Source organism: Callorhinus ursinus, unplaced genomic scaffold, assembly GCF_003265705.2.
Source record: "Callorhinus ursinus isolate GAN/ISIS: 27379988/994484 unplaced genomic scaffold, GSC_fseal_2.0 scaffold8, whole genome shotgun sequence".
NCBI lineage: Eukaryota > Metazoa > Chordata > Mammalia > Carnivora > Otariidae > Callorhinus > Callorhinus ursinus.
Genome location: NW_027397070.1, coordinates 37,038,216 through 37,164,892, shown reverse-complemented (window position 1 = coordinate 37,164,892; position 126,677 = coordinate 37,038,216). Strand labels below are relative to the sequence as shown.

Below are 126,677 nucleotides of genomic sequence, written 5' to 3'. Positions count from 1 at the left end.
TTTCTTTCTTTCTTTCTTTCTTTCTTTCTTTCCTTCCTTCCTTCCTTCCTTCCTTCCTTCCTTCCTTCCTTCCTTCCTTCCTTCCTTCTTTTCTTCCTTTCTTCCTTTCTTTCAGCAATGATATTTTCAACTCATGAGGCAATACTAAATTGTTATCCAAAATCATTATCAAATTTACAGTCCCACAAGAGTATATGAGGGCTCTGTGGCTCCACTTCCTCACCATCAAAAATTGACGGATTTTTAAGTTTTTGCCAACCTGGTAGGTATGAAATGGTATATCACTGGTTTTAGTTTGTATTTCTCTGTTCACTAATGAGGTTAATAATCTTTCCATATGTTTATTGGCCATACATGCTCCCTATACTGTGAAATATCTAATCATATAATTTGCTCATTTTCTAGTTGGTTTGTACTTCCTTTTTTTTATCTACCAGGCCACCTCTGTCTTATATCAAGTTTCCATTTATCCATGGGTCTGTTTCTGGCATCTGTTTTCTGGAAAATTCATTTTTTCACTTATTTGAATATTTAAGACTGGTCAACTAAAAAAACTATTAAAAAATATTTTATTTTGGGGCACCTGGGTTGCTCAGTCAGTTAAGCGTCTGCCTTTGGCTCAGGTCATGATCCCAGGACCCTGGGATTGAGCCCCACAAGGGGGTCCCTGCTCCCTTCTCCTTCTCTGTCTGCCTGCAGCTCCCCTTGCTTGTGCTCTCTCTCTCTCCCCATGCCCGTCAAATGAATAAATTAAATCTCTAAAAAAAAAAAAAAAAAAGATTTTATTTTTAGGTAATCTCTACACCCAAGATGGGGCTCAACTCACAACCCCAAGATCAAGAGTTGCATGCTCTACCAACTGAGCCAGCCAGGTGTCTCCTAAAAAACTATTTTTTTAATGATTTTATTTATTTATTTGAGAGAGAGTGAGCCAGAGACAGAGCATGAGCAGGAGAAGGGGCAGAGGGTGAGGGACAAGCAGAGTTCCCGCTGAGCAGGGAGCCTGATACAGGGCTCCATCCCAGGTCCCTGGGGTCATAACCCAAGCCGAAGGCAGACACTCAACCAACTGAGCCACCCAGGCGCCCCCTAACAAAACATTTTTAACGAAAGCTACACTAAATGAATCTATAAGAGGTTTTTTTGTTTTTTTTCTATTTCCTTTTTTGTCTCTCTTTGTTTCTCTTTTTTTAATTTACAGGAGTCTTGAAATACTCAGTAGTCACTAAGGGCTAGTGTGCCGCCAGGGGGAGCTCAAAGGAGTCCATGAATAGTACAATGTTAGCAGTCAAGCATACATAGGCTAGGAGAGTCTAGCTTTACTGACCACTTCATGAGTATTTTTCAGTATAACTTACATGAAGATCTCAAAGTTTTAAAGCATTTTTGCAGTATGTCTCATTCATTCACTATTTTTATTTTATTTTCCCATATCACCACGGCACAATAAGGTACATCATGAGATGAAATAACTTGTTGGATATTACATTTAGAATTTTTTAATGGCCCTCCTGATTTTCTACCAAAGTGTTACCCAGCCACTGCAGTCTTGACCCCTCCCTAGACTCTGGGATCAATTCTGAAAGTGAGTAGTGTGTTCGCTCTGGTCACTTCCTACAAATTAAGTTTGTCTTCTTGGCCAGGAGTAGTTATGGGATTCTGCCACCTTCTAAACCATTGCAAACAATATTTAGTGTTTTGCTCTTTTTTTTTTTAGATTTTTTTTATTTATTCATTTTGAGAGCAAGTGAGAGAGAGAGTGTGCACACGCGAACCAGCAAGAGCACAAGCAGGAGGGGGGGGTCAGAGGGAGAGAGAAAAGCAGGCTTCCCCCTGAGCAGGGAGCCCTATGTGGGGCTCGAACCCAGGACGCCAGGATCATGAGCTGAGCCAAAAGCAGCCGTTTAACTGACTGAGCCACCCAGGCGCCCCTGTGTTTTGTTCTTTATCAACTAGGTTCCCGTTTGAAAATCAGTTTCTCTGTGACTGTGTTCCTCCAAGAGACCAAAGTCCTGTCCTGAAACCCAGACCGGTGATATGTACCCTGTACCCTGCTCCTCAAGGCACTAACAGCGAGGAATCCAGAGTGACCTTCTTAGCTAGAGTGTTTGTTTGCTTGTTTTTTCCACACTGCTTTTTGGAACAGAGGCTAATTGTAGGATATGGTCAGGCCACAAGCCAAGTCTCTTGGCTGCTTCTCTCTTTGCCCTGGTGCTAGGAATCTGAAAAATATTTTTTTTTCTTGGAAGAGAGAGCGGGAGAGCGTGCACACATGTGTGTGGGGGGGGGGGAAGAGGGAGGGAGAGAATCTTAAGCAGGCTCCATGCCCAGCACAGAGCACAGCACAGAGCCCAACACGGGGCTCCATCTGATGACCCTCAGATCCTGACCTGAGCCGAAATCAAGAGGCAGATGCTCAACTGACTGAGCCACCCAGGCGCCCCTGAAAAATAATTTTATGTGTGATTACTGTAGCTTTACTTTAGCAGCAATTGAGCAAAAAGTTTCTTCATATAGTTTCATCTATTTATTGAAGCAATGAACCTCTTTGCTATCTGCTTTGGAATACGGCTATATAAAAAACTGAGGAATACGGCTATATAAAAAACTGACAGAATCCTTGCCATGAAGAGCTTATAGTCCAGGGCGCCTGGGTGGCTCAGTCGTTAAGCATCTGCCTTCGACTTGTGTCATGATCCCAGCGTCCTGGGATCAAGCCCTGCATCGGGCTCCCTGCTCTGCGGGAAGCCGGCTTCTCCCTCTCCCACTCCCCCTGCTGGTGTTCCCTCTCTCGCTGTCTCTCTGTCAAATAAATAAAATCTTAAAAAAAAAAAAAGCAATTAAAACCCAGCAGATTCAGGAGAGTCCTTCTTTACTTCCCCAACTGCCTAAAAAGAATTTAGATGGAGGACGGGCTCCAGGAGGAGGGCTCTTCTCATAGACAGCTGTGTTATACTGTGGACTAGGGATGGTAGACAGGGAGGACCTAGCGGGGCCAGTCTGCCCCAAGTCCTCTAGGTCCCACCGTCTCCGGGAGGCCCAGCACACGTTTGTTTACCAAACCATTTACTCTTTTTCATCTTCCTGCAAATCGCGTTCCTTCCCTTTGAAGTCCCAGGCCCCTGCCCACTTCTCCTTAGTTCAGAATGACATATATACCTCATTTGCCTGTCTTTGAAATTTTCATGTCTGTGTGGAGTCAAAATTACATACAAAATTAAATTTTATCTTCTCCTGTTAATCTGTTTCATGTCAATTCTTAGTCTAGTTAGAAGGACCTTGAAGGGGACAGGAATTCTGTTCCCGACACTGGATACATACTACAAAATGGAAAGACTGGGCATGTAGGTGACTCAGTCAGTTGAGCGTCTGCTTTCAGCTTGGTCATGATCCCCAGGGTCCTGGGATCAAGTCCCATGTCAGGCTCCTTCAGTGGGGAGTCTGCTTGTCCCTCACCCTCTGCCCCTTCCCCTGCTTGTGCTCGCTCTCTCTCTCTCTCTCCCCCCCCTCTCAGATACATAAATAAATAAAACCTTAAAAAAAAGGGAAAGACTTAAAGGACGCTAACAACAAGAGGACTTAACCTTTGCTAGTTAACATTTATTACTGGATGTTTGACTTTTATTCTAGTTTTTTGTCATTGTTTCGGTTTTACAGTCTTATTTCAGGTCAATGCAAAGTCTTTTAGTTGTGGGCAAAGATGTGTTTGTACATGTAATCACACAATCACTTTCATATATCCCTCTGAAACAGGGAAACTAAAGGGACCCCATGAAAAACTGCTTTATTCGCTCCTTTTGCTGCTTCCATTCTTGCTACCCTTGCTTCCCTTACACATGCCTTATAGAACAGAGTATGCATGCCCTCCTTGTAAAGATCAAGGATTTAACGACTTCTTTAGAGTCTTCTAACAGAATAGATAACATCTGAGGAATGACAGGGCAGGGTCCTCATGAACATTTTCCAAGACCACTGACTCATCAAGACTCTTGGCCCCAGGGCATAAGTGACTTCTGGAGAACACCTAAATACTCATCTTTGTTCCTGGGTTACTGAGAAGAGCACCAGAACACTGTCCTCAGTAAAAACCCCAGGTCCCAAGCAAAGAATGAGATTCACTTTCCTTTCCTAGTCTTCCATGCTCCATCTGGATCTATACTCGGTCTTCAATAAACTCTGCTCTCACTTCCTTTTTGGCTGTGTTTGATTTCCATCCTGTGGGAAGCCAAGAACCCTCTTGGCTGGTCCTGTGGGATGCCCTCCCCGCCCCCCCCCCGCCGGGTCCTCAGTTCCAGCCACCTGCATCTCCTTTCACAAAGAATTTGAGATGATGTATCATGGGAGTATTTGCTAGAATTTCTGAGTTGGGGTTTCACTGATTTCACTTACCAAGTGGACTCTTTTTTTTTTTAAGAGATTTTTTTTGTATTTATTTGAGAGAGAGATGGAGAAAGAGAGATCATGGGGTGGGGAGGGGCAGAGGGAGAGAGAGAAGCAGACTCCCCACTGAGCGTAAACGTCAAGCTCTATCTATCCCAGGAATCCTGAGATCATGACCCGAGCTGAAGTCAGCTCTTGAACCAACTGAGCTACCCAGGTGACCCCCAAGTGTTGCGGAAGCTGATTCAATATGAAAGGAGGTGATAGCTAGTGCAAATCCTTATCCAGTCTAGAATGGAAAGAAGAAAGAAAAGAGGATTGCTTACCTACAAGGGCCAGGGAAGCAGCACACATGACTGAACCAGGTAAAGCTGGGACACGGAGAACTGGAAAGGACATGCTCCAGCAAGTCTGCCACACAGGAATGAGGGCTGAGTGTGGCCAGAGCACCCTAATTTATAAGAGAAGCTAGAATTTAGAGTTTTACATGAAATTCTCAATTTTTAATGTCAAATAGCTTAAATTTTTTTGATTGTACAAGCTGAAAAAAACACCTCTGCCTTTTTATGATCTTTAATTTTGATTGCCCTTATAATGACTTTCTAAATATGGACTCATCAACTAAGCCAACTAGATCTTGTTCTCTCTCCCATTTCACTCACCTCCCCCTCCATCCTACCACCAACCTTCAATTCCAACACCATTCAGTTGCTTCTCGTATCATAAAATAAGAGACATAGGAAAGTCAAGAGGAGCACCTGGGTGGCTCAGTCACGTGTCTGCCTTCGGTTCAGGTCAGGATCCCAGGGTCCTGGAATCGAGTCCCATGTCGGGCTCCCTGCTCAGTGGAGAGCCTGCTTTTCCCTCTCCCTCTGCCTGCTGCTCTGCCTACTTGTGCTCACTCTCTTTCTATGTGTCAAATAAATACATAAAATCTTAAAAAAAAAATAAAGTGAAGAGGCATTTTTGTCTCTCTCCCCGGAGAAATCTTTACAGAGGGAAAGAGGATAGGTGAAATGCAAGGGTTTTGTGTTGTTGTTGTTTTTTTCCTCTTTTCTCCCCTGTAGTAGTCTACAGACTAAGAAATATTTTCTCAGAATTTCTTCCCTTTCTAGAAAATGGTCTGCCTAGAAGAACATAATTAATGGAGTTTAATGTAGGTTTTTTTCTGTTGTTGTTTTTACCTCTGCTAAATCTGTGCTTCTGTAATATTGTCATATTGTACAACACACTGCCATTGATAACTGAATACAGGGTGATGCTTAAACACACAGGGACAAAGATACTGCTCCCCAGGTTACTCCAGCTGTTTCAGTATCACAGGGATAATGCTCTACCTTTAGGTAGCTAGGTATGCAAAATGTAAGACTCTAAATCCTCCTGGAAAACAATTCCACTCTTCAGAGACTTTTCTTCACACATTAGTTAGGTAATACTAATGGCAAACACAATTATTTTTTAAAAAATTGACTATTTACTGAAGACGCAAAATTTGATATATTTTTTAAAGATTTTATTTATTTATTTGACAGAGAGACACACAGCGAGAGAGGGAACACAAGCAGGGGGAGTGGGAGAGGAAGAAGCCGGCTTCCCACGGAGCAGGGAGCCCAATGCGGGGCTCGATCCCAGGACCCTGGGATCATGACCTGAGCCGAAGGCAGACTCTTAATGACTGAGCCACCCAGGTGCCCCAAAATTTGATATTTTATAATAATCCTGAGTAAGTCCAGATATAGTTAGAATATATTATTTTTCCAATCTTTTCTCATTAGTCTTTTGGATTTTTTTTAAGACCTTTTTTTTTTAAGGGGCCCCTGGGTGGCTCAGTTGGTTAAGCATCTGACTCTTGATTTTGGCTTTTCAGGGTGGTGAGATTGAGCCCCATGCTGGGATCCTTCCCTCTCCCCCTCAGCCCCCACATTTTATTTTATTTTTTTTTTAAGATTTTATTTATTTGAGAGAGAGAGAGAATGAGAATGAGAGATAGAAAGCACGAGAGGGAAGAGGGTCAGAGGGAGAAGCAGACTCCCTGCTGAGCAGGAAGCCCGATGTGGGACTCGATCCTGGGACTCCAGGATCATGACCTGAGGCGGAGGCAGTCGCTTAACCAACTGAGCTACCCAGGCGCCCCCCCACACTTTATTTTTAAGTAATCTCTACACCCAACGTGGGGCTTGAACTCAGGACCCTAAGATCAAGAGTCACATGTTCTACAGACGGAGCCAGCCAGGCACCCCCAAATTTTTAAGATGTAATTGTTTTCTCATTAGTCTTAAATCAACTCAACGGTTATTAACTAGAATTTCTTATCTCCTTTTTTGTTTTTTAAAAGTATATTCACGTAGGACTGTGAATATGAGAATTTTTAGAAAAGAGCAAGAAGATGTAATAGTATGTATGCCTTTTCTCTAGCTGCTTGCTCTCAGGTCCATTCCTTGCCTTTTCCCTCCTCTGCTCTTTATCACAAGGGATTACTTTTCCCGAGCTCACCCTATAACTCCCTGCTAGGTTTGGTCATTGAGAAGCACTGGTGAAAGGTTGGAGGAGAGAAGGAAGGGGACAGGCAGAGGTCTCTCCCTCCCTCTCTGGCAGTGCTTACCCCTGCCCTGGCTCCAGCTCTCAACTGGCAGCCCCCGCTTCCAGCTCTGATGGTACCATTTCTTCTCAAAGTCCCCTAGGCACTAGACTAGAGGGGAGCCGCCTCTTGCTGTGCTAACTCTGAGTTGCACCACTGGGTGGGATGGGGGTGGGGTCTCAGCCTCAGCTGGTCAATCACCTGTGTAACCAATTCCCTGCATTAAATTCTCTCTTTGAAACACTGGTTTCTATTTTTCTGCCTAGACCCTCACTGATACAAACACAGCGGAACGCTTCATAAATAGTCCTCTAAGGCTTCAGGTAGATGTCATTAATCCAATCTGTAGACTAGAATGTCAGTTTTAACTGTGACAACACATGCCCAGATTTAATCATATTTTCTACCTACAACAGCTATCCCTCCTATTTTTATTATCCTGGTCTGATGGCAGAGGATCCCATTTTGCAAATTCATTTTGAGTTACCTATATTGCCTTCCTTTTAAAATTTCTTGGGAAGACAAAAATTTAGCATTTGGTCATAAAACTGTATTTCAGTCAAATTAAAATATGATTCAGGAGTTAAAATAGGTTTTAGGGGCACCTGGGTGGCTCTGTAGGTTAAGCTGCTGCCTTCAGCTCAGGTCATGATCTCAGGGTCCTGGGATTGAGCCCCGCTTTGGGCTCCCTGCTCAGCGGGAGCCTGCTTCTCCCTCTGCCTCTGCTTGTCTCTCCCCCTGCTTGTTTTCTGTGTGTCAAATAAATAAATAAAATCTTTAAAAAAATAATAAAATAAAACAGGTTTTATATAGCCTCTAAAGCTATGCGTATTGCTTCTTTACAGAAGACTTAAAGGGAAAAAACCCTTTTGTTTTGGGAAAAACCACTTGGTAGCATTGTACCAGTTTGCTTCTTTCTCTCTCTGAACCATTCAAAAGTAACTTGGAGGCATCGTGACATTTCACTGCTAAATAGTTCAGCATGTATTCCCCTGCATAACCACAATACCATATTTATGCCCAATAAATTTAACAATGTAGTCCATTCTAGTTTCCTGAACTGTCCACAAAATGTTGTTGATAGCTTCCCCCCAAAAATCTTTAAAAAGGAAGTATTATGCTAATATAACCAGCTGGCTGACATAAAAAATGATGAACAAACGTAGGTGTCAGGTCACTTAGTTCATGTTCTTATTTGTACATCCAATGGGCAGACAGATGAAAGTTACATCAGCTAATTTTGCTTCTCTTAAATAATTTTGATTAAAACTCTAAAAGTGGGGGCACCTAGCTGGCTCAGTCAGCAGAGCATGTGACTCTTTGAGCCCCACATTGGGTGTAGAGGATACTTAAAAATAAAATCTTTTAAGAAAAAATAAAAATAAAACTCTAAAAGTAAAGGTGTGGCTGATTATTCATTTAACTTAGAGTTGGAGATAATCTACTCCATTTGTTTACACTACAAATCTGGACTAAACGCTTGCAAACCAAAAACAAACAAAAATGATATGTTTTTCTTTCAGTTCATTACTTCCCTGATCTTTTCTTTGTAGGATATTGATCTAACATTGATTGGTTTATTATAATATACATTTAACAGTTGATAAACCTTACTCCTTAATATTTTCTTGCATCAGTGAATAAAGTTCCTCTTCTTCAGAGACAGGATATTTTCCCCCCATAGATGGCTCAATATTAAATTTCCCATCCTCTTATGGGTATTCCTGCAAAAATATGGAGACTATTTATATTGGAAATATCTTTTGACCTCCTGCTGAAATTCCTTGAGCTATTTATTTTATCCCTGATGAAGAGTGGCCTCGAAGGCTTAAAGCAGCAGCCAAAACCTCTTCTACTTTAAACTAGTAGTACTGGTTTTTGCACAGTGACAGCTCTCAAGATTATGCATTAAAGTGAGTCTTAGGTGCAGGCTCTCTTTGCTCAGCCCATATCTTCTAGTTTGGGCAATGCCTGATTGTGCCATTCATACTTCCAGCATTTCCTATAAAATTCTGAAGGGGCCAAGGACCCAAGGTGGGACACTTTGGCATGAAGATTATTCTGACTTAAAAGCAGTCAAAGCCCAGCAGATTTAGGAAAAGCTCTTTATCTCCCTTCAACTGCCTAAATTTGCATTGGAAAGGAGAGCCTGTACCAGGAAGAGAGTTACTAACAGAGATTCTGCTTTACCTAAGAAACGTATTTGTATAACAGGGCAACCTTTGTTTACCAAAATCTCTTCTCACCTTCACGCTAATGGTCTTTCTCCCCTTTGTATCCCTAGACCCCTATCCCTCTCCTCAGCTCAGGATGTCAATCAATGAGCTTCCCTTGCCTATCTTTGGAATTTCATGTCTGTGTGGATTCCCCCATAGGGATGAAACTAAATTTGATTTTCTCCTGTTGATCTTAGTCCAGCTGGAAAAACCCTGGATATGTAAATTTAATTCTTAGTCCAGCTGGAAGAACCTTGGATAGAAGAAAATTTCTTCCTCCTCAATAGCTGGCCTATTTGCAGGATACTTTGACTTGTTGGACACAGCAGCAGCTAGGAGATCCTTGGGAAATCTGACATACAGCCAGCTGAAGGTAAGATTTTTTTACCATGTCGGTCTCCTGAGCTCCCTATCTGTGCAGTCTGTTTGATGGAGCAAGAGTAATGAGTGTCCTTTTTTATCCAAATTTGGATTAGCAGGAGAAAATACTTGTGGAACTAGTTCCTCAGGCTTAGTAACTCTTGGTAAATTTAGTGGAATACGGATCCATTTCCTCTCGAGATGGTCTTTGTTTTTCTTTGTCTTTTATGTCATATGTCATATAATCTTTGCTGTGGGTTAATGTGCACCTGAGGTAAAGGCTGTTGCTAAGGGACATCTATGAAGTCCAGAAGTCCAAGCCACAAAACTAGTAGGCATACGTCAAGCACTTAAAAGCTGTTAGAGAGGAAAAAAGAAAAAAAAAGGCTATTAGAATACTTACCACCTAACTCGAGGACTCCTGTGTTAGGATAAGTTAGTCATAGAATGGATTAGATTGACACTAGGTCACTTGCCAACCTCAAGAAAATTTCCATGCCATAGGAACTAAAACTGTACAAATTTTTTTATATGAAATAAAGACATTTGAAACATAATGGCAGTTTTAGGGATTTTTTTCTTAAACATAGGAACTAAAACTGTACAAATTTTTTTTATATGAAATAAAGAAAATTTCCATGCAACATTAAAAACATCACGCAATACCAAACCCCACAGTACATCCCTCCTATGTATTAGTTTGGTTCCAAGAGCTCCAAGGCTTAGTTAAAGCTGTTAATGTGCCTCTAAGAAAAAGTGGATGAGATTTTCCCTTTCATCTTGTTCTACTAGTCCTAAGAGGCTGGCTTTGTGACCAGTGATAGTATTCTCTTTGGTCTCCACCATCCAGAGGGTACACTTACCAGGGTGCACTTTGCGGCCAGTCAAATAGACTAGGGTTCCAAGAGTCTGGACGTGCCAGCTCCCACTGCATTTGTCATGAGAGGTCCCAGCCCGGAAGTTCCTCCATTGTCTCAACCTTTGTTGCATCTTAGAGCTGGAAAGTCCCATCCCAGTAGTGTAAGCAGAGTTAGGGATCCCTAGAAAAAGAAAGATGAAACACAAGTATGGTGACATAAGAGCAGTCATTTTAGGCCTCCAGCTATTTTCGGTGATCCATATATGCCCTATGAGCTCTACTTGCTTCAGCATACTGCTTGTAGAACTCCCCAGATGGTGTCAGAATTACAAAGAAATACAAATATCTCAGTAGATAAGGATTTTATTTTTTTATTTTTATTTTTATTATTTTTAAAGATTTTATTTATTTATTTGACAGAGAGGGACACAGAGAGAGAGGGAACACAAGCAGGGGGAGCGAGAGAGGGAGAAGCAGGCTTCCCGCGAAGCAGGAAGCCCGATGTGGGGCTCGATCCCAGGACCCTGGGATCATGACCCTGAGCTGAAGGCAGACGCCTAACGACTGAGCCACCCAGGTGCCCCTCGGTAGATAAGGATTTTAAAGGAACAAAGGGAATGCAAAAAAACGGTCTCCAGGTGTCTGGGGGGTTCAGTAGGCTAGGCGTCTGACTTCAGCTTAGGTCTTGATCTCAGGGTCCTGAGATAGAGCTCACTGTGGAGTCAGCTTGAGATTCTCTCTCCCTCCATCTCTCTCTCTGCCCCTATCACTTGTTCTCTCTCTCTCAAAAAAAAAAAGAACAGTCTTTACCTGGCCAAGAAATAGCCTAACCATTTCAGAGACAATAAATCAGTTTGAAAACTCCCAGTGCTATATCAAAGGTAAGCAAGACCCTGCATTCCTTACCTGAGACAGTTCCCACTGATTCCTTGTAATGTTAAGGCCTCTGCCCTAGGAGGAGCATAAGCTTCATAAACATAACCCTGGATGCAGGTACAAGCCTGCACAACTTTCTGTCCCCTTTAAATGCCATGATGAAGCTGCCCTCTCTGAATATTCATCCTAAACCCTAAATAAAAAACCCATTCACTCCTGCTCAGGGAGTCACAGCTTTGGAAGTTATGTGCTGCCAATAAAGTCTCTTTTGTGTGACAACTCCATCTGGTGCAGTCTCCACCTGTAATTCACCCAGGAGCAAACTCACATTAGTTTGGTTGCAGTAGCCCCTGCCCAGTGTCAAAGATGAGCCGATCTGTGATAGACTGGAGGCAACTCACGTTTCGTGGGAGAGAGGAGACACCGTTTTCACCACCCATCCTTCCCACTTGAGCAACAAAGGCTTTTGCTTCCTTAGACTAATTTTGGTAGTAAACTTTTGGCTCATGAGGTCTACATCTTCTTTGCCCCCTGTCTGGATGCCTCTTGTATCTGTGGTTAAGCCATTAAAAGGCTTTTTGGTTTGAATTGCTATTAAGAGCTCCTACTTGTCAACGGCCAGATGATGGATCCTTTAAATTGGTCATATTTTCGAAACACATATATTCTTTATAGATAGCTCTCAGTTTTCTCAGTATAATGACCTGCCTTAGGGACTCCCTTGAAAAGATAAAAGAACAGAAATTAGACTTACGACAAAAATAAATGTTCATATCCAATGTAAATTCCCCTTCTTAAAATCCAGTTTCATCTGCCTTTTTTAACTGCCCCCCTTCCCTACAGGATTTACAGTGAGCACTCTGGCCAATCTCTAGGTTCAAAGTATACAGGTTACTCATGTAAACGCTGAAAGCCAGGAAATGAATTTAAAGCCCCCGGCACTGGCAGTGAGTCTTGTTTGCTCCTACCTCCCAGGGCATTGTAACCCAGCTGTGCCAGCCTCAGGCATTTCTATGCAGATGTATCACAGACCCTCCACCATAAAAGAATTTGCGTCCCCTGGACAGCAGCAAATGTTTTAAGCAATAAAGCCCCTTCACCTCTACTTTCAGAAGATCCTACCAAATATAAAGAGAAATTAGAAAGATTATTTGGCTATTCACAATCTCCCCTTCACAGAGGAAACAGATGACCAAAATTTCTCTCAGGCCCTGTTACAAATTATCAGTGGAAGGCCAATGTTCAGGGACTAATAGAAGCCAAGGCTGAATTGTGTAACCAGAAAGAAGGCTTTTGTTAAAATGTTTTATACAGATGAAGGGGTTCGGGACAGGACCCCTCAGAATGTGTCACTTTGGCATGTGGATTATTTTGAGCTAAAGTCACTTGAGACCCTGTGGGATCATGTATCTCTCCTTAAGCACACAGAAAAACTGGGGCACCTGGGTGGCTCAGTCGGTTAAGCGTCTGTCTTCAGCTCAGGTCATGATCTCAGGGTCCTGGCTCATCAGGGAGCCTGCTTCTCCCTCTGCCCCTCCCCCTGCTCATGCTCTCTTTCTCTGTCTCTCTCTCTCTCTCACATAAATAAATAAATAAACAAATAATAAAAACACACACAGAAAAATCAAAATTGGGGGGGTGTTTCACAGAATAAGGATTATTAACAGAGATAAATTTTATCCAAGTGACCATCTGTATGCAGGGCAAACTTTAATTACCAAACATCTGCTCTTCTTATCGCCCTGTGAAGTGCATTCCTTTCCTCTGAAATCCCAGACCCTTACCCCTTTTCTCCTTCAGAGTGACATACATACCTCGTTTTGCCTGTCTTTGGAATTTCCATGTCTATGTGGATTCCCCATACCTATGCCTATTAAATTTTATTTTCTTCTAGGGGGCCTGGGTGGCTCAGTTGGTTAAGCAACTGCCTTGGGCTCAGGTCATGATCTTGGAGTCCCAGAATTGAGTCCTGCATCGGGCTTCCTGCTCAGCAGGGAGTCTGCTTCTCCCTCTGACCCTCCCCTCTCTCATGCTCTCTGTCTCTCATTCTCTCTCTCAAATAAATAAATCACATCTTTAAAAAAATTTTTTTTTTCTTCTGTTAATCTGATTTTTAGCCCAGCTAGAATAAATTTTGAGGCAACAGGAATTCTTGCTCCCCAACATAGACTTTACATAAGTATAAATCTTTTGATTCCCATCTTAGTTAAAAATCTCCCTGATAGAGGCACCTGGGTGGCACAGCTGGTTAAGCAGCTGACTCTTGGTTTCAGCTCTGCTCAGGTCATGATCTCTGGGTCATGAGGTGAGCCCAGTGTCAGGCTCCACGTTCAGCAGGGAGTCTGCTTGGGATTCTTTCTCCTTTTTCTGCCCCTCCCACTTGTGATCTCTTTCTCTCTCCCTCAAAATAATAAATAAATCCTAAAAAAAAAAATCTTCCTCATATAAAGAAGCAAACTTAGCTTAAAAGGCAGGCCAGTCCCCTGATACTCAGGCTGTCATCCAGTTCTTTGGAGAATTAGGAACATCTGTCTTTGTCTTACAAGTCTCTACAAAACCAGAAATACAACTCTAGAAACAAGTCAAAGCCTATGTATGTTTACCAATCCCCAAACCTAACCTATTCCTCTCAAAATGTTTGTAGATATTATAAAAGACCAGGATATTGGAACAAAATTCTCCTGTACTTAAGAAAAGGTAAATTTTAAATAGCAATTACCCTGAAACTCTAGGAAAGAAAAATGTTTTTGCATTCTTTCTTTGTCCCTCGAAAATACAGATCTTTTCATGTCTTTGAAATATAAATAAAGCCCACAACCCCCTGAGCCTGAAGGAAAAAAAAGAGGAGGCTAGGAAAGGCCTTTATAAAATACAAACTGCTAAAAGGGCTTTTCTGCCAAAGCTCTAGCACCTCTGATAAGAGGCCAATATGTCCTAAAAAGTCCACGTTGAAGAAAACTTGCATACATTCTCTATGCTTTTATAATGTATATTTTCTACCCTCATCTTCTCTAGGACCTAAGAGCCACTCTTTGAAATACAAACTTTAGGAAAAGTTTTTCATCTGGGGAAAAAAAAATAGGAGGGAGATATTTGGAAATTGGGTCTATAATGTCCTCTCTACAAATATTAGTAAAAAACAAAAGCTATAAGACTTTTGTTTGCATGTGTCTATTTGTGTCTATATATATTATAAACATGAGATATTTTCTCTACCTCCAGTATTGCTAAAATTAATGTGGTTTTTTTTTTTAAGATTTTATTTATTTCTATGACAGAGAGAGAGACAGCGAGAGAGGGAACACAAGCAGGCGGAGTGGGAGAGGGAGAAGCAGGCTTCCTGTGGAGCAGGGAAACTGAAGCGGGGCTTGATCCCAGGACCCTGAGATCATGCCCTGAGCTGAAGGCAGTTGCTTAATCAACTGAGCCACCCAGGCGCCCCTAAGTTCATTTTTAATAACTGAATTAACATGAGTTTGCTCCTTGGTGAATCACATGAAAACTATACCAGGTGCAGTTGTGCCACAAAGGAAATTCTATTTGCAGCAAATAAGATCATGGGGAATGACTTCCAAAGCCGTGACTCCCTATGCAAGGGTGGATAAGTTCCTTTTACTTAGGGTTAGGATGAATATTTAGATAGGGGAGACTTATCAACTGTAGAGGGGGGCATAAAGTCACGCATGCACCTTAAGAAAACATGCCTATAGGGGCGCCTGGGTGGCTCAGTTGGTTAAGCTACTGCCTTCAGCTCAGGTCATGATCCTGGAGTCCCAGGATCGAGTCCCATATCAGGCTCCCTGCTCAGCAGGGAGTTTGCTTCTCCCTCTGACCCTCTCCCCTCTCATGCTCTCTCTCTCTCTCTCTCATTCTCCCTCTCTCACATAAATAAAATCTTTAAAAAAAAAAAAAAAAAAAAATCCCTACAACAATAATGTATGTTATGTAAATGAGGCTTGTGCTTCTCCTTGAGTGGAGATAAATTGTACTATAATGAGGTAAAGGTAGTTGTTGGTCATTCTAGAGGTCACTCCATGGTCCATCTGTGCAGGCACAAGTTAGGGACTAAGTTCAAACAGGTCTGGGTAGTCTGGGCCAGCTGGGGATCTGTCTAGACAGGTTTTTTTTGTTTGAGGGGTAGTTCTGGTTTCCATCATGGGATGCTATGCCTCTCAGAGCTTTTGCCTGAGTTAAGAGACACACTGGAAAGGAGAGCTTAAGGAAATATGTGGAACAAAGGTTGCTGAGTACAAGTACATGGGCAGTAAAGGTCAGGTCTTGGGGTCCAGCTGGTGATATTATTTCTGTTGCAAAGTTTGTCAAAACAAAACAAAACCTAAGGATTATGGTTGACTCTAATGCCTCATGATGTGTTGTGGGTGGACTAACCATAATTGTTAAGAACATGTAGTTAAATAGACGAAAATAAGGTAAAAAGGTTTGTAGGCAGCCTTTTAAATAGCTTCTAAAATCTCTGGTAACTTGAAACTTTTTTCTTTAAAGATCTACTTATTTATTTGAGAGAGAGAGAGAAAAAACATGAACAGGAGGGGCAGAGGGAGAGGAAAGAGGACCTCAAGCAGACTCTGCATTGAGCTTGGAGCCCGATGTCAGGCTCAATCCCATGACCCTGAGATCATGACCTGAGCCAAAATCAAGAGTTGGACACAACCTACTGGACCACCCAGGTGCCCTGGTAACTTGAAACTTCAACATCTTGCTAAGTTAAATGATGAGTTAAGTTAAATTCATTGAACATCTAGATCATTTCCAAATAAGATGTATTAGTACTTAATGTTTTATTTTATCTACTTTTATCTTATTACTGAGAAACTAAAGACAAATTTGGGTGTGTTAGTAAACATGTTTTGTGCTTTACTGAAAGATGGTACTATGAAAAGTACATTTCTAGAAATTAGAAAACGTATTTACAAATTTGCCAATCTAAAGAACTCTCCTGTAACAGTTCACAATTGCTTACTACCTAGTTTTCACTAGAAATTAAGATTTCCAGGAGTTCAGAATTCTAATAAATGTAATTAAGACTACTAGAAATAATAAGGGAAACAACTCTGCATGCAAGGAAAGTAAGATATGTGTGTTTGGTAAGAAAAGGTTTAAGAAATAGAAATACATTTTTGTTGAGAAAAAAGAAAATTTGACCAAAGTGAGGCTGGTTATTCAAAGAGGGAAAACTTCGGACAAAATCTGAATGTAAAAAAGAGAGTTGTAGGTCATGGAAAAGAAATCGGAAAGAATGTGTGGTCAGTACTGGCTAAGATTAGGATAAATTTAAGTAAATGAGTTTTTTTTTAAGATTTTTATTTATTTGTCAGAGAGAGAGAGAGAGAGAGCGTGTGCAAGCAAAAGCAGGGGGAGAGGCAGAGGGAGAGGGAGAAGCAGGCTCCCCGCTGAGCAAGGAGCTGAGCCAGATGTGGGACTCCATCCCAGGACCCTGGGATCGTGACCTGAGCCGAAGGCAGATGCTTAACCAACTGAGCCACATAGGCATCCCAGTAAATGAGTTTTAATATCAAAAGTACACTGGTGAAAAATTAAAATTTTGTTTTCTCTTTGGTAAAAGGACCAAGTTTTCTTTAACTATTGATTTGCTCTTAATAAGGAATTATAAACAAAAGTTTTTCTTTACCTTTAAAGTTATCTGCCCAGAAAACAAGGACTCTGTTTTGCCAGAATAATTTCTTATGTTTATCAGGTCTTTGATTACTCAAGAAAACTGAGTCTTAATAGTAAGAGTGAAATTTTGCTCATAGCTATCTGTATTTGCCTTTGAAATCTTGTATTGCCATTTTGGTTAAATTAACTACTGTTTCATAATGATTTGTGGTTCTATTTAATCAAATGTTCAAACCTTTTGATATTTTTTGACAGACTTCCCAAAGCCAGATTCTAAAATGAAGTCTTTTGACTATAATCTAATTGAAATTTTCCAGAGGGTCCCTTAAACATTTCAAAGATTTGGTGAGAAATTAAACTAATTATACTTATTTGTTACATTAAATTACATAGGAAGCATGGCCAAATAAGTGATACTAAACCCTCTTAAATTATATTTGTATAGATATGTTACTAAAATAAGTGTTCTAGAAATTGTATGAAAAGTCCTAGAAATCTAATGTCCTAGCATGTTATTATCTTGAAGTGTTGTGTGTCACAGAAATAACCAAATTTCCTTATTAATTGCATTTTAATGAACTCCAATAAGATCTTTACTCATGGCCATTTTTAAGTTTTTTATCATTTACAGACAGTTATAATGAAAGATAGTTCAAAGAAAAGCAGGCAGGGACAAGGGGCCCTTGCCCTAAGAGGAAACCACCCTTAACAGGATTTTACACCACCCTGGAAGGAGCCCTCCACACTTTCCCATGTGATAGGTAGATGGCAAAAACCTGATTGGGTGACAGGGACATGAGGGTTAGTCAGATTTAAACAGCCCACCAACAAGCCCATAAAAACCCCTAGACTTAGGAACTCCAGTGGCAACCCTCTCTGGTCCCCTCCCTCTTCCTGAGCTTTGTACTATTGCTCAATAAAGTTTACTACCACTCAATCAACTTTGCTTTGCCACCCACCACTCTTCATCTGCCTCTTCATTCTTCGAAGCCATGTGACCAAGAACTGTGGGCACTAAAGGAAAAGAAATCCTTTAACAGTTTGCTTTTACAAAAGCTTTCTGCAACTTTGTTTCATTTTTTTTTAAGATTTTATTTATTTATTCATGAGAGAGAGAGAGAGAGAGAGAGAGAGAGAGAAGCAGGCTCCCAAGGAGCAGGGAGCCTGATGTGGGACTCGATCCCAGGACCCTGGGATCATGACCTGAGCTGAAGGTAGATGCTTAACCATCTGAGCCACCCAGGCACCCACTTTGTTTCATTTTTAATTAGACTCATGGAAAGAACTCTGAGTACAGGTTTCTAATAACCTTAAAATCATAATACTGAACTAGGTAAGAGTTTTTGGAACTAGTTTAAAAAAAGCAGATTCATGTAGAACAAGAATTAACAACATGGGACTGAATGGACTGAGGAGGATAATTATAATTTGTATGACTTTTTTTTTTTCATGTATAGTTGGGTTTATTTCAACAGTGGGTTTGAAACCCTCTCCTTAGGCAAGAGACTACAGTAATTATACCAGGAATAGACAATTTCCTACACTGTCAAATATATAAAAGTTCCTCTTGCGCTTTCCTCAACACTGATCAACAGGCAGATTTAGTCCACATTTGCTTTGATCATTCCACTGAGTTAACCTGAGCTTCTTCTTCAGAGACTCTGGCATTTCAGGTGGAGGAGGGTGAGGGAGCCTGAAGTAGACCTTCACAGAGTCATAGATGAACCACCGTAGTGCAGTCAGAGTGCCAATCATGATGATACGGGCAAAGAGTCCCTTCCATACAGCACTGCTACCTTTCTCCTTATTCAACACAGATACCGCGGAATCAGCAGGGTGAGAAACAACTGCACAGAAGACTCCAGCTATGTAACCTGCCACGAATGTTACAACCAGTTGCTCTGCCTTTGAACATTCACTTCCGGGCTTAGGAACCACAAACTTGTACAATGCGTTCAAAGCAACAGTACGTTCAAAGCAGGCAAATTTCATCATGGTGTATGGTATCTGTCTCATCCAGAGAGGGGCAACTCCCTTGTAGAATGCTTTTAAGCCTTCTTCCTTATACATTTTGGGAGCTGCATCCCTCAAAGTGTTGGCATAACCTGGCTGGGTTTGAATTCGAACCTTAGCAGCTTCCATAGAGCCAGGGCAATGTCAGCAAAGAATCCAGCACTGGCAGAAGCAGCCAAATATAGTGATGTGCACCAGAGATAGGCATTCTCCTCCCCAAGCATGTTGCTATACAAGACTTTGAAGACTTCATAAAAGCCAAACTTGCAGAGCCCCTGCATAGAGTAGCCAATGAAAGTCGGAGCCCATCCTTTAGCCAAATCACGAACACCATCCTCTTTAAGTGTAACTGAGAATCCATTAAATATGCCCTTGTACTTCTGGGGGTCCACCTGCATACGACATTTCACTAAATCCAGAGGAACGATAGCAGTATGTGTCAGACCACAACTTAAGCTGACTTTTTATAATGTTTTGTTTTTCCAGAGGTGAGGAAATGTTTTATCAAGCTAACTGACTTAAAGCAGCAATTTGATAAAATATACCTTTGTGAACAAATCAAAACATTTATCTTTTTCTCCCTACCTGGTCTCCCTAGAATTCGGAAACTTTCAGTATTCTTAAATTCTCATGGCAATATATTTATTTGCATAAGTTCAATAAGAATCTGTTTTCTTTGTAACAGGACACAATTGGAAACACTGGTCATAATACCAAGGCTTTGACTGGAATGTTATATTTGAGAGACATGCATAGACTTAGATATGACCAAAACTGTTTTAAGGAACTATGACTGACTTCGTAGAACCAACCAATAAAGCCCCTTGGAAATATCAGTTTGTTACCCTGCTTACAGAGTTTCCAGGAACCTAAGCAGGTGAGTAAAGATCACTTCCTGGCAGGTGCAGGGTATTTTGGAGACCTCAAGAGGAGAGAAATTAATCCAGATCTATAGGTATTGCAGGTGAAGTCTGATGGCAAGTATTTGGCTTGGCTTCTGGCCTTGAGAGGCTGTTAAAAGTTCAGTCTGGAGATTTCTTATGAAAAGTTCCAGTAAAGCAGGTTTTAAAGAGCCTATATGGTCAACTGTTATTCTTGCTGTATTCATGTAAATAATCATGCCCAATTTTTTGAAACTAGACTTATTTTGCAAACAGATTAGTGGTAACATGGCTATCTTTGGTAGAATGAGGGTGATTATTTAGAGAAAAAATATAGCTGTGTAGATTATTAGATTCTAATACTATCATTTTAAATGGTACTAGAAACTGATTTCTTCTAGTTTCCTTCAGTGCCTGGCTATAACTCTCCAAACTAACATTTTTAATTTTTCTCCCACCTTTCTGACTTGGAATCATGTGAGAACTAAAATTGCCCTTTTTCCTAAAGCCCTGCAAACTAAATATGAGTGACTTGACATAAATGTCAGATAAATAGCTAATATTTATTTATTTATTTTATTTGTTTTTTAAAGATTTTATTTATTTATTTGACAGAGACACAGCGAGAGAGGGAACACAAGCAGGGGGAGTGGGAGAGGGAGAAGGAGGCTTCCCGTGGAGCAGGGAGCCCGATGTAGGGACTCCATCCCAGCACCCTGGGATCATGACCTGAGCCGAAGGCAGATGTTTAATGACTGAGCCACCCAGGCACCCCAACACTAACTAATATTTATTTTATTTTTTTTTAAGATTTTTTATTTATTTATTTGAGAGAGAGAGAATGAGAGATAGAGAGCACGAGAGGGAAGAGGGTCAGAGGGAGAAGCAGACTCCCCGTCAAGCAGGGAGCCCGATGTGGGACTTGATCCCGGGACTCCGGGATCATGACCTGAGCCGTAGGCAGTCGCTTAACCAACTGAGCCACCCAGGCGCCCAACACTAACTAATATTTAAAGACAATCTTTTTGCCTGTTACCCTGTGGGTCACTCAAAAAAATTACTAGAGACATTTGAACTGCAAATCAGGAAAATCTGTCAGATTACCACTGGCTGTTCTCACTCCATCTGAAGATGCTTCTAGCCTGACATCTAAAAATCTTAACTGGCTGGCCTAAGAACTCAGAAACTGGTTTGTAATTTGATCCAATCATTTACCACTGTTTTTGTTTCTATAGATATGCCTCTTATTTAATACCTGAGTACTTGAACTATTGGCCTAACTTTGAGAACACACCTGCATCACTGCCTCCTGAAATGAGTTTAACTGAATTGACCTACTGTCAGGACTAAGAGACTGGTTCAACAAGAGGGAACAACCTATCAACTCAACTTTTCATGTGGAAAGTTCCAAAGGAGGGAACTGTAGGGGCCAAGGGCAGGCAGCTCCAAGGTGGGCCACTTTGCCATGAAGGTTATCTTGAGTTAAAAGCAATCAAAACCCAGCAGATCCAGGAACAGTTCTTTACCTCCTCCTGAACTGCCTAAATTTACATTGGAAAGGAGAGTCTATACTAGGAAGAGAGTTATTAACAGATATTCCTTTTTACCTAACAAACGTATTTGCATAACAGAGCAACCTTTGTTTACTAAATATCTCTCACCTTTCTGCTAATGGTCTTCCCCCTCTTTGTATCCCTACATCCCTACCCCTCTCCTTAACTCAGGATGTCACATAAACCTCATGTTGCCTGTCTTTGAAATTTTATGTCATGTGGATTCATTGCAGGTAGGACACTAAATTTGATTTTCTCCAGTTAATTGATCTCATGTAAATGTAATCCTTATTTCAGCTAGAAGAGTCTTGAATAAAGGAAAATTTCTTCCTCCCCAACAATTCAATGAAACATAATTTTAAGCAGCAAATACCAAATTTCGAATCTGAATATAAACATAATCTTCAAAAAATGAATGTAAAATCTACCACCAAAGGCATGCAACAATTTAGTCTTTTCTTTCTATTTACTTTCAAATCTATTTTTTTTTAATAATGGAAAGGAATACAGAACATAAATAAATGTAAAACCCTAAGTTATTTGACTTTTTAGTTTTCTAATGTAATGGTGTCCAAAGTCTGCTTGTGTCCTTCAGGACTACACAAGACAACCCACAGGGATATCAGGAGAAACTATAACATGTCTATTTCTATTTTTACTTCATGCTTAAAAATGTCTGTGTACTACATAATATACATTATATGTTACCATTGCAATACACTTATATAATGTAGAAATAAATATTATGGAAAAAAATGTTTGGAGAGTATTTTAAAGTTGGTTCACTCTGATTCAGTGCATTTTGATCATATTTTGAGAATGCTGTGGGACATTCTTTTTCAAAAGGAATAAACTGAAATGCAGAGCTAGATATAAAATGTTAAATTATTGCATTTGGACTGGAAACCTTTACCATAATCATATACACTAAAAATCACCAGTGGTACCTGACTGGCTCAGTCGGTGGAGCATGGGACTCTTGATCTTGGCGTCATGAGTTCAAGCCCCACATTGGGTGTGGAACCTACTTTAAAAAAAAAATCACCATAGAGTTCTATAAAAATATTAAATGAATGTGTTACTTAATTTTTGCAAATTGTGAAGATAATTATAGAGCATTTTGAAATAACATGAAAATAAAATGAAGGAAAAATTCTCCAAGACATCCAATGTTATTTTATGTATTAAAAAAATTTTTTTTTTTTTTTTTAGAGAGAGTCAGTGAGTGCTGGGGGAATAGGGGTAGGGGGAGAGGGAGAGAGAGAATCTTAAGCTGGCTCCACATCCAGGGTGGGGCCTGACTCCAGGGCTTGATTCATGACCCTCAACCCTGAGATCATGACCTCAGCTGAAATCAAGAGTGGGATGCTTGGGGTGCCTGTGTGGCTCAGTCGGTTAAGCGTCTGCCTTCAGCTTGGGTCATGATCCCGGGGTTCTGGGATCGAGCCCTGTGTCGGGGTCCCTGCTCAGCAGAGAGCCTGCTTCTCCCTCTGCCCCTCACCTGCTCATGCTCTCTCTCTCTCTCCCAAAAAAAAAAGAGTGGGATGCTTAACTACTGAGCCACCTAGGCACCTCTCTTTTAATCCACTCTTTTTACATAGATGAAATCATGAAAAATGCAGATTTATCTATTCTTATGATTAAGTTCATAAATTATAAAAATATTTGAATATATGATTCATAAATACAAATTGTAAAGACTGTAAAGCAATGTATTTTGATATATATGCCCTCATAAACATTGCAATAAAGAAACTGATGTACAGGAAGAATTGTGCTGATGACATTTCTAGTAAATCCATCCTAGATGGTTTTATGAGAAAAGCCTTTAACATGCTAGTCAGATAGGCATGATATTCTATACTAGAATGGCATTAATTAGATGTGTGTGCTTTTGTTGTGTGAAGGTCTTACTTTTCATCTATATTTCTGTTTCTATGATATATATATATTTGTATATGGTATATATATATAGACATAGACACACACACACACACACACACACACACACACACACACACACACAGAGAGGAGACTCTTTAAGATCTATTAACCCAGAGCCATCTACCAAAGGAACCTCTTTCCAAGAGGTCTGAATACACAATGAATGTAACCATGGAGTCACTGCAACTATATTTCTCCAGTACCCTCAAGCTTTTGGCTACAATTTCTATTAAAAAAAAAAATAAAACACCACATTAGTTTTGTGAAAAACAGAAAGAATACATCAAAAGACAGGTTTGGTTGCAAGTCGAGGAAAGGCTGGAGTTACAAAGGAAGTAAAGCCAGTGAAAGTCAGTGAAAGAAAATAAAAGCAAATATCTCAAACAAAGAGGTGCTACCAACAGCAGTAACTGAAAAAACATGTCAAACAAAATAATCAGCTTAAGCTATAAAAAATAAAAGAGATTAAAAGCATTCTTTGAAACATGAAGCAACTATTTCCACCACTCTAATCCTGCTTTAAGCCATGTATTCCTTTCTTTGGTCATCTGCCCTAAATTACTGAAAATAAATACTTGACAAGAGACTGCTGAAGTGGATTAATCTTTCGGCTTTCAGCAAAATGAGATGAGGATAACAAGCATTTAATGGATAAATATTTGAATAGGTATGGGATTCAGTTAATATCTCAGTCCACTGATTTTTAATATGCATCATGATAGAGTCCTACGCCAAATATTAGGTTCTTTGATGAAGCATACCTTTAAAAAAGTGTCTTCAATCCACTAGGACCAAATTTCACTGATCAGAGACAGAACTAAAATTTTTATCCTTTACAATCTCCAACATTTTTAATGTTTAGATATTCTAGTAATATCCAAAAGCAAACCATAAGAGACTCTTAACAATAGGGAACAAACTGAGGGTTGCTGGAGGGTTGCCGGAGAGGAGGTGGGTGCAGGAATGGGGTAAGTGAGTGATGGGCATTAATGAGGGCACTTGTGATAAGCACTGGGTTGCTCTATGCAAGTGATGAATCACTAAATTCTACCCCTGAAGCCAATACTACATTATATGTTAACTAACTACAATTTAAATAAAATCTTGAAAGAAAAATATCCAAAAGTTTTCAATGTATAATATTCAATGAATGTGAACTACTAAAGGAAAATCTTTATAGTCATGATTCTCACTAGACTGTGGATGTATTTAACAAAAGGGGTATAGGTAAAAGGAAGTCTTCACTTGCCAAGGTTCTTTTGTTAATGGCAATAGGAATGTCTTCTAAAACTATTTTATTTAATTAATTTATTATTTATTTTTTTAAAAAACTATTTTAATAATAGACTTAGGTTGATAAGACTATTGCAGTAATACCTGGCATCTTTAGCTATGTATCTGTTTAAAATTGCTGGGAAAAAATGTATTAACATGATGTAATATAGACTTGGAGCAGTATTTCTCAAATTTAAAGCACTTATCTAATCAATTCAATACACAAAGTTTATTACACAGGTAATATACCTGTGCACAGCTCCCATTAAGGACATTATTCATTCTTTAGTGTGGCAATAAAATATTTATAATTTTCATGTTTCCTTTATTTTCATTATATGCCTTTCTTCAGTTTTTTCTTTTTTCATAAAAATGCCATGAGACCCAGTGCAACAATGATAAGGGAATCTAACATAGGGTTCCTCGGGCTGTCACGTTCTAGAATTTCAGTTACAGTTGCCTATGTGTTTTATAGACAAGCTGTCTCTTGATGTATCATGTACTTCATAACTACCGATTTTAAATACCAGCTCTAAATCAAACTGACTTGACAAATTCATTTTACTCTCTAAACCAGTTTTTCTTCAAGTGAGGTATTGAGTTATCTTAGAATCTTTCATTATTCAAATAAATTTTCTTTCAGTGACCAAAAGACAGGAATCTATCTAGAATAAGGGATGTGAGAAAATAGAAAAGTTAAAAACTACAATGAGGGGCAGCTGGATTATCTGTTATTAAACAAAAATTACATAAGCCTTAGGTAAGATGCTTGCCTTGTTTACCTCTGACCCTCCAAATTCCCATTCTTTTTTTTTATATGTTATTTTTCTTTTTTCTTTTCTTTTTTTAAGATTTTATTTATTTATTTGAGAGAGAGAGAATGAGAGACAGAGAGCATGAGAGGGAAGAGGTTCAGAGGGAGAAGCAGATTCCCCGCTGAGCAGGGAGCCCGACGCGGGACTTGATCCTGGGACTCCAGGATCATGACCTGAGCTGAAGTCGCCTAACCAACTGAGCCACCCAGGCGCCCTCCAAATTCCCATTCTTGTCTCATAAGTGACTAGCTAAACTAGTGTTGTCCTTACTGAGCAACAGGAACAAAATGATATTAACTAAACCTTCATTAAACTTCTTTCCTTCCCCTAGGACCCTGAACTTTGGCCCATCCTGTGCCTGAGTCAGCATACTGCCCTTCCTATGGGTAGCTCCCTGGAAAGAGACTGGCCTTGGAGTAAAACATTCTCTCATCTACTGTTCTGTCACCACCCTTTTATCTCCTGTCCCCACACCTGGTTCCTTCTACCTTTGTTCACTTCACTTCTCTCTATAAAAGAAAAACCCTTTCTGCCCAACTTTCTGAGATGCTTGCAAGCCTTATGGTCACAGGGTTCTCCTTACTACCGCGGTCCCACCCCCCACTGGATAATCCTTTCAGATTTGTTTTTCATTTGACACACTCTATCTTTGAATATGACATTTCTTGAACTGATTTCCCATTATTTCACCCCAGACAGATATTTTCTGAGTATCTCACACCTGCCATCTCCTCTCTTCACATTGCCACTGCTCTTCTTCAGGCTCTTATTAACCTCATCCTTGGCCATTATGAACTGATATCCTCAGCCTCTAATTTTATTTATTTTTTCACCATTGCCGTAAGTTCATCTTCCTAAAGATTATTCCTCCAACCTCAGCATTCTTTCGCATTCTTTTTGTTGTTTTTTTGCCTAAGAATAAAGTCCAAATTCCTTAGTGTAGCATTTACGTCTTTCCACAATGAGGTCTAATCTCATCTCTTCCTCCCAGGAACCCTCCTAAACTTTCTAACCCTTTCTAAAACCTGCCTTCTTTCTCCAGTCTCATTGTGTTTGCCCATTTACTTTTTCCGTACCTCAGATGTTTTCCTTCCCAAATCCCCCCTTCCTGAATTTCTATTCAATGCTATTCCTTCCCTGTCTGGGAATTAATCTCTTCCATTATTATTATTCCCCTAACACTGTGTCTGTACCTTTGTTAAAGCCTTAAAAATAGTTTTTTATTACAGCAAGTTGTATACAGTTTTAAATCTGTCCTTCTAGATTATAAGTTCTTTGAGGTCAAGACAGTGTCTTATTCCTTTGTGTATTTTCTCTGGCCCTTAGTCTAATGCCTCACACTTGGAAAGCACTCAATATTTGTTCTTTTCTTTTTAAAAATTTTTATTTATTTATTTGAGAGAGAGAGAGAGAGAAGGAAGGAAACAGAGAATCTGAAGCAGACTCCACGCTGAGCGTAGAGCCTGATGTGGGCTCGATCTTACGACCATGGGATCATGACCTGAGCCAAAACCGAGAGTCAGACACTTAACTTACTGAGCCACCCAGGTGCCCCAATATTTGTTCTTTTAATTAAAATGAATGGAAAATTATCCTATTTCCTTTGTGGCTCCATGTGAAATTTTCTGTAACATATGTTTATTATAGCTAATGATCAACTAAATATAATGTGAGAAGTTCAAGATTAGAAGTCAGTTGAATCCTGTTTACCATAAGGCAGAATATAGAGAATAACAAAGACTGACTGACAGTTTTAAGAGTTCTTAGGAGGTAAGATAGCATATGTGTTCAGAGTGCGGGTTCTGACATCTGATTTCTGACATCTGGTAGGCTCTACTACTTACTAGCTCTGTGACCTTGAGCATATTCCATGTTTCTGTGCCCCAATTTTTCATGTATAGTATGAAGATAGAAAGATCTACTTTATAGGGCTGTTGAGAAGATTAAATTAGTTACTATCTGTAAAGCACATCACACGTGATCTTAGCCAAAAGGCACATCAAATAGTACATGTTGTGTAAAAAGATCCAATTACTGTTACCTTTGTTATCAAAATTGGCTATCCAAAAAGGAAAAGCTTCACTTCCTTGATGCCTCTCAGTGATCATTTAAGTCAAATAATTCCAAAGAATGTATTACCAAGTAGCTAGTGGACACACTGGTTTGACCAGAACTTGCAACATCTCTAAGGATCATCAGCTCCCAAAGATTTGTATAAGGAACAGACAAGGAAATGATCTCTTATAACCCACAGCTGTGCTGAGAATGAGCCAAAGCCAAGTTATCAAGTTTATATACATTTTAACAATCTCTTTAAATTTCAATACCTTTCTAGCAGAGTTCTGTAGGAATGGATTCCCAAACCTCATTCACTTATGTTTATTCATGCAGTTATTCAGTAAACATTTAGGTGCTAGGGATACAGAAATCAAGGGTATTGTTCCTGTCTGCAACCAAGTCATGGTCTTGAAGGACTCAGGTGAGAAATGGAAGGAAGTGAGTTCAAGACAGAAAGGAATAATATGGAGTGACACACAGAGGTATGCAGGAGCTTGGAATATTCAGGGAGCTTCCTTTAAGAATAAGTGAGTACAGAGTGAGGGTATCTGGGCAGTGGCAGGAGAGGCAGGCAGGGGCAGGATGATGAAGACCCCCTATGTGAGGCCTGAATAACACCTGGTTTCCCTCACTCTGCCTGTCAAAGGCCCCTCAGCTTGCAAACATCACTGCGGGAGGGAAAAGAAAACAAAAAGCCAGGTAGGATGAGGACCAGGCTCTGTGAAACCAAAGTTCTGAGGAAATTAGACCTCAATCACCTGTTTTTCCTCATCTACCCTATCCTGGACAATCTAAATTTAGTTCATCGTGAATGCCAAAGTAAAATTTGAATTTTATCCTAAAGGTAATGGGGCAAAACCAAAGGATTTTAAGCAGGGCAGAACTGTGATCAAACAGTTGTGAAAGTAGTGTGGACAACAGATTCAAGGGGGTGGCGAATGCTGGGAGAGGTATGACAAGGACAATGTGTTCTGTCTGAATATGCTGACTTGGAGGACATGACGGGTAGCTGGATGATGGTGTTAAGATGATAGTAAGAGATCAGATTCAGTTCTTTAAATAAAAGTTCCAAGGTATATTTTGTCCTCAGCACACCCTCAGTCCAATTTTCTATAACTAATACAATTATATGTTTGTGGTTGTTAATTTACTTTATAGTTTAAAAATTCCTTACCTATATAATGTCATTTTGGCCTTTCCATAATCCTATAAGGTAGACAGGACTGCTATTCTTCCCATTTTGCAAGGAGGATTTACGCCTCTGAGATTATGAGTGATTTATTTGTCTAAGATCACAGAGGAAGTCAGGGGCAGATTCAAGCCCTAAACCCAGCTCCAGGTCGTGTGTTCTCTATAGCAGTGAACTGCACATCCTCATAGTAACCCATCAACTCTCACTTGGCGCCCACTCTGCTCTTCGCAGTACATTAGCAGAGATTAAAAAAAAAAAAGAAGAATTAGAAGATCAGCATAGGGACAACAGCACTGTTTGTGGGCAAAGTTATACATCAGCAACCAGATCTGGCTTCTGGTTCTAATTCTGCCTCAACCACCTGTGTGATTGTATTTTATCTGAAAATAACAGAAACCCACCTCAAACACACTTAAATAGAAAGGAGAATTTATTGGTTCATGAAATCCACGAAAGGATTGAACAGTACAGGATCACAAAGGTAAGGCTACAGAGGTAGCCTTTAGAAACAACTGGAAAGAGCTGGCTTGAACCTTGTTAGGAGTCTTCAAAATCTTTTGTTTCTGTTGCTATCTGTATGGCAGTTTCACTTTCTCTCTGCTGCTAACTAGCTTTGGTTAAAGGAAGAAATATGGTTATTATGTTTCTGATTTTAAAAGTTAAAGGGGCAGCCACTGAAGAGAGAGGACTCTAATCCTTTCCTGGACTCAAGTAAAAAAGTCTCCCGGAACCTACTACTCCCTTGGCCCAGTTGAAGGTGGTGAACCCGTGGTCACCAGAGGAATCAATTCCACAGAGTTCTAGCAAGATTTAACTCAGGCATTCATTTTCTTGGGTACTTTCTGAAAGACATGAACCTTGATTACCGGCATTATATAGCTAGGTAGAAAGAAAGAAAACCAGCATTTCAGGTAAGGGAAGGAGGTTTTGAGTTAGTAACTTAGGTGGTCTATGAATAAAAGATAAGCCTGACTGGAGTGGAGGCTGCATCCTTGTTCCCACTGAAAATCACACTGGATTGCTAAAGGAGTAACGGAGTATTGTGGATCTAAAAGGTAAACAGAATTTCTTATGGCTGAAGCAGCCTTTATAGGTTTCTTGTGTAGATTCAGTGACCCTGAAACTCCACTTTATAACATAAGCAAATCCTCAACCATTTCCTAGAATGCTCCTTCCTTGTCAACTGAACTTGGCTTAGAGTTGTGGCAGCAGGAAAAAAGAGGAATTGGTGACAGAAATCAGAGGAAGAAAATTCAAAAGACAATCCCCAGTCGTCCAATCTGGGAGCCTACAAGAAAGATGAGAGCTCTTGATGGCACTCTCAGTGGCTATTTGAATGTGCATATCGAAAGCAGGAGATGTGTCTGACATTGGTGCTTAATAAGCTGGTGCTTAATTTATGAGATTAATAAACTGCATGACTCTCATAAGATGAGGACATTAATAAAATGACTTCTAAACCCTTTCCAGTAACATAATTCTGTGAGTCCATTTCCAATCTTAATCTTAAAAATCTTCAAAGTCCTTGAATACCCACATACAAAAAAGATATTTTTAAAAAAAATCTATATTCTGTATTTTTTTAAAGATTTTATTTATTTATTTGACAGAGAGAGACACAGCGAGAGAGGGAACACAAGCAGGGGGAGTGGGAAAGGGAGAAGCAGGCTTCCCGCAGAGCAGGGAGCCCAATGTGGGGCTTGATCCCAGGACCCTGGGACCATGACCTGAGCCAAAAGCAGACGCTCAACTGACTGAGCCACCCACACGCCCCTATATTATGTATTTTTGGCCACAATGAAAAAAATGCCTCCCCAAAAGGGTAGGTTGTTCATTCTACTGTACTTTCAAAAACCTACATTTGAAAATATACCAATTGTGGCAAGATGACAGCATAGGAAGATCCTGAACTCACCTCTCTCTCCAAGTCACCAAATATACAGCTACATAAGGATCATTTCTCTCGAAAAAGATCTGAAAATTAAATGAACTGCTTCTCCCCCACAAAAAAGGATAAAAAGACCACATTGAGGCAGCAGGTAGGAGAGGTAGAGACAGTCTCACCAAAAACCTCACTCCCAGCGCAATGACACAGAGTAGGGAGGGATCTTACCCACCCGGTGTTTCTCCCAGAGGAGTGAGGGGTTCATATTCTCCATTAGGCACCTCAACCCCTGGATCTGCACCAAGAAGATGAGCCCCCAGAGCATTGGGCTTAGAAAACTAACCGGGAAGGTCCAAGGGACCCAAAGTGTTAGAGGAAACTGACATTATCTTTTTAGAGGGCCCACATGCAGTCTCACTTGCCAGAGGACCCAGGGCAAAAACAGCAGTTAGAAGAGTGCCTAGTCTGTATGTGAAGGAGACTCATGTGCTAACGTAAGAGCATCTGCTTGAGGGGAGGGGAACCCCTGAGATCCTCCCCAGAGATGGAGGTGCTGGCAGATGCCACTTTTGCACTTTCCACCTATCCTGCAGCATGGGTGGGCAAGCTCCAATGTGGTACTCTCCTGCTGCCTTGCTAAGACAGGTGGGAGTGAGCAGTGGTAGCACTATCCTACTGCCTTGCTGAGGCTGGAGCGTGCAGGTGGCTGCAGCACTGCCATGCTCCCTGGCCAGGCCGGGCAAACACGAATGGTGTGACATTGTCCTGTTCCCAGGCTAAAGCAGGTGCAAGCACACAAAGTACTCTCCCAGTGTATTCCTGAAGCCTGCAGCTGTGTGCAGTCAAGACATTTTCCTGCTGCCTTTCCAAAGCCTGTGAGTATGCCCCCACCCTTTATATTCTCTGGCTGCCCACCTAAAGCTATGGGTGCTAGTGAGGACCCCCCTGATCACATGGCCCTGGTGGCCAAAGGGGCTGGCATTCCTGAGCTCCACAGGAATGTAACAATTAGAAAGACAGTTCTTGGCCAGCCACTACCCCCAGGGCACTGCATAGACAGAAGACTAGAGGTATCTGGTTAGCTCAGTCAGCTGAGTGACTGACTCTTGGTTTCAGCTCAGGTCATGATCTTGGGGTCATGATCTTGGGTCATGATATGGAGCCCTGCATCAGGTTCTACACTCAGTGCAGAGTCTGTTTGAGATCCTCTCCACCCCCTCTGTCCTTCCCCTTGCTTGCACCCTGTCTCTCTCTCTAAAATAAAAATTAATAAATAAACAGCAGACTGAAACACAACCCCAGTCTTGTGGAAAAAGGCCTATTTATTTAGTCTGGAGCTGCAGCCTGAGGGACAGACTTTAGGTTTCCCAAACATCTAGAGGCTAAGTAGGCACACCCAGGGAATGTAAGCAGGGAGACACCATCCTCCACACTCCCTTGGCCTCACTACAGCTCAACAAGACCTCCCAGAAGGAAGCTTATACACTTATTTGGAGCCCCAAGTTTTGCAATTGTCACCCAGGGGATACCTCCAGATCTCCTGGTCTTGAGGCCAGCAGGGATTATGATTGCAGCCCCACAGGACTATATATATTTGCATATTTTCAAAGCTGCTACCAGTGCACCAGGCTGGTTCTGCTGGTAGAACATGTGACTTTTGATCTTGGGGTTTTGAGTTTAAGCCCCATAGTAAATATAGAGATTACTTAAAAATAAAATCTTAAGAGAAAAAAAAAAAGCTGCTACCTGAAGGCCTGGCTTCCGATCAGCCTGAAACTAGATGCAAAATGAGATTCCTCCCCTTGGAACACTGACAAGTCTTGGCATACCCTCAACAACAGGACATATGAAGAATAAATTAGGCAGTTTAGACAATCACAAAGGTTCCAGAGACAACCAAGAATGAGGGCAAATTTGAACTAGAATATTCATCACTAACCCATGGCCACTCCTTCAAGACTGAGAGAAGTAGCTGCTTTGCCTAATACACAGAAACAAACAGAGAGTCAAGCAAAATGAAAAGTATGTTGCAAATGAAAGAACAACACAAAACCTCAGAAAAAGACCTTAATGATACAAAGATAAGTAATCTAGCCTATAAGGAATTCAAAGTAATGACCATAAAGATACTCAACGAACTTGGGAGAAGAATGAACATAGTGAAAGCTTCAACAAAGGGAGATAGAAAATATTTACAAAGTACCAACAGAAGTTGCAGAGCTGAAGAATACAATGACTGAACTAAAAATATACTTCAATAGAGGGGTTCAACAGCAAACTGGATGAAGCAGAATGATTCAGTAAGCTGCAAGACAGGGCAATGGAATCCACCTAGACATAGCTGCAAAAAGGAAAAAAAAAAAAGGAAGAAACAATGCAGATAATGTAAGAAACTCACGTGAAGTAACATTTACATTACAGGGGTCCCAGAAAGAGAAGAGAGAAAGGTGCAGAAAACTTGTTTGAAGAAATAATTCCTGAAAACTTCTCTAAAACTCCCTAGGAAAGGGAACATCCAAGTTCAGGAAGCCCAGAGAGTTCCAAATAAGATGAACCCAAAGAGATCAACACAAAACATAATTAAAATGACAAAAGTTAATAATAAAGAGAGACTTTTTTTTAAAGATTTTATTTATTTATTTGACAGAGAGAGGCACACACAGAGAGAGAACACAAGCAGAGGGAGTGGGAGAGGGAGAAGCAGTCTTCCCGCAGAACAGGGAACCCGATGTGGGGCTCAATCCCAGGACCCTGGGACCATGACCTGACCTGGAGGCAGACACTTAACAACTGAGCCACCCGGGCACCCCGAAAGAGAGACTCTTAAAAGCAGCAAGAGAAAAACAAATTGTTACATACATTTGAAACACCATAGAGCTATCAGTAGATTTCTCAGCAGAAACATTGCAGGCTAGAAGGAAGAAACATGACATATTCAAAGTCAGGAAAAAACTTCCAACCAAGAATACTCTATCCAGCAAGGTTATCATTCAGAAACGAAGGTGAGATAAAGGAGTTTTCCAGAGAAGCGAAAGCTAAAGGAGTTCATCACTACTAAACCAGGCTTATAAGAAACGTTAAGGACACATCTTTAATCTGAAAAGAAGTAGCACTAATTAATACAAGACAACATATAAAAGTAAAAATCTCATTGGAAAAGGCAAATATACACAAAAGTAGTGGATTAACCATGTATAAATATACTGTGAAGGTTAAAAGACAAAAAGAGTAAAATTAAACTACATAGTTAAAGGATACATTAAATTAAAAAATATAAAATGTGACATCAAAACCAAAATGTTACAGGGGAATAAAAATGTAGAGTTTTAGAACATGTTCATATTTAAGTTGCTATCAACTTAACATAGACTGTTATATAAATAAGATGATATATATGAACCTCACAGTAAACAGAAAGCAAAAAACTAGAAAATACACAAAAGAAAATGAGAAAGTAATCTAAATATAACACTGAAGAAAGTTATCAAACCACAAGGGAAGTAAGAAAGAGACAAAGGAACTGAGCGGAACTATAAAAACAGCCAGAAAAAAAATTAACAAATGGCAATAACTACATACCTATCAATAATTACTTTAAGTGTAAATGGACTAACTTCTCTACTCAAAATGAATGGATGGCTGAATGAATTAAAAAAACACAACACATCTACATATTGCTTAGAAGAGACTCACTTCAGAAGTAAAAATAAACACAGACTAAAAGTGAAGGGATGGAAAAAGATATTCCATGCTAATGTAAACAAAAAGAAACTGGTGTAACTATACTTATATCAGACAAAATAGACTTTTTTTTTTATTTTAGCTTTTTTTTTAAGTAGGCTCTATGCCCAGCATTGGGCTTGACCTCACGACCCTGAGATCAAGAGTTGCATGTACCACTGACTGAGCCAGCCAGGCATCCCCACACAAAATAGACTTTAAAACAAATACTGTAATAAAAGACAAAGATGGGCACTATCTAATGATAAAGGGGTTAATCCAGCAAGAAAATATAACATTTATAAATATATATGCACCCAACATAGAAGCACCAAAATATATAAAGCAAATATTAACAGATCTAAAGGGAGAAACTGACAGCAATATAATAACAGTAGGGAACCTTCACACTCCACTTACAACAATGGATAAATTATTCAGACAGAAAAATCAATAAGGAAACATCAACTTTAAATGACAAATTAGACCCGATGGACTAACAGACATATACAAAACATTCCATCCACAAGCAGCAGAATACACATTCTTCTCAAGTGCACATGGAATATTCTCCAAAAGAGACCACATGTTAGGTCACAAAACAAATCTTAATAAATTCAAGAAGACAGAAATCATATCAAGTATCTCTCCCAACCACAATGATATGCAACTAGAATTCGATTACAAGAAAAAAGCTGAAAAAAACTACAGCTATGTGGTAATTAAACAATACATTCCTGAACAACTACTGGGCCAAACAAGAAATCAAAGGAGAAATAAAAAAAATACCCAGAGACAAATGAAAACAGACATATGACATACCATAATCTATGGGATGCAGCAAAAGTGGTTCTAAGAGGGAAGTTTACAGCAATATAGACCTACCTTAAGAAACAAGAAAAATCTCAAATAAACATTTTAACTTTACACCTAAAAGGGAACTAAAAAAAGAACAAGCAAAGCCCAGAATTAGGAGGAAGGAGACAACTGGGGTGCCTGGGTGGCTCAGATCATGATCTCAGAGTCCTGGGATGGAGCCCCACATTACACTCCCTGCTGAGCAGGGAGTCTGCTTGTCTCTCTCCCTTTCCTTCTGCTCCTCCCCCCACTCCTGCTCTCTCTGTCTCTCTCTCAAATAAATAAATAAAATCTTTATTTTTTAAAAAAATTTATTTATTTATTTGAGAGAGAGAGAGAGCAAGCACAAGAGAGTAAGAGTCAGGGGCAGCGGGAGAGGGAGAAGCAGATACCCCGCTTAGCAGGGAGCCCAATGTGGGGCTCCATCCCAGCACCCTGGGATCATGACCTGAGCTGAAGGCAGACGCTTAACCGACTGAGCCACCCAGGTGCTCTAATAAATGAAATATTCAAAAGAAAAAAAAAAGAATTTAAAAAAAGTAAAAGGAAGGATACATGAAACTAAGAGCTGATCCTTTGAAAAGATATATAAAACTGACAAACCTTAAGCTAGATTCACCAAGAAAAAGGAGGACCCAAATAAATAGTCAGAAATGAAAGAGGAAAAGTTACCACTGGTAAGGATCGTAAGAGGCTACCATGAGCAATGATATGACAAAAAATGGACAACTAAGAAGAAATGACTACATTCCTAGAAACTTACAATCTTCCAAGACTGAATCATGAAGAGATAGAAAATCTGAATAGATTGATTACTAGTAAGGAGTTTGAATCACTAATCAAAAACTTCCCAACAAATAAAAGCCCAAGACCAGATTGCTTCACTGGTGAATTCTACCATTCAAAGAAGATTTAATACCTATCCTTCTCAAACTCTTCCAAAAACTTGAAGAGGAAGGAACACTTCCAAACTCACTTTATGAGGCCAGGATTATCTTGATACCAAAACCAGACGAAGACACCACACAAAAAAGAAAATTATAGGCTGGTTGGTGCCTGGCTGGCTCAGTCAGTAGAGCATGCGACTTTTGATCTCAGGGTTGTTAAGTTCGAGCCCCACATTGGGTGCAGAGATTACTTAAAAATAAAATCTTAAAAAAAAAAAAGGAAAGAAAGAAAATTACAGGCTCATATCCCTGATAAACATGGTTGTAAAAATCCTCACAAATGTTAGCAAATCAAATTCAACCATATATTCAAAAGATCATACACCATGATCAAATGGTATTTATTCCAGAGATCCAAGAATGGTTCAACAGCCTCATATCGATCAATGTGATAAACCACATTAAAAAAATGAAAGATTAAAATCATATAATCATCATCACAATAAATTCAGAAAAAACATTTGACAAAAGTCAACCTTCATTTATGATTAAATACTCTCAACAAAGACGGTATAGAGGGAATGTACCTCAACATACATAAAGACCATATATGATAAATGCACAGCTAATATTACACTTAATGGTAAAAAGCTGAAAGCTGAAGGCTTTTTCCTTTAAGATCAGAAATAAAACAAGAATGCCCACTCTCCCCACTTGTTTTTTTAAGTTTATGTATTTAGTTTTTGTAATCTCTATACCCAATATGGCTTAAACTCACAATCCCTAGAGCAAGAGTCACATGCTCTTCTGACTGAGCTGGCCAGGTGCCCCTCTCCCCACTTTTCTTCAACATAGTATTTGCAGTCCTCGCCATAGCAACTAGGCAAGAAAAAGAAATAAACTCATACAAAATGGAAAGGAAGAAGTAAAACTGTCACTATTTGCAGATGACATAATACAGAAATATAGGAAATCCTAAAGACACCACCAAAAAACTGTTAGAAATATTTAATGAATTTAGTAAAGTTGTAGGATACAAAATTAGTGTACAAAAATCTGTTACATTTCTATATACTGATAATGTACCATCAGAAAGAGAAATCAAGAAAACAATCCCATTTACAATTGCACTAGAAAGAATAAAATACCTAGGGAAAAATTTAACCAAGGAGGTGAAAGATCTGTGCACTGAAAAATATAAGACATTGACAAAAGAAATTCAAGAAGATACAAATAAATGGAAAGATATTCCATGCACATGGATTAGAAGTATAAATATTGTTAAAATGTCCATACTCCCCAAAACAATCTTCAGATTCAATGCAAACCTTATCAAAATTCCAGTGGCAGTTGGACCAGGACAAATAATCCTAAATTTTATATGGAAACACAAAAGACCCTGAATAGCCAAAACAATCTTGTAAAAGAAGAACAAAGCCAGAGGTATCACACTCCTTGGTTTCAAACAATACTACAAAGCTGTAACAATAAAAATGGTATGGTATTGGCATAAAAGCAGACACATGGATCAGTGAATCAGGAAAGAGAGCTCAGAAGTAAACCCCCACATATATGGCCAATTAATTTATGACCAAGGAGGCAAGAATATACAATGGAGAAAGGATAGTCTCTCTAGTAAATGTTGCACAAACTGGACAGCTACATGCAAAATAATGAAACTGGATCATTATCTTGCACCACTTATAAAAATTAACTCAAAATGAATTAAAGACTTGAATGCAAGACCTGAAACCATAAAACTCCCAGAATAAAACAGGCAGTAATGTCCTTGACATCGGTATTAGTGATGTTTCTTTTTTGGATCTGACTCCAAAGGCAAGGGCTACAAAAGCAAAAATAAACAAGTGGGACTACATCAAAATGAAAAGCTTCTGCACAGCAAAGGAAACCAGCAGCAAAGGGAAAAGTCACCCTATCGAATGGGAGAAGATATTTGCAAATCATATACCTGATGAGGGGCTCATATCCAAAACATAAAAAATTCATACAACTCAACAACAAAAAAAACCCAATTTTAAAATGGGCAGAAGATCTGAATGGACATTTTTCCAAAAAAGACATACAAAAGGTTAATAGGCACATGAAAAGATGCTCAATATTACTAATCATCAGGTAAATGTAAATCAAAACCATAATGAAATATCACCGCATACCTGTCAGAATAGCTATTATCAAAAAGACAAGAAATAACAAGGTTAGGTGAGGATGTAGAGGAAAAAAAACTCTTGTGGACTGTTGGTAGGAATGTAAATTGGTGCTGTCACTATGGAAAACTGTACGGAGATTCCTAAAAAAATTAAAAATAGAGCTACCATGTGATGAAGCAATTTCACTGCTGGGTATTCTATCTGAAGAAAAAGAAAACACTAATTTGAAAAGATATATTTGTTGCATCATTATTCACTATAGCCAAGATATGGAAACAACCTAAGTGTCCATTGATGGATGACGGGATAAAGAAGATGTGGTATATACACGATGGAATACTACCCAGCTATTAAAAAGAATGAAATTTTGCCATTTGCCACAACACGGATGGACTTGGAGGGTATTCTGTTAAGTGAAATAAGTCAGAGAAAGACAAATACCACATGATTTCTCTTATATGTGAAACCTAAAAAACAAAACAAAACAAAACAAAGTCCAGACTCATAGATACAGAAAACAGACTGGTGGTTGCCAGAGGATTGCTGGGTGGAGATATGGGTGAAGGGGATCAGGAAGTACCAACTTCCAGTTCTAAAATAAGTAAGTCATGGGGATATAATGTACAGTATGGGGAATATAATCAATAACATTGTGTTAACTTTGTATGGTAACAGATGGTAATGAGACTTATTGTGGTGATTATTTTGCGGTGTATCCAAATGTTGAATTACTAAGTTGTACACCTGAAGCTAACATAATGTTGTCAATTATACCTCAATAAAAAAAGAAAAAAAGGAGGGAAAAAGAAAATATAGCAAACACATTTTGTAAATATTTTCATCAAGAGCTAAAGTTCATAAAACCAATTAATGTTGAACCATGCTGATTAATGGAGAATTTACTCTAGTATATTACAAACATAGAAATATTAGGGGCAGATCAACATACCAAAATGTCTGGAATGGTCAATGGGCAGATGTGGCTGGAGATTTCAAGTCTTGAATTAAAAATAAATCTTCAGAGTTGGGTACACACCTGTATTTCCATTCACTTCTGGGGGAAAAAATAAAAAGCCATGAATCAGATTTTGAGAAGAAAATTGGAACTGGAAAGAGATGTTAAACAAAGGGGTAAAATCTTCGGAAGAAAAAAAGATTTTTAAAAAAAGTACTACAAATTTGGGGTAAAAGAAAACTGAGTATAATGGTCCATATGGTAAGGAAAGAATTCCATGGTTATCTCAGCCGACATGGGTGAGAGGCCATGTATTTTGTTGCTTAGAATATTCTGATTCTTTTTTTTTTTTTTTAAGATTGTATTTTCTTTGAGAGTGAAAGAGAGAGCATGAGCATGAGCGGGGGTGGGGGGTGGCGAGGCAGAGGGAGAAGCGGGAGTGAGGTGGAGGTAGACAGGACTGCTATTCTTATTATCATATCTCCCTCCCTGCTGAGCAGGTAGCCCAATGCGGGACTTGATCCCAGGACCCTGAGATCATGACCCAAGCTGAAGGCAGATGCCTGACTGACTGAGCCACCCAGGTGCCCCTCAGATCATTTTCTGTAAGGTTGTTTTTTGTTTTCCTTAGAATCTTACTCTGGGAGAAAGTGATTGAAATGTTGGGGTACAGAAAACATAAAGCATAGAAAACTCATTATCTGTTAATTATAAAATTTTAGGTATATTTATCACATTTTACTTATATCTGTGCTAGGATAGACATCTTTTTGATAAGTCAGAGGAAATCCTATTTTTTAGAAATATAAAACTAATCCAAGATGCAGGATAAAATCACTAGGTGTATATGCAAAGAATTTAATGAACATAGGTTTAATATTTCAAAAATAACAAATTCATATTCACCATTTACTAATGCCCATTATGTGCTATGTACTGACACTTCGATGCCAAAAATATTCTACTATAGTTAATAGTAATACTTTAGGGTAAATAGTTCGCAATATATAAATTTTGTAGTTTAATGAATAAGAAATTAAGTTGTGTTCCAGGCAAGAGAAAATAAATTGATGATAATAAATAATCAGTTTAAAATGAATATTACCATTTTCTTATTAAGTAACATAGTTTTTTTCTTCCCAGTTTCATTGAGATATAATTGACATTGAAGTCTATATTAAAGTATATAGTATAATTATTTGATATATGCATTACAAAATGAATACCACAATTTTAGTTAACATCCATCACCTCACAGAGTTACAAATTTTTTTCTTCTGATGAGGAGTTTTAAGATCTATTATCTTAGCAACTTTCAAATATACAATATGTATAACATAGTTTTAAATATATATTACAGAAAATGTATTTTTTTGTCTTTTAAGCTTTTATTTAAGGGCAATGATCTATGATGTAGATTTTAGATCTTATTAAAAGCAGCCACGCCCATGGACTGCACATAGTCCTCAAAAGCAGTAATCTGCTCCTCCAGCATATCTGTTCCAACTTTATCATCTTCCACTACACACTGTATCTGAAGTTTTTTAATTCCATATCCCACTGGAACTGGTTTAGAAGAGCCCCAGACCAAGCCGTCTACCTGAATGCTTCGGACGCACTCCTCTAGTTTTGCCATATCTGTCTCATCATCCCAAGGTTTCACATCTAGTAATATGGAAGACTTGGCAACAAGTGCAGGTTTTTTGGCTTATATGAGACAAGCACCACCAACCAGGTGCCACTCTACCCAGGTCAGGGACAGAAGATGTATTTTTTTTTTTTTTTAAGATTTTATTTATTTATTTGACAGAGAGAGAGAAACAGCGAGAGAGGGAACACAAGCAGGGGGAGTGGGAGAGGGAGAAGCAGGCTTCCCACGGAGCAGGGAGCCCAATGCTGCGGGGTTTGATCCCAGGACCTTGGGATCATGACCAGAGCCGAAGGCAGACGCCTGAGACACCAGACTGAGCCACCCAGGCGCCCCAGAAGATGTATTTGTAAGGTAAAATTCTTAGGACTTCTTTGTAAAAGTAATTGAATCAATGATTTATCTCAACCCAGTATGATAAAAAACAACTTAAATTAGCTGTGGAAGGTAAAATGACCAAGGTTAAGAGTGTATATTGTGTTTCCCTACTACTTTTAGGAAAGGTCCATTTAGAAATGACAGCAATACTTTGGGTTTATAGTTCATGTATCTCAAAAAGGTTGTTTTATTTTTATTTTTTTTAAAGATTTTATTTATTTCTTTGACAGAGAGAGAGAGCGAGAGAGGGAACACAAGCAAGGGGAGTGGGAGAGGAAGAAGCAGGCTTCCCGCTGAGCAGAGAGCCCGATGTGGGATCATGACCTGAGCCAAAGGCCGCCGCTTAATGACTGAGCCACCCAGGCACCCCTCAAAAAGGTTTTAATATTACATAAAGTTAAACTGAATTACAGAGAAGGATCTAACAAAATTTATTTAACATGGTAATTATGCAACATAAACTATCAACATTTGACTATCACACCCAGTCATATCCTTACTTGTCAGCAATGTTTTTCTTTCTTTTCTTTTTTCTTCTTTTCTTCCCTTTTCTTTTTTTTCCCCACCTCCTCCCTGCAATGTTTTCTTTTTAAAAAATGCTTATGCTTCATTATAAAAATGCTTAAATTCCTATTATGTTTCAAGATGAAAAGTATAGAGTAAGTGTAAATAGAACCTACGAGAACTATTCTTTTCATCATGGTACTTTGGTGCTTTTGACCTTGTCCTTATTATTAACAGATTTCCAGCACCAGCAGGACAGTGTCAGCCCTTTCAAGTTTTGTCAACTTACATTCTTTTCCTCTTCAGTGCAGTACAGGCCGAATTCCCATTTCATCTTTCTGTTACCTTTAAAGAGAATATTGCATTCCGACAAAATATGCTATTATTGAAGATAACAGAATTTAGTCGTAAATATATATATATCACCTCTACTTTGTTTTATCTATTTTCTTCTTTCTCTGTTATCTCTAGGCTAATGAGTCCCCAGAATTGGAAATTCCTTGGATGAATCTGAATAATTCCTTTATAAACAAATTATTTTGACAAAAGAACATGTACAAATTGCCTCACTGAAGCCGTTCCCACCTCACTGTACAAGTTTCTCCTTGTTTTCAAATGCCAGCTAATGATCCATTTCACAGAACCATTCATAGATAACCCAATGCCGCCTCTCTGTTTACTCCATGTAGTGATTGCTTGTGTCTCACTTCCTTGAGCTGTTTGGAATGCCTGGCTTTACATCTTTGAATATACTTACCTGTTTTCTCAGGTTTTGTCTCCCTCATAGATTATAAATGCCTCAATATTAGACACAATGTGTTCCAACCAAGGATGGACTATTACTTGCCTGCAGACCTATGAATTCAAATGAAATGCTTTAACTTTTTCCTAGTTCCAAAATCCTGTTCAAATCTATGCTCTTCCTTTCAATTCCCAGAACCACAGTCCTAGTTCAGGCTCTCATTCTCTCTCACCTGACTAGTGCAGTCATCTTCTAATTATTTGCCTGGCCTTTGGTCTCTGACCTCTGGCAATTTATCTTTGATTTCTGTCTCAGTTATCTTTCTAAAGCACAGTTCTGATGTCACTCCCTAGGTTAAAAACTTCCATGGCTCCCCGCTGACTGCAAAATAAAATCTCCAGCTAGGCATTCAAGGTCTTTACAATCTGGTTCTATCCCCTCTTTCTAATCCCCTTCCAATCACTTACTCTTCCTACTCCGTATTCTATGAGCTATTAATTGTTTACCAAATACGTCTTTGCACATTCCTACCCCGTCTTTATCCATTTTCTCTTTTCCTAAGTTTCTCCATCTATTCTTATCTTGCTCTTTAATAAGGATCCCAGCTCAAGAGGATCACTTTTTACCTTTCTTGCTGTCCCTAGTCAACTTGTCTCTTGTCCTTTCCAGAGAATGTTGTTGATGTCTCCATTTTAGCATTTCTCATTGGCTCTGTACTTGAGAGGCAGACCTATCTCAGTCTCCCATTTATACTGTAAGCAACTTTAAGATAGGGATGATAATTTATTCAACCTTCTCTGGCTACTGCCTAGCAAGTGGAGTGGGAGGAAGAGACTAACTCTGTGGGAAATGAAGGAAGTATTTCTAATGACACAGGAGGGGAAATTTCCAGCCTGTTTCTTGGAAGAGGTTCAAATTCTTTAATTATAGATATCCACCTCACCTGAAGTAACTTCCTGGCATTAGAGTTCAGAGACCTTCTAATAAAAGCTGTATTTTCTAGAAGTTTGTAACTTGTGAGGCATGGAAGTTAAGCCTCTAAATCACAGCCACCAATTACATTTCTTCTGTGCAACCCCACCCAGCTATTAGAATTTATTAAAAGGAAATTCTACATTTAAGTCAAGAATAACTGTGATCTCTTATTTGATCAATGGCACAGTATTGTCCTGGGACCTACATCTAGCCTTACCACCATTGGTCAGTTGGCACGTGGCTTTCAGGACATCAACCGTCAGAGACAGCTCTGTAATTACTTGTGATTACTTGAATGGAACGTTTCCGAACCCATGGTGGTTATTTCGCCTTCATTCACCATTAAACATTTGATTCTGTGCCAGCAGGATGTCCGGGTGCTTGGCTACTCGCATTGCCGACGCCGGCACCAGGATCGTGGCCTTTCCGAGTCAACGCTCGTCAAAAGGAAGCCTGCACCACAGCCGGAGGGAAACGAGGGCTGAAGTTGGAGAAGGGGGGCGGGCAACGTCCGCCCGCCCGCCCAGCGCCGCGACGCCTGGTGGAGGTGAAGGCAAACCTCCAGGCAGCCGCCCCGCCGAGCCTCAGCACCCAGACGCCTGCGGATGCTCTCGCGGCGGCCCCGCGCGGCCCGGCCCTCTCCCCGAACGGCAGTGGGGGGCGGGGCGCTGCGCGCGCCGGCGCGTGGAGGCCGGGGGCGGTGGCGGAGCGCGCGCGGCCTGGAAGGGGCGCGCGGGGCGGGGGCGCGCGGCGGCCGCTGCGGCCTGTGGCGCCGTCACTCGGCAGAGCCGATCCGGCCCAGCTGGGCGCCGCTGCCGGTGGCCAGGCGCGCGGGGACGGTTCGGGGCTGAGCCGGGGGCCGGCCCGTGCTTCCGCCGCCGACATCCTCCCATCCGCGGGCCGCCCGGGTCCCGCTATCATGTCGCTGAGGCAGCGCCTGGCCCAGCTGGCTGGCCGTCTGCAGGAGCCGCAGAAAGTGGCCCGTTTCCAGCGGCTGTGCGGGGTGGAAGCGCTTCCGCGCCGCTCCGCCGCGCCCGCCACCGATCCAAGGGGGGATGAGAAGGCGGAGGCGCCCCTCGCGGGAGACGTCCGGCGCCGAGAACAGCAACCAGGGACGTCCGCAGGCCCCCAGGCGCCCGGGAGCGACCGCAATCAGTGTCCCGCCAAGCCCGGCGGCGGCGGCGGCGGCGCCCCCAACGGCGTGCGGAATGGGCTGGCGACCGAGCTGGGCCCGGCCTCGCCGCGGCGCGTGGGGGCCCTGCGCCGCAACTCGCTGACGGGTGAGGAGGGCGAGCTGGCCCACGTGAGCAACTGGCCGCTCTACTACCTGTTCTGCTTCGGCACGGAACTGGGCAACGAACTCTTTTACATCCTGTTCTTCCCCTTCTGGATCTGGAACCTGGACCCCCTGGTGGGCCGGAGGCTCGTGGTCATCTGGGTGCTGGTCATGTACCTGGGCCAGTGCACCAAGGACATCATCCGCTGGCCGCGGCCCGCCTCGCCGCCCGTGGTCAAGTTGGAGGTTTTCTACAACTCCGAGTACAGCATGCCCTCCACCCATGCCATGTCCGGCACCGCCATCCCCATCTCCATGGTCCTCCTCACCTATGGCCGCTGGCAGGTAAGTTTCCTTCTCCTCGCCTGCTGTGCCTGGGGGAGTTCTCCCGCGGGAGAACCCGGAGTTCTCTTCACTCCGCTCAGTTATTTTAATTTGGCCGTTTCCCCTTCCAAACCTCTCTTTCCACGCGTTTTCACAGCCCCCGAGAACAGGCCCTTCCTAGGTTTAAAAAAATTAAGTGATCTAGGGGAAACCTAGAGACTTAGCTGTCAAACTATATTCTAAACCCAAAGGAAACGCTATTCGTGGAGTAACATATTATCATTGGGCTTTGGTTGAGTTTTTAAATGGTTTTAATTCTTGTGATGCACAGAATATAATTGTAATTAATTATAATGTTTTTATACTTAATCGTTAGGTAACTAAGACCCACTTTCACCATAATATACTGTGCCTTCCCCCAAACTAATTCTGTTTCAGGCTTGGGTAAAGTCTTCTTAGCTTTACTCCGAGACAGTGTTTATAAAACCGTAGTGTAATTCCAAAACAAACATGGTCGTTCTAGGCAATGAAGTAATGAATTTTAAAGGAAAGCCGCTATTTATGTAAGTTAATGGAACACAGCCTGAGTTCTTTTTTTAAGGGGTGTGGTTGCAGATTTGCTGATAGACACAAAGTTTAATTATCTTCTGAATCACTGATCTGTAGTATCAGTTGTTGAGCTACTACAGGATTACTGTTGCATTAGCTTTAAATACTTTTAAAGTTTTTCTTAAAATTAGGGTTCTTGGTCAGACTAGTGGGTTTGTAAAATTGACAAGTATGACAGCAGGGCCAGCCTGACAATGAGGCTGGGATGAGTTTTTAATGGTAAACATTTTATATTTTGCCTACTTCTTTTGGCCTCCCATTTCTCACTTTTTCATGGTCCATAAATGTTACTTGGGTTTGAAAACTAATTCTTTTCTATGGAAGCAAAATTTATTCTTAGACTGCTGTCTTGTTTTATCTTTTAAATTGTAAGGAGCTTTGTTCCTCCTGCAGACCAGTCCCTTAATTTAAGAATAAAGTTAGTAATGATGGAGAATCTAAAGAATCAGACTTCTTCGATTTTTTTTTTTTCCGTTAGAGCACAAAATCATTTTACATTGAGAAATACTCAATTCTGTGTAAAACTCCATTATGATAAGCTTACTCATTCCAGATTTAATTCCAGTATAGATAAAATCTCGTCCGCATGGGCACCTCTGTGCAGTGCATCTCTCTTAGAGTAACATGGAAAATATGTAATGTGCAGGGTAAGAATGACAGAATTATGAGAGAAGAGTACCATGGACAGTTTTCTTTTCTTTCCTATTTAGCCAAAGGAGATGTAGAGGCTATTCAGATTGTAAAGTAGTGCTGCCTTTTTTGAAGGATAGTTAAAGATCTCAAATTTTATTTAATCTAAGTATTTCAAATTTAAGATTGTCATGGAGTTATGTTTGGCATGATATTTACTAGTTAGCTAATGATGTTTCTCTTATTTTCATGAGACTTTCAGGATTCTATTACTGTAGGGCCTTTTATAACTCCTCAATGAGTAGCTGTGTTGCATGCTGTTAATATTAGAAGTCCAAGTAAGAGAAAAGTTATTTTTTGCTCATCATCTATTCAGAACACATGCCAACAGGAAGTCTGAAAACAATACTGCTGATTATTTATGGATTGTAGATATTAGTATTCTAACATTTCAGGGTTATTTGAATTATCAGGATAAGCTTACATTATAGTGTTTTTTTGATTTATTTACATTATAGTTTTTGAACAATCTAATATATTTAATCCAAAGTCTGAGGAATTTGTAGATCATTCAATTTTAGAAATTGAACTAGACAGGACTTTAGAAATCACCTACTCTCAAACTATAATTTTACAGAGTGGAAACTGACCTGTTAGAATTAATCTTGTAAAATTAGTTTAAATTTCTTATTTTACATATTTTTACTCTAAATTTGAGTAAACTTCTAAATTTGAATAATTGTTTAATCTTTTGGTTAGCTGTTATAGAAGAAAGGCTCCCTTGTATGGAAGTCCTGTTTATAAATGTTTGTAATAATCTAGTATAAAAACCGAAATGACTTTTTTACCTTTTTACTTTTAAAAATCCTTGTTATGAACTGAAAACAAAAGTACCTTCCTTTGCTTAAGTTGTTTTGGTCCTATTCTCTGTGTTAGTATTGTTGTACTTTGGAGGCTTATATTTCCAGAATGGGTAATGAAAAAAAATATTGGAGGGGCGCCTGGGTGGCTCAGTTGGTTAAGCGTCTGCCTTTGGTTGAGGTCATGATCCCAGGGTCCTGGGATCGAGCCCCGCATGGAGCTCCCTGGTCAGTGGGGAGTCTGTTTCTCCCTCAGCCCCTCCCACGCTTGTGTTCATTCTCTCTCAAATAAATAAAATCTTAAAAAAATATATTAGAAACTTGGGATAAGAATTAGACAATGAAAGCCTGGTGTTTTTCTAATAGTAGTTTTGGTTGACAGTCCTGTCCATCTGCTGGGCCCCCACAGCTTATTCAGGCTAAGTGTGGTTACTTCTGTATGCCTAGGATGCTGAAACAGCTCTGCAAGCTGAGTTATCTCACATACCATCCCTTTGGTGTGGAGTAACTACTGAACTCCTCCCTGCCGCTTAAATGTTCCTACTTGAAATCTGCTCAACATTCACCTCCTACACAGAGCCTTTTTAATTAACCCCTTCTGTTTCATTAGTCCTCATTTGTTCTTAAAATGACCATAGACAAAAAACATTACTTGGGGCTTGTTTAAAGTGTAGGTTTCTGCATCTTACTTTCAGAGATTCTGATCCAGGGGCTAGCTAAGTGAGGGTGTAGTGCATTTTACTGAAGTTTCCCAAAGATTTTTGAGGAAAAAAAATGTACTTTCTTAAACCCTTCCAGTAAAAATAATTCTTGATCCTTAAAATATATTTTATATTTCTCTAACATTGTTGTCTCACCTTTTTTGCAATCCCAGGCTTTGAATCTTTTTAAGGTATGTTATAATATCAAAAGAGAGATCAGAACAGTATGATGCCAAGCGGTTATTTGATACTAGGAGAATTTTTTTTCACGGTGATGCAAGATAGAAAATGTATGGCATTTCTCCAGGTATTAACTTGATCCATTAACCAGGATAATAATTATTGCTCTCATATTATTTGTTGGAATCTTTTGTAGCCTGAATTGGGAAAAAATAAGAAATAGGGAGCAGCAGGTATTAAGAACATAGTCCTTTGAAGAATAATGGAAAATTAAAAATAAAGCACTCCTTTTGTATTTATTTTTTCATGTTCTTTCAAGAAATAAAAATTCTTAAATATTATGGCATATAATAAGTTCTAATTATATACCTGATTTAATAACATTAAGAAAGTTTTAGATTAATTTCATTAAAAAAATTGTCATCACACACTTTATAGCCAAACCCATTCTCAACTAGTCTATATCCTTTCACTAATTTTATTATTTTTTATTTTATTTTATTTTAAGATTTTATTTATTGATTTGACAGAGAGAGACACAGTGAGAGAGGGAACACAAGCAGGTGGAGTGGGAGAGGAAGAAGCAGGCTTCCCGTGGAGCAGGGAGCCCGATGTGGGGCTCGATCCCAGGACCCTGGGATCATGACCTGAGCCAAAGGCAGACGCTTAACGGCTGAGCCACCCAGGCGCCCCTCCTTTCACTAATTTTAATAATAATAGTAATTCTGTTATTAACATTATTAACATTTATGAAGGTTTTAGTAGAGGTCAGACATTTTTTGAAAGGTCTATTACCTGATTTAGTCTACTCTTAAAACATCCCAGTGTGTTTTTTTTTTTATAAGAGGGGTAAGATCTTTAAGATTTCATTTATTTATTTGACAGAGAGAGACTGTGAGAGGGGAACACAAACAGGGGGAGGGGGAGAGGGAGAAGCAGGCTTCCTGCTGAGCAGGGAGCCCCGTGTGGGACTTGATCCCAGGACTCTGGGATCGTGACCTAAGCTGAAGGCTTAACGACTGAGCCAAAACATCCCAATGTTTGGTTCTACTATTAATACAAGTTTATAGATCAGGAAACTAAGAGAGGTAGGTTAAGTAACTTGACAAAGTAACATAGCTCTAGGTAAGTCTCAGAGAGCAAATTTAAATCTTACAGACTCCAGAGCTTATGCAGAAAACTCTTCAAATCACGCTATGTGATTTTTAAAGAATCTGTAATAACAAATATTTAATAGATAGGATTGTCTTAAACTACAGAAACAGTTTTTATATGCCTTGAGAAAATAATGTGTATGTATATACATATGCAATATCCACAAATATTTGTGTTTTAAACATATATTAAGTTGTTGACTGAAATCAGTGCTGATTTTCTCAGCCTTCCTTTCCCTCTGTCTTCCTAATATAAACAAAAAATGCCATAAACATAAGAGCTTTGGAAAAGAAAAGCAAATAAGATATTTTATTAAAATATAGTTTATTATAGATAATAAAGATATCTGAGATCATGAAAAGATAAAAGGAAGACAAGAAGAGCTACAAAAGTGGGTCACAAATGACAAAGATTAGAAAGGGCTGCAAGAGCCAGTGGAAACTGATCACTAGTAATTCTGGGAAGAAACAGTTTATTAAAAAATCAAATTGGTTTGCTCTTTTTTTTTTTTAAAGATTTTATTTATTTATTTGAGAGAGAGAGAATGAGAGATAGAGAGCACGAGAGGGAAGAAGGTCAGAGGGAGAAGCAGACTCCCCGCTGAGCAGGGAGCCCGATGCGGGACTCGATCTTGGGACTCCAGGATCATGACCTGAGCCGAAGGCACTCGCTTAACCAACTGAACCACCCAGGCACCCTGGTTTGCTCTTTGATTTCTTTTAACCTAGTGTCATACTTGTGTTTGGAAATGCACATTTTCCTGATTTTATAAGTACTTATTATTCTTGATTTAAAATTAATTACATTTATTTGTTTGAATGGGGAATACTTCATAGAAAATTTAATATTTACATGAAAATATGAAGAAGAGAGTGCATTTCTTTTCTTTTTCTGTTCCACAGCTACCAGAATCTCTGTTCCAGAAGATTCATTGTTATAAGTTTCTTGTTTAGCCTTCTAGAGAGTCTTTACTGTTATAGACATATATCTATATAGTTTATTTTTCATAAAATGGTAATATACTATACTGTTCTGGACCCTGCTTTTCTCATTTAGAAATATATTGTGGAAAGATTTTCCTTTTCTTTTACCCAACAGTTAATGAATACTAACTTTGTGCTTAATAGTTGTTTTAAATGCTTTACATGACTTAATTCTTTTGATCCTCATAAAATCCTATGAGTATTATCACTGGTTTGCAGAAGAAACTGAGGTGGCGGGAACTTAAGTAATTTGCTCCAAATGACTCTGCAAGTACATAATAGAGCCTGGATTCAAACCCAGTTTGGCTGCAGAATTACATTATGCTACTACATTAAAATTCCTTTCCATATTAGCACTTTCCCTATTATATAGAGCTATGTAATTTTTTCACATTTACATTATGCTCCAATATACATATATATATTTTTAGGATTTATGTATGTATGTATGAATGTCTTTATTTAAAGATTGTATTTATTTATTTGACAGAGGGAGAGAGAGCATAAGCAGGGGGAGTGGGAGAGGGAGAAGCAGGCTCAAGCAGGCTGAGCAGGGAGCCCGTTGCAGGGCTCAGTCCCAGGACCCCGGGGATGATGACCTGAGCCGAAGGCAGACGCTTAACCAACTGAGCTACCCAGGTGCCCCTTATTTATTTATTTTAGAGAGAGAGTGTGAGAGCAGGGGGAGGGGCAGAGAGAGAGAGAATCTCAAGCAGACTTGCTGCTGAGTGAGAAGCCCAACACAGGGATTGATCCCAGAACCCTGGGATCATAACCTAAGCCAAAATCAAGAGTTGGACGCTTAACTGACTGAGCCACCCAGGCGCCCCTGCTCCAATATATTAACGTAGCATAATTTATTTAGTAAGTTGACTATTCCAGTACTGCCTATTTAAACCTTTCCCATATTTTTTTTCTATTAGATTGCTGGCATTTTACTTACTGATTTTTCTTTTTTAACTATTCTTTTTGGGGTTTTCTTTTTTTTAAACTGTTGCTGTACCTTCAAATAATGTTGTACTACTTCAAGTATAGCATAAGAACTTACAAGAGTATACTTCCATTTTTCCCTCTCCCCTCCTTTGTATTATTGTTGTCATACATTTTACATCTACATATGTTATAAAACTCACAATACATAATACATTATTATTATTATTATTTTTGTATAATGTTCCAGCATTTCTAGAAATTTTTTTTCTCCCCTCTTCTACCATCTCCTCCTGTTCTGGAACTTCAGTTTCATGTACGTTAAATTGTTTAACACTGCCACTCACAGATCACTGATGCAATGATGATGATGATGATGATGCAGTGTTTTTGCTCTCTGTGCTTCATTTTGGACCGTTTCTATTGCTATGACTTCAAGTTCACTGATCTTCAGTGTCTGATTTTCTGGTAAACTCCTCAAGTAGGATGGGATATAGTTTCAGATACTGTATATTTTATATGTAGAAGCTCTAATTGGGTATTTTTTAAATCATCCAGGGACGCCTGGGTGGCTCAGTCGTTTAGCATCTGCCTTCGGCTCAGGTCATGATCCCAGGGTCCTGGGATCAAGCCCCGCATCGGTCTCCCTGCTCTGTGGGAAGCCTGCTTCTCCCTCTCCCGCTCCCCCTGCTTGTGTTCCCTCTCTCGCTGTGTCTCTGTCAAATAAATAAATAAAATCTTAAAAAGAAATCTTCCATTTCTCTACTCATTATGTTCCTATTTTCTTTTACATTCTTTAGTATAAGATTTTAATAGCTGTTTTAAGGTTCTTATCCATTATTTCCATCATCTTTGTCATCTTTGTGTGGACTTTCTAATATTTTTCCTGCTTATGGATCATATTCTCCAGCTTCTTTGCTTAGCAATTTTTATAGTTTTAGATTTTGTTTATTCCTTTAAATAGTGTCAGACTTGATCGTGGTTCCAGTTAAATTACTTGTCAGTTTAAGCTTCCTAGAGAGGGTCCAGAATAACTGTAGTCTAGACCTAATTTGGCCTCACTGCTAAGGTCATAGCCTTTTTTAAGGTTTTACTTACAAGTAATCTCTACACTCAGTGTGGGACTTGAACTTACAACCCTGAGATCAAGAGTCACATGATATACCGACTAAGTCAGCCAGGCTCTCCAGGTGATAACCTTATAAAGACTGCCCAATTCCCTTTGTACTCTGCCTAGTGGGAAAGCATTTCCGGGCCTAGGTGAACTTTGGGAGTTGTTTGGCCTACTATTTTCCCCAGACTGGTGGACTTTCACCCCATGCATGCACATATTAGTACTCAGCAAACAATTTGCAGAGACCCCCTACAGATCTTTGGGGCTCATTCTCTGTGTGAATTCCTCTCTCTAGTGTTCTGTCCTGCAAATTAATGGCTGCTTTGGCCTCTGTGAATTCTGCTCTTTTTCCCCTTAGTTCAGTGAGACTGCTAGACTTTGTTTGGGTTCCTCCTCCCATGCTACAGCCTGGAAACTGCCTCTAGCAGCAAGTTAGGGCAATCACAGGGCTCATCTCATTTGCTTCCCTTTTCTCCTGAATTACAGTTCTGTGCTGCTTGTTTTCCAGTATATGAAAATGGTTGTTTTATATAATTTGTCTAGTTTTCTGGCTGTTTACAGTGGAACGGCTGTTATTACAACAGTTAATCCTTTATGGACAGAAATCCTCTCACCTCTACTCACTGTTTTTTGTTTTTTATATTAAAAAACTTGCTGGGATGTAATTCATATACAGTTCATCCATTTAAAATATGCAGTTTGGTGGCTTTTGATATATTCATAGAGTTATACAGCCATCACCACAATCAATTTTAGAATATTTCCATCACCACCCAAAGGAACCCCATACCCATAGTAGTCACTCCCTGTGTCCTCCCCTGCCGATGCCTAGGCAACCCTAGACAATCACTAATCTACTTTATGTCTCTAAGGATTTGCCTACTCTGGACGTTTCATATACATGGAAGCATACAATATGTAGTCTGTTGCTGGCTTCTTTCACTTAGCGTATTTTAAGATTCAGCCATATTATAGCATGTATCAGTACTTCATTCCTTTCATTCCTTTTTATTGCCAAGTACTATTCAATCAGATGGATATATAACATTTTATTTATCCTTTCATCTGTTGAAAGACATTTGGTTTTACTTTTTGGTTGTTTTGAATAATGTTGCTATGGATAGTTTTGTATAAGTTTTTGCATGGACATAACGTTTTTGTTTCTCTCGGATTACTTACTGGTTTTTGAAGCCCTTTATATTGTGGTCAAATTTGCCTTTTGTCCATGTGTGATTTAGAAATACGCTTTCCTAAATTATTACTTCTCTTCCTACTTTTTTTTCCAAGGAGAATTATTTTCTTTTTGGGTATCTTTTGTTTCATGGTTTCGTATGATATTTAGAATAGCCTTCTACCATGGTTTCTTATAGTACTTCTGTGGTTGTTTTTTTATGCTTAAGTTTTTTAACCATCTCTTGCTTTGAGGAAGGAATCTAACTTGATATTCCCCCACACCACCATTTATTGAATAGTCCATTTTCCCCTACTGACTTGAACTGTCACCTAAATATAGGTATATACTTGGGTCTATATTCATATTTTTACTTAGAATTGATACATCTGATATTTGTGTGCAAGTTCCATACTATTATATTTATTGTAGCTTTATAATATTTTTTTACTTATTCTTGCTGTTTTCACTTGTTTATACAGTTTTCTGTATGTACTTTAAATTTTGTTTTTCTAGTTCTTTTTTTTTAATTTTTTTATTAACATATAATGTATTATTTGTTTCAGGGGTGTTTTTCTAGTTCTAAAAGAAAAATCCTTTTGCTATTTTTTTATTGGAAAGATAAAATAGTACTTTCATGTTTAAAACTTTGATCTAACTTTAGTTGGTTTTGAATATATTGTGAGATATGGATCTGATGTAATTTTTTTCACACTGATAATTAATTGACCTAATTCCATTTTTGAATAGTTTATCCTTTCTCTACTTACCTGTAATGCCACTTAGGTTATATATGAAGTTTCCATATGTGTATGGGTGTGATTTTGGGGTTCTCCATTGTGTTTCACTGGTTTCTTTATTTGTCTCTTTATCAATATCATTGTCATGCTTTAATTGCTTTAGATAAGTCTTATTTATGAAAGTTCTCTACCATATTCTTCAAGATTGTCTTGGCTATTTTTGAATATTTGCTTTCAATATACATCTTAGAATGAACTCTTTAATTTCTACAAAAAAACTCTGGACTTTTATTGAAATTGCAATGAATTTATAAATGTGGAGAGAATTGATAGCCTTACCATATTGAATGTTATCTGAGAATATGGTAAGTCTTATTTATTTAGGTTTTCTTAAATGTATTTCATTCTCCATATAAATCAAGTATATCTTCTGTTAGATTTATTTGTAGTTACCTTATATTTTTTGTCATTGTTATAAATGATGTCTTGTTAAAAATCAAATATTGTAACTTTTTGTGGCTGGAAGATAGAAACATGCTTGATTTTTATGTATTGATCATATATGCAACAACTTTTTTCAACTCTCCATTAACTAAATAACTTATATGTATAATCTCATTTGTTCTTTATAGAAAAAATCATATCAACTGAGAACTATGACAAGTTTATTTCTTCTGTTGCAAGTATACATTTTTTTCTTGTTGACTAAAAAGCTTTAATAAAAGTAATGACATTAAATTCCACAAATATAATCATTTCATTTCTAGTAAGTACTAGCCAATAACATAAGCCCTACAGATAGGGTAAGACCCCCAAAATATGGACTGTTTGCTCAGGGAGATTAGATTGGTGTTTTAGGAAGACTGTGTCTGTAGTATGGAAAATGGACTAGAGGGCGGTAAGACTGGAGGCAGGGAAACCAGACCAAGTACAATGTTACTCCACCAGTTCAAGGGAGAGAGGATGGGAGACCTAGATCAAGAGACTACAAAGAGCGGCCAGCTGCCTGATTTTATATGACTTGTGAACTACGAATGGTTTTTTTACATTTTATTTTATTTTTTTAATTTTTTAAAGATTACTTATTTGACAGAGAGAGACACAGCAAGAGAGGGAACACAAGCAGGGAGAGTGGGAGAGGGAGAAACAGGCTTCCTGTGGAGCAGGGAGCCCGATGCGGGGCTTGATCCCAGGACTCTGGGGTCATGACCTGAGCCGAAGGCAGATGCTAAACGACTGAGCCACCCGGGCGCCCTGGTTTTTTTACATTTTAAATATAATTTAAATACAATTGAAAAAAGCCACAAGAATATTTTGTGACATGTGTGAATTATATGAGATTAATAATTTAGTGGCTATTCATAAAACTTTATTGAAACACAGCCATGTTTGTTCATTTATATCTATACTGTGTGTGGTGCTCCTGTGCTACAGCCGCAGAGTTGAGTAACCAACACTGTGTAATCCACAAAGCCCAAAACAGTTATTGTTTGGCTCTTTATAAAAACAACTCTGTTGGCCCCTGACCTAGATAGTGTCAGTGGGAGTAGAAAAAAATGGATACATTTGAGAGATATTTAGAGGTAGAATTGAGAAGATATGGTGATTGATTGCAAATGGCAGTAAGGAAGAAAAACAGGAGTAAAGGATTATTCCCAGATTTCCTATTTGGAAAGATGAGAAATAGTAGTTTGATTTGTAGAAACACAAAATATGGAAAGCAAGTGAGATTTGCGGAAAGGAGCAGGAGTATGGAGCAGAATTCTGTTTTAGGTATATTGAATTTGAGGTGTCTGTAAGACAGAACTATCTGGGAGGCAGTTCTACACGTGAAAGAGACCTAGACATATTTACCCCAAAGATACAAATGTATTGATCCAAATGGACACCTGCACCCCACTGTTTATAGCAGCACTGTTCACAATAGCCAAACTGTGGAAAGAGCCGAGATGTCCATCAACAGATGAATGCATAAAAAAGATGTGATACACAAACACACACACACACACACACACACACACACAATGGAGTATTAGCCATCAGAAAGGATGAATACTTACTATTTATATTGACGTGGATGGAACTGGAGGGAATTATGCTGGGTGAAATAAGTTAATCAAAGAAAGACAATTACATGATTTTACTCATACGTGGAATATAAAAAACAATGTAGAGGATCATAGGGGAAGAGAGGGAAAATGGAATGGGAAGTCATCAGTGAAGGAGAAAAACCATGAGAGAGTCTTAACTCTAGGAAACAAACTGAGGGCTGCTGGAGGGGATGTGGGTGGAAGGATGGGGTAATTGCATGATGGGCATTAAGGAGGGCACATGATGTGTTGAGCACTGGGTGTTACATGCAACTGATGAATTATTGAACACTACATCTGAAACTAATGATGTAGTGTATGTTAGCTAATTGACTTTAAATTAAAAAAAGAGAGAGAAAGAGACCTAGACAGGTTTAATATCATCAACATATATGTGCAGAATGAATGATGAGAGTGGATGGTACTGCCCTTGTAGAGTACATATAGTGAGAAGAACAGAAGGTCTAAGGAAAAAACCTTTAAAGACATTAACGTTTAAGGAATGGATAGGGTAAAAAGAACCTGAAACAGAATCTGACAAGTTGAGAGGTAAGAAGATATCTTAGGGATTGTCTAACTAGGGCTGTGTGTGTATGTGTGTGTGTGTGTAGGGGGTCTAGTAACCAATTTGTACTAGCTTAAGAAAAAAAAAGGAAATTTATTTGAGGACTAGAATGAGTATCTTATGGAAGTCAAAATCAAGAAAGTGCTGCCAGGCTTCCAAGGGAATGGAGCCAGGCCTCTGGAATGCTATCAGAACTAAAGGCGGTGCCATCCATCTTTGTTTCTTGGGGTTGCATGGTCTCTCATTTGTTTCCTTCTTCTCTCTCTGCTTTGGCATGCATATGTCAGCCTTACCCCTACTTCTACATTATTCCAATTTCAAGCATACAACAGAGACTGACTGACTTTCATTCAAATTATGATTAGGAAAAAGAATCTAATCCGCTCAGTCCAGCCAGTGGATTTGCTGCTCTAGGGCCAGTGTCCATGCCTGATCCAATAGTTATAGTCAAAAGAGCAGGGTCACACAGTATTAACATGTCTCCAGGGCCACACTTCTGGGGCTAATTAGACAATCCCTAAGATATCTTCTTACCTCTCAACCTGTCAGATTCTGTTTGCAGAAAAGAGGAGTGTAAATTGGACAGTATCATAAAAAGAATATACTATAAAGGGAGGCTACAAGTAAAAGAGTGTTTCTAGAAAAGGCTAGTAGTTGATACTGTTTTTGTTTCTTTGTTTGTTTTGAAGATTTTATTTAGTTATTTGAGAGAGAGCATGAACTGGGAGTTAGGAGCAGAGGAAAAGGGACAAGCAGACTCCCTGCTGAGCGGGGAGCCTGATGAGGGCTTGATCTCAAGACTGTGATCATGAGTTGAGCCAAAGTCAGCCGCTTACCCTGCCAAACCACCCAGGCACCCCTAATTAATATTTTTAAATGCTGCTAAAAGGACAAACAAGGTAAGTGCTGAGTTTTATAGAAGACTTGTAAAATAAAAATAGAAAAAACCTAATGTTAACTTTTTTGTTATTTCCTTACAATTTGAAAATAATTGCAACCATATTGTATATGGTGTTTATTTTTTTATTTAATATAATGTGTGATAGTTAATTTTATATGTCATTTGGCTAGGCCACGATACCCAGATTTTTGGGCAACCACTATCGTATTTATTTCTGTGAAGATATTTTTTAGGGACGCCTGGGTGGGCTCAGTCAGTTAAGCATCTGCCTTCAGCTTAGGTCATGATACCAGGGTCCTGGGATTGAGCCCCACATCAGGCTCCTTGCTCAGAGGGGAGCCTGCTTCTCCCGCTACCTGCTGCTTCCCCTGCTTGTGTGCGCGCGTGCCTTCTGACAAATTTTAAAAAATCTTAAAAAAAAAACCTTTTTAGATGGTTATTAATATTTCAATCATTAGGTATCTTTGAGGAGATTATCTTAATTGGTGGGGCTTTATCCAATCAGTTGAAAGAGGAAAAAAAGACTGTTTTTTCCCCCAGGAAGAGGGGATCCTGCTCACCTACTGTCTTTGGACTTGAGCTACATCAACTCTTTCCTGGATCTCCAGTCCACTAGCCTACCCTGCAGATTTTGTATTTGTAGCCTCCATAATCCTTAAAATAAATCCAATAATAGAGGCAATTCCTTGCAATGAATCTTTCTCCATATATGTGTATGTATACATCTCACTGGTTTTGTTTCTCTGGAGAATTATAATATTTTTTCTCTATCAGTAAAAATTCCTAGAAAACATTTTTTTAAAGATTTATTTATTTGAGAGAGAGAGAGCGTGTGAGCAGCGGGGAGGGGCAGAGGGAGGGGGGGAGAGGGAGAGAAGCAGACTCCCTGCTGAGCGGGGAGCCCCGTGTGGGGCTTGATCCCACAACCCCAAGAGCATGACCTGAGCCGAAATCAAGAGTCGGATACTTAGCCAACTGAACCACCCAGGCACCTCTCTAAAAAAACATTTTTTTCATATTTTATTGGACTGATGTACATTTCACCATTTCTGAGACATAAAGCTAGCATAGGACTAAGAATATAGAATAGCAAAGGGGAGGAAGCCTCCCACAAATTTCAGTCAACTAGAAAGGTACATAAATCTTTGGATTGGAATTGAGGGAAAAAGCTGTTCAGAGGTGAAGGAAGGTCCTAGGTTTCGAACAAAAATCTCCTAAAGACCCTACTAATACAAGGGTCAGTTTATGGAAGAACATCCCGAATTGCACAAAACTCCGTTAGGCAGGAGAAATGGGCAGGACAGAAGGACATGGGCTTTGGGGACAGCTGGTCTGTAGGAGGAATGGCTGGGCTGGAGGCCACAGCTCCGGCCCAGGACCTGGAGGTTGGAGGCTGGAAGAAGTGTAGAGGCAGAGGTGAGTGCATTCACCCAAAGCCTGGGCCTTCCCGGTTGCTCTGGTGGATACAGCTTTCCTCAGACAAGGTAGAAAACATTCTTAATGAATGAAACACGTTCATATTCTTGCAAAATAGTTTTTATATTATAGTATTGCCCTAACTACAGATACTATTATCTCCATTTATAGATGAGGAAACTGATACAAAGAAATTATGAAACTAGCCCAGTGTCCCACATCTGAAGAAGCAGGCACCTTTGGGGAGTCAACCTAGCTCACAACCCTCTAAGAGTCCCTCACCTTTAAGGGAAATATTTTGTCTATGCAATCTTGTCCATCAGAAATTGAGAACAGGTACTGAGTTTGGGCAGGTTTCCTCACTGAAGAATAAATCGAAAAACCTCCATTTCCCATGTGGACTAGAGAGCAGAAAAGCTGCCACACAGAAAAAGATGAAGTGGATATGTAAGAAGAAGAAAGGGTCCCATGACTGTCTAGTTTATAGTTCCAGTTTCTTCTTGAAGCTTAGCTTCCTTTTGCCTTAGGACTCAGTGAGATACTCTGTATCCTTATAATACATCTCTTTTTCTCTACATAATTCGGTTCCTAATTATTTACATTTTTTAGAGTCCCAATAAATGCATATAGTAAATGGCTAGGGCCAATAAAACCATTATTTTAAACTACTACATTATAATCAAACATTGATTTGTTCATTGTGTATATATAACTTTACAATAAACATTTTTATATATGAATCCTTGTCCCACATTTCTGTGTCTTTGGTATAGAATTTTAGGAGAGAGATCACTGTGTCAACATATATGAACACTTAGAGCTCTTTTATGTATGGACAGATGCTTTCCAGAAAGGTTGCGTCAATTTTTATTCCACTAGCAGTGTGAGAACAAGGCAGATATATCATGAATGTGGTATCCTTGTCATCTATTGTTTACATATACACTGTCCATTTCTTGAATTCAAAATACAATTTTTTTCTGATGCCTGCCTTTGTCCCATATTTAAATTACTATGAAAATTTTAAATTCTACTGAAGACAGTTTTTGTCATTGCTTTAATTGCAAGTCATTTTATTGACTTTTTACTAACCTCAATGAATGTGAATGACAAATGACACAATATAAAAACTAATTCTGGGGTGCCTGAGTGGCTCAGTCGTTAAGCGTCTGCCTTCGGGTCAGGTCATGATCCCAGAGTCCTGGGATTGAGCCCTACATCGGGCTCCCTGCTTGGCGGGAAGCCTGCTTCTCCCTCTCCCACTCCCCCTGCTTGTGTTCCTGCTCTCGCTATCTCTCTCTGTCAAATAAATAAGTAAGTAAATAAATAAATAATAAAAATAAACACTAATTCTGATTCTCTGTGTTAAAGAGTTAAGGAAAGCATATCAGTAGGAATAGAACTGTTTGGTAGAATAACTGAAGGGTATGTTTAGATAGTGTTCCTGTAATAGGCTGTGCAATGAAAAGATTAGATCGTGGTATGAAATTAAAAGCATCAAGGAGGTCATGTGATCTGTTTTCCGTTTGGTAAATTTTTTCTAATTTGAAAATAATGTGAAGGACTTGTAAATTTTTCTTTCAGCTTTTTTGATAAGACCTAAAGAGTTAAGTAAAAACTTTCTTATTAGAGAAAATAACATAAATTCAACAAGTAAAGCTCAACATTCTCTAAGAAAAGGAAATTAAAAACTAGGAACCCCTACCAAACTTAAAATTATTACCTATTTGTATAGTGATAGAAGTATAAAGTAACAAGCATGGTAAATTGGAAAAGGCATCAGAATAGGCCACTGGATGACTAAGTGTTATTTGGCATCACTGGGTCTGTTTCTTCATCTGTAAAGAGAGGAGAGTGGAATTAGTATCTTTAAGTTCCCTTTTACCTCTAATTAAGTTTGTACCTAGCCTCCATTCTAAGAAAAACCTAAATAAAAAATATATGAGAGATAATCTGCTTGATCCTAGGGATACAAGGAATCAAACAACACACTATACATGAAGGACAGCTTAGTATAGTGGTTAAGAGCTTAGATTTGGGAAATTAGACTTTCAGTGTTTGAATTTCAGCTCCATAACTTAATACCTGTTTAATCTTGGACCTCTCTTTGACTCAGTATCATTTAAATTAGAAATCTCCCCCATAGGGTTGTTCTGATGATTAAATGAGCTAATATTTATAAAGCTCTTGAAACAGTGCCTGGTACATAGTAAATTGTATGTTAAGTAAAATTATTTCATCTATTAACACTTAAGTAAAGAACAAATCCACATTTATTTCCTCTAACATCTTCCTAGAAATGAATTTTGGCTTTAAAAAATCCAGCCAGTTTATTTGTCAAGTAGAGGATTGGGGTGGGTTGGAATTAGTAGAGAGTGACAGTCAAGTGGAGGACAGAACAATTGCAAATATGTGTGTATCAGAAGTGAGAGAAAGGTTGGTTAGATTGTTATTGCAGAGAAGCTTAAGCTTCTCTTGTTTCTACTCTGGTTTCCACAGAGAGAATCAGGAATTTCTTGTTCATCTTAACTATCTGGAAAGCTGTGGTCTGCCTGCCCGCAGCTGTAAAATGATACAAGCTAAAACATGTAGTCCTTCTCTTTCTTTTTCACAAATCCCTTCCCTGTAACAGAAATTGGGAAAGAGATCCTAGTTTGTTAACCTAAGTCTACATCAAATAGGATGGTAATAAACAATACTTTCCTTTTTTTTCTTTTAAGATTTTATTTATTTATTTGACAGAGAGGGAACACAAGCATGGGGGTGGGAGAGGGAGAAGCAGACTCCCCACTGAGCAGAACAGGGAGCCCGACTTCCCTGGGATCACGACCTGAGCCAAAGGCAGATGCTTAACAACTGAGCCACCCAGGTGCCCCTAAACAATAGTTTCCTGGGCTCCTGGGTGGCTCAGTCATTAAGTGTCTGCCTTCAGCTCAGGTCATGATCCCAGGGTCCTGGGCGTTGGGCTCCCTGCTCGGCGGGAAGCCTCCTTCTCCCTCTCCCACTCCCCCTGCTTGTGTTCCCTCTCTCGCTGTGTCTCTCTCTGTCAAATAAAAAACAAAAACAAAAAACAATACTTTCCTTATTGTGGTTTTTAATTAAAAATACACTTAAAATTATAATTAATATTTACTTGATGAGTTCTGTTGCTAAATTGATACTTTGTGACTTCAGAGTTTGAAAGAAACAGTAAGATGACAGCAAATATGAATAGGTCAAAAGGATAGATTGAGCTGAAAATGTTTTAGTTCACATGTTTATCTTAATGTGTACATTAAATGACTGCATATGGGTCAGTTTTTGTTTTTGTTTTACCTTTTTGGACCCATATATTACTATACACCACACTAGCCTACCGGTGTGGAAAGTACTATGAAGGAAAACATGCTATTATGAATAAGTTTTTTGTTTTGTTTTGCTTTTAGTATACAAAATATAGTTCATAATGTGCTATTGTAGGAAATGGTTTTTATTTCTATACAATTTGGTTACTTTGTTTTTAGAAAGTATATAGTTTTAAAAGCTGAAGCTACAGAATCCTCACCTAACAATGTTTATTCTAAAACAAGCATTGGACAGCCATCAAAAAAAAAAATGAAATCTTGCCATTTGCAACGACTTGGCTGGAACTAGAGGGTATTATGCTAAGCGAAATAAGTCAATCAGAGAAAGACAAGTATATGATCTCACTGATATGAGGAATTTGAGAAGCAAGACACAGGATCATAGGGGAAGGGAGGGGAAAAATGAAATAAGACGAAACCAGAGAGGGAGACAAACCATAAGAGACTCTTAATCTCAGGAAACAAACTGAGGGTTGCTGGAGTGGAGGGAGGTGGGAGGGATGGGTGATGGACACTGTGGATGGTAACTATGATGAGCGCTGTGAGTTGTGTAAGACTGATGAATCACAGACCTGTACCCCTGAAACAAATAATACATTACATGTTAATAAAGAAATAAAGATCTTACACTTGTTAAAAAAATAAATCAGTAGACTTTGAGTAAAAAATAAGTAAATAAATAAAATAAAACAAGCATTGGAAATTCCCTAAGTTTACTCAAAAGGATTTTCAGATTGCAATTTATTGTGATGGATTCCAGAGATGCTCTTAGAACTAAAGGTTAAGGTGGCCCAGGTTTGAGGCCAGGCCTTTGACCCCAAGGTTATCATGAATGTGGTAAGGTAAGACTGATATTCTTCCGAGGCTGAAGGCTTATGTTTACTTCGTTTAGCAAGTATTTATTGACTGCCTACTAGATGTAGACACTGTTGTAGTCACTGATAATACAGCAGTGAACAAAACAGATTGAAGTTTCTGCCCCCATGGAACTTACATTCTTGAGGAAAGAGACAATAATTAAAATAAATACTAGTATTTTTACATATGTACATATATATTACATATATACATATATTACATATAGAGAATATGATAATATTTACTATATCCTAATGCATAAATATATCCCATGTCAAAGATAAGGTCTGTAACTTCTTCCATTAATGTTTTATAGCTTTCAATGTACCAGTCTTTTACTTACTTGGTTAAATTTATTACTAGGTATTTTATCCTTTTGGATGCTATCATAAATCGAATTTTCTTAAATTCCTTTTCAGATTGTTCAGTGCTGGTGTATAGAACAGAACTGATTTGTGTGTGTTGGTCTTGTGCCCTGCAACTTTGTTGAATTCATTTATTAACTCTAGTAGTTTTTGGTGGATTCTTTTGTGATTTTCTTTTTCTTTTTTTTTACAATCATGTTATCTGTAAGTAGAGATAGTTTTACTTTGTCCTTTTCAATTTAGATGTCTTTTATTTCTTTTTCTTGCCTAACTGTTCTGCCTAGAACTTATAATACAGTGTTAGCAGCAGTGAGAGGTAGATGTCTTTCTCATCTTGAAGAGATCTACATCTCATCTCACCTTTCAGTCTGTCACCATTAAGTATGTTATCTTTAGGTAGTTTATAAATGCCCTTTATCATGTTGAAGAAATTCCCTTCTTTCCTAGTTTTTTGAGTGCTTTTATTATGAAGGATGATCATGGGTATTTTTTTCTTAATTCTATTAGTGTGATGTATTACATTGATTTTTCTTTGTGGAACCACCCTTGCATTTCGGGGATAAATCCCACACCATACATATTGGTGTATAATACTTTTAGTGAGCTGTTGGATTTGGTTTGCTAATATTTTGTAGAAGATTTTTGCACCTGTATTTACAAGGGATATTTGTCTGTAGTTTTCTTGTGATGTTTTTGTCTCGTTTTGATAGCAGGGTAATAATGGCCTCATGAATGAGTTAGGAAGTATTCCCTAAGGTTGATATTAAAATTTTTAAAAATGTTTGGTAAAATTCACCAGTGAAACCATCTGGACTTTAGGGACCCAGGCTGATGGAAGTTTGCCTGTCTTGTGATACATTATCAGCCTGTGGCTTCCAGGGTTGCATCTATAAGGAAGAGAGAGATCATAGTATGATTGAAAGAGGCATAAGTCCTTTTCCTCAGCTCATTGGCTAAACTAGTCACATAGTCCCAATCTAACTGCAAGTGAACCTGAAAATGTAGAGGAGCATAAGGAATATCTGATGAACATTACTGTTTCAACACCTGTTCTCTTTGTATTTCTCCATAGTACTTTAACACATTTGAACACATAGTACTTAACACATCTTACATAATTTATATATCTTTAAATATCATATAATTTGCATATTTTATCTTCACTATTTAGTGCCTTCCCCCAGCTAGAGTGTAAGCTTATTCTCCTAGAAAACCAATTTCTTGCCCACAAGCCTTTGTTCATGGTGTTCCTGCTGTTTACAGTGCCTTTTATCTTTTTTGCCCTGTACTCCTTTTTTCTAAAGATTAAATCCTACTCATCTCTCAGGACAACTTGGATCTTACTTAATCTGGGTGACTTTGTTAACATCTTTAAGTTAAGTGCCCATCCCTTAGAATCCCTCAGAATTTTTAGTATACTCTCATAGCACTTACCTCATTATATAGTTATATGTCTGTCTGCCCCATTAACCAAATTCCTCATGCATGTGGAAGAATGGCTGGAGAAATAGGTAGAGCCTAGAAAAGAAACTATGAGGATCTGAATAAGGACAGTTTAAGGAGAGTGGAAAAGAGCTGATAGAATCAAGAAAATTTAGAAGGTGAAATAAGCAAGACATGATTATCGGTTGAATATGAGGGATAAGGAAGGAATCAAGGATAATTCATGTTTCTCATTTAGATTATTATGTGGATTATGAGGTTTCCAAATGAAATAGGGAATATGAGAGGAGGAACAAGTTTGGGTGGTAGGATGATGACATTGGTTTGAAGTATAGCGGGTTTAATTAACTCCATAGAGACATATGTGCAGTAGAAGGTGCAGGTGCAGGCCTTGGCCATATAGTTTTTTTTTCTTTTTTTAAATCTTTTTTTTAAGATTTTATTTATTTATTTATTTGAGAGAAAGATTTCATTTATTAGAGAGAGAGTGAGAGAGAGCATGACAGGGGAGAGGGTCAGAGGGAGAAGCAGACTCCCCGCTGAGCAGGGAGTCTGATGTGGGACTCGATCCCGGGACTCCGGGATCATGACCTGAGCTGAAGGCAGTCACTTAACCAACTGAGCCACCCAGGTGCCCCTGGCCATATAGTTCTTAACACAAGGAAATGGATAGGTCTTCAGCATGTGAAGTAGTAGTTAAAAAATAAGAAAAGCTGAGACTACCAAGAACTGCTAAGGGCAGAATCCTTATTTATTGATGTCAGTGTTTAAGGAACAAGAAGAGGAAGATAAGCTCTTGTGTGGGAAACAGAAAAAAAAAAGATGGTGAAAGAGGAAACAGAATGTGATACTATAGAAATCAAGGGTATTTAGACTCTCAGGAAAGTGGTAGCTGTGTCAAATATAGTAGAAAAGTCAAATCAAAACAACTATGTACTAAATCTTTACCATTCTTCTTACAGCCTTACTAAATCCCTTCTTTCAACCCCACTTCTTATTGAACCACATTGATTTCTTATTGAGTTGGACCACCTTGGCTTCAATTTCACGGAGAAATTTGAAGTTATAGGGCATAAACTGCTCAACTGTGTCCCCTTCCTTCTTCCTTTACAAACTTGCCACTGTGTCCATCCATCATTTCCACTTTCCTTCTAATATAAGGAGATTCAAAGCCAAGTCTTAACACTAATGCCTTTGATACCAAGAGTTGTCTACATTTTATGTTTTCTCCCTTTTTATGACTTTCTGATCCCAGTATCCCCCCACAATTATTCTCAAAAAGGTTACCATTTCAAATTTTAGTGGAGGGGCAGAAGTGGAAAACCAGTTACAGGGTGATGAATATTGAATACAAGATGGGGCAGTACCAACAGAAACTACAAATAGCAGTCACTGATGGGACGGAGAGGGAGATACTGCTCAGTCTTCCTCCCCAGGGAAGCAGAGACACTTACATGGATCAGATTCAAGCACAATCTCAGAGGTATTTCATTTTGGAGCTCCATGAAAAATATGTCCTGTTTTTCTTCTGCAGCATGCCAGTGATTAAGTCTTTACTATAGAAACGAAAATGAGCCAGGTCTCACAATGAAGAGTGTAGAAACCCCAGATTTCATTCATTTGTTCAGTCATGCAAAAGTTTTTGTTTAGTTTAGTTTTGTTTTTTTGAGGGAGAGAGTGAGCACAAATGGGGGGCGGGGCAGAGAAGGTGGGGAGGGAGAGAGAGAATCTTAAGCAGGGCTCGATCTCACAACCCTGAAATTGTGACTTGAGCTGAAATCAAAAGTCAGACATTTAACCAACTGAGTCACCCAGGCACCCCTGCAAAAGTATTTCTTGAATGTCTGCTATGTGCCATGCTTAGGTTTAGGTGCTAGGAATACAGTGGGGAGTAAAAACACAGTTCTTGTTTTTGTGGAGTTTTATGGTATAGTAATTTGTTTTTTATTTCCTTGTTTAAATTTAGCCTAACTTATTTAACTAATTTTACTTTTTTTCCCCTTTAGTATCCTCTTATATATGGATTGATTCTTATTCCCTGCTGGTGTTCTCTAGTTTGCCTAAGTAGAATTTACATGGGAATGCACTCCATTCTGGTAAGGAAAACATTGTGTTCATAGTGCTTTGTTTTTTTCTGAAATTGACAGGCAATTTTATAGTTTTTAATCATTTTCAGACTTACAGGAAACCTGAGAAAATAATTATTATAAATCTTCATTTTGCAAAAATATATGTGTGTGTATAATATATATATTAATATATAATATATATGTATATTAACATGATGTTTTGTGAACATTTAACTTAATAATCATGTATTTTGTGGAAACAGTTCCCAGCAATCACAGATAACCAAATATTATGCTCAGGATAAGGTTTCTCCCTCCTTCCAGTCTCAGTTTGATTTTCCTTCTCATTCTCTTCTCTGCCTTTTTGAGTGAAAACTAACAATACAGAAATCAGGGAAAGCTCTAATCAGTGAACACCCGGTGACTAGAAACTACATGAACTTAAATCACTTATATTGACATATTAAATTCTAGTTTTCTTCTTTTTCCCAACAGTATTTTTGTGCTTACATCAGTTATTTTATTTTGAGAATGCTATTCAATTTAAAAAAAGCAGCAAGATACCTGTCTCTTTAGCCACGCCTACTCACCTCCCTTCCTCCTCTTCCCATTGGCATTTAATTCTAGCTTGCATCATCTCTTCACCCGATTACTGTAATAGCTTCATTTGTAGCCCTACTTCCAGTCTGACATCACTCCACACAGTGTTTAGTCTCCTGTTGTAGTTTACTTACAAAACACAGATATGATGCCATACTGAATGACTTATGTTTACTTAAATGTGAATGGTGTTTTCTTATCTCCATACCTTTAGGAATGCTGTAACTTCTGCTTGGAATACCCTTTTCTCTTTCTTTGTCTAGCTAACTATCTTATCCATTCTTTAAGAGTCACAAAAACGTTCTTATCTCCTAAAAGCCTTATAACATTCCCCATCTTTCCTTTCTCTTGACTGGTTAGGTGACCTTTCGCCCAGAGCATCTTGAGCATAATTCTGGCACAGCACTTACGCTGAACTGCAATTGCTTTTTTTTTTTAAACGTCACCCCCACTAGACAATAAGCAACATAAGAAGAGTAACTATGTTTTCTCTCTGTCCCTTGCATCTAGTGTGGTGTCTCTTAGTACAGTCTTTGAATGTATTATATATTTTGTAGATAAAGGATCAGAAAAAAAGTAAATATGAACTAACTCATGGAATCCAAAAATTTATAACCGGTTACAAATTTTTCTTGTCCTTTTAGAATTTTCTACTCATAAAAATATTTACTTAACTTGTTTCATAGCTGTAGAAATACTGGGTTTCTATTTTTTACTTAGATTGCTTACCTTCAGAAGCTGCCCCTTTACTAGTAAATTTCCAGAAGTCACAAATACTATTTTAACAAGCAAATTATTCATGTTCAACTTTTTATAATTATTTGTATTAATATGAATTGTGAATTTACATATAATTCTGACTAATCTCTACTAATTTTATAATGAAACCAAGTATCATATTTTTAGGTCAGATCTAATATTTGTCAAGAGAAAATGTTATCCAGTTCTGTGCCTTGTTAGTTATTTCCTTCCAATGCCAAAAGTTAGTAATATTATTCCTAAAAAACTACCGAATGGTTATGCATCTTTGAATGATAAAAAATGGATCCCTGATATTTCTTGAAGGAAAAGATAATAGATTATATTACCCCTAGGTTCATTATCATAATAAAAAGAGTAATAAGAATCTGATTATATTGAATATATAATCTAAAAGATGTGTTCTTTAAAAAACAGATGTTTAGTGGATTGGTCAAATATTCAAGCTGAGTTCCATTCAGTTTTTACATACTGGATGTCTATTTTTAAATCAGCTGATGTAAAAACAATATTGATGTATTATTTTTTAGATCATGCATCTGATAACCCTAGTCCTTTATTCAAAAACCTTCTTGTCCCATAGAATGTTTCATCAGTTTTATTCAGACTAGCTACTGAATTTTATTATGTGTAGTATTACAAATTTTTGTTTTCCTTTTAAAAGTAAAATCATGGGTAACTTGCAAACATGTAAATTATGCCCTGTGTTATGACCACAATTTTTCCTAATCAATAATACATTGATCATAGTTGATGTATGAAATTATACCTATAATGAACACCCCCTTTTTTTACATTATGGATCTAATGTATTCCCACAATTTTTGCTTTTTCCTATATTTTAATGTTTCAGTAAATTACCTGTGTTTTGAACTATTTTCTTAGCCATAATTTGTATCTTACTATTTATTGTGAAATTAGTATGGAACTATAGGTAGGCAGTGTGTGCCCTACAAGTTGCCAGTAGGTGCTTAGATACCATATTATCTAAGCGGATGTTTTCATTAACATAAGAGAGTTCTGATAATGTGTTCTAAGTAATTTATAATGTACACTTCATTCACTATTTGCCATAAGCTTTGTTGTTATTGTTACAACACAAAGAGCAACAGCCTAGTTTATTTTCAACATCTACCTACCTTCATAAATTGATTTTCTTAATTCCATGAAAAGTATAGATGAGTTACTACATCTGTTTTTTCTTTATTTATTATTAAAACCTATCTCTCAGAATTTAAATTCATAAAAACGCAGGCCATTTTAAGTTACTAGACTGGGTACTTGTCAAACTTCTATTTTGTTTCTACATTAGTAAAATTATGAATGTGTTGTAAATCCATTTACCCAAAATTGTACTGAAAGTTTATATGTCTATATGTGGAAAGTCTTTTTAAAAAGATGAGATTATAAAGTAGTACATACCCCTCAAACCCACTTTCGTAACAAGAAATAAACCAAACCAACCAAACACCCCAAAAAATGAGAAACATCTTTTTTTTTTTAATATTTTATTTATTTATTTGACAGAGAGAGACACAGCGAGAGAGGGAACACAAGCAGGGGGAGTGGGAGAGGGAGAAGCAGGCTTCCCGCCAAGCAGGGAGCCCGATGTGGGGCTCAATCCCAGGACCCTGGGATCATGACCTGAGCTGAAGGCAGACGCTTAACGACTGAGCCACCCAGGGGCCCTAAAAACGAGAAGCATCTTATAAAGAAAGATCTAGAACAGTCAACACTGAGAGTCTTAATAGTGACTATTCCTGGGTAATAACTACTTGTTATTGTTAATCTGTATTTTCTAATTTTTCTATAATGATTACATACTAAATTTGAATTTTAATTAAAGATAAACATTCCAAAATCTCTCCTTAATAGTGCCTTTATAATGAAATAAAATGCATTCCAACAATACATTTTGTTGTTTGAAACTGCTGGCATCACTGGCATACTGAAATTAGAAGTAGGACTCCGAATATGTTTATAATTTTTTTTTTAAGATTTTATTTATTTATTTGAGAGAGAGAGAATGAGAGATAGAGAGCATGAGAGGGAAGAGGGTCAGAGGGAGAAGCAGACTCCCTGCTGAGCAGGGAGCCTGATATGGGACTCGATCCCAGGACCCTGGGATCATGACCTGAGCCGAAGGCAGTCACTTAACCAACTGAGCCACCCAGGCGCCCCCGAATATGTTTATAATTGAAAAAACCCAACACCCACTAGGACATGACAGGAGTCCTGAATACTAATCTCAGCAAATCACCAGCCTGCCTCTCTAGGTCTATTTCCTGATCAGAAGAAATGAAAAGGATAAAACTTTAGATTTAATATGTAATAAATCTTTATTGAATTTATGGTATTTGTTATTTTCTACCACAAATTTGATAACCTTGAATATTCCATTCAAAGGTGTATTATCTATTAACTTGAGGGCATATAAGTTATCTATAACTAATTGGTATCTAAAATTATTTGCTAAGGTTTTTTTGGAAAATTTGCTATTCTAAGTTCTTTTTGTTACCTTTAACATTTTTTCTTTATTGCATACTTTGTGCTATAATGCTTAAAACCACTTAGTATACATTTTAAGGTTATACATTAAATTGATATCACAATGATAGCCATCATGTTTATGTCCTGAGTTCAGTTGTTCCTTCCTTCTGGTTCTGTTTCATGGAAGTTCAGTTTGCCCTTAACTACTTAGGGTAATATCATAAATAATAACTCAATCTGAAAAGGAGGTAGATTTGTAGAAAGTCTTCTAACAATCTAAGTTTAATATTCCTGGAGCTCTACAAAAAAAGTAGAGGACAACAATTATTGGATATTTTGTTTTATACTGAAATATACTTCTAGAATTATAATTTTTATGAATTACTTTAAAGAATTCTTTTTTTTTTAATTTTTATTTATTTGACAGAGAGAGACACAACGCTAGAGGGAACACAAGCAGGGGGAGTGGGAGAGGGAGAAGCAGGCTTCCCACCGAGCAGGGAGCCCGATGCAGGGCTCGATCCCAGGACCCTGGGATCACGACCTGAGCCGAAGGCAGACGCTTAACGATTGAGCCACCCAGGCACCCCAAGAATTCTTAAAAGTGATCAAATGTAGGGGGCGCCTGGCTGGTTCAGTCAGAGGAGTGTGTGACTCTTGATCTTGGGGTTGTGAGCTTAAACCCCACATTGGGTGTAGAGATTACTTAAATAAATGAATAAATAAAAACTTAATAATAGAAAAAAGTGATCAAATGTAAAAAGGTCTCAAGTCATTTAATTGATTTTTTTTTCATTTTTTAAGGTACTGTAAAAAATATTTTATAGGAATGAACATGTACGCCTATCTATGGTCTGAAAAATCTATAATTAAAAAAATTAGCTAACTTCAGAGCTATTAACCCTTCCTTTCACTTAACCTTACGTATTATATATGGTTTTATGTAAAAAACTCATTGTCATTTATTTAAAACTTCTAACTTGGTACACATTCTATGTGAGAATTACAAGGCTCAGAACACTTCCACATTAGCATATTCTGAAAATTTTGAATCAGTCATGAAATTTAATAAGAAATAAAGCAGCAGCTTTTATCCTGGTAGCCAAAATCCTGTTATTTCACAAGACCTGTGCCTTTGATTATAAGGCAGGGAAGAAAGGGTAAGAGAGCAACCAAAGGAACATGACCTCATAAAAGTATAATTATTTGGCAATTAGTGATTTGAAATATGAAGAATAGAGGTTTGACAGTCACATAATTTGACAGCTCCATATCCAAAAGCATGGTCAGAATTTGGGGCACTTCTGGAATCTCTGAGTAACTGCAGTAAAATTCAATTAATAAGAATTCTTAGGTAACTTTTAGTTGTATCAGTGAATTTTCATGGAAGACCTCATGTTCAAAAAAATGTTGAAAATTTAGATTTTCACTCCAATATTTAATTCCTAATGCTGAGAATATTTTTTTTCAACAAATGTATTGAGCACCTTCAATTTATGAGATTAAATACCTAGCTCTATGACAGTAGTCCAGTTTTCTTTATTTAAAAACTGGCAATTAAGGTAACCATAAATTTTTATCAAATTTGGATTCCTTGAAAGGGGACAAAAGACACTTTTAATATTCTGGGGACAAAAGAGCAAAATAAGATTGGTGAGACATATCAGGGTGTTTGTGAGGATCAAATATGACACTAAAAATAAAGTATTACAACAGTATCTTCAGTATAGAAAATATTATTCCCTGAAAATGTCTTTAGCCTAAGTTAAAAAAAAATTAGTTTCATCTATTTATTGAAATAAGTTGAAAGAAGTTTCATCTATTTCTCTTACAGAGTTCTTATCAAGCAAGATCATATAATCAATATGATGAGTCTAAAGAATTACTCTGTCTCAGTTTAACTAACCAAATATTGCCTGCTTCCTGTGTGCCAGCCATTGGGTATATATGTATAAATAAGATAAAGTCTTTGCCTTTGAGAAATCACTAAACATGTAATATGTAATATAAATATGTAATATAGTGATTCTCAACTGCGGCTGAAAAATGGAATCACTGGGGAGCTTTTTAAAAAAAAAAAAAATTGATGCTACTCCCACTTCAATTCACTCAAAATCTCTGAGGATTAGCCCAGGCATCAATATTTGTAAAGTTCCTGAGCGATTTTTAAAGGGCACAGGAATTGTGAACCTTTGGTTTTCTGGTAAAAATAGAAAGCAAAGAAATGTGGTAACTGTTGGAGCAGGTTTGTAGGAGATGCCAGGGAGGTAAAGAGGAGGAAATTCCTTATTATGGAGTAGGAAGAGAAAGTTTATGGAGGCGATAGATGCCTGAGCAGAATCTCAAAGGGTATGATGTAATGGTTTGCCTAAAATATAGAAGGAAAGGTAATTCCGAGATGACAGAAAGTAGTCTATAAATTCATTATGGGATCTGGCATGAAGCATTATTTTTACTTTTAAGTAATCTCTGTACCCAACATGGGGCTCGAACTCAAAACCCTGAGATGAAGAGTTACATGCTCCACTGAAGCATTAGGCTAGACAGAAGCCAGATGTGAAATGCTCTATATGTCCTTCTAAGGAGTTTGAATACACAAGGGATATTTATTTATTTATTTATTTTAAGATTTTATTTATTTGAGAGAGAGAATGAGATAGAGCATGAGAGGGGGGAGGGTTAGAGGGAGAAGCAGACTCCCCGCTGAGCAGGGAGCCCAATGCAGGACTCGATCCTGGGACTCCAGGATCATGACCTGAGCCGAAGGCAGTCGCCCAACCAACTGAGCCACCCAGGCGCCCACAAGTGATATTTATTGTCTTAGTTCATACTTTCATAAATGTTTTGCTAAGTGATTATATCTTTCTTTCGCCTACTATAAAAGCACTTATATAAAGAGAACACAATTACTTTTAAATAATCTCCTTTCATATTTTAGCATCGGAAAATATCCACGAAAACTTATTCTATATAGACATAAATTTTAAAAATGCTTTCCTAATGATAGTTGTAATTGTTGAAAAAAAGAGTAAAGATATTCACTTTCAAGTGATTTAGTAGATTTTGTTAGAATAGATAAATTCCTGTAAAGGATTCATTTATTCATTCATCCAGTAAATATTTGAGTGTTTACAACGTGCTAAGCTTCCTAGGAAGGTGGTGTTAAAGAGGATAATTTCCTCAAAATTTTTAGCTGCATATGCAGTTCTTACTCTCTTTAGTAATTGTCTCTATTTTTAGCTATTCTTATTTTCATAATATTCTGATTTAGAATTTTATATTGTTTAGAACAATGCATTGTGCAGTTGACTTTGCTGATCCATGATAAAGTTTTTATAGAACTGCTGCACAGTGAGTACAATGGCAGGAATTTGGGAGTATACTTCAGTCATAAGGGTAAAAGGCAAACTTCAAAACTTCAAAACTTTTGAATAACATACCTTTATGGATCTTGTGGCAGGAAGGCTTTCTTAAAAAAGAAATAATGATAAATATGACATTAAAATTTGGAACTTATGTTCATCAAAAGATGCCATAAAGAAAATGAAAAGGCAGGCCACAAAATCCAAAAAAAGATGCTTACAGAACATATTATTGATAAAAGATTTTATATAAAGGATTTATAGACCATCTGAAAAAAATCATGTAAATCAGCAAGAAAAGAGAAAATCTAAAAGAACAGCTGCAAAAAGACACAAATATACATTACACAGAAAAGGAATAACCCATAAACTTACGAAAAGATAATAATCAGGAAAATCTAAGTTAAACATCAAGAAATACCAACAACTGATGGGATGTAAATTTTTATAAACATTTTGGAAATTTTTTTATTGTCTTATAAAATTGAACATGCATTTATCCTATGATTCTGCCATTCTGTTCCTAGGAAACTTGCAGACCCATACCAGGCAACACTGAAACCAAGAACGTAGTAGCACTGTTTATAGTATCCCTGGTTGGCTTAAGAACAGATACCAATTAAGAAAGCACTTGAGCTCAAGAGCTCAACCATAACCAATAAACTAATCCAAAATCTGTAAACCACTTAAATGACCATCAGTGGGAAAATGGATAAACTGTATAATCACACAGCTGTCGGTTAAGGCTTCGGGTCAACAGTAGGCTATCAGTTAAGGTTTGGGGGAGTCAAAGTGAATTTTCCACTGTGAATTTATGTGAATTTTTCACTGTGTTGGGGGTTGGTACTCCTTATCCTCACGTTGTTTAAGGGTCAGCTGTTAGTCTTTTTTTTTCCCCCAGAAATCAAAACTACACAATTTAGGCATAGTTTATTGTTGGGGATTTAAATACAAATTTTTATATAGTATATATGTAGTTAATTTATAAAAAGGTAGAATTATGAAAACAGTACTTTCATTATTATTGTCAAATTGATCTTTTTATTATCACTAAAAGTCTTATTACTTATATGGTCAGTAAAGTTTACTTTGAAAATGTGACATTTTAAAAATTTATTAACATTTAAAATGTGAAATATACATTTTTAAATGTCAAAAACAGTATTATACTAAACAACTCTTCTCTTTTCCCAGGATATTATTGCTGGATTCCTATATACCATTTTAATCTTAGCTATCTTCTATCCATTTGTGGACCTGATTGACAACTTCAATCAAACTCACAAATATGCTCCATTAATCATCATTGGGCTTCACTTAGCCTTGGGCATCTTTTCTTTCACTCTTGACACCTGGAGTACATCCCGAGGAGACACAGCTGAGATTCTAGGAAGTGGTGCTGGAATTGCATGTGGATCTCATGTTACCTATAATCTGGGTCTAATATTAGATCCTTCTCTGGATATTCTACCATTAGCTAGGCCCCCCATTACTGTGACTCTGTGTGGAAAAGCCATATTGCGGATTCTCATCGGGATGGTATTTGTACTAATAGTCAGAGATATAATGAAAAAGATCACCATACCCTTAGCCTGTAAAATCTTTAATATACCATGTGATGATGTTCGAAAAGCAAGACAACACATGGAAGTTGAACTTCCTTATCGGTATATTACCTATGGAATGGTTGGTTTCTCTATCACATTTTTGATTCCTTACATATTTTTCTTTATTGGTATCTCTTGATGGAGAAATACTGTTTGTAAGAAAGGAGGGTATCAGTTACCAATATCTAAAAATATATTCTAGTTAAAAGCCAAATCAGAGTTAGGCTTTTGCAGAAATTTAACTTAAATAATTATTTAAGTAAAGTTGTAAGAGTCAGTGCATTTTATCATTGCACATCCAGATATTGTTTTAGGTGAGCTGAGCTATTTTAACAGGGAGAAAATGATAAGTATCCATTTAGAATGTTCATGTAATGTTTGGAGAGTTTTATGCTGTTATGAATTGGAGTTATATGTAATATATATTAAGATACATAATATACAATTATGTATCTAATATGTGTTATATGTGAAATAATATACCTAAGTTATTTTAAACTGTGGGGCTGTATTATAAAATCAATAATAATATGCAAACAGTGTACCTGTATATCTGGACTTAATATAGGCACATTGTTATTAACAGATATATTTAACATTTATTTACTATGGGAGCCATTTCCTAATTGAATTGCATAATTACTAGGCCAGAATTCATATGCCACCACATAATGATTTACTGCCTCTTTTTACACTGCCATCACCTTTCATGTTACCCATGATGTTGAACATGGGAGGTATTTTTAATGGACCAAATTTTCAGAAATTCAGAAAAAAAAAAGTTTTTTTATTCCTTTTTTTTTTTAAGTTCTTTACACTGTGTTGAATGTACTTTATTTGCAGTTGTTCTGGACATCAATTTAATAATTCAGGTACTGAATTTTATTGCTTGCTAATTGTGCCTTTCTGTTGCTGAATTAAGAAATGCCATGTATACTGTGATATAAAAAGAAGATGCTAACTTTATCTTAAGTTACATATAATCAGGCAAATATTTTTAAAATACATGTCAAACTAACAGGGCTAGAAGTAAGCCACCCTCAATTCTTTAGCCTTTGTTTGGAAAGAAATGTGGAATGGGCTAAACTTTCTCACTAATTTATTGGGAAGCTGAATGGATAAATATTTCCATTTTTGTAGGTATTTTTCTGTGCATTGTAAGTTATAGGAACAAGATATATTTTTTGTACATTGTCTTGATTGTTTATACTGCAGGTAGATATTTCCAATGAATGGAAATGTAATTGAAATTTATAGATGGGACAATGCACATGCTTCATTTGTAAACAAACCGTTTTTCTAAATTATTTGGAAAGGATTGGATTTAGCAGTGTTAACTTTTAATACCCATTTATTAGCTACTTAAGGTAAATTATAAAATCGAAAAGTATCAGTATTTCAGATCCTATTATTTTTTCAATTTTTATTATTTTCACAGTGGAAAATTTGGGTATTGTATTAAACTATTCTTTATTCTTCGGTCTGTGCCTTTATATTTTGAAGTGTAATTGTAGTTAGGTTAACATTAAGTTTATTTGTAGTAAGTTTTTCATAAAGAAGAGAATTAACTTTCCATATAAATGAGCATCAGGTATGGAATTACTGACTTTAGTGCAATATCTGTCTGATTATCCAGAATTATCACTTAAGATGTTTCTATTTTGGACAGCATAACTATTTAAGCTCATATTTTTATAATTCTGATTGAGAATTTAGGGACATGGTACTTTTTACCAACATTGAATCTGATAATTTTAAATAAAGCAACTAAATTTGGAACCTTTACCTATTAGTAGGAAACGAAGGCACTTAGGAACATATCGGTACGTTGGAAAATGTGCAAAGAACTTTTCTCTCAAAATGTGTTTAATGAATTTTAGGGACTATTTCCCATAATTTGGGTCTATGCTATCTTATTAATTTTTATATCTAGCTTAAAAGGTATTTGAAAATATTCCATTTCTTTGTGGTTTATTACTTTCTGTCCTATAATAGTTCCATGCTAAGTGTATTTTAAAATAAAAGCCAAATTCAGAATTGAAGGGTGTTTTGTTTGCCTTCTATGCATTTGTCTCTGTATTATCTGATAGAGATTTATAAAAATGCCTAGGATTTTCATGCTAGCAGGCTTTTCCTCTGAAGCATTTTATTCAAAATCAAAGTACTGTTTTCAGAAAGAGAAGACACTGAAAAAATTCTTTAGGGTTCCAGCTGACTTTGAGCTTCAATTATGATCATTCTGACACTGTACTTTTATTAGTGAAAAGTTTCATAATATTTCTTTAAGAAACTTATGAATAGGGGTTCCTGAATGGCTCAGACAGTTAAGCATCCAACTCTTGGTTTTGGCTCAGGTCATCATCTCAGGGTCATGAGATCCAGCCCCACCATTAGACTCATGCTCAGCAGGAGTCTGCTTGAGATTCTGTCCCTCTCCCGCTCCCTCCCCTCACTCATGCTTGCTCACTCTCTAAAATAAATACATAAATAAAATCTTTTTTTTTAAAGAAACTTACGAATAAAATATGTTTCAGCAAACTCTGTGGCCAATAGTATTATAGGTAGTTGACTTTGCTAATTCATTGTTTCAGGAATTAAACATAATATTAGGAATAAGTATTTTTTTCAAGCTATATAAATATATGGACATTTCATTTTGTAATTTTAAAATGCCGTGATGGGGGGGCTGGCTGGCTCAGTAGGTAGAGTACTCTTAATCTCACGGTTGTGAGTTCAAGCCCCACGTTGGGGGTGGAGCCTAATTAAAAAAAAAATGCCATGAATTGCAAAACTAGGTCTGCCAGAAACTCATTTTAAGACCTAAGATAAAGCAATGCTACTACAGTAGATTTACATAATTATTTTTATTTACTAGCTTTCTTTATATATAATCTTTATTAAATGTTTCTTTCAAAGACAACATAAAAATTCAGTGATACAAGTATAATTTAAAAGAAAATTTTCATAAAACATTCCATAAGGATGAGTAAATTCTAGAACGTTTTTATTTTGAGTATATGATAACACAATTTTATACAGCAAAGATTTTTTATTGGCAAAGCAATTTCATTTTTGTTAACAGTGTCTTCTCTAGATTTAAAACCTGTTTAATCTGGACATGAGTAAGAACCAATTTTTAAAATTCAACTTTAGGGGCACCTGGGTGGGTCAGTCCATTAAGCGTCTGACTCTTGGTTTTGGCTGGGGTCATGATCTCGGGGTCCTGAGATGAAGCCCAAGTTGGGGAGTCTGCTTCTCTCCCTCTCCCTCTGCCCCTCCCCCCACTTGCATGTGCCTTCTCTCTAAATAAATCTTTAAGAAAAATAAAATTCAACTTTATAGCTGAATTAGTTTTTCTGAAGGGAGTTTTTATTGTTTGCTAAGGAGATTTTTTGAGAAAGGGAACAAGCAGTAGTTTGAGAAGAGTACTGTAATTGGACATAGTGGATCGTACCATGGCAGGATATTTTGTCAAATTCTCGTCATGTTCTTCCAGTTTCTTCTGTAGTATACATAAGTTAAAAAGAAATCTCTTTACATTTGAATTTTAATAGTGGTTACATAAGCTGTAAGCACAATAAAAGTAAGTGTTAACATGCTAACTATAAAGGACATTTTAGAAAACTCTTCATTTTTCAGCCCACCAAATCACTACAGACCTTTATAAACAAAGCATGACTTCCTTGTTAGACACACAGAGGGAAAATTCAAAGAAAAATGGAAGAAACATTTTTTTAAATAAAAATGTTTACAGAAATAAACACTAACTTGTTAACCTCAACTAGCTGGTATTTCCTAATTGTCTTTTTCCTTTCATCATCTTTAGTCTTGGTGCATTTTCCATGGATAAGTTTAAAAAGCCCAGCCCCTAGCATTGCAAGCAATAGGATATGACAGAATATGTTTGTACTTTAGGAGGTTACCCCTGATTTTCTGAAAGCCGAATGAATTGTAAAATTGCTTTATGAACTATACTAACAGATTATATCCTGCTGTCTGCAACAGCATTCAACTATGTCACAAAGTCCATTATCTCAGGTTTTAAAAGTTCATATACTCACCTATTATGCTGTTTGTAGTATTTGATTTCATACATATTTTTCAAGTTTTCTTTGTTACATGACATCTTCTTATGAGATATAAAATGGATTCTTTATTTTTTAAATTTTTTTTAAAGATTTTATTTATTTGAGAGAGAATGAGAGTTAGAGAGCACGAGAGGGAAGAGGGTCAGAGGGAGAAGCAGACTCCCTGCTGAGCAGGGAGCCCGATGTGGGACTCGATCCCGGGACTCCAGGATCATGACCTGAGCCGAAGGCAGTCGCTTAACCAACTGAGCCACCCAGGCGCCCTAAAATGGATTCTTTAAAAAAAAATTACCATAGTAGTATTACCTCTTCAGATTTGAGGTTTATCCCTTGTCCTATATTAGGGGTTCTCTTAAATGAAATCCATTATGGCACATATCATAACCTGTAATTATGGATTATTGACTTTGCAAATTTTTTCTTCATCTCTATGATGTAAACTCCATGAGCAAAAAAAAGTAGCTTGTGCTTCTGTTTACTTCTGGGTCGCTGGGAGACAGGAGGCATTCAATTAATATATGTTGAATAAATACTCAGTCCATAGACAGGCTTTAGTATGTGCATTTTTCTGGGGGAAAAATTCTACAACTTCCATCAGATCCTCAAAGAGATCAATGATCTAAAAAAGTTAAAAATTATATAATAGCCTTTTACTCGTTTTAGCTATTTTTAAAAGTTTAGGTTGTAAATAAATGCTTCCCAACTTATCTGGTAGGAATTTTGTCACTTTTCATGCAAATATTTAAGGGATAATTTAGATTCTTGAAATGTTTTGCCTGTAATTACTACAATGCCCTGGTAAATAAAATGTGATTTGTATCCAAATTTATTTTATTATTTATTTTTATTATTTTATACTATTTTTGTTTTCCTTAAAAGCAAATCTGATGGGGCGCCTGGGTGGCTCAGTTGTTAAGCATATGCCTTCGGCTCAGGTCATGATCCCAGGGTCCTGGGATCCAGCCCCGCATCGGGCTCCCTGCTCAGCGGGAAGCCTGCTTCTCCCCCTCCCACTCCCCTTGCTTGTGTTCCCTCTCTGTCAAATAAATAAGTAAAATCTTAAAAAAAAAAAAAAGCAAATCTGAAAGAAAATATTCTGTATATAAAAAGATATAACTTTAGTTTCTAGTAATAAGCTATATAAATTTATTATTCTTGAGAATATTACTTTGTACGGTTGATCTTTAATTTTTCACATAATCAACTACTTCACAATCTGATTTTTATAACTAAAATGATATTTTTAATTCCAATATAGATGAGATATATTCAAGGTTTAAATGTCAGTTTTTACTTAGCACAGTTAAGAGGTTCCCCTAGATTCCAAAAGTCTCCAGGCCCAGATTTATGGGACTCGGTTGGGGGCTGGTTGACAATAAAATGGATTCTAATTCCCCTAATATTTAAAGGGTCTTTTCCCCTCCCCCACCTTTTTATCTGGGTTGATTTAGGGATAAAAATCACCAAAATCATTTTATTTTATTTTTTTAAGATTTTATTTATTTGAGAGAGAGAGAGCAGGAGAGAGCATGAGCAAGGGTAGAGGGGGAAGCAGGCTCCCCTCTGAGCAAGGAGCCCAATGCAGGGCTCCATCCCAGGACCCTGGGATCATGACCTGAGCTGAAGGCTGACGCTTAACCAGCTGAGCCACCCAGGTGCCCCTCACCAAACTCATTTTTTTTTTTTAAAGATTTTATTTATTTATTTGAGAGAGAGAATGAGATAGAGCATGAGAGAGGGGAGGGTCAGAGGGAGAAGCAGACTCACTGCTGAGCAGGGAGCCCGATGCGGGACTCGATCCCGGGACTCCAGGATCATGACCTGAGCCGAAGGCAGTCGCTTAACCAACTGAGCCACCCAGGCGCCCTCACCAAACTCATTTTAATGAATAGTGTTACTTTTGCTCATTTCTGATTGAAATACTGTGATAACAATCTTGAAATAGTAAACATAAAAAAAACTGAATACACCCTCCTCAACATTTTCTACTCTGCAAAATGTTTCAAATAGCGTTACAGGATAAACATTTAAAACATATTTCTCTTGGCAATGTATTCCCAAAATCTTATTTAAATTATTTATGGACACAAGTTGTAAATTTTTTAAAATTAACATATAACTTAATTTATAAGTATCATTAATTAATTATAAACCTAAATACAGTATTTACATCTGAAGTATTTTTCTACCTTTACTAAAAATAGTCTACATTTTCCCACTGTTATATATGTTAAGGGGAATTACAGAATTATAAAATATTTTAGACTATATGGGATCTTAGAGCTCATACATGGCAACTTTTTATCAAATTCACAAATCTATAATATTATTAGCAGACACAGGCATACTTCAGACATATTGCAGGTTTGGTTACAGACCACTGCGATTAAGTGAATTTCACAATAAGGTGAGTCAAATCAATTTTTGGTTTCCCAGTGCATATAAAAGTTATGTTTACACTATACTGTACTCTATTAAGTGTCCAATAGCATTACATCTAAGGAAACAATGTACATACCTTAATTTAAAAATACCTTATGGCTAAAAAATGCTAACCATCATCTGAGCTTTCAGCGAGTCCTAATCACTGATCATCATCATCATCATAATGAAAAAGTTTGAAATACCGCAAGAATGACCAAAATGTGACACACAGGCACAAAGTGAACAAATGCTGCTGGAAAAATAGCACTGATTGAGTTGCTTGGCACAGGGTTGCCACAAACCTTCAATTTGTAAAAACCCACAATATCTGTGAGAAGCAATAAAATGAGGTATGCCTGTAATTATGCACGATATTCTTAATTACAGTCAGGCAGACTATAACTTTATGATACACTGTTGAACAGTTTTTTCTTTTTTAAGATTTCATCCATCTATTTGGATGAGAGAGAGAGCACAAGCAGGGTGAGTGGCGGGCATAGGGAGAAGGAGAAGCAGGCTCCGCTCTGAGCACAGAGCCTGATGTCCTGGGATCATGACCTGAGCCCAAGGCAGACGCCTAACCAACTGAGCCACCCAGGCGCCCCTGTTGAACAGTCCTAAGTGAAATAAAATTCTGGTGGGCTAAGAGCAGTGTGGTGGGGCAGAAGATACATTTTTGGTAGAAGAAATGGGATGAACCAAAGCACAGAGATGGGAAGGTGTTAGACATGTTTAGCAAACAATTGCATGGCAGTCTGTGTGGAGCATCAAGGTACCTGCAAGGGAACAGTAGGATATAAAGCTGAAAAGTTTGTTAAAATGGTTAATAAACAATGAGTATACATAATGAAGTGTTGCCTTTCTTTACCAGTAGAAGAGCTGCACTATTTATTACGCACTTAGCTTAGGGATGAAATTACACCCAACTTGAAGGTAATCAAAACTATTTTTGATAGATAAGTATTTGTTTCTTGTTTTTTTTTTTTTTTAAAAATCTGTGATAAAAAGACTTATGTGTTTTGCTTTAAGTTTTGTTTACTTATTAAGAAGAAAAGGCAATTTCATATATTAACCTTGGATTTAATAGGAAGAAGCCGAAGGCCTTGAATTTGGGTAACATGAGATCATGAACGCTGTAGTTGCAGTTATTGAGAGGAGGAAGCCCCCAGTGAGCTGAGAACTTTGAATACGAAGTTATACGCTCCTTGCCTTCCAAACCCCAACTAGAGGGATGTAAAACAAACTAATGTTATACCTGCTAACAGACCATGAGGAAATGGGTCGTGAGGATAAGGGAGAGGCTGCAGACCAGCTAAAAGGAGACTTGGTGGGTTCTTCAGTGAGAACTGCCTCCCAGGGGACTCACTCTGGGATTTCCAGCCATGCTCTGAGAATAATGTTGGTGTTCTTCAACTTATTTCATATCCCACCATGCTGAGACTAACATTTCGTCTATGGATTGCGGTCAGAACCTATCACATATATGACTAACCCCAACTGCTTGAGACATGAAGATTGTGAGGTGAGTATAGAAAGGGTGTTTGCGAGTAGAATCACAGACACCAAAATATGTTTCCCATGTGTGAAGTAATCCGCAATAAAGCCATAACCACCTAATTTTCCTGATTCAACATTATTGTTCAAGAAGGCTCCTGACTTCCTCATTAAGGGTATGTGTGACTTATTTTAAAAAGACATAATGACCATATTTACCTTACAGTTAGCCCTCAAACATGTTAATAGCTATTACAGATCTGTAAATATAGGCATTCCATAAACATCATTCATCTGAAATTCTCATTCCAAAGAAACGTGGCTGACTGTTCCATGAGATGGTTTTGTAAGTAGAAAGGAAAGATTATAGACTTCTGTTTTTTGCGGGGGGAGGGCTTTAATGCATTCCATGTCATGAGATGTTAATATCTCATAAAGCTCACTTCAGATTTTGGGCTTGCAAGGAGTGGTTTTTCTCACATCCTGACCCTGACACTTTACACAACTCTTTTGTCCATTCTTGTGAAAATTTTTGTGCAGGAATTCCATCCTGCGTGAAGATGCTAGTGCCAAACTGGTATTGACTTTCATGTTTCCATTCTGTGTCTGTTCTCTCTAAAACACAGTGACAAAATAGGTTTGTGGAATAAAAGAAACACATTCAAGCCAGTATGTTACAGATGAAGAAATCAAAAGACCAGAAGTTTTGTTTTGACTTTATTTTGGACTTTGACTCTAATTTGCTTTATTTACCTTTAGGCACTAGCTCTTTCTTCTATGAGACAATTTCCTCACATATAAAATGAAGAGGTTAGACTTGATATTCTTTAAGATCCCTTTCAACATTAAAATTTAATAAACTATGTTAGACTGAGTAAAAACAAAGGGAATATTTCTATTGTTTGTACTAGGCTACTAAAATTTAAAGAAAAAAACCACAAATTTTAATCCATTTCCATTAAAGAAATAGAGTCGAGGGAGCATATCTTGTCCTGTCCACAAAAAGTTTGCATACACCCTTTTAAGAAAGTTACAAGTTTCTCCAAAAAGAGACAATGAGTTAATTGCTTTACAAGGGTCATAACATTGATTTGAATGGCAAGGTTTTTTTTGTTTTGTTTTGTTTTGTTTAAGATTTTATTTATTTATTCATGAGAGAGAGAGAGAGAGAGAGAGGCAGAGGGAGAAGCAGGCTCCCGGCGAAGCAGGAGCTGATGTGTGAGACTCAGTCCTAGGACCCTGGGATCATGACCTGAGCCGAAGGCAGACTAATTGACTGAACCACTCAGGTGCCCTTGAATGGCAAGGTTTAAAGTGACTTCGAAGTATTACCTAATTCAACCTACTCTCCAAATAGTTCTGAATTGTAATCAACCCTAAACAGATAGTTCTTTGTTAAAAAATAAAAGAGGGAGAGACAGGGTAGACACCAAACACCTCAGTAATTCTATAATTCATTGAAAAACTTGCTTACTATGGGGATGGATGTGTAAATGAAAAAGAAAAAAGAAAATCTTCAGGAATCTCATCAGAACTAAAACAAAAAGAAGGGAATGCTGGATAAGGCATGTAAAATTACCTTATTACAAGCATAAACTCGGTATGAACCTTGAAGATTCATGTTGCATTTTTGAAAATAAGACCCTTGTAACATAAAACATTTTAAAGTTGTAGAGCATAGTATCAAGTCATAAATATTTCTTATTTTAAAGATTTTATTTGAGAGAGAGAACAGAATGAGAGAGAGCACAAGCGGCGGTGAGAGACAAAGGGTGAGGGAGAAGCAGGCTTCCTGCTGAGCAGGGAGCCTGATGTGGGGCTGGATCCCAGGACCCCAGGATCATGACCTGAGCTGAAGGCAGATGCTTAACGACTGAGCCACCCAGGCGACCTATTATAAAATAAGCTTTGTGTTGGATGATTTTGCCCAGCTGGAGACTAATGTGTGCTGAGGATGATTTTGCCCAACTGAAGACTAATGTGTTCTAAGGTAGGCTATGCTAAACTATGTTCAGTGGCTAAAGTGTATTAAATGCATTTTTGACTTTGGTATTTTCAGCTTAACAGTGGGTTTACCAGAGCATAAACCTGTGTTAAGTGAAGGAAGATCTGTAATTGAAATTAAGTCCCAGTACCTTCACAATGTCATCAAGGTCCTACATAATCTGGCCCTATCTACCTCTTTGACTCAAACTCCATTCCAATCACAATGGCTTATTTATCTAACTCAAGCATCACAGACTTTGCCACTGCCATCTCCCTGGCCTGGAATACTACCCCCTGCCTCTTCATATGGATGGCTTCCCCTCTTCATTCAATTAAATAGCATCTTCTAAATGAAGCTCTCCCTGGTCATTTTATCTAATGGTGCCCCCATCTCCTGTATGTTTTTCTTTATCACATTATCTTGTATTTTGTTCATAGCACTGAAATTACCTTATTTTTTGCTTTTTATATTCTTTCCCCACTAGCATGGAAGCTCTGTGAGGGCAGAGACAATATCTATCATACTTTATGCGTTATTCCCAGCCCTAGATTTAGTAGGGACTCAACACATATTTGTTTATGAATGACTGAATGGATCTGCCTTATTTTAAAGTGCTGCATGGTATAATTACATAATTCTACCACAGTTTATTCAACCATCATGCTATTAATGGAATTTCAGATTGCTAATTTTCTGCTATAACAATGCTGCTCTGAAGATTCTTGTGTCTATTTTAAAAAGTTTCTTTATTTTAGAGAGAGAAAGAACACACACACACACACACGTGAGCAGGGGGGAGGCCGGGCTCAATTTCATGACCCTGAAATCATGACCTGGGCCAAAATCAAGAGTCAGCTTAACCGACTTGAGCTACCCAGGGGTCCATTCTTGTGTCTTTTTGTAATTGGGTGTGACTACATATAGGCAGGGAGCCAACCAGAAATGAGTAAATAAGACAAGATCCTGATGGGGCACCTGGGTGGCTCAGTCATTGAGCATCTGCCTTCGGCTCAGGTCATGATCCCAGGGTCCTGGGATCGAGCCCCGCATCAGGCTCCCTGCTCAGTGGGAAGCCTGCTTCTCCCTCTCCCACTCCCCCTGCTTGTGTTCCCTCTCTCGCTGTGTCTCTCTCTGTGTCAAATAAATAAATAAAATATTTTTTAAAAATCTTTTAAAAAAAGACGAGATTCTGTCGTCTTCCCCAACATCATTTGTTTCCTTTTCTCACAGAAATTTAAAAAGCTCTCATACACAAAATAATTTTTATGTATTTTATTTATTTTTTTTAAGTAGGCTCCATGCCCAGTATAGCACCCAACGAGGCTTGAACTCAGAACCCTGAGATCAAGACCTGAGCTGAGATCAAGAATTAGACACTTAACCAACTGAGCCACCCAGGACCATTAATACACAAAATAATTTTTTCTTTTAAATTTTTTATTGTTATGTTAATCACCATACATTACATCATTAATTTTTGATGTAGTGTTCCATGATTCATTGTACACAAAATAATTTTTAAACATAAAACAAGTTTTTGTTTTGTTTTGTTTTTTTGGTAATAGCTCAGATCCAAAGAGAAAGTCTTACATTCTTACATCAAGAATGTATTCTCTGTCCCAATCTAGTTAGATTTCAGATTCTCTCACATCACAAAAATCACCATGGGATTGTAAGAAGATAGAACGAGACTTTTAAAATTACCTCTGCAAATAATCTCGTTTGATTTTTCATCATCTCATGGTCTTAATCATCTCTCTTGGCTCCCTGCCTGTATATATCTTCAGCAACTTATACTAGAATGTTAAAAAGTGCTATGCTGAACATTTTGCAATTATCATTTTAAATGGATGTTTATTGTATTTGCATTACTTTTTATATTTAAAAATTTGCTATACTGAAAAAAATATATGATCTATTTTAAGAAAAATAATAGAAAGAATTAAAAGACAACAGATCTGCTAATATTGTTCTTCATGGGCAATAATTTCTTGTGGTCCTTACTCTTTCCACCCAGGCATCCCAAAATGGTTTTTAAAAATAAAAGTAATTGTCGGGGCCCCTGGGTGGCTCAGTTGGTTAAGCGACTGCCTTCGGCTCAGGTCATGATCCTGGAGTCCCGGGATCGAGTCCCGCATCGGGCTCCCTGCTCAGCGGGGAGTCTGCTTCTCTCTCTGACCCTCTTCCCTCTCGTGCTCTCTATCTCTCATTCTCTCTCTCTCAAATAAATAAATAAAATCTTAAAAAAAAAGAGTTAAAAAAAATAAAAGTAATTGTCTCATTTAACTGAATGTCTAGTAGTGGGCTCCAGGCCATATTTGATCCAGTGAAAGCTAAAGCCATGGAAATAGATATAATTGCTTCTGGAGCAATCTTCACAACCTATGTTTCATCTCAAAGACAAACAGCAGTCAACTAAGTATTTTGCTGAAGGGCTATGTGAAAAATTATTTAAATTCTGTTGTTGGGGGCCCCTGGGTGGTTCAGTTGGTTAAGCCTCTGCCTTCAGGTCTGATCATGATCTCAAGATCCTGGGTTGGAGCCCTCATCAGGCTTCCTGCCCAGCAGGGAGTCTACTTCTCCCCCTGCCACTCCCCCTGCTCCTGCTTTCTCTTTCTCTCTCCCTCCCTCTCTCTCTCTCCCAAATAAATAAAATCTTAAAAAAATAATAAATTCTGTTGATAGGAGTTGATAAATAACAAGATTCAACCAGGTAAGTTTGAAGATGTAATTGGCTTTATTAAACAATTCATGAATTGGACAGCTCTCCATCTAGCAAGTAGAGAGGCACTCCCAGGAGTTTATAGACCAAGATGGGGGGGTGGGCGGCAAGAAAGCGATTAGCAAAAGAAAAGGATTATTTCAGAGGAGGCTGTTTGCTAGGGGGAAAAGCAAAGTGTCTTATGCAGATTACCTCATCTTTCTTTGGGGGATGATCTGCAAACCCTATGTACGCCAAGAAAGAAGGTCTAAGAAAGAACCCCACCATTTAGATCAATAATTGTCTGATTCATATTTGTAAAACTGGTGAAGAACATTATTTTTCAGTATTTTGTTTTGTTTCAGAGAAAGAGAGAGAGAAAGAAAGAGAAGGGGGTTGCAGAGAGAGAATCCCAAACAGGCTCCATGCATAGGGCAGAGCTGGACTCAAGGCTCAATCTCACAACCCTGAGATCATGACCTGAGCTGAAACCAAGAGTTGGATGCTCAACCGACTGAGCCACCCACGTGCCCCATTAACAGGCATTTTCAATTTTCTATTAAAAAAAAAAACACTGAAAGGGATGCCTCCCTCTGTCCCTCTCCCTGCTCGTGCACTCTGTCTCTGAAATAAATTTTTAAAATCTTAAAAAAAAAAAAGAAAATGCCCATTAGTGATCAAGATTTATAATAAAAATTATACTATGGGTTTAATAGATATCTGCACCATCATTTTCAAAGCATTGTTTATAACAACCTTAAGAGTGACATCTTTGGGGGTGCCTGGGTGGCTCAGTCGTTAGGCGTCTGCCTTCAGCTCAGGTCATGATCCCAGGGTCCTGGGATCGAGCCCCGCATCGGGCTCCCCACTCAGCAGGAAGCCTGCCTCTCTCTCTCCCACTCCCCCTGCTTGTGTTCCTTCCCTCGTTGTGTCTCTCTGTCAAATAAATCAATAAAATCTTAAAAAAAAAAAAAAAAGAGTGACATCTTTGGACACCTGGGTGGCTCAGTCAGTTGGGCGTCTGCCTTTGGCTCCGGTCATGATCCCAGGGCCCGGGGTCCCACATCGGACTCCTTGCTTAGCGGGGAGCCTGCTTCTCCCCCTGCCTGCCTCACCCCTGCTTGTACCCTCTCTCTCTTGCTGAAAAATAAGTGAATAAAATCTTTAAAAAAAAGAGTGACATTTTTGTTTCTCTTTCTGAACTGTCTGAACTCTCTTTAGGAACTGAAAACAAGTCAATAATTCATTTCATTTCAATTAGTACATCCAATTCATTTCAATTAGTACAATGAAAATCAGGTATCACTAATGTTTACTAATAATCATGCAAGACCATGGACTACTGTGTTTCAAATAACCTTCATTTATCAACATTTAAATTGACAGTATTTTTTTAAAGATTTTATTTATTTGAGAGAGAGAGAGACAGAGAAAGACAGCATAAGCTGGGGGAGGGGCAGAGGGAAAAGCAGACTCCCCTGCTGAGCAGGGAGCCTGATGCAGGGCTTGACCTCAGGACCACGGGATCATGACCTGAGCCGAAGGCAGCCACTTCCACCGACTGAGCCACCCAGGTGCCCTAAATTGACAGTATTTTGTTGAAATACCATAAATATAAAACAATAGTTTCTCCTTCCTCAAAAATAATAATCCTTATAAATCATAGTTAGGTTTAAAAGAAAAGAGAAAGGAAGAATGTTTACAAAAGTTCATATAGACCTACTTCTAATTCATTCAGTAACGTGTATCTAATAACTTCAGTTTTTTCTAGAGTAAACTGAACAAAGTGAAAGTTTTGACTTCTGCCTAAATTTATCCAGATATTTCAAATCAGCATTTTATTTTTTGCTATGCAAGCAGAAAGTCCTGAACTTGAAATACTTCACTTAAGGGGTGCCTGGGTGGCTCTGTTGGTTGACCGTCTGCCTTTGGCTCAGGTCATGATCTTGGGGTCCTGGGATTGAGCCCCACATCCGGCTCTCCACTCAGTGGCAAGTCTGTTTCTCCCTCTGTGATCTCTCTTGCTTTTGCTCTCTCTCAAATAAATACAATTTAAAAAAAAAAAAACTTCACACACACAAAAATAAAATAAATAAAAAAAATACTTCACTTTAAGGACATTTCTATTGCAGGGGAAAAAAAATCCCACAAATCAGTACCCTAATAATTATAAAACTATAAAATAGTTGGAAAGAAATGTGTATGTCTCTCTCTTATGCTACTGGAGCTTAAGACTCCATTAAAAAATCCCATCTAATTAAGGACTGAGCCGAGGTAGGGAACACTTTTCCAGGTCTAAAACAAATCAGTAACAAGAGGATGAAGATTTCCCAATTGTTAATAATTAATTAATCAGTTCAAACTATAAAAGGCTACTATGTATTACCAGATTGGAAATTAACCATTGCCAGACTTACACAGATCTTCTCTACCATGTTCAAAAAAGAGCATGACTAATGCAGTGATGGGAATTTCCAACATTATATACCTAGCAAATATTTCATTAGTAATATTGGTGAAACCTTAACCTACATATGCTACCTCTTTCAAGGCTCTCAATATAAAGTTTCAAATAAGTGTTCAATACAAATTGTGATACAGGTTGGCATTTAAAAAGATTTTGTTCTATTTCTGTTTAAGGTGTTTCTAGGAGAGTAGTCTGAATATTTTTTTCTTACGAAGAGTGTGTTCTCATTAGAATCAAAATTAGTGATATTTTGAAAATCTAGTAATATGTGTAACCACATAAGAGTAAAACAGTAGTTGTTTTGTTTCCAGAGAAAGAACTTCTCTGTTCCCTTGCAGCTATTCAAAACAATATATTGGAGGTTTACAAAATCAGGAAGTAACATTAACAACTTACTTTCACTATTCTTGATAGAGAAGTCCTAAACTAATCAGCAGTAATTTGCACATTTTTATATTATCTATACTTTAAAGTGTATTGATTTATAGCTAAATGTCAGTTAAATAAAATTAACCAGAATGCCTTCAGATGAACCATTTAATTAGTTTTTTAAAAATCAGTTGAGTGTTAAAAAAGAGCTTTTTGATGAAAATCTTAAATTTACAAATAAATATTTCCAGTATTTGGTAATTACACTTTAACTTTCCTTTAACAATGGAGTCTAATCTCCCCTCACAGTAAATATCTGGAACAGCAAGTTTTTGTGTGCTACTGCAGTCTGTATACGGGACACTGTTCTCAGAGCATAGAGGCTGCTTTTTCTAAAAGGGGATTGCAGCAAAGATTTCTGATTGGGTACATAACATTTTAATGTAGTCATTTTATGCAGTCATTTCAGTGCATTGACATTTTTATAACTTTATCATGAATGAATAAAACTTGCTCATAGTTATATAAAAATTAAAACATAACAGATATAAAAGGAAAAATAACTCTGTCCCTCTGAAATAATCTCACTGCTCAGAGATAACCACTGTTGACCAATCCTTCTGTAGACTTTTTATTTTTATTTTTTTCATTATTATTTTTATTAATTTTTTTTTCTTTTAGAGAGAGAGATTGCTCTTGAGCAAGTGCAAGAGGAGGAGGGCCAGAGGGGGAGGGCCAGAGGGAAAGGGAGAATCTTTTTTTTTTTTGTGAGAGGAAGAATCTTTTTTTTTTTTTAAGATTTTATTTATTCATTTGAGACACAGAGATACAGAGAGAGAGAGAGAGAGCACGAGAAGGGAGAGAGGCAGAGGGAGAAGCAGGCTCCCTGCTGAGCCAGGAGCTCGATGTGGGGCTCGATGTGGGGCTCCATGTGGGGCTCGATGTGGGGCTCGATGTGGGGCTTGATCCCGGGACTCCAGGATCATGACCCGAGCCGAAGGCAGATGCACAACCATCTGAGCCACCCAGGCGCCCCTGAGAGGAAGAATCTTAAACAAGCTCTGTGCTTAGCGCCTAGCCCTGACCCTAGCCCTGATGTGGGGCTCGATCTTACAACCTTGAGATCAAGACATGAGCTGAAATTAAGAGTCAGCCCACTTAACCAACTGAGCCACCCAAGTGCCCCTGGACTTTTTAAAATGTATTCACTAAGAGCGCCTGAGTGGCTCAGTTGGTTAAGTGGGCTGACTCTTAATTTCAGCTCAGGTCTTGATCTCTGGGTCCTGGGATACAGCCCTGTGTCAGGCTCCGCACTCAGTGAGGAGTCTACTTGTCCCTCTCCCTCTGCCCCTCCCCACTGCTTGCCTGCATTCTCTCTCAAATAAATAAAAATCTTTTAAAAACTAAAATGTATACACTAGCATATATATCCTTTTACAATTTAAAAATGAGCTATATATGTGGTTCTGTATGGTTTTCTTCATTTAAAAATGTGTATGAGGAAGGATCTACTTAATTTTAATACCTATTATTGTATTTTTTTAATTTTTTTTTAAAGATTTTATTTATTTATTTGAGAGAGAGAATGAGAGATAGAAAGCACGAGAAGGAAGAGGGTCAGAGGGAGAAGCAGACTCCCTGCTGAGCAGGGAGCCCGATGCGGGACTCGATCCCGGGACTCCAGGATCATGACCTGAGCTGAAGGCAGTTGCTTAACCAACTGAGCCACCCAGGCGCCCCTATTATTGTATTCTTGTAGCATAATTTAACTAGTATTCCATTTGTACATTTAAGATATTGCTAGGTTTTTAAAAATTAGTGATACAGTGACCATCCTTGTGTATACATTTTTATGCATTAATACAAAGTGGAACTGATCAGTAAACCTTTGTGGATTTCTTTGTATTGATAGATGTTGTCAAACTGCCCTCCAGATAGGTTATATTAATTTATGGCACCACTAATGGTATATGACAGTACCTGCTTCCCTATTCATCATCAATACTGGCTGGATATTATTGAACTTTTCCATATTTCACTGAGTGAAAAATGTTTCATTCTTAAAACTATTTTTATTTATTTTGCATTTACTTATTTATAAAGTTAAACATTTTTCCAAATGTTTATTTTTTCCCCTGTGTTACATATTCACATCTTTGTCAGTTTTTCTTTAGGCTTTTGTCTTACTGATTTGTGAGAGCTCTTTGCATATTAACCCTTTCTGTCATTTATACAGAATGAATATATATACATTATTCCAATAAAAGGACTATTTTATGTAACTAAAAACAAATGTGGAATTAACTACAACCTATTTCCAACTTAAAAAAAATCAAAGGGAAGAAAAGTATGCTCCCCATATGCATACCAAAAGTAGATAATATATACATATATGGCATATGGTATCTCTGGAAAGATACCCAAGAAACCAGTTGTCAGATCAGCTGTAGGAAGAGAAATGGGGAGATAGAATGGGAGGGTAATTCATTGTTTAATGTATACACTTCTGTACTGCTGCTTCAAGGTTTTTTCTTTTCTTGTTTTACCATGAATGTGAATCACCTATTCAAAGTTCATAATTTTTCTAAAGAAATGAGATAATTCAAATTCAGTCTTTTTCTTTCTTGGCTATCCTATTTTCCCAAAACTGATGTCGAATAACCTTTGTGCTCATTCTAAAATGTTATCTTCATCATGTACTAAATTCCCATATAAATATTAGTCTTTTTCTGGAGCCTTTACTCAGCTTCATTGATTTGTTTATCTGGTTGCAAGTGTTTCAAGTACTGCACCTTTACAATAAGGTTTTTTTTTTTTTTAACTTTTTATTTATTTATTCATGAGAGACAGAGAGAGAGAGAGAGAGGCAGAGGGAGAAGCAGGCTCCCAAGGAGCAGGGAGCCTGATGCGGGACTCGATCCCGGGACCCTGGGATCATGACCTGAGCCGAAGGCAGACACTTAACCATCTGAGCCACCCAGGCGCCCTAAGGTTTGTTTTTTTTTTAAGATTATTTATTTATTGGACAAATAGAGAGAGGACAAGCAGGCAGAGCTGCAGGCAGAGGGAGAGGGAGAAGCAGACTTCCCGGTCTGATGCAGGACTCGATCCCAGGATCCTGGGATCATGACCTGAGCTGAAGGCAGACGCTTAACTGACTGAGCCACCCAGGCGCTCCTACAATAAGTTTTAATTTCTAGGAAGACTAATCAATCCTGTACTAATGTTCTTCTTTAAAAAGTTTTTTTCCAACTGACTGGGTGGCTCAGTCAGTTGAGTGTCTGACTCTAAGTTACCGCTCAGGTCATGAACTCGGTGTCGTGAGATAGAGCCCCACCTCGGGCTCCATGCTGGGCGTGGAGCCTGCTTGAGATTCTCTCTCTCCCTCTCTCTCTGCTCCTCATCCTGCTCGTGCACACTCTCTCTCTACATAAATCTTTAAAAGTAAATAAATAAATAAATAAGTTTTTTTCCATCTATTCTCATATTTCTAGATGGATGTTTTTTTGGCCAGCCAGAATTTTTTTATTATAGCAAAATATACATAAAATGTACCATTTTAACCATTTTTAAGTGCACAGTTTTGCTGCACACTCACATTGTTGTGCAACTATCACCACCACCTATCTCCAGAATCTAGATGAATTCTAATAACACTTTCTCAGGTTCCAAAAAATAATGCTGCCAATATTTTGATTCTTATTGTTTAATGTGTGATTTACATAGAATAATATTTTTACAACTGCTTTCTAACCAAGCACAATATATGTCTTTTCATGTTGACCATTCATTTATCACTCACTCAAGAAACACTGAGTGCCTATTACACCAGGAACTAGACTAGGCACTGGAGATGTAAATGTAACTAAAGTAATATATCTGTTTTTACAGATATTATGAAATCCAGAAGGTGAAATAAAGATTAAGCAAATAATTGCACATATAAACATAAATTGCCAAGCTTTAAGGGATAAATAGATACACGGGTCCATGGTGGATTTACATGAAGTGATTTGATATAATCCAGGGGATCTGGGCAGTCCCCCTGAATGACAACTGAACTGACTCTGGAAAATATACTCAAATCATCTTTAATATCCTCCAGCTGGCTTCACACCGGCCTGGCACATTTCTTAGGTTTGTCCCTAAGTATATAATCTTTTAAATAGTGTATGGGATCTTTCATTCATTTTATGTTCTAACTGGGTCTTTTCTATTTATGGGAAAGCTATTGATCTTTGAGTCTTAAATTTGTAATCAGCTGCCTTTAGAATTTTGACTGTTTTTGAGGGAACTCATTCTTTCCTTCTTATACATTTTTGTCCCAGTCAATAAGGTAAGAAAGAAATGTCTGTGAAAGCTTCCATTCTTTGGGAAGTTTTAGGGGATATGCTGCTATCTTCTCTCCACCCCTGTGAATGCAAGAATGATCTATCTTTTTGGTGAAATGGTGAGACTATGACATCTATTTAATCACCTTTCTGTATTGAGTAGAATTAATGTGTGAAAAGCCACAGCTCATATGTGGCCTGTTCCTTTTGGCTCTCTATAATCAACAAGGAGGGCAGACCCAATCCACCAATCCACCATGCAGCAGGCAATACGTTTGCTCTGCTGATATAACTCTCCCACTACAGCAGTGCCTAGGTGGCTCAGTCAGTTAAGAGTACAACTCTTGATTTCTGCTCAGGTTGTGATCTCAGGGTCCTGGGATTGAGCCCTGCATCAGCAGGGAGTCGGCTTGAGGATTCTCTCTCCTTCTCCCTCTGCCTTTCCCCACTTGCATGCATGTGCTCTCTCACTCTCTCAAATAAATAAATCTTAAAAAAAATTAAATAACTCTCCCATTACAGAAAGGATGTTTGAATTCCACACACTAATTACTCCATGTATCATTTCAGATTGTTTGGCCAGGAAAAAACTTGAAAATTATATTTTCATTCTTACATCCTGAATTTTCACCTATCTTAGAATGCAATTAAAATACTTAATTGTATCAGCTTGAAGAGTTTGATTAAAGAATAAAAAGCATTCTGTCAGTGCAGTACTTACTATTCACCAAACTCTCTGGATTGCACATTCATCATAAAAAATGTTTAAGTGTCCATTCCCAATCTTTAATAAATTATATGTACTATAGCAACGTTCTTCATATTATAAAATACACACAGAATTAGGATTTTTAAAGAATGAGATCTTTAAATAATTTTTACTTATTGTTTCTCAAATATTTTGCTCTCACCAAAAATATTAATAATGATAATTTCATTATTTTTGAAAATCTTGGTTTAACATCTTGGATATGAAGATACTTGTGAGTGTAATTCTACATTCAATCTATTTTGCTTCTTGGTTTTAATGTTTGTTTTTTTTTTAATATTTTATTTATTTATTTGACAGAGAGAGGCACAGCGAGAGAGGGAACACAAGCAGGGGGAGTGGGAGAGGGAGAAGCAGGCTTCCCGCAGAGCAGGGAACCCGATGCGGGGCTCGATCCCAGGACCCTGGGATCATGACCTGAGCTCAAGGCAGACACTTAATGACTGAGGCACCCAGGAGCCCCATGGTTTTAATGTTATTATAGATGAAAACATACCTCAAAAAGGTAGTAAGATTCAAAGGGAATTAGTACAAAATAAGGATACTCATTTATTCTATCCTATATCCTAACTATGGGGATTTTTGTGAAATTCTACTAGAAATATCCATCTTCCCTAACATGAACCAGAAGATGTTGCAGTTTTATATGTAACAAATAGATTAAAAATCTACTGTAATTCTTAATTTAGAAAATTTTCAGGGCGCCTGGGTGGCTCAGTTGTTAAGCGTCTGCCTTTGACTCAGGACATAGTCCCAGGGTCCTGGGATCGAGACCTGCATTGGGCTCGCTGCTCTGCTGGAAGCCTGCTTTTCCCTCTCCTACTCCCTCTGCTTGTGTTCCCTCTCTCGCTGTGTCTCTGTCAAATAAATAAATAAAATCTTAAAAAAATTTTTTTTCAAACAAGTTTGACAATCATTTCTAAATTTCAGTATACTTGAATTTTTATAGGTGAAAACTGTCATTTTCAGCAATAAAAATACACAACAGAAACATTTCCAAGCATGTATTTTCAAATTATACAGTTTTTGATACGAAATTACTTTTCCATTCATTGTTAAAAGATCACTGTTACCTGAAATAATCATATCAAGTGCTCCTTTTTTCTGTTCCTCAAAATACTTGCCAACATTGCATTTTACAGAAAGCCACTTGTCAGCACAAAAACACAGGAAATTTAAAACCCTTTCCTTTTGGTACAAAGAAAACGTGTCATTTCTCTTCACTTTGGCAACTCTATTAAGTATTTTGCCACAGAAAAATCAGTGAACCTCTCCCTCTTTTGTATGAAAAATTTTTATACTCATTCTACATAATTAAAAAGTATTATAAAGGGTTACACTAAAATTTTAAAGTCTTGCTTTATTAAAGTAACTAGATTGATGATATCCTATAGAAGTGTGTATGGTCTGGCTCCAACTTACTTGTTATTATATCTTGTTAATGATACATCCAGTGATTTAATTTCACATGTGTTATTAGCATTGTAACCATATTCCAGAAAATTCATTTATTCTAGTGAAGTCAGTTGCCCCACTAAAAAAAAATCAGTTTTGGAGGCCCCTGGGTGGCTCAGTCAGTTAAGCGTCTGCCTTCAGCTCAGGTCATGATCCCAGGGTACTGGGATCAAGCCCTGAGTTGGGCTCCTAGCTCAGCGGAGAGTCTGCTTCTCCCTCTTCTCCTTCCCCCTCCATTAGTGTTCTCTCTCTCTCTTTCTCAAATAAATAAAATCTTTTTTAAAAATCAGTTTTGTTTTCTCATGAAAAATTTTTATTAAAGAAGTCATTTATTACTAAAAACATAATCTCTCTGGGATATCTTTCTTTTACTGGCTTAAGAAAAGAGTTCTTCCTGTATTTCACTATTGACTCTGAATTTAACAAATAGCATAAACTGAGACACATGAGAAACACTTTTACTTTCATCCAAATTAACAGGAACCTCCCACACTGCATAATTTGTTCTAACGCTCATTTCTTCAATTTTCCATCATATCTTCTACGCATATTCTTTTTAGTGTATGTTACCTAAAAGAATGAGTGTTAGTTTTCTTTTTTTAGAAATTCTTTATAAATTATTTTAGCAATTTTATTTTTTTTAAAGATTTTATTTATTTGACAGAGAGAGACACGGTGAAAGGGGGAACACAAGCAGGGGGGAGTGGGAGAGGAAGAAGCAGGCTTCCTGCTGAGCACGGAGCTCGATGTGGGGCTCCATCCCCTGACCCTGGGATCATGACCTGAGCCGAAGGCAGCCGCTTAACGACTGAGCCACCCAGGCGCCCCTATTTTAGCGATTTTAACTGTGGCAGGAAGGAATAGTGTGTAAATGTTGTGGTAAATTGGTTTATTTTTAATGTTGCTATTTTTGTTTTCTCTTTCATTGTTAAGAAACCTCAAAAGAAATCTTAGAATTCTAAACATTTATTACTTAATTTATTGTGAAAATGTATAAAGTGTTGCATGTCACACAATTTTATTTTTTTATTTTATTTTATTTTTTAAATAGGCTCCATGCCCCGCGTGGAGCCCAACGTGGGGCTTGAACTCATGACCTTGACATCAAGAGCCTTTAATAAAGAGTTGGATGCTTAACCAACCAAGCCACCCAGGCACCCCGCATGTCACATAATTTTAAACATCACTTAAGATTGCTGAGATTTAGCTTCATATTCTGGATGCATAGATTTTTAAATACCTTGGTAACAGTGTTTTATTTATTAGCTAACATCTCAAAGCATTCTAGCCACTAAGGCAAGATTCACTTGCTAGAAAAGTGGATTGAAATCCGTATTTCAAAGAGTTTTCTTTATAGTTGCTAATTCTTTTAGCTAACTTGTTAATTCCCATTAAACTGCCATTTTTATCACATATTTTTCCTAAGAAGAGACCATACTAGAAGAAAAATCTAGTTGTGCTATTTTGTTGTTGCTTTTTCCTTTTATTTATTTTATTTTTTTTTTAAAGATTTTATTTATTTCACAGAGAGAGACACAGTGAGAGAGGGAACACAAGCAGGGGGAGTGAGAGGGAGAAGCAGGCTTCCCGCCGAGCAGGGAGCCTGATGCGGGGCTCGATCCCAGGGATCATGATCTGAGCTGAAGACAGATGCTTAACAACTGACCACCCAGGTGCCCCTCCTTTTATTTTTGTTAATGAATTATTTTTAAAGATTTTATTTACTTGAGAGAGAGTGAGAGAGAGCATGCACATATGATTATTTCAGGTAACAGTGATCTCAGAGTCTGAGATGAAGATTCCAGTGATTTTTTTCTGAAGAGAGTGATGTTAAGAAGAAACCTGTAGGGCACCTGGGTGGCTCAGTTGGTTAAGCGACTGCCTTCGGTTCAGGTCATGATCCTGGAGTCCCTGGATCAAATCCCGCATCAGGCTCCCTGCTCGGCAGGGAGTCTGCTTCTCCCTCTGACCCTCCCCCTGCCTCTCATGTGCTTTCTCTCTCTCTCATTCTCTCTCTCAAATAAATAAATAAAATCTTAAAAAAAAAAAAAAAAAGAAACCTGTAAGGCAGTGAGGAAAACAGAACAGGGTAGGAGAAAGGACTAGCCAAAGATGTGGGTTCCAGCTGAAGTTGATCCTCAGTCTGACCCCACAAGGAGCTCTGGAGTATGGATATTGCCAGGAAAACATCTCACCTTGAGGAAAGGAGGCAAGCCTTACATTGAGTCATCAGCTACAGGTTGCCTGGGGTGTGAGTGGGAAGGGGGTGGTAGTGTCTAACCTCTCTGATTAGGTAGCCCCCTTCATATCAGGGCAATTCTTCCACGCAGAAGGGTACAGCTATGAGCTGTTAGCAGCCAAGAATCAACAGTGTATGGGGAATGCATGCAATGATCAGGAAAGAAGATTTTGGCAAGGCACCAGTACCCCTTTTTGTGAGGTTAGTGTAGTTAACACTAGATATTATAATTGGTAAATCTTTTTCTTTACCATTGTACAATGCATCACAATGTGCTAAAAAGGAACAAAGACAGAAGAGTGACACCTGAATTCTTGCTCTTGTTCCTGGATACCCACCACCTTATGTGACCACCTGACCTTCATACTAAGATGCAAGTGGCATTCCATATATTAAATATTAGTGAAAATTAATTTCCTGTTTGCAGGTAAAAAATAAATTTAAATATAAGTTCTAATATCTTATTACCTTTTTTAAAAAGATTTTATTTATTTATTTGAGAGAGAGAGAATGAGAGACAGAGAGCATGAGAGGGAGGAGGGTTAGAGGGAGAAGCAGACTCCCTGCTGAGCAGGGAGCCCGATGCGGGACTCGATCCCGGGACTCCAGGATCATGACCTGAGCCGAAGGCAGACACTTAACCAACTGAGTCACCCAGGTGTCCTCTAATATCTTATTCCTGAACTTCAGTGAGTTGCCCTGCAAACTCCAGCTTGGAGATCACTACACCAGTCAGCAATACCCACGAAGCACAGTCCTATAAAACATGTCAAATAGAAAAGGCTGGTCTTCTACATCCTTCTGCCTGCCCTTTCAGTGCATTCCTTATATGGACACCCGGCCCCATATTTGCCTGTCTCTACAATGTATCTTCAGGCTTGCCAGAATCCTCCATTTCCAGCACTGCCTTCCTATATAAAGTTTCTACAAATCAGTAAAACCAATGTTCTAGTAGAAAAATAAGAAATAGCTAACTCATTGAAATGAAAAACACCTAGTAGAAATGCCAATCAAAACTATAATGCAATAGCACTTTTTCACTTTTTAAAAAAATAATTATATATTTTTAAAGATTTTATTTATTTATATGACAGAGAGATACACAAAGAGAGAGGGAACACAAGCAGGGGGCGTGGGAGAGGGAGAAGCAGGCTTCCCGCCGAGCAGGGAGCCCGATGCGGAGCTCGATCTCAGGACCCTGGGATCATGACCTGAGCCAAAGGCAGACACTTAAGCAACTGAGCCACCCAGGCGCCCCAGCACTTTTTCACTTATTGGATGACAAAGCTAAAATAATTTCATAATACACTGGGATGTATAAGATAGGAGAAATATTTTATGGTGGTTAAGTTTGGCAGTAGCTGTCAAAATGTAAAATGCACATCTCTTCGAGCCAACAATTCTGTTTCTAATAATTTATGGAAAAGATATACTTGTGTATGTGCATGAAGATGCATGAGCAAGGGTATTTACAGCACTGTAATAAAAGAAAATTAAACAATTATGCCATATCCACATAAGCAGAATTATAAAATAATGTATGTTTTGTATGCATATAAGAACAAATCTCTAAGGTATATTGTTAACTGGCCATTGTATGTCACATGCTGACATGACAGAAAATTGAAACATTGGTTGCCTTCTGCATGGGAATCTGGGTAGTTGAGGGATAGTGGTTGAAGGGCAACTTTCTTTTCCCGTGTATCTTTTGGGGGGAGGTATATTATTTTTTTAAATATCCAACAAGTTCCACTCCCTGTCTGTTAGCCCTCACTAGTGTTGGGAATGGGGGTAGTCACCTAAAAATGGATCCTAACTAGAAGGTTAAATAACATTACCATCTAGAAAAAGGATTCTGAAAATATGGACTGAGGACCCCTGAGGATCTCCGAGACCCATTCAAAGAGTCTGAGAATTCCTCCCTTTTCCTATTCCATATCTGTATGAAGCCAGATTTTCTTCAAATACTCAATCCAAAGAACATATCACAATTGAATGAATGGCAGAGGCAGCTATTAGATCCAGGTGTCTTCTATATGACATTAAGGAGACTTGCAAATATGTAAAACAGAGCAACACTCTTACTACTTATTTTTAAATATATTTTTCATAAAACGTTACTTATGTTAACACGTAAGGGGTTTAATATTGTTACTAAAAAATATTTTTAGTATTTTACTAAATATTTAATTACCTAAATATTTAGGTAAATATTTAAAATTTTTCTTTTAATTTCAAATATGTAACTATCAACAGACATATAAACAAAAGCTCTTTGGGGTCCTGAATAATTTTTAAGAGTGTAGAGGGGTCCTGAAAACAAAAAAGTTTGAGAATTACTGGTCTAAAATGCTCTTGTCTTGGAGCGCCCCAGTGGCTCAGTCAGTTAAGCATCTGCCTTTCCGCTCAGGTCATGATCCCAGAGTCCTGGGGTCGAGCCTCACATGAGAGAGAGGAGGGTCCCTCTAACCCCCCAACCCCCCCCCCCCCGTCCCCCCTCTCCCCCCAGTAAATAAATAAATTAATTAATTAAATAAAATACTCTCTTTATTCATCTTTTCTCTCTCTCTCCTGGCTTTAGCACGTTCCTTCCTGTACGTGGAGATCTGCGTACCTATATTACCGCCTCTACTCAAAGAGACGGGACTCTGTATTTATAACAGTACTCAGCAATGCTCTGCATTGTAATAAAAGCTCAGTAAGTATTTGCTGAATTCAAAAAATGAACGTTACCCTCCCAGTTTTCTTCTAAATCTGCTCTCCTTTTCAAATTTATCTTTGCTTGAGGGGCACCTGGGTGGCTCAGTCGTTAAGCGTCTGCCTTCGGCTCAGGTCGTGATCCCGGGGTCCTGGGATCGAGCCCCACATCGGGCTCCCTGCTCAGTGGGAAGCCTGCTTCTCCCTCTCCCACTCCCCCTGCTTGTGTTCCCTCTCTCGCTGTGTCTCTCTCTGTCAAATAAATAAATAAGTAAATAAAATCTTTAAAAAAATTTATCTTTGCTTGACTCCACCGCTCCTTACAGGTAGCCACTGACTCATCTCTGATTTTTCTTTCACTGCTAAAACTCAGATGCTTGCTTTTCACTTAGCTCCATACCAACTGTGGTGACTCCTCAGGTGTGGAGAGTGTGGGAGGGAGTCTTGCATTCCCGCTGACTCACACACTAACCTTCCTTAAGTATTGGCATTGTAGCATTATTTTTGCTTAAGAGCCTACTGAGTCCCTGTTTACCATCTCAGGTCTAAATACCTCTGCGCCTGTTCATGCTCACAACTTTATCCCACATACCAACCTTATCTCCCACTAACCCAACACACACCCTCTCTGTAAGCAAGCTAATTGCCTCAGTGGCTCCCACATACTCTTTCCCAATGATGGACTTTTTGGACTGGCCACTCCCATCACCTGACTAGATGTTATCCATCCTTTAACAGCAATTCAGGTCCCACAGTCTCCATTAGATCTGCTTTTCTTTCTTCCTATATCATCATAGTAAACAGGTGCCGGGCAGCTGTCAAGCTCTGAACTAGACATCAGTGATAAAAAGTTGAATCAAACACAATCCTTGTCCACCTCAGGAATGTATCCAGAAGGGGGGTGCCTGGGTGGCTCAGTTGGTTAAGTGTCTGCCTTCGGCTCAGGTCATGATCCTGGAGTCCCGGGATCGAGTCCCGCATCGGGCTCCCTGCTCAGCGGGGAGTCTGCTTCTCCCTCTGACCCTCCCCCCTTTCATGTACCCTCTCCATCTCATTCTCTCTCTCAAATAATAAAATATTTTTTAAAAAAGGAATGTATCCAAAAGGGGACACTGACATGACCATAATAAACACCTGCATTCCAAGCTTTTTAAAATGAATTATCTCACATAATACTCAAAACGATATTCTATCAGTGGTCTTACTTTCCATCTAAGAAATGAAGCAACTGGACACTAAGCAGATATGCAGCCTGCCCTGTCACGTATCTACAAGTGCCGAGCCTTCTCCACTCCACAGCTGGAGTTCTTAATTAATCTTGTAATGTTTGCTGAGTGAAAAAGAATCAGAGCACAATGGACAAAGTGACTGGTGAGCAAGAAAGAAAAGCCTTTGTTTCTGGGAGGAAGGAGAGGAGAGGACCAGTAAGAGAAAGTTTCATGTTGTCCTTTTGTATGGCCACAAAAAAATCCAAACACACAAATCACCATTATCAAGGGCATGGAGCTGTGAGTAAGAGACAAACTCGGGCAACACGTTGCTCTTTCTTTTGGATTCCCACAGAATAAACCATTGTCCATACTTTTATTTAATCACCAAATACATGGAAGTGCTTATTTTTTATTAGACCATTCAATGAGGATGGGGAAGGTGTCTTATTCACCTTTCTAGACAATAGATGTTCTGAGGCTCAGGAGAGAGGGCTGATAAATGCGATCAGAAGGCAGGAGGCGTCCTGATTTTAGAGAGCAGGCTGTGGAGATGTAAGGCTTATTTGCAGGCAAAAGGGAACAAGGAAGCTAGAAAGGTATTTATTAATACTACTTATTATTTTCCAAAGCAATGAAAGTCTATAAGGGGCACCTGGCTGGCTCAGTCAGTAGAGCATGGGACTCTTTTTTTTTTTTTTAAGATTTTATTTATTTATTTGACAGAGAGAGAAAGCGAGCAAGTGAGCACAAGCAGGGGGAGCAGCAGAGGGAGAGGGAGAAGCAGGCTTCCCACTGAGCAGGGAGCCTGATGCGGGGCTCAATCCCAGGACCCTGGGATCATGACCTGAGCCGAAGGCAGATGCTTAACCGACTGAGCCACCCAGGTGCCCCTAAACAATGCTCTTAAGGGTTATTTTTTTTTAAAGATTTTTTATTTATTTGAGAGCACGAGTGGGGTGAGGGGCAGAGGGAGAAGCAGGCTCTCCTCTGAGGAGGGAGCCTGATGTGGGGCTTGATCCTATGATTCCGGGATCATGACCTGAGTGGAAGGCAGACATTTAACCGACTGAGCCACCCAGGTGCCCCTGGAGGGTTATTTTATTATTTTTTTAAAGATTTTATTTATTTGACAGAGACACAGCGAGGGAGGGAACACAAGCAGGGGGAGCCGAAGAGGGAGAGGCAGGCTTCCCGCCGAGCAGGGAGCCCGATGTGGGGCTCGATCCCAGGATCCTTGGATCATGACCTGAGCCGAAGGCAGACGCTTGACTGAGCCACCCAGGCGCCCCTGGAGGGTTATTTTAAAATTGATTTTAGATACTGACTTCCCACCATGGTGGAGGACTTCATTCTGCCAAGGTCTAGCCCCCTCATTATTGCAGGTGCTCTTTAGATCTTCTCTGTAGGCCTAGGATACCGACATTTTACAATAACGTACCTTTGTAATTATATATAATATCTAATTACACATAACAGTTACAAGAAAGAGTTTGATATACATTATACCTAGATATGCATTTTATATATTATGTGTGTAAAACATGTACAATGTATAGGTATATGTTAGGTATATATTATATATGTATAAAGTATGTTATTAGTTAACAAGAAGGAGCTCTTAGAAATGAAAAAGTTCTCACAGAAAGAAGAATAAAGGGGCGCCTGGGTGGCTCAGTCGGTTAAGCATGTACCTTCAGCTCAGGTCATGATCCTGGAGTTTGGAGATGGAGCCCTGCATCGGGCTCCCTGCTCAGTGGAGAGTCTGTTTTCCCTTTCCTTCTGCCCCTCCCCCCGCTGGTCTCTCACTCATTCTCTCTCTCAAATAAATAAATATATCTTAAAAAAAAAAGAAAGTAGAATAAAAAGTAAGGAAATGGGAAAAAGAGGAAAACAATTTCTATTAAGTTTTTAATTTTAATTCCAGTATAGTTAACAGTGTTATATTGGTTTCAGGTGTACAATATAGTGATTCATTGCTTCCATACATCACAAGTGCTCATCCTTAATCCCCATCACCTGTTTCATCCCCCCGCCCCTCCCCGCTCACCTCCCATCTGGTAACCATCAGTTTGTTCTCTGTAGTTAAGAGTCTGTTTCTTGGTTTGCCCGATGCAGGACTCGATCCCTGGACTCCGGGACCATGACCTGAGCTGAAGGTACATACTTAACTGACTGAGCCACCCAGGCACCCTTTTATTCTATTTTCTGTGAGAATTTTTTCATTTCCAAGAGCTCCTTCTTGCTAACTAATAACATACTTTATATATATATATAATATATATATATCTAATATAGACCTATATATTGTACATGTTTTACACACATAATATATACAGTGCATATCTATGTATAATGTATATCAAACTCTTTCTTGTAACTGATATGTGCAATCAGATGTTATATATAATTACATATAATTACATGTAACATCATCTGTTACTCTTTTATGGATGCAAACTCTTTATGAGTATAATAGAAATTATTTTGGGCACCTAGGTGGCTCAGTCGGTTGAGAGACCAACTCTTGGTTTTGGCTCAGGTCATCTCAGGGTGGTGAGATGGAGCCATGTTCAGCAGGAGTCTGCTCTAAGAATTCTTCCTCTCCCTTTGCCCCTCTCCCCCTGCTCGCACTTGCAGGCTCATGCTCTCTCTCTAATCAATCTTTTTTTTTTAAGATTTTATTTATTTATTTGACAGAGAGAGCATAAGCAGGGGGAGCAGCAGGCAGAGGGAGAGGGAGAGGGAGAAGCAGTTTCCCCACTGAGCAGGGAGCCTGATGCGGGGCTCGATCCCCAGACTCCAGGATCATGCCCTTAACCGATGGCAGCTGCTTAACTGACTGAGCCACCCAGGTGCCCCTCTAATCAATCTTTAAGAAAAGAAAACTTATTTTAAAGCTTTTCCTACATTGACCCTATTTTCTCCAGGCTCTGTTTGGTTTTTGTTGGAGGTTTTCCTCCAATGTCTGGAATCTTTGGCTGTCTGTTCATTTTTAGAGGTGAGGATCAATGGGATGGGAAAGGGAACAGGGATTCCAATGACAGACTTTGGTGTTAGGTCTAATGCCATCTTGTGGCTTTGGTACCTATAAGTACTGAGTCTCTGAGGAATCCTTCAGAGTTAATGGTCTTGTTTTTCGTAAATGTAAATAAAAATAAAAAAACAAAATGGAGTAAATCAATGGGTAATCAAAATCACAGGAAAACTGTTATATAGAACGGAAGAGACTTACACATTTGTAGGAAGAAGGAAAAGGTAGAACTGAGGAAAAGGTTGAAAATAAAGTGAGAATACAATTCATTCAAGGCCTCAGAGGACATGTGATTAAGTGCGTGGGTAGAGATCAACCTCAGAAAGAAGGGCACTCTTGAGTTTCCTAGAATCTCCTTCTAGCAACCTCTGCTCCCCTTTAAATACACACAGAAAACAAACCCCCACACAAGGTTTTTGTCTTGCACTAGGATTTGTCTCTCTCTCCCTATTCCACCAGTTCGATCTATAGGAAACAAAACGCATTGTAACAAATATCCTAAAATATGAATTATTCAGTCCAGAACAACACAAAGGAGGCTTCATAAAAAGAGTGTAAGGTTGGTTTTGGCATTCCTAGTTCCTGTCCCACTGAATCTCTCCATCAGTGTGGGGTAAAGAGATATCTCCCATGCTCTCTGGTCGTCCAACAGACATAAAATATCCACGTGTGTGTGTGTGTGTGTGTGCACGCGTGCGCGCATACACAGACACCTCACAAGGACACTATACTCAGAAAGGATAGAGTTAGTACAGCATTATTCTATCACTCTATCCTCTTAGCCTGCCCTATTTTCCTTCAAAGACCATGGCTGATTTTCAGTGGATATACATTAGCATGGCTATATCAATTGCTATAATATTAAAATATTCTACGTCTGTGCTGGAAAGTAAGTAGCTGCTGCCCCAGATCCTGATGCACCCCCTGCTTCTGCTATCCTAGCATCTCCCAGACCTTCCCATGATCCAGCAGCAAAAGGCCTAACACCAGCCACAACAAGGTGAAAGCTGGCCCATGTTCAAACTTGGAGTGGGTGGGAGCGGGGAGGGGAAGCTTATACACTAACACTTTATTGGGAAGTTCAGTGTCAAGGAAGTTGGAGTGAGCAGGAAAGGGAAGTAAGGCAGGGAAGGAAGAGAGAAAACGCAAGGGAATACAAGGAGATGTGAAATCATACCAAATATCACAAGCTGGCCATACCAGTGTTAAATATTTAAATATTCCACCCTGCATAGTACTTATAATTAGCTGAAATTATGTTTTATACTTTTTAATATAAATTATAGATATTTGTCTGCCAACTAGAAAGTAAGCTGTACGAAGGCAGGGACATTTTAAAATATTTTATCATCACGACCTAAAATATACCATACATATAGTATGTGAGCAATGATATTTGTTCAATGAATGAATCATTTCATATTAAGGAGAAACATTTTCTAAATAAAACATATTTTATTTGAGTTCCTAGCCATAACAGATGTAGTTATTTATATTATTTTTGCAGAGTGGTTTCCATTCCTCATTTCTTAACCTCCAGTTTCCTAATCATGCCCAGAGGCCTCCTTGCATAAGAAATGACCACAGTGGTGCCCATTTCATGTTAGTTATCTACCTCTACGTGTGCCATCTGTCTACTCAAAGACATAGTAAAACTTTGAAATCCTTGCTTTTCCTTATCTTAGCTGATCAAATAGGCAGGCAAGGCATCTATATGGAAAAGAGGGAGATTTGTTTTCTTCTGCCCAGAGCTTTCTCCCAGGGGTGGATCACAAAGGTTATAATTTATCCCATTTATACTTGGTATTTATGATTTTTATTTTTCCTTTTTTTTAGTTTATTTTTCTTTTTTTAAAGTTTGTATTTAAATTCCAGTTAGGTAGCATAGAGTGTAATATTAGTTTCAGGTGCAGAATTTAGTGATTCAATACTTCCATGCAACATCCGGTGCTCCTCACAAATTCATTCCTTAATCTCCATCCCCGATTTCTCCCATCCCCCACCCACATCTCCTCTGGTAACCATCAGTTTGTCCTCTGGTGGCTCAGTCCTTAAGCATCTGCCTTCGGCTCAGGTCATGATCCTACGGTCCTGGGATTGAGCCCCGCGTCAGGCTCCCTGCTCACCGGGAAGTCAGCTTCTCCCTCTCCCCCTCCCTCTCCCCCTGCTTGTGTTCCCTCTCTTGCTGTGTCTCTGTCAAATAAATAAATAAAATCTTCAAAAAAAAAAGTCTCTTTCTTGGGTTACCTCTCTCTCTAAACCCTTCACTTGTTTGTTCTGTTAAATTCCACATATGAATGAAACCATATGACATTTGTCTTTCTCTGACTTCTTTTGCTTGGCATAATTATGATTTTGTTTTTTGAAAGAAACAGTTTTCTTTTCACTGATCAAGCTGCTCTAAGTAGTAGTCAAAGTTTTTTGAAATGTAGTTTTTTTTAATGTGGAAAATTTATGGGAAAAATTATCACATGCTACAAGTTTCAGTGGGAAATGATTATCAGAAATTGTCACTTTAAAAAAAAGTAGTCACTTTGTAGTAAAAACCAACAACTATCAAGTACTGATTTTCAAAATTTTAATTTGAAGCTGACAAAATGCTAATTAATTACATTAATATATTCATGACTGAGACTTAATCTACTTAATGTTCCTTTTCTAACATTTCACTTCATTAGCCTGAGGGCAATCATCTGTAATCATCTAATTACAAACTCATTCAAGCTGCCCACTCTCACTGTGACTGTATTTTATCCTATCATTACTACATATTTTTAAAATGAAAGAAAATGCAACTTTGTTGCAATGTGATATTATTATTGCTTAGATATTAAGATGCTGGCAATCATGATCAGATCTATCTTTATAATGTTTGACGCAATTTAGGATATTGTATTATCTGGCAAGGAAATGTATTTAATTTAATCCTTAGAAAATTAAATCCAACCTTCTACTAAATACTTTTCTAGAATAGGAGAGAGTAAATAGCTATATCCAATAAGTAAATCCAAAAAGATGAAGATAATAACACCATTGCTATTTGACTTATGAGGGGCTAAAAGTTCCAGAAACCCTACAAAAGAAAACACAAGGTTTTCTTTCGTATTTCTTTTATAGCTCAAATAGTTGTGTATGATATCGTCACATACCTCAGTTGGAGATCACATGAAAAAAATCCTAAGATTAATCAAATAGTCTGTATTTCACATAAGTTCACATTTATTGGGCTCTACTTTGCCCATAAGTTTGATCTACCTCGTTTAAACTTCTTTGATTCCACTTTCTAGCTGTTGTACATCCCTAGCGTTATAATTTAAAAAAATTTTTTTTTCAAGGATCATTTTCAACAGTTAAAAGGCTCAGCAAACATCTTTTTTTGTTTTCTTTCTTATAGCTTCTCAGAGTAAGTGGTAAAGGCCACCAAAGGTCAGAACTTGAAGAACAATTCCTGAATGCCTACAATGCGGCAAGCACTGTGCTGGGTGTTTTTAGGTTATGCTAATCTTCAGGAAACCCCTGAAAGGGAGTTAGTGTCACCTGATGAGTAATTTGAAGCTTAGAGAGATTAAATAACTTGCTCAAACTCTCACACCTACTCTTGAGTAACAGTCCTTATTAAAATATCTGCCTATTGAGGTTATGTTTGGAGAAAAAAATCCATATCATTTAGAGATACGAAGAGATACTTACAAAGGAAATGATGTCTGGGATAGGAAATGTGACAGGAACACGGGTGCAAGCATAGATATAAATAAGTTTAGCCATCAGTTAAAGTTGGGTGATAGGGTCATATACCTAAGGGTTTGTGATACCATTTTTTCTACTTTTGTGTATGATGGAACTTTCCCAAACTGAACGTTCTTAAAAGTACCCTGAAGAGTAAAATTAGTATCAATTGGATGCAAGGAGGAGGAAAAGAGAGGATGTAAATGTGTAGTGGCATTCATCTTAGCAATTCAATAACTAACTCTTTCAGCTATGTCCTTTTAGAGCTAATCTTGCCATAAGCTCTGAATCACCTCACATGCATGGGCAAATAGGCATTTTCATATCTTATTCAAGAAAAAAGTGAATTTTCCCATAGCAATTATTAAGACCCCAAGCTGTTTCAGTCCTAACCATATGTCTCTGCATAAAATAAACTATAATCCTAATTCTTAATTAAATAAAAGACCCAAAGACTAGTTTGTCAAATACTCTGGCCTTTTTCTCTTCCCCTTTTAACCCCACTTAGTGTGCTATTTTACTATTTGTTCATTCTTTTTAACTTCAAAGTGGCAGGAAGAGAACATACAGCTCAAACCAGTCAATTCACTTTAAGCAGCTCTGTCAAGAGGGTTTTTGGCAGTAGGTGCTGTTTTTGATGAACATAATTATCTGTTTCAGTACTGGCCCTGCCTCTTCTACAACCTTCGTCAGTCTAAACTGAAAGGAGTAATAATAAAGTCCATCTTAAAACTGAGGTAAAATACCGCCACTGAAAAAAAGTTTGTCATGGGGACTGGTGTGAACCAGCTGGCACCTGTCACAGGATGTCCTCACCACCCACCCTCTGGCTTCAATGGCATCTTGTTGACATTTTCAAAAGTGCCAGAGCTGGTAGCTTGCCAGAAGTACCCCTTACATATTGAAAGCATGCTTGCCTGGGCATAGGTCTTCCGTATTACTGGGAAACCTTCAATGGGCTCTGGGATTCAAGAGTTGGACAAAGGAATATGGTGCTTAGGAATGAAGCCAGAGGCTTCAAACGTAGGCTCTTAGGCCAAGGTCTCAAGGACTAGCCAGCCAAATGAGACAGGGAGTTAAGGAAGCAGGCTGGAATGAAGTTTGAAGTAAGGCTGTTCCCTTTAGATGTATTTTACTGGAGAGTTGAAAACGGGAATGGTTTGTACATTCTGTATGCTTATACTAATCCACTCCCACAAATACAAGACACTATGTCAAACGTGGTTCTCTGGAATGACTTCCAGGCCTGACCACCAAACCCCCACCTTCACTCTCAAACTTGAAGTTCTTCATCTACGTGTTGCTGTAAAGGCATTTTGTAGATGTAATTAACATTTATCATCAGTAGACTTTAAATAAAGATTATATCCTGGGTAATCTGGGTGGGCCTGATTCAATTGGCTGAAAGGCCTTAAGAGCTGAACTGAGGTTTTCCAGAAGAAATTCCGCCTGTGCCTGTGGACTACAACTTCAGCTCATGCCTGAGAATTCCAGCTTGCCTTTCCTGACAGCCTGCTCTACAGATTTCAGACTTGCTCCCAGCCAGCCCCCAAAACTGTGCACGTCAAGTCCTTGCAAAAAATTTCTTAATATATATTTCCTACTGGTTCTATTTCTCTGGTTGAGCCTTGATACGGTGACTGAACATGAGTATTTCTAAGTATTATGTGCAATTTGGACTTTGTATTTTAATAGCAAATACAAATATTTCTGTGTGTATATAGAAGTGTCTCTGGAGGTCTACATATATACTTGTTCTCTTTTTGAGTAGGGCCTGACCTTGGGCTCCCATGTCCTCTCTTGTGGTGTTCAGTTCTAGTAAGAATGCTAACAGTTTGACCCTATCTGACTGGGTTCCTCATCCTTCACCAACCCCCAGGTGATGTCTGATTACCCTAGTCTGTTTTCAGTAAGAATACTGCTAACTCAGTCTAGCAATAATCCCCCTTACCCTGTTTCCTCTTAGTAATTTTCCATCCACTGACCCCCACACCCTGCCCATTGGCTATAAATTCCCACTTGTGTATTCAGAGTTGAGTTCAATCTCTCTCCCCTATTATAAAACCCCACCACAGTAGCTCCCCGTGAATAAAGTCTGTCTCACTGTCTTTAGTAAGTACCATGAATAATTTCTTTAACACCCCCCAGACTATTTTGATCACAAATTTTTTACCATTCACTCCAAATGAGATAGCTAGATTTCAAGAAATTTACACTGTTCTATCATGTGCATAATTTTTTAAAACACAAAAATGGAAAGAAAAATGTTGAGATTAAAAAGTAAATACAAATAGAAGTTGTAATATTCTCTTCCTGCATCTCAAGACTCTTCTTGCATTTATCTCACTTTGAGGTTGTTCTTCAACCTATTTCTCAACAGACACGATACAAAAATGATTCCAGGGTTCACATCTTAAAAGGCAGTAATGGTATCTGTTTTCATTTCTGTTTTTAAATTCTGTGTCGTTCCAATTTTAGTATATGTGCTGCCGAAGCGAGCACCTGTTTTTAAATTCTGAAGAAATAACTAAGCTTTTCTCTTTAAGTGGAACACTTTAGGAGCTTCCAAAAGAGTAAGCACTTAGGACAGTTAATACAGATTAGCCAAACGTGCTCATGATTCAGTCACTCAGTTGACTCTGCTAAACACTGCTAACTACAGTAGCAGTCTTGACACCTGCAGTTTTTAATGTTTTTTTATTCTTGGTCATATTAATTTAATTTATATCCCAAATGTGGACCACTGACTTAAATTAGGAGGCAAAAGGAAAAATAGTATTAAAATGCTAATGGGAAGCATTAAAACGTATAATTCTGCGGATGCCTGCGTGGCTAAGTCAGTTAAGCATCTGCCTTCAGCTCGGGTGGTGATCCCAAAATCCTAGGATCAAGTCCCACATCAGGCTCCTTGCTCAGAAGGGAGCCTGCCTCTCCCTCTGCCTGCGGCTCCCCCTGCTTGTGTGCTCTCTCTCTGACAAATAAATAAAATCTTAAAAACACTGATAATTCTGAATTTTTGCCTCAGGGTGACTTTTGTATGCATAGATTTCACTTCGCTCATCATACAGAATATGAAAAGGAGAAATAGTGATTACACTTAGTATGACTCTTCATTTACTGAGAATAAAAAGAAATCACATCTTCCATGTTTCATTTACAACCTGACACCTTCTCTTGTCATTTAGAAAGAAGACACAAAAAATTATAAAAATAATTTTATTTTTTTAAAATGCAGTAATTCCAAGCATCAGTCATAAAAGCAGTTTTTGCTTGGCTTTAATCCTACAAAATGTACTTAATTTTAAATCCAGAAAGTAGAACTATTATATATCACAAATCATGTTTTTTCTTACACAAATGGAACAGTTTGTATTACATATTAAATAGGGAAACGATTGTCGAGAGGGAAAAGACCACTCAGGGAAAATTTTTGGTGTTTATAGATCGATTTCTACTTTTGCCAAGCACAAAAGTGATGAAATATTACCCTATGGGCTCAGGGCAGTGAAAGTTCATGATTTAATAAAGGTAGGGAAACCCGGCCTTACTTGAACATAATGTTTCCAGATAGACTGAAAATGGACTTCATAATACAGTCTTGAGTAATACACAGTGCGTGTAAGCTGAGATTGGTCACGCTTGACATTTTAACTACAGCACTATTCTCCTGTCAAGACAGCAGCCAGTTCTGCTTCTTGTCATATCAACACTTGATTTATGTAAGCAGAGGCTACCTACGCCAAAATAGTATATATAATTGCCACATTTAGAGTACTTTCAAATATTTTCCAATGTACACTAATCTGAAAATCAAACACCGTTTTGTGGTAACAGCAAAAATTTTACAAACCAAGAATCTTAGTACTGTATTTACGAGTATCTAGCACAAGCACAAGCCGTAAAATGCACGAAACGCTATTTATTTTTACAAACACACATGAAGTCTTTTCAGTTTCCCTAAGTGTTCTTTGGCTTTAACGGTGCTGATCAGTGAAAAGATAAAAAGCGCAACGGAACACATCAAACCACAGTAGACGTCAGCGGGTGACGATAATAAATTAAAACTCAGTAGCAAGAAACACATTTAAAGCTACAGGGCTTGAGCGTCTGATACTACAGATCCCAGAGTTCCCAGGGGGCGCAGGCGGAGCTACTTTCAAATTGATAGCTATTTCAGCCAATGACACAGCCACACACAAAAAAGGGCATGAAGGACAGGTTTCTTTGCGTTCCAACACTGAAGTCATCCTTAGAAGTTCGGAGTATGTGGGTATTTCAGGGCCCTAACTATTAAGTATTTCTTATTCGCAGCAGAAGTCTCCTAGTCACCATAAGAATTCTATACTCGAGTTTGGCCCAGTGGAAGTTGCAGCGTCTAAAAGCAAGAAAGGAACTCACGTTGCCCGACGTCAACAGAAGAACGCAGTCGCCCGAGGAAGAGGCGGAACCTGCTTTATTCTTGCCCTTTATTGGCCACGCAGCCAGGAGACACAACCTTCGTCACAACCAATGAGTCGTTGAAACTTCCTTTAACGAACCGTAAAAGGGGAGGTGCCGTGCGGCGCCTTAGGAAACTGGGTCTACGCACGCGCAGACGTCCTGCTTTCGTCCAATCCGCAGGGAGGCTGGCTCTTGGCAATTCGTCGCCCCTCCCCATCCCGCCTCTTTCTCTTTCCCCGCCTATCTGCCGCTGACCAATGCTCTGCATTTTCCTTTGCTTGTTTACCCTATCAGAGAGGTAGGGGGTGGATTTCCGGTCGTCAGCAGCGCACCGAGACTGAGCTAGCGTTTCTTCCTGCGCGCGTTGTGGGCTTGCAGTTGAGGTATATTTCATAGGGTCGGGTTGGGCTAGTCCGCGGGATGGTCAGTTCTCTCCGCCGACGGCGACAGTGCGGGTTGAGTCTAGAAGGCCGTAGTCGCTGATTCTCTGGCACGAGGACCTCTGAGGGAAGTGGGGTGGGGGTGGGAGGAGGGAGCCACGTGTTGGGGATTCTGGTGCCGGGGTGGGAGCCCCTGCACCACATCCGCTCTGTCCCTGCCCCGCGCGTCTTCCGCGGGTTGGGTGTTGGTGTCGCTGTCGCCGGCCCCATCGCCTCCTCTGTCTCACATTTCTGTAGAAGCGAAGTACCCTTCGCCTCCTGTTCAAGGAAGGGTACCCGGGACCCGTTTTTGTTTTTCTCCTGCAACTCTCATTTTTCTTATCACCTGAGTTTGTAAATTTTTGAAGTCAGAAAGCAGATTTTCATTTGGGAAGAGACGTCCTGTAATGTATAATACAAACTGTGAGACCAGCCATGTTAAGCACTTGACGTGGGTTATATAATCCACATAGCAATCTAAAGGGTAGGTACTCTTACTGTTCTCATTTTCATGTGAAGAGACAGACTGCTTAGTAACTCGTCCACCTGTTGTCTTCAGCTTGTCTCTTGATAAACAGTGGTTTCCAAAGACGTAAAATTAAAATGCGCTATTAAGTTGTAAAATGTTGCTTCTGTTTTCTTTCCGAACTTGAAGTTATTTTAGAAGTTAATACAACATACTTATAAGTGAATTGGTATTATCGATGTAAAATCATCTAGTAGAAGACCTTGGACTAGGAGCCATTTCCTAACCTTTGGGCAAGTCACCCACTGAGCCGCAGCTTCCTCAACTGCAGAATTGAAATCGATACCAGATATGACTACGTGACTACTTCCTACAGTTGTAAGGATCAAATGAGAGAATGGATATAATATATAAATTATGCATAAATGGTGATAACTACCTATGTGTGTTTGCTTATCAAAATCTTTCCTGTGAGGCCAGACGAGCGTTAAATAGCATGGATAGATAGATAATTTTATATATGTAGTTTTATATATTCTATGTACATAAAGCAGTGGTCACATGCAGCCTAGTACCACATGTGAACTACCTCTTTTCTCTTTAAAGATTTTTTTCCCCCAGTTAATCTATGTTTTCTTCCCCCTGAATTTTCAGCCTACATGAATCACTTAAGTAGCATTTCATTAGGAATGGGAAGGCCATTGAGAGAAGCCAGGATGCTTTCAACCAAATTTTCTGCCATCTGTTGTCTGGCTTGATGAGTAGCACTTCTAGTGCGAGATGTAAGTGAGGATCTCTGGGCGGGGGCTCTGGTTGCATCACTTCCAGCACTGCAGCTTTAATAACCCCTGCCTGAAGAGCTTCCACCAGTGCATCTTGATTGACTTGCGGGCATTTATCAGCTTATTAAAGGATATGATAAAGTATATGACCCAACATCAAGATGGAAGAGATGCATAGAGCGAGGTATGCAGAAAGGGTGCAAGCTTCCATGCCCTCTGTAGGCACACTACTCTCCACAATCTTCACTTGTTCACCAGTCTGGAAGCTCCAAAATACTCTTAAGCCTATATGGCCCCCTTATCTATTCATCCAGGGTTCAGGACGGTTTTTCCCTGTAAACGCAGAAGTGTTACTCAGATGGTCTGTATTCTTACCTTGGACTGATGTAGATAGCCTAAAGCAAAAGTAGCTCAACTTAAATAACTTCTGAGTTCTGGTTCCCTCTGGAGGCTCTGAGAGAAGATTCATTTCCTTACCCCTTTCAACTTCTGGTGGCTGCATATGTTCCTTGGCTTGTGGTACCTTCATTTTCCAAGCATGTCACTGCTATCTCTGCTTCCATCATCACGCTGTTTTCTGTAGTCGAATCTTCCTCTGCCTTTCTCTTGTGCCTACGTTTAGGTTCCACCTAGATAATCTAAAATAATCTCGCCATCTCAAGATCTTAATTACAAAACCCCTTTGTCATGTGAGAAAATACTCATAGGAATTAGGATTTGGATATCTTTGGGGGCCATCTTTTAGCTTACCTACAAAGGGTATAAAGAGGGTAAAGAGATCCTATTCCAGTGCAGCTTAAAGTCTAAGTGGATGTGCATTAATGCCTTAGAAGAGTAACATTTCTTTGAGTTCTTCTAATCTTCTACCTTAAAAATGCATGTGACTTTTGTATTGAACTTCATAATATGCCTATGTTTGATACTCTTCTGAATTATTTGCCACATCATAAAACATTGCTGTTTTAGGGATTTAAACTGTTTGTGGCTTATAAAAGCCAGTTTACTATAGTCATAGTTGTGTCCCCCAGTTTAAGAAATATGACCTCAGATGATGGGGATTCATTATAAGGAAGCCATTTAAGCAACCAGATAAAGACTTTGGGTCCCATTGCTCCTAAGGCTAGAGTGTGCGCTAGACTTCATGGAAAACTGGACGGACAGTCCCTCATCGTTAATACTCTCCAATTCCCCCAGCAAGACAGTAGCTCTGATGACCAGGTTTTTGACATATCTTCAGAAGAAAATAACCCAACTGTTGCTCTCGTGTCTATCTGGAAATCATGACTAGGAGACAGGATCTGATAATTTGGGTTTGTTACCATTTGGTATGGGTATGTTGGAATAAGATTATGAAAAAGAGCCCAGCTCAGAATAGGCATTCAGTATGTAAGAACTATTCAGTAAAGATCTCTGTGCTTTGTGTATGGAGTTGGAAGAAGTACATGTGGGACATTTATATGGCCAGGCCTGGAAGTGACCTACATTACTTTTTCTCATGTTGCTTTCTCTGACACAAAGCCACACCTAACATCTAGTTGTGTGTCTCACTGCTGATCTGCTGCTGAGTTAGTCTCTGCCGCGATGGGCAATACTTAGCCAGCTGCTTAAGATTTGCTCTCAGCCCTTAATCTCCAGCCTTTAGTTTCTTCACCCTGTGAACTCTCCATGGCATCCAAATGCCTCTAGACAGGCTTCTTGGATAAAGTCCTTTTTAAGCTGGCTCCACACCAATGCCATCATCAGGTCCACGGGAAAAAGCTTCACATCCTTGGCCCTGACAAAGTCTGGATTTACAGGCCAATAACAATGTAATGCAGCCATTTTTCTTTGTTCTCTTTGAGCAGGTAGACAGCCACAGTCTCTTAGACTTTGGCTGTAGATCTTTGGCTTAGACTTTAGCGTAGATCCTATATTTATAGTCTACAGGGGACCAGATCAAGGTCTGAGTTTGAGCTACTCATGCTTGGTAAAATGGGAACCAAAAAAATGTCACAGTATTTTTTCACAAATAACTTCTTCCAAAGAAATTCTTTTTTCAGCTGCTTCACTTTGGTGTTTTTATTTCCTCAAAATGGATGTCAAGCTAATAGGTTGCAAAACTAGTTTTAGGTCATCTTTGCAACTCCAGTGTGGACAGTCTGCCACCTGACTTAGGGATGTGAGGGTATAGTATACAGTTTATAGGCTCTGAAGCACAAAGTACTGTTTACTGGGCAGTTTCCTGATGACTAATTATGTAACTGAGTTTTTAAAAAATTCTGCCAGTAATCCAAGCCTAAGTAATTTCATTTGTTAAATGTTTGTTTCACCAGCCCTCACTGTTCCTTGGTTTGGTAATAATTAAATCTAGGTGAAATAAATATAGAGGAATGTACATTTAAAAACTGAGGGGACCTGGGTGGCTCAGTCAGTTAAGCATCTGACTCTTGATCTCAGCTTAGATCTTGATCTCAGGGTTGTGAGTTCAAACCCCACATTGGGCTCCACGTTGGGTGTAGAGCCTACTTAAAAAACAAAAACAACAAACTGTCTTTGAACCTAATCATCCCTGGGAAGCTAGCATTTCTCAATGACTAAAAAATTCCTTAGGTTTCCCAGTCATCAAGAATCATTAGATCTTATAAGTTGCCTTATTGGGTTTAGAATAAACTTAGGTGATTGAGATAAATGGTAGTTAGAAGTAATTTTTTTTTTTTCCTTTTAAAATTGTATTCATTTGGGCGCCTGGGTGGCTCCGTTGGTTAAAGCGACTGCCTTCGGCTCAGGTCATGATCCTGGAGTCCCGGGATTGAGTCCCGCATCGGGCTCCCTGCTCAGCGGGGAGTCTGCTTCTCCCTCTGACCCTCTTCCCTCTTGTGCTATCTCTCATTCTCTCTCTCTCAAATAAATAAATAAAATCTTTAAAAAAAAAAGATTGTATTCATTTATTTGAGAGAGAGTGAGAGCAGGAGCAGGGGGAAGGGAAGAAGGAGAAGCAGACTCTGCGCTGAGCAGGGAGGCCAGGACCCTGAGATGACCCAGCTGAAAGCAGACACTCAACTGACTGAGCCACCTAGGCACCCCATGATTTTTGTTTTTAACTCGTGAAAAAAATACTATTGTAGGGTCACATTATTTCACATTTAAGGATTTAAAATTGGATTTACTTATTTTTTTAATTAAGATTTTAATTTGAATTCCAGTATAGTTAACATACAGTGTTATATTAGTTTCATGTGTACAATTTAGTGATACAACAATCTGTTATACATTACTCAGTCCTCATCATGATAAGTGATGATAAGGGATTCACTTAGTACAGATTTTTTTTCTTGGATTGCAAGTTCATTTTGGCCGAGTTAACCATTTCATCTAGATAAATTATACATCATACAACAAGATTTCTAACAAAACCCTTTAACATTTTAAGGATCATAACCTTCATTATGTGTTCATTATTTTCAAATTTTCTTGGCAAAACATTAATTGTTATGAAACAACTTGAAAAGTATAAAGTGTAGAATTGTTGACAGAACGATGTGATAGAAGAAGCACTTGGAGTTAGAAGATCTTTCTATCTAGACCATACAAAATGTTTACCTTTTCTGAGCTTTAGCTTACTTATTTGTAAAATAATACTACTACTTGTCCAACTTAACTCTCATAGTTGTGAGAATCCCGATGAAATGACAAATACTGTAGTCCTTTGCAAAATGTGATTCTTTTAAGGTCATTAAGTATCTGTTTTACCTTTTTTTTTTAAGATATTGATTTGTTAGAATGAGAGGGGGGAGGGGCAGAGGGAGAAGGAAAAGCAGACTCCCTGCTGAGCAGGGAGCCTGACATGGGGCTCAAAAAAGGGGCTCAATCGTAGGACCCTCGGATCACGACCTGAGCTGAAATCAGACGCTTAAGCGACTGAGCCACCCACGGGCCCCTCTCTGTTGTATTTTTAAAGGGTTCAAATTTAGCATTAATTCTGTTGTAAATTCTACTAGTTCAGGTGATTTTTTTTTAAAGCTCTACCACAGTGTTTTGCCTCTTCATAAGGTGGCTAGACCAAAAAATGATAAAAATCCTGTCTAGCAAGTCTTTTTTTTTTTTTAAAGATTTTATTTATTTATTTGACAGAGAGAGGGAGAGAGACAGCGAGAGAGGGAACACAAGCAGGGGAGTGGGAGAGGGAGAAGCAGGCTCCCCACCAAGCAAGGAGCCTGATGTGGGGCTTGATCCCAGGACTCTGGGACCATGACCTGAGCTGAAGGTAGATGCTTAATGACTGAGCCACCCAGGTGCCCCGCTAGCAAATCTTTTTTTTTTTTTTAAGATTTTATTTATTTATTAGAGAGCAAGGGAGAGAGAAACAGCATGAGAGGGGAGAGGGTCAGAGGGAGAAGCAGAATCCCTGCTGAGCTGGGAGCCCACATGGGACTCGATCCCAGGACTCCCGGATCATGACCTGAGCTGTAGGCAGTCCCTTAACCAACTGAGCCACCCAGGCGCCCTCTAGCAAGTCTTTTAATGTTAATTAATATTAGTCTCCAAATGTCATCGCTTTGCTAACAATATAGTTTCATAGGAAAATTAAAAGAAACTTCTTCCAGAGACTATAGGCTTAGTGTGCCATTATCATTAAAACTTTTCCTGATAATGTAGATTACTTTGTTTATCATGTCAGTTAAAATATTTCTTTTACATGTTCCTTAGTGTTAGTATGTATACTGGGATAAATGATGGCTCTGTTCTCTTTGTGGGCATTCATTGTAATCATTATTACTTTTTATTGGCTTTTTAAAAAATAATTTCATGCGATGCGTGGGTGGCTCAGTTGGCTAAGTGTCTGACTTTGGCTCAGGTCATGATCCCAGGGTCTTGAGATCAAGTCCCTCATCGGGCTCCCTGCTCATCGGGGAGCCTGTGTCTCCCTGTGCCTGCCGCTCCCCCTGCTTGTGCTTGCTCTCTCTGACAAATAAATAAATAAATAAAATCTTAACAAAAAAAGAATTTCACCATTCCTTGAATTGTAGCAGAGCTAGTGCTTAAGAGCACAGATTTTTAAACCAAACTACTTGAATTGAGTATGGGCTGCAATTACCAGCTCTGTGATCTTGGGCTGTTTACATGTCACTATTCAGTTGTCCCACCTACGACACAGGATAATTATAAGTACTTCATAGGCTGTTATAAGAATTAAATGAGTAAATACTTGTGAAGTGCTTAAAACAGTGCCTGACAAACACTATTAAATAAATTCCTTTCTTCGAGGCACCTGGGTGGCATAGTTGGTTAAGCTTCAGACTCAGGGTCTTGAGATTGAGCCCCAGGAGATCAAGCCCTGATCAAGCCCTGACTCTGAGCTCTGTGCTCACTGCAGTCTGCTTGAGATTCCCTCTCCCCTGCTCATGCTTGCTCTTGCACGTGCTCTCTCTCAACTCTAAAATAAGTAAATCTTAAAAAAAAAATAAATTTCTTTCTCTGGTTTTATTCAATATCATTCATCAAGTATGAATGTGGAATAACAGCCAGAAGAGAAAAAGCTCTAGGTAATGGCTTATATTTAAAATTTACTGTATCTTATAACTGATACTATTTTAAATCTTTTTTTAACCTTGTAAATACCTGGAAATTTGCATGTCCAGACAACTAAAAGTTATGCTGGACTTCACATCATTTGATACTGGTTTTGATCTTAAATCTTTGCTCGTATTAAGACTTTCCACATGTATATGCTTTAAATATTTTAACTGTATGTTGCTTTGTTGTATGAATGTTATTGATTCATTTCATTTAGTGCAGATGAGAATTAACTTTACATTTGAATTTAAAAGCCATTTAAAAGTGCTTTGTAAAATACGTCTTTTATATCACTTGAGGGTCAGTATAAGAAAGCATTTAAGAGTGTGGGCTCTAAAATCAGATTTCTGGAGTGCCTGGGTGGCTCGGTCATTAAGCGTCTGCCTTCAGCTCGGGTCATGATCCCAGAGTCCTGGGATTGAGCCCTGCATTGGGCTCCCTACTCCGCGGGAAGCCTGCTTCTCCCTCTCCCACTCCCCCTGCTTGTGTTCCCTCTCTGTCTCTCTCTGTCAAATACATAAAATCTTTAAAATAAATAAATAAATAAATAAAATCAGATTTCTGTTCCAGTCCCTGCTATGCACTTGTGACCCAAGTGATCTTTGGGAAATCACCTGCCTTTTGTAAGCCTCGCTTTCCTAATTACAGAACCAGATAAGTAAGGTACTTTATAGGCCATCTAGAGGACCAAATGAGACATAATGCACCTAAAGCACTTAGAACAGTACCTTGCATACAGCAAGAGTTCAATATATCTTAGTTACTCTTAATATCATTGATGGATACAAAAGATCCATTAAGTAGAACAAATGGAAATATGAGAAAACCAAGATTCAGATCAGATTGAATGATTTACTGAAGGTCGTGTGAAAAAAAATCCACCCCCTTACTTCTAGTGCAGATCTTTTCCCATAACCCCTCTTCAGCTTACTCATACTGACTGAGTCCACCCTGAAGACGTGTTCCTTTATTTCCCATTGTGTTTCCAGTTTTTGACTGCTTGTCAGAGTATTTTCATTTTGGTTCTCATTCTGTCAGAGTCTTTCTTCATGAATTCTGCAGCCCTGTGTTACTTGGACTTTTAAGTTGTTAGCATGCATGACAGGCATCTATTTTTCATAAAGGTTAGTTTTTTTATTTGTGATTCCATTAGCCTTTTATTAATTTGTATTTAACATGGCACTGAGTTATTTTTATGAAGCTACTTTATTCCCTCCAAACTCTCCCCTTTTTTTTCCCTGAGATTGTAAAATCAAATTGAACTTTTTCTTAAGAATTGAGAAAGGAGTTTGAGAATCACACAAATCCCCTGAGCCATTCTAAAAATAGGAAGAATACAGTTTATGAATCATTGGGTTATTTTTGAAACTCTTGAATGATTAAAATGTGGATGTATCCTTTTTTGGCATCAAAACCATGTTTATATTGTATAAGTAAAGCACATAGTATTTACTGCATTATTCTGGAAATTTGAGGTAATTTGATCCTATAATGTATTTTGTGAAGGAATAGCATTTTGAACAAATTGTTTAATTCTGGAATTTGGGTATATAAGACTATCTGTTAAATCATGTTCACACCAGCAGGTGTTCATTGAATGCTTTCTGCCTATAGGGTACTGTGTAAGACGGTAATAAAGTGATGCTCCCAAATCCCAACCCTTTTCCTTAGCTTCCTCAGTTCTGCCTCCATGGTGTTTTCTGTGACTATAGAGTTTGAAGTGAATTGACCTCAAAGCTGTGTTTATGTTATGGATGCCATGGATATCAATATTGATACTGCTTGATTTATTTCTTATTTCTTTGCTTTCTCCAGAAAAGGGATGGCTGACTCTATGGCTTGATTTGTATGTGTGTGTGTTTCCTATCTTTGTCATTGTTTTACATTTTGTGTAGTTCCTTATCTTTGCCTCTTTGTCTTCCTCTATGGAGTGTGTTTTGTGGGTGTTTGTGTTTATACTCCTCTCCGGGAAGTAGGATTTTGTGAGGTAGGTTATCGAGTTATTAGCCTCAGGCTGGTAGAGGATTGATATTAGAAAATTGGAAAACATGGTTCTTGTCTTTAAGAAATTTATACTCTATAGTAGAGAGAAATATAAATATGTGAATATGTAAAATATAACTAGAGAAAAATAACTTCATTATGTTTAGTATATGATTACTGCTATATAAATAACAATGTTTTGGCATTCAGAGTAAGTAGAAACTTGGTGTAGGCTGGGTTAAGAAAAATTTCGTAGTACTGGTAGAGTTTGAGCTAAATCTTGAAGCATGGGTAGGCTCTAGATAACTCAAGAAGACAATGTAAGATTCTTGGAGAGATTAGTAATCTTTTTTGCAGTTTTATTATTTTGATTTCTATTTCTAATGGGAAAATATTTTACCCATTAAAATATTGCTATGTCAGCGTTTGCTATAAAATATAGTGTGTGATTCACATGTTTAAACAACTGCAGCCCATGCAAAAACAATAAGAGAACGTGTATGATGCTTTATAAAAATTAAGTATTTAGTTTTATGTCTTTAAGAAATGTTTGTGAAATCACATACTTGCTTTTTCCACTTCATGTCATGCTGAATGTCAGTACTTTTTACAACATGAAATTGATTTCTTTTTTTTTTTTAAGATTTTATTTATTTATTGGACAGAGAGAGACACAGCGAGAGAGGAAACACAAGCAGGGGGAGTGGGAGAGAGAGATGCAGGCTCCCCGCTGAGCGCCAACATGGGGCTCTATCCCGGCACCCTGGGATCATGACCTGAGCCAAAGGCAGACCCTTAACGACTGAGCCACCCAGGCGCTCCTACAACATGAAATTGATTTCTAAGAACAAAACTTTTTTTTTTTTAAGCTTTTATTTATTTATTTGAGAGAGAGAGAATGAGAGATAGAGAGCACGAGAGGGAAGAGGGTCAGAGGGAGAAGCAGACTCCCTGCCAAGCAGGGAGCCCGATGTGGGACTCGATCCTGGGACTCCAGGATCATGACCTGAGCCGAAGGCAGTCGCTTAACCGACTGAGCCACCCAGGCGCCCTAAGAACAAAACTTTTTTATATGAAGAAGAATTTGTCCTGTTCTTCCCATCTTTTTCCAGGAATTAAATGTTAAATCGAGTATTTCCTGTCCTGTTCTGTGTTAGGGCCATATAGGAAACCATTGTAGTTGCAGATGAGAGGTAGTGGACAGCTGGAGGAGGGTAATGGGGCAGACAGTGATGAGATAAATGTGTAGGGCAATTTTCAAGGCAGGCTTTATTGGCTAGTTGCGTCTTGTCCTTTGACTTTCTTTAATCAAAGATGGTTCTGAACTGTTGAGCCTAGATGACTGAGAAGATTATATAGTTAACAGAGATGAAGAATACAGGTATTTGAGTTATACTTTGGGTATATTTGAAGTTTTGGCAGCACGTTCACGGGTAGAGGTCTAGGCAGACATTAGAAAGATGGGGTTGGAATTTTGAAGAGAGATCAAGATTGAGGGTAAAATCTAGGAGTTCACATAGAGGTGATAATTTATGTTGCATGGGGAAGAGAGGAAAGAACAAGAAAAATTCAGTCTCAGTTATCATGATTAACAGCAGAAGTTTCAATCATTACTAATCAGTTAAAGCATCTGTCTGTTTAGACTTCCTAGTTAAGTCCTGAATGATTTTTTTTCCATTCTCTAATTTTTGGACCTCTTGCTAGATGGCAGTTGTAGTTAATTCCAAGGGCAAGGAAGGCAAGCATTGAAAGAGTTTGGTAGCTTAAGTCTAAGCTAAACATTTTCATGTGTGTAGTAAACTTAAAATTGATGGTTTCCAATCCTTTTTATCCATGTCAGATCTATAAAGTAAGTGTGAAATTTTTTTCTCTCTTAATATCCGGCTTTTGCAAGATGGTTCAAGAATTATGCCTTTTGTTGGTTGTTTCTCTGATACCAGGATCTTTCACTGTGTTCAGAAGAGAGGAAATGAATTTAGAATTTAACTGGATTCTGATCTTCCCACGATATGGTGCATAGTAGTTGTTAAGAGAACTCATCTGTCCTACTGTATCTTTATACAAGTATAAAGCTATAAGTATTTATGTTCAAGGGTTTTGCCATTATTTTGATTTCTATTTCAGCAGATGCCTTTTGGGCATTCAC

At 38.4% G+C, this 126,677-nt stretch overlaps 1 protein-coding gene, 1 long non-coding RNA gene and 1 pseudogene across 3 annotated transcripts; 1 reads left to right on the top strand and 2 right to left on the bottom strand.

Annotated features, from left to right (window-relative positions):
* Positions 1-8,127: 8,127 nt before the first annotated feature.
* LOC141373253 (uncharacterized) lies at positions 8,128-43,996 on the bottom strand. 2 transcript variants are annotated; one of them, XR_012379016.1, is made up of 5 exons: positions 43,563-43,996; positions 41,817-41,985; positions 39,105-39,209; positions 10,398-10,574; positions 8,128-9,891 (listed from the first exon to the last, which is right to left on the bottom strand). It is a non-coding gene; the product is annotated as an uncharacterized lncRNA (long non-coding RNA). The 2 variants fall into 2 exon arrangements; XR_012379015.1 differs by having other exon boundaries at positions 43,575-43,996.
* LOC112821890 (solute carrier family 25 member 3 pseudogene) lies at positions 18,369-26,176 on the bottom strand (annotated as a pseudogene).
* Positions 43,997-44,078: 82 nt separating the features above from the next.
* On the top strand, positions 44,079-77,941 carry SGPP1 (sphingosine-1-phosphate phosphatase 1). The gene is made up of 3 exons (XM_025869914.2): positions 44,079-44,978; positions 67,019-67,108; positions 75,487-77,941. The coding sequence occupies exons 1-3, from the start codon at positions 44,277-44,279 to the stop codon at positions 76,036-76,038; spliced, it is 1,344 nt and encodes a 447-aa protein (XP_025725699.1). The 5' UTR covers positions 44,079-44,276; the 3' UTR covers positions 76,039-77,941.
* The last annotated feature ends 48,736 nt before the right edge of the window (positions 77,942-126,677 follow it).

What these genes read in the sequence shown, in the direction of transcription:
- SGPP1 (XM_025869914.2), top strand. Translation starts at nt 44,277, where the DNA reads ATGTCGCTGAGGCAGCGCCTGGCCCAGCTGGCTGGCCGTCTGCAGGAG. An exon ending in TCACCTATGGCCGCTGGCAG is followed by an intron (nt 44,979 to 67,018) that starts GTAAGTTTCCTT and finishes TTTCCCCTTTAG; the next exon opens with TATCCTCTTATATATGGATT. An exon ending in TGGGAATGCACTCCATTCTG is followed by an intron (nt 67,109 to 75,486) that starts GTAAGGAAAACA and finishes CTCTTTTCCCAG; the next exon opens with GATATTATTGCTGGATTCCT.